The sequence below is a fragment of the Moschus berezovskii genome, chromosome 13 (assembly GCF_049115385.1).
Source record: "Moschus berezovskii isolate FMDL1 chromosome 13, NW_MosBer_1.0, whole genome shotgun sequence".
In the NCBI taxonomy this organism is placed as follows: Eukaryota; Metazoa; Chordata; class Mammalia; order Artiodactyla; family Moschidae; genus Moschus; species Moschus berezovskii.
The window spans coordinates 1,569,852-1,712,534 of NC_142472.1; the positions used below are offsets into that span (position 1 = coordinate 1,569,852).

At 54.5% G+C, this 142,683-nt stretch overlaps 2 protein-coding genes across 6 annotated transcripts; both read right to left on the reverse strand.

The window, feature by feature from the left end:
• Positions 1 to 505: 505 nt before the first annotated feature.
• On the reverse strand, positions 506 to 10,699 carry TEX29 (testis expressed 29). Its single transcript, XM_055425999.2, has 5 exons — positions 10,642 to 10,699; positions 9,273 to 9,383; positions 2,204 to 2,273; positions 1,302 to 1,465; positions 506 to 546 (listed from the first exon to the last, which is right to left on the reverse strand). Exons 1-5 carry the CDS (start codon positions 10,697 to 10,699, stop codon positions 506 to 508), a joined length of 444 nt encoding a protein of 147 aa, XP_055281974.2.
• Positions 10,700 to 15,255: 4,556 nt separating this feature from the next.
• On the reverse strand, positions 15,256 to 118,494 carry ARHGEF7 (Rho guanine nucleotide exchange factor 7). Of its 5 annotated transcripts, XM_088842583.1 has the most exons (22): positions 118,284 to 118,494; positions 90,295 to 90,381; positions 76,902 to 76,986; positions 73,821 to 73,951; positions 69,700 to 69,901; positions 62,097 to 62,185; positions 53,220 to 53,314; positions 52,730 to 52,825; positions 43,872 to 43,994; positions 39,607 to 39,745; positions 38,804 to 38,863; positions 38,017 to 38,163; positions 37,208 to 37,294; positions 34,514 to 34,592; positions 34,203 to 34,342; positions 32,003 to 32,227; positions 30,244 to 30,337; positions 28,863 to 28,952; positions 26,118 to 26,294; positions 18,710 to 18,809; positions 18,447 to 18,501; positions 15,256 to 17,545 (listed from the first exon to the last, which is right to left on the reverse strand). In XM_088842583.1, the coding sequence occupies exons 1-22, from the start codon at positions 118,446 to 118,448 to the stop codon at positions 17,423 to 17,425; spliced, it is 2,589 nt and encodes an 862-aa protein (XP_088698709.1). In that variant the 5' UTR covers positions 118,449 to 118,494; the 3' UTR covers positions 15,256 to 17,422. The 5 variants fall into 5 exon arrangements, with proteins under 5 accessions (XP_088698709.1, XP_055282696.1, XP_055282698.1 ...); XM_055426721.2 differs by lacking the exon at positions 26,118 to 26,294 and having other exon boundaries at positions 118,284 to 118,491; XM_055426723.2 differs by lacking the exons at positions 26,118 to 26,294; positions 90,295 to 90,381; positions 118,284 to 118,494 and adding an exon at positions 78,765 to 79,128.
• Between the last annotated feature and the right edge of the window lie 24,189 nt (positions 118,495 to 142,683).

The window sequence follows — 142,683 nt, forward strand, 5'->3', positions numbered from 1 at the left end:
AGAGACACTTACGCCCTCACCCTCACCCTCACTAGGGGGGCTGTGGTCCCTCAGTCCACTCCCCCACCCAGCAACCTCATCCAGAAACATCCAGAATAACATAGGACCGCGTCCCAACACCCAGTGGCCCCTCAAGCTGACACGTAAAATGGGCCAGGCCTGACCTCCCCGCGGTCTGAGTGACCACCCGTCCCAAGCCTGCAGCCCACCCTGGGTGGGGGTTAGCCGGCACTGTGGGCTGCCTGGTCCAGGTTGGAACAAACCGAGCATTGAGAACGCAAGTTCCTGGGCCCCGGTCTGGGCCCCGGTCTCAGCTCAGGGGCTGCTCCCGCCTGAGGCAAAAAAACAAGCTTCAGGGACCCAACACGGAGCACAAGCATTTCAAAATACCTTTATTTTCTCTCACCGGGTGGTCATTCCACAAAATTTTTTGACGGCCATTCCCCGGCCACTCCACCGCAGCCAGGGCTCCCCTGCCGCCATCACACAGCCTCTGTCGCACGCCTCAGTCCTCTGATTCCTCATCCTCTGCTATCAACAGACTCGCTGGATTTAAGATAAAACAGAGAGAAGCGGGCTTTGAGTGTGACTCTCAACCACCCCCGGGGAGACCCTCCAGGCCCTGTGGACGCAGCTGCAGGGACGCAATTCACTCAGAAGCGTGCTTGGCGGCTGGGTCTCTGCCCCCTCACACCCGGGTCTCTCCGCTGAGTTCTGGGCCCGGAGCCTCTGCAGCCCCCGGGGAGCACCCCCACGGGAGGCGGGCGCCAGGCCTGCAGGCCCCTCGGGGCCGCGGCCAGGTCCCAGAGGACAGCCGGGCAGGCCGTTCGCTGCCCTTTGGGACGGTGAGAGCCTGAGGCTGACTCCCATCGACCACGGCCCAGGACAGCTGGTCACCACGGCCGCGTCTCTTCAAACCTGCCGGGGGCTCCAGCCAAAGCCGCCCGCCTGCGAGGGCAAGGGGCTTCCTGGGAACCAGCGCAGGTGGGACGCATCCCCGGGCAGCGGGCACTGCAGGAGGCGGCGACGCTCTGAGGCCTCCGGCTTCCAGCCAGTGCCCAAGGGAACTCAGCCCGCCACCCTGCGCCCGCCGCCTGCCCAGCCCAGGGGCTGGGGGCACAGGCGGAGGGCAGGAAAGGGACGGAAGCCGTGCCAACGTGCCGCGGGCGGAGCCCACCTCACAAGCCCACCCTCCAGGTCGGAGGAGACAGATCGGGCTTCTGTCCAGACCAGCAGGCGAGCAGCACGCATGGGGGCCGCCGCTCTCGGCATCAGTGAAGCCGGCCGGCCCACTGCCTTACCGTCCTCCATGCTGCTCTCCTGGGAATGCGGCACCTCCCTGCTCGGGGCCTGCGAGCCCGTCCCCACGCTGCTGGGGGGCTGCGTCTCCACATGGACGCTGGGCTTGGCCGGCACAGGTGCCTCCGTGGGGACTTCCTTTTCTCTCCGGCTCTCCTGGATGACTCTGATGGGCAGAGATAGGAGGACGGGAACCCTGAGGGGCGGCCTTCCGCCAGGATGCACCCACAGCATCACAGCGATCGCGATCCTGCCCGCGGGTTTGAAGGAGAAACGCTCTGTCGCCTCAGTTTTGTTTTCACACAAGCTCCAGACTCACCAGGCGCGTGGCACCTAGGCTCCCACAGACACACAGGGAGCGGGCCGGGTGTGCATGGCCCACGGTCACGGCCAGGCCAGGCCACAGAGATGCCAGCTGGCTCCACTCAGAGGAGGAACATGCTTTTTCCTCGCCGTTGGACAGAGTGGTTCAAGCTGCCTCACCAGCTTCCATTCATGGGACAGGGGCCGGGGCCCCGAGTGCAGGCTGCAGCCTGGCCCTGCCTGTGGACCACGGGCAGCTGCAGGGCCTGGCAGGCATGTCCTGACCACTAACACGCACCCTGGACGTGGGCCTGAGCACACGCCTGCGGCAGGCCAATGGTCACTGGGTGGGGCCTGGTGGCCTGCAGACCAGCTTCCGCTGGCCAGGAGGCTGAGATGAGGAGCCAGGTTGGCGCCGGCAGGTGTCCTTCTGTGCCACTGGCATTGGCCCGAGGGTGCTGGGCAGGAAAGTGCACGCCCTGGCCGGCTCGTGCCCACAGACGACCCTCCTCCACAGCAAGGCTGGGAGCTGCCCGCCCACAGCACCCTGTTCCTATCCCCTCGTGCCCGCAGGGGAGGTTCAGGGAAGAAAAGTGCTGACCTGTAAATGATGGTGATGACAAAGGCCCCGGCGATGATCACGATCAGGGCAGAAAACACCTGCACGTAAGCTGGAAAACAGTTCCTGGGTGTCACTGAGGGCCAGCGTCTCCCCAAAGCTGCCTGCTCCCCAGCGGCGGCCACGCCACCACCCGGCCAGCCCTGGGCTCCAGCCTCTGCACCTTCCTCCCCCGGAAACGCATCCAGGGACCCAAGCGGGCCCTCGTGGGGGCCCCCGAGAACCATTCCCTAAGGACAGTGATGGGAAGGGCTGTCCATCTGCCTGGATGTCTGTCCAAACATTCTGCCCATCTGTCCTCCAGAATCAGCAGTACCCAGCCTCCTGGGACCTGGGCCTCCCCCTGCCCCAGCCTCCCTGGAAATGGTTTCTCAATACACAGGTCAGTTGTCCCAAAACATTCCGTTCAGTCGCTCAGTCGTTTCCGACTCTTTGCAACCCCATGAATCACAGCACGCCAGGCCTCCCTGTCCATTAGCAACTCCCGGAGTTCACTCAAACTCATGTCCACAGAGTCGGTGATGCCATCCAGCCAAGACATTAGGAGGCGCTTTCAGGTGACAAATTCCACAGGTCTGACTACAAATTTTGTGGACCAAGCGCTCCTTTATCTTCGAGAGGCAGCCGCTGCCCCTGGAGGCTCCCACCTTCTCCAGACTAGCCCCCAAAGGAAGGCCCGGTGCCTCTCAAGGTGACTCAGGGCAAGCACGCCCCCCGTGTCCCTGTGCGGGAGCACCCCTCCTGGGTGTGAACTCTCAGCTCCTGGCCACTCCCGGGAAGGAGAGGGAGGGGCAGTTGGACGACCCCCAGGCCTCTCAGGGTGGGGGGTGGTCCTCCACTTCGGGGGCCTTGCGGAGTCCAGGCTCACCCGTGGGTCCAGGGGGCCAGCCTTCCCCACGGGCTGACGCTGGGCCTCTGTCCGCCAGCTGGCTCAGGACTCGGGCAACTGAAGGGCAGGACCCACATCCCCCGGGCCCAGGAGCTCCGCATGGAGGCACACAGACCGTCTCCCCCTGTTTCTGTCCCCAAGTTCTCTTCGTGAGGCTCAGGCCAGGATTTTAAGGAGCGAGGCGGGCAGGCGGGCCTGCTCGGTGCCCCATGCGAGGAGCTCGAGCCCTGACCCCAGCTGGGCCATCGCGTGCTCAGCTGGCCTCCTCACCGACTGTCCTTCCCCCTTTCTCCAAGCGAGGGAGTGGCCGGCTGGCGAATGCCGACCCGACATGTGACGTGACCTCTTCAGTCCCCTCGCTTGCTCCTCCCTCTGAGCCGTCTGCCCCTAACCCAGTAATAACATCATCAGACGGCGTCCTCGCCACAGGGGGCCAGGCGGCATCACACAGCCTGAGCCACAGAGACGGATCCTCAGTCTGGAGGCCGACACGGGCAGGGCGGCGCTCGCTCTGAAGGCTCTGGGTGCAGGGGCCTCCTCCCTGCTTCGTCCCACGGCTCCCAGAGGCCCGCACCTCCGCTCCGCCATCCCAGGGCCACCAGCCTCCTGTCCGCCTCCACAGGCCTTCCCCCGCATCTGGCTCGGCCGCTCCTCCTGCAAGGTCACCGGCCCTTGTAACACAAAGGATGTTACGAGGATGTTGGATGGCCTTGGTGTAACACACCGCGTCCACACACGGCCTCGCTCACAGGCTCCAGAGGCTGGGGCTCCAGCGTCACCCTCTGCGGACGCAGCCCACCGGAGCAAGAGGGAAGGATGGGTGGAGAGAAAGCCGCCTGCCGGCACGTGGGGCCAGTCCCCAGGGGCCCTGCACTCGCTCACCTGCGGGGACTCACCCTGCGCTGGGGCCACGGGGGTCCCTGGATGTGGGGCTCGAGTCAGGAAACGGAAAGGGCTGAAGCCACACAGCTCGGTGATCAGGGGCTGAGTATGCGGCAGGCTCTCACGAGCGAGTTCACAGGCAGAGCGCGGGTGGCGGGGGGGTGCTCGGGGGCAGCCGCCGCCCCGTGACCATGGCCAGCTGGGAGCTTCTCGCTGGAGGCGCCTCCTGGCGGTTGGCTGCGCTCTGTCCCCGATGCCTTGGCCGTGGAAATGTGTCCACCTGGGCTCACTGCCTCGCCTCCAGGACTGACAACCTGCCTCCACTGTTTCTCACCCCCGGTAGGAGCGCGGTGGTGCAGACGCTCCCGCGGTGACCTCTGAACTGGGCACTGCAGGGGGACGCGATCTCCAAGGTCAGGGTCACTGCGGCTGCGGCCCGTCTCACGGTCCGGCCACTGGCCCCGGGGAAGAGCATCTCACAGCTGCGAGCCGCCCTGTGACACAGAGCAGGCTTCTATGCGCACCCAGTGCTGATCCACAGCAAATTGAGCCTCAGAGCAGCTCGTCCAGCCCCGGGCTGGCCTCAGACGACAACGGCCAAAAATCTTCACTGCGGCCTCGTGAGCCACCTGAGCCCAAACCACCCAGCCAAGCCTCTGAGTTGCTGCTTAAAGCCATTAAGCTTGGGTAATTTATCACCTGGTGACAGTAACTAATATAGGGCAGTTCCTAGACCTTGGGGCAGTCAATGCTCTTTAAACAATGTTGAGTGAATGGAATTGAAACCAAGTCTAAGAGTGAATTAGGAGCTTCTAAGTGACAAGAGGAAGCCCCTGGTGGCTCAGATAGTAAAGAATCAGCCTGCAGTGCAGGAGACCCAGGTTCAATCCCTGGGCCAGAAAGATCCCCTGGAGAAGAAAATGGCAACACACAGCCCAGTGTTCTTGCCTGGAGAATCCTACGGACAGAGGAGCCTGGCGGGCTGCAGTCCATGGGGTCGCAAAGAGTCGGACACAACTTAGCGACTAAACCACCATCACCCAGGGAAGAGAAGGCAGCCCACACATTATTGCATTCCAAGCAGCAGCTATTTCTCAGCGTAATTTGTGTCCCATTTCATGAAAGAAATTCAGAATCTATGTGCGTCTTGGTTTATGAAAGAAATTCAGAATCTAAATGTAAGTGGATCCCTGTTTAGAGACACACAAATTTAGTCAGGGATTTAGTTTTCAACTGTCGGTTATGTCTTCGATATCGTGATGTGTGCAAGTCCTTTTCTTCCTTGAGGTTGAGCTCCTGAAGGCGGAGGCTGAACCTCAGTGATTCTTTCTGCACAATCTCTAGCCAGCATCTATCAGTGGCAGCAATATGCACGATTTATCACATAACACATACTGTGATTGATCACTCAGAAACAGCAGCCACTGAAAAAATATCTTGGCAAAGCCTCCCCCAGATAGTTAAACAAAAGTTTGGAAACTGTCTCAGCAAGTCCCACAAAGAAACTGAAGTCAAACACTCAGGGGGAAAAAATGACAGGTTAAATAGTGTACCCTAAACCCAAGACTGAAGACTGAAGGCAAGTCATTCTCTTTGAATTTCTCAAAGATCTAATGCTAATTCCCCAAGTTCATGTTCTTAATAATACAGATTATGCCATAACACAAAGTGCACTTCAAACCAGCCAATTTAAGAAGTTGGTGAAAGGTTTTCATAACATGCAATTATGAGCACGAAGAACTCAGAACGCCCCGTCACGGAACACTACAACTCAGCACAAAGGCTCGCACGCCCCTCGAACGAGCAAATGTCAAAGAAACGAAAACCACTGAGGGCACAGCGAGAGCCCAGGGCAGGGCTCGCTGCCCAGACTCTGCCCACGGATGGGCCACGCTCGCAGACGTGAGAGAAGCTGCAAGAAAACGCCCGGCCCACACCACTCGGGTGTTATAACAGAAAGGATGGAAACAGGCTCAATCCTCGCCTCCATGCAGAAAATGACATACCCACTTGTGGAACACTGAGCCCTCTTCAAAGACAGAAAACTCCTGGGTTTGTGTTCTTTTCTAGGTTCCTTAGGGACACTAATAATTGAGGTGCTAAAAAGAATAAGGCTTATTTTTCAAATAAGTGACAGGCATAAGGTGATGGTACTAACTTACATGTCTGAAATACAAACATTTACAAATGGCCAGCTCCCACCACGATACTCTGATGAGAAGATGCTCAGGGATGGAACAGATGAAAGAAGAGATGCTTGAGTTTCTGTTTTCCCACTTGCTGCATTCTTCCTTGAATGATCCATGTCACTGCTTTATGGTGTTAGGGCTACATTTCATTAGGATGTGAGCAAACAGGGATAATTAACAGCCAAAACGATGACTTGATGCTGGGAAAGATTGAAGGCAGGAGGAGAAGGGGATGACAGAGGAGGAGATGCTTGGATGGCATCACCGAGTCAATGGACATGAGTCTGAGTAAACTCCAGGAGCTGGTGAAGGACAGGGAAGCCTGGCGTGCTGCAGTCCATGGGGCCGCAAAAGTCAGACAGGACTGAGCGACTGACAGCAACAGCAGTGATCTGTCCTGTGACTTGACCTGGGAATTTAATGTCTTTTGCATCTTTACATGTGGAAGACTGAAGAGCAAACCCACTACCCCCTTAGACGTTAAAGTTTCCCGCTTTTAGGAGCCTCCCACAGTACATGTCTCAGAAAAACTAAGCTGCATATGTGCTTAGGACACCAAAGGCCTCTAGGAAGAAAAACTCCATGATGGAGACGAGGCGAGCTAGACTGGCTGCTCTCCCAATAGTGAGATGTGTCCAACCACTAAAACCGCAAGTGACAACAAAAGGGGGCAAAATGCAAAAAGCAGCAAACTACGGTAGGCTGGAAACAATCAGAGGTGACTGTTGAAATCACAACGGCTTAAGTGGCTGATAGCAGCTTGGGGCAAACAACAGGCTGATCAGAAAGCTTCGGGGGAAAGCCTGGGGCGGTCTCCAGGGAGACTTGGAGAGCTGTGACGTAGCCCTTGGAAGGCAGGGAGCATCCCTAGGAGAGCAGAGGCAGTCCCAGGCTCACCCTGCTGGCTGAACTTCAGGTTCCGTGCAAGCAGGAAGTGGAGACTAAGGCGGAGCTGGGAACCACCTGGGTGACGCTGGGTCCCAGCCCACACACAGGGCCCTTGGCGGAGACTGGGAGATGATTGTTTCCGGGCGTCTACGGAGGTTTCTGTCCAGACACTAGCTGACCGGTAGGCTAACCGAAGCAGAGCCTTCAGTGAGCACACACTGCCAAGAAGACAGAGGCTGCAGAATCCACTCAGAAAAGTCACTGTTAAACAATGACCCAGCCCCAGCGAGAGCTTTAGGAGGCAGGAGAGCCTGGCTTTCAGAGTCGCCACACTGTACAATTTAAATGTCTGGTTTTCAACCACAACAACAAAAGATATGACACATGCAAGGGAACAAGAAAATACGGCCAGGTACATAACATAAAAGAGGCCGTCAACAGAAACGGGCTCTCAGGAAGCCCAGATATTAGACTTACTGGGCAGAGACTTTATTTTAAACAGGTTCAGAGAACTAAAGGAAGCCATGTCTGAAGAACAGAGTATGAGAATGATATCTCACCAATAAAAAGATAAAAATTATTTAATTAAAAAAAGAACCAAATAGAAATTCTGAAGTTGAAAGTATAATCCTGGAAATGAAAGTCTCACCAGAGGAGCAAACTGGTCGATTTGAGCCGCAAAAGAAAACAATAGGCAAAGCCCAAGGTAAGTCCACCGAGAGAATGCAGGCTGAGTATCAGAATCAGGAAAAATCAACAGAACCTCGGAGATCTGTGGGACAACACTGTGCGACCCTCGGGAGTGCAGCACGCCAGGCCTCCCTGTCCAGCACTGGCTCCCGGAGCCTGCTCAAGCTCACTCATGTCCATCACGTCGGTGATGCCATCCAGCCACCTCTGCCCCTGTCGCCCCCTTCTTCTGCCTTCAATCCTTCCCAGCATCAGGGTCTTTTCCAATGGAGTGACCCAAATATACAGCCTCTTTTCTGCCTCGTTTTTGAGCCGAACTGACTCCTCTTTTGCCTTAAATACCAGATCTTCACCCCTCGGGAAGACACTGCTCCCCGTTTGACTGAACCCAGATCTCACCAATGCTTTAGCTTCTTGAACTGTTTTGTCCAGAACATCACTCTCTTGAAGGTGCTGGAGTGACATTTCGAGTGGGATCACCTGCCCCCCGGGGCAGTGTGTCTGACTTCCTGGCTCCAGGAACAAGAAGGCAGGTCGTGGGGGTGGGGGGCTCAGCCCTCTTGGGACCACAGAGGAGACCTTGCGGGCCGCAGAGCGCAGCAGGCCCCCCGAGGGGCGAGGGTGGAGTGCGGGCAGGGACGGGGGCCCGGGACACATTTCCCCTCTCTGAGCTGTTGAGGGTCCGCAGCCAGCGCCAGGGGCTCTTTCCTGCGTCTGGTGAGGCCTCCTGCAGACTGCCTGTTCCCGAGACCGTGTGCCCCTCCCCAAAGTCCTCAAGCGCTCACCTCTGCTTCTAAAAGGGAGGCATATGGGCCAGGAAAATGCATCTACCACCAAGTGGAGCTTGAGGGCTTGAAGACACTAATCCAGATGAGCCCAGAGGCGGGAAATCCAGGAAGCACTGTCGGAGCGTCCTTTGGGGTCCAGGCGTCGTGGCTCATCTCCTCCTCCCCGCCCCTCACCCCACTTCAGGCCATCCCCCCAAGTCCTGCTTCCCGCAGTGCCCCCCACACTGCCTGACCTGGGGGGTGCAGCCACTCCCCGGCTCGGGCCCCCGCCTTCCCAGGCATCCCTGCCAGTCTTACCCTGACCCCCAGGTTCGTCCCCGGGCTCAGCATGGGGAGCAGAGCTCAGTGCCGGGTCGACGTCTTATTCCAACCCCTAACGGCGACCTGTCCTGGACCCTTGTGGCCGCGATCCCTGCCGGGTCCCTGCGCACAGTGCAAGGGGCCCCAGCCCGAGCCGGCTCTTTCTGTGGATCCGGCAGCTCCAGCTCAGCCTTCTACACCTCCAGGGTGGAGAGAGCTCAGAGAAGCCTCTGCAATAGCGCGCAGGCCCTCTGGGCAGTGAACATTCCCTGGGGATGAAGGCCCCCAGCCAGCCCCTCCAAGCCCTCTTTTCCGGGCGGTACTGAGCAGGGCGACGTGGCCAGGGGACGTGGAAGGAGGCCCGTCCAGCAAGGGGGACCTGGGTGAGGGGGCAGGCCGTCCCAGGCCCGCAGGGGCGTACTCACTGGGCACAGCCTTCTCGTAGCAGATGCCTTTATAGAAGCAGCAGCCCAGCTCCTTGCAGCGATCCCTGCTGACGTTGTAGTCACAGATGTCATACAGCGGGATGTCGCACACTGCAAAGCAGACACGTGCAGGGCGTCACCCTGCGGCTGCAGCCCCGCAGGCTCCGAGGAGCGCAGGGCAGGGCGCGCGGTGGGTTTTGCTACGGACTTCACTGTGCGTCACACAGATCCCACTCTGAGAGTCTGATCTGGAAGGAATGCGATTTCTGAACAAATTAGCGTCAAGTTAATGACACAGAATAACGCGGGGTCCTCCAGTGACTAAGGAACTAACGCATCTCGGCAAGAGCTCGCCAGGCTCCGCGCTCCACAGAGAGACCAGGAAACGAAGGTCTGACACCGTGGGTGCCCGGGAGCTGGGGCAGAAGTGTTACCAAGTCAGGTTTAAGCACAGGGTGCGTGAAAATGATAATACCGTGGGTCATTTCAGAATTTAAAAGTCCGCTGAGAAGGACAGTGCTCAGGGCCCGGGTCAGCATGGGCTGCACAGATGGCAGGACCCTCAGGGCCGCGGCCTCCCCACTGGCCCTCTCCCCCACCCCCTCCCCGGGTCTGGCTCCTGCAGTTGGGAGGCCTGCATCCTGGTTCCCAGAGGTGAAACCCAGGCTTAGAATGAGCCCAGAACCCGACGTGTGCCTCAGGTGTGAGAGCCGCTCACATCCTGCGGGCCTGCATCAGGGCTGCCCAGACAGATGGGGCAGGGAGGGGTGCTCCCTAGACAGACGGTGGGGCAAGCTCCCCAGACAGATGGGGGGCTCCAGATAGAAGGGAGGTGGGGGCAGGCTCCCCAGACAGACTTGGGGGGAAGGGCAGGCTCCCCAGACAGACCCAGGCTGGGGGCAGGCTCCCCAAACAGATGGGGAGGCGGGCTCCCCGGACAGCGCAGGTGCAGGAGGGTATCAGGGTGTCCGGGTCCCAAGCAGAGAGCCTCCTGCAGGGGGAAGCCCACTCGGGACATCCCTGGGTAACCACGTGTAAGCCATCTTAGGGGTCTCCTCTGTGTCCAGCCTCCACGGCGGTGAAGCGAGGGCCGGGCGCCCGCTCCAACCCCTCCTGCCCTGGGAGCCTCTCTGGCCCCACCTCGGCGGCGGCCCCGCCCTCCGGCTCAGGAGGCCGGGCTCCCGGGTCCCGGGTCCCGGGCAGGCTGGGCCCCTGGCCGGGTCACTGGATGGAGAGAGCGGGGCGGCGCGGGGCGGCGGGGTTGCAGAGGCCCGGCCCTCAGGGCCCCTCCTGTCCGCGTGTCCGCGCCGCCGGGACGCACAGCCCCGCCCGCCCCGGGGGCCGCCCGCCGCCCCTGCAGCCTGGCCACCTGCAAATTTCTTCAGGAGGTGCGAGGGGGACTTCTTGAGCTCGGGCGCGTATCTCATCGCAGCCGCCGAAGGAGGACCGAGGGGTCACGGGAACCTGGGGGAGAGAGCGGGTCAGCGCGGGGCCCCGGCGGGGCCGGCGCGGGGACGGGGGCGGCCGGCGGGCGCCCGGCCCCACCTGCCAGGCATGTCCGGGCCGAGCCCCGGCCACGCGCCTCACGGCCCGCTCCACGTGCACAGCAGCGCTCGGACCACGCGAGGGACTGGCCAGCGCCCCCCCGCACGGCTCCCGGCCTGCGCCGCCCCTGCCGGCTGTGACGTCACAAGGCCCCGTGACGTCACACAGGCGCCGTGACGTCACACAGAGGCCGCGCGGGCGGCCCCGCAGGGCTGCGGCCCGGAGGCCCTGGGGTCAGGCAGGCCTGGTGAAGCCGAGAGCCCTGGAGGGCCCGGTGTGCCTGTGGACGGCACGCAGTTCAGTTCAGTTCAGTTCAGCCGCTCAGGTGTGTCCAGCTCTTTGCAACCGTATGAACCGCAGCTGCCAGGCCTCCCTGTCCATCACCAACTCCCGGAGTTCACTCAAACTCATGCCCATTGAGTCGGTGATGCCATCCAACCATCTCATCCTCTGTCATCCCCTTCTCCCTCCTTCAATCTTTCCCAGCATCTGGGTCTTTTCCAATAAGGACTGGAGTTTCAGCTTCAGCGTCAGTCCTCCCAATGAACACTCAGGACTGACTTCTTTAGGATGGACTGGTTGGCTCTCCTTGCTGTCCAAGGACGGCAGGCAAGGAGAGGCCAGAGGCCAAGTAGGAGCAGGCGAGTGGGACACCTCGGGGGCTTTGGCCCTCACACCACGTGAAGTCAGGCGACAGAACAGGGTCTGTGCAGAGCAGAGTGAGCTCTCTCTTCACAGGAGGCAAGTCAGCCTGGGATAACACGATCACCCAGAGAAAATTAAAGGAGGGCTATGACCGAACGCATTCGTGTTGTTTTAATTACTGTCGGTGACTGGCAGCCCAGCTGGACTTGGCGGGAGGGGAAACCAGGCTGGAGGGGCGGGCCCTGGGCTCCAAGTGGACAGGCAGGCCAGCACAGGTGCCATCCGGCCGAGGCTCTGGTCCCCGCGAGGCTGCAGGGCGGGCCCTGGATGGAGGGGCCTCGGTGCGTGGGGACAGGGGGGTACGGGTGGAAGGGGTGCCAGTGTCCAGGGGAGGAGGGGACCGAGGGGAGGGGGACACAGAGGACGGCCGGAGGGGACAGAGCAGCTCCGGCCCAGCGGATGAGGACAGGAGGGAGCAGGAAGGCAGGCTGAGGGTGGACGGGAGGCTCGTGCTGGGAGCCGTGGCCCGTGGGGAGCAGGTGCTGAGTCCAAGGAAGCTGAGGTCCCTGGAGGTCAGGGCCGAATGTGACGAGGAGCGGGGAGCCCCGGGGAGGGGAGCAGGCAGACGGTCGGCTGGGGCTGGCTCAGGGCCTCTGGGGCGGGGCTGCCTCGACCAGCGCCTGGCAGAGCACGGAGCTCGCCCCTGCTCCTGTGAGATGAAGCGGCTTTGCTCCCCACAACCCCCGACCACGAGACCCAGCCTCTCTTGCCCTGGTTTCCTCACCTGAAAGCAAGGTGGTGATACACACACAGGCCCAGGAACGAGCCCACGTCCAGGGGCTCGGAGGGTCAGGCTGGGCATCCAGCAGCGCCCGGGCCAGGCAGTCCCCTCTGCCCAGCAGCGCCCGGGGCCACGCTGCTGTCCACTGTGTGTAGCTCAGCGGTCTGGAGTGTGTGGTCCAGGGTCCACAGCACACCATCAGCCCAGGGAGACTCCCGGCACTGTGAGCAGACACCCCCACCCTCCCAGAGGGATCTCTAAGCCACCCCGAGCCCAAATTCGCCTCTGGACACATCCTGTCCACGGAATCTCACAACACATAGACTTCGGTCTGGTATCTCCCACCTGCCGCGTTCAGGATGCATCCGGGGGATGCTATTGCCAGACCATCCCCCTTCACGGCTCCAGGACAGCCCTCCATGTGGCAGACATTCTGCTGATCCGTGCGTCCACTGACGGACATCCATCCCACTTCTTCGGCTGCTACGTGTAACACTGCTGTGGATGTCCACACAGGGAGGTGTGGTTTCCCACCTCCCTCGGACACAGCCCCGGCCACAGCCTCCCTGGGTCAGGCAGTGAGTGGCTCCAGGCTCAGCTTCCGAGGAGCGGCCAGACTGTCCCCAGAGCGACCGCCCCAGTTCATGCTGCCGCCAGGAGTATCGGCAGCCAGGTACCCTCCTGGGAACTGACTTCACACCACCGTGCAGCAGGTTCATCAATGGACCAGCTTCCCTGGAAGCAGTAGGGAAGGTCACGTGTGGCCGTGCAAGGGCTGGGTCAGCACAGGGAAGCCGGGGAGGTGAGGGCGCTCAGGACAGACCCCCAGGGAAGGGCCGAAATGCTGGCTCAGGCGGGTGGCGCAGGGGGCCCGGGTCACCGCAGTGCTGGCAGGACCCAAAAAGAGCAGACGGACCATCTCCCCCTCTGCCTGGGGACCCCAGGGTCTGTTGCCCACTTTCCTGACTGGCCAGGCCCAGCCTGCAGGGGCCGGGCCTGGGCTGGCATCTCCTGTTATTGGCTGAGCTTTTTCTCTTGCGACGTGATTTTAGCCAAGAAGACGCGGTCTGTCCTGGACCCAGAGGTCTTCCCGTGGGAACCGAGGGAGCCGCCCTGGATTCTCTCAAACAGAAGACACTCCTCCGAGACCCTCCCATAAGCCCCTCCCCGGTCAGTGCCAGGGAGGGGAGGGTGGTTAGCTGGGAACCTACAGCCACAGCAGGGGGATGGGCCAGGGCTGCAGCTGGGTCCACATCCCACCGGGACAGGTGAACAGTATCTCCCGGAAAGTCCATTCCAGTCCTGACCCTGAGTGCCCTTGCACATGCCCCAGACTGAAGCTGGGCCTTTGCAGACGCCATCGATTTGAGGTCTGACCCAATGTGACAGGCATCCCTCCAGGGAGAGGAAACAGAACCACGGGAGGGCGCAGGGCGGACAGGCGGACACGTGCCAACAGAGGCTGAGCCCGAGACCTCAGAACATACCACCACGGGGGCCGGAAGGGGTCCCCCAGGGCCAGGGCCTCCAGTGGGACAGGCCGCCAACACGTGGGCTCCAGACTTCAGGCCTCGGGACCCTGAAGTGAGGCTCTGCCGTCAGAACCCACCCAGTTCACCGGCCCTGCCACAGCAGCCTCAGGAAACCAGTGCCGTCATCTGTTTTTCTGGACAGTAACCAGGGCAGGGAGCCTCAAACCCTGGCAGACTCGAACCCGGCTCTTACGGTAGAAAACAAACCCAAGGGTGGTGTTGTGGGGGGGCCTGGGCCCCACCGTGCACCCCACCCTGCCAGCACAGGACAACGGTTGGGCATGGCTGACCGCAGGGACCCCCAGCGTCCACTCCTGCAGGGGCGCCGCGTGCAGCGGCATCCCAACTTCACCCCACTTCCACTTCGGGGCCAAGCACGTGTGTTCACAAGTAAAATCAAGTTAAATACTGCATCTAAGAGAGAAACTAAAACAGGGTGACCGCAGCCCCGACGGAGCCCAGACCAGCACCCTGCAGTGAGGAAAAGGCGTCTCAATCGTCCCTGGAGGTCTAGTGGCCAAGACGCCGTGCTCCTGAAATGCAGGGGGATGGGTTCGATCCCTGGTCAGGGAACTAAGCGCCTGCACACAGCACGGCGTGGCCAAATAAAAAAATTTAAAACCTGAGCCAGAGGCATGTTGGCACCACCTGCACTCGAGGAAGCCTTCCAGACAGCAGACGCGCCGCCACGTGTCTCCCTAAGGTCTGACCCGGACGACACCGGGAGCATCCGGGTCGTCTGACAGAACGCGTCCTCGAACACAGAGCCCGGGCCACGACTCTGACTGTGCCGTCAGCTCCGTCCTCTGTGACGGGAGCTCCGGGGGGAGAGGGGCGGGCGTCCTGGCAATGCTGCCCCTCCATCTGGCCTGGCTTCTCCCCAAACACCTGTCTCCTCCAGCAGGACAGAGTGAAGGGCGAGGCCACCTCCCCCTGCCATGCGACTCTGAGGGGCCCACGGGATCCAGGGAGAGGCGCCCGCCCTGCACCGAGCCCCACACGGGGTCAACCTGGACGTCCTGGGGTGAGAGCCTGCGGCCCCCGGATGGCAGTCTCTCCTTCCCCAAGTCTGTTCTCATATTTCACGCGCGCTAAACCGTTTCAGGCGTGTCCGACTCTGTGACCCCAGGGACCGCAGCCCGCCAGGCTCCTCTGTCCACGGGATTCTCCAGGCGAGAATACTGGCGTGGGTTGCCATGCTCTCCTCCAGGGGAGCTTCCCGACCTGCAATGGAACCTGCGTCTCTCAGGTCTCCTGCACTGGCAGGCAGGTTCTTTACCCCCAGTGTCACCTGGGAAGCCCTTCTCCCAGACTTTTTTATCTTCCTATATTCTCAAACTAGATTTTAAACATAAATGTGATATTTTCCAGCATCAAAAATTCACACCAGAATTTTAAAATACAAAAAAAACACACACAATTCAGAAGAAAGTGTAACACACACACGCCAAAAAAAAAAAAACAATCACAGACAATAAAGTGACGTTTGTAACGTAAGAAAAATAGTTTAATAATTACAACAAGGCGTGAGACAAGGCCGGGACACCGGGGGGTGTTCGCGGAGCACCCCCACGGCTGTGAACAGGGCCCTGCGCACCCACAGAAACATGGGTACAGGCACCGGGGGCCCACGGGGAGTCTGAGACGATGGCTCAACCTGCTGCAGAGCACGCCTCCTGGCCGTGGACAGCTCCAGCACGTCCCCTCCCACCCGGGCGAGGACATGGCTCCGTCTCCTCGTCCGTGGAAGGTGGGGCAGAGGCGACTCCAGCAGGCAGACGGCCCTTCCTGACATCCCCTGGGACCCCAAGCTCCTCGAAGGTCCCCCGGAGATACGGGGGCAGTCCACTGGCAACAGGGCAGGTCTGCAGGAAGAACCGCTCAGACGCATCGCCTCTGCTCCCTAGAGAGCTCAGTAAAAACCCCAGGACCCGGGAAGGATGTGTCACACAAGCACGTCAGCGGCCACCCCTTGGGAGGAGGGTGGTGAGAACACACGTGCATCCCCTCGATGCTCAACAGTTAAGGCAGGTTCTGCGGGCGCCCCATCGGGGTGAGGGCAGCAACACCGCCCACCACAAAGTGCTGGGGAGTCAGGTGAGGACGCGGTTCCTGAGTTAGAATTTGCTCGGGACAGCAAACTTCAGTACACGCGATTGGATTGTTCCCCACTGTGAGGTCTCATGCATCACCACAGGGCCTACTGTGAAAGCAGGGCTCACCAAAAACTCCAAGGGCCATCTTTTCCAGCCCTGCCGCTAACGAGGAAAATAAAACGCTAATCACAAGAAGTTGGCAGTTCTCGTTACAAAGTCAAGGCCGTCAAGGCCCCGGACACTCCCCTGGAGCAGGGGAGGCTGAGGGCGGGACCAGGCGCCCAGACCAGCAGGTGCTCCAACTCAGGGGTGTCTGCCCGATGCAGACAGAGGAGCACAGGTCACAGTCGCGTCTGATGCCACGTGGGCGTTTCCAAGACACCCCTGATCCAGGGGCTGGGGTTTGGGTTTTTAAGGACATGACACTTGTCCTCTACAAGTTCATCTCACTTTACAAACGACCTCTTCAGAAGAGCAGGGTGGAGGAGCAGGTCCCGTGAACTGGCTGGACCCCGGGCGGGACTCCGGGCCCAAGGACTGGCCCCCTCCTACGGGGCCTGGCCATCTGGACGTGGTGTGGGGTGGGGGTCCCTGTCTCAGCCCCTACTCCTTGGGGAGTCTCAGGTCTGTTCTATTGCTTGATTCGTGCAGAAAAAGTGCAGACCCTGCCTCCTCAGTGAGCACGGAAGGCCTGCCTGCGCGCCCGACAGGACGGCAGGTTTTGGGGTCAGAGCGGCCTCACGCAGAGAGGCCACCTGCACCCGGCAGCGCGTCCTCATGGGCTGCAGCAACGTGCAATAAATAACACACTTTATTTACAGGCTTCAGGGAGCTGCTCCTTCTGGGAGGACAGGACGGTGCACCTGGCTGAGTTACCAGGTCAGCCCCAGCCAGGCACCCGCCGCCACACACGTGCTCACACAAGGCAGGCGTGCGCACAGCTGTCACGGGGCCCAGTGGCAGTAGGCGCGGTTCCTGGGTTCGGGGCTGAGGCCCAGGCCCCCGGGTTCAGCCCGAGTGCTCCGTGTGGACTGCGACCCCGCTTGACCGGGAGCCTGGGGGGGTAGACAGGGCCCCTGCAGGTCTGAGCCGGTAAGCTGCAGGCAGACACCGCGGGAGGTGTTTCTGGAGCACCACGGCAGAGCAGGCACCCCCAGAAACACCTGTGCGTCTGCAGCCTCCGGTCCCCATGAGTGGTGAGCACAAGCCCCAGGGCACGGGAGTAGGCAGGTGAGTGCGAGGGGACTGCGGCCCAGCAGTCAGCCCAGACAGAAGCACCGCCATGTGTGTTCAGAACGGGGAATTTACAGGGAACGTACACGCAACACTGACACGTGTTCACTCAGAGCTTGCGAGTCCAGACGCCGTCACCATGCTTACTGCGGAACAAGGTACTAGGTGGGGGGATGCAGTCTGGGCTCAGCGTGGAGCTCATGGCCACCCAGCTGCAGTCTCCACACACGGCCCCGCCCGCAGCCTGAGCATCAGGGGCGGGGGTCGCAGGTCTCCGGCTGTCTCGGAACCGGTCTTAACGGAGCACCAGGACGCCCCTCAGAGGTTTGTCTCATCCCAAGCAGGGTCGTTCATGTTCTTGAGAACCTTCCTCACCAGCTTCTCCAGGTCTTTGCGGGCTCTCTGCTCCTCCTCCAGAGACTTCTTCATCTTCTTGTTGTCCTGTGGGTGAAGCAGACCGCAGGGGATTAACCACCATTGGCACCAAAGGGGACCCCTCCCCAAGGAGATGGGGCCCCCCCTGAAGGAGCCCACCCTGCACCGCAGCCAGGGGCATGGCTAATGGGACCTCCAAGGGTCTCAGACGTAGGGTGGCTCCTGGGGCCGGGAAAACCCACAGACGGAGCAGGCCCGGCGCTCCACTTACGACTGTGAACCAGAAAACCTACAAAACACAGTATGAGAGGGCAGCCGAAAGGAACGAGGCAGGGCTCCAGTTGCTCCTGCTCTCCCACGCCCGCGACAGTCTCCACAGCAATAGGAACGGGGCCCAGAGACCGGTGAGCCAGGGGCCCTGTCACCCCCACCACGGTCAATGCCAGCACGGCCTCTGGACGGGCAGAGCGGCAGGCGGCCGGCCAGTGGCAGCTCTGGGTGTGTGGCTGGCCCCCTGCCACCCGTCCAGCCCAGGCCGGCCGCGAGCTGCATCTCGCACACGAAGCCACTGACACAAATGAGGCAGCCCAGTCCTACTGGCTTCTGGACGGGTCTTCTCAGAACCAGGACCGTGCGCTACACCGGAGTGACAGAGCAGTCCCCACTGGCACCTAACGAGACGTCTGACCAGACGCAACTTCAGGCGTTTTCACGGTCGTTCCGGGAGAATCTGAGCTGTCCGATGCCATCCAGGCAGGGCAGTGGGGAGAATGCTTAGCAAGTCGCCTTCAAGATGTTTCCTGTCTCTCACGCTCACAGACCCATGCTGATCTGCTGCTGAGACCCAGGCTCCGAGAGAAGGCTCCTGTTCTGGCCTCCTGGTGCTCATGGACAGCTGGCTTCAGGTCTAACATCGTGGCTTCCTTGTCGGCCCCGTTAAAACGATTACAGACAGATGACAACTCACCTGTCGTAACTCCTGGACTTCATCTTTCAGCGCGTACACGGTGTCAACGAGACTCCTAGACAGAGAGGGGGGCACCCTGAACGAGAATCACAAGCACCCCACTTCACCCCGGGCCCACCCTGCCGGCCCCCCTCGGCCTGCACCCATCCACTCCGCGCACCCAGGCTCAGCTCCAGGAAGGCCCGATTCCACGCACAGGGTGTGGACCTCAGCCAGGAAGCCCTCCCCGCCACAGACACTTAAAACACTGAAACACAGCTTACTTTTCTTCTATCACTGTCTGACCGTTACTTTTAGTCTCTTCAACTATAATTTTCTCTTCTTCTGGAAGCAAAACTTGTGGAGCAGATTCTTTGCGTGAACCTGTCATCATTAAAAAAAAAAAAAAGAAACCCACAGGTAAATACCATGGCAGAACTAAAAGAACTCAACTATACAACACTACTTAATTATTAATATTAAATTCCAGGTGTTAATTCCAGTATGTTAAGAAATACATACTCTAGATAAAATGGGGATGGGTAACCTTTACCAGCTTCCTCTCCCTCTGTAGACTGAAGCCAAGCCTTCTTCAAGCCCATAGAAGGACAGGGCAAAGGAAACGTTAGCCTTTTTTTTTTTTTTTTTGGCAATTTATTGAGCTTCAGTTTCTGAATCTGGATTATGGATCTTTTCAAAATTTTCAACAGGTAGTAAGCTGAAGATTCTGACCATACTGACTTGGGTATTTTGAAGGAAATAATCAAACTTCTGGGGGATATTCAAATCAACTAAATTTTGTGCCATTTTATTCCAGGAATCTTAGGAAGAAGCATCAGATCACGCAGAAGACATACTCCAATATTTATCAAGTCAGTGAACTGGTCCTTAAAATATTTAACTCCAGAGCAATAGCTAAAAGTGTTACAGCACATGGTTAAGAAAAAGTTTATTACTGATCCTCTTATGAAAATTGTATTTACATTCCCTGGAATATAAACGTTTTTGCAAAAGGAGGAACACTGTTTACAATATTAGAGGAATATTTATGTCATTTAACCAAGAACCAGCACAAAAGCTTACCCGGGACAGTGGCCAGAGAAACCGTTACTGCAAAACAGGGTCTTCAGAAATTAACGAGACTCAAACCTTATTTAAGGGTGCAAGGAAGAAAATCACTTTTTTAAAGAGTTACACAGCACTAGCGTGTATCATTCCTAGCTTTGAGAAACGACATCAGATGCACATCTGGGGAAGGACGTGGCCGCCGCAGAGCCCCTGCTGGTGGTCACTGTGGTGATCGCAGTTTTTCTCCAATACCATTCATTCACACGGCTGTTTGGTGCACACGTTTTAACCACAGAGACGGCACTTCGGCTCGCCCAACTTCGTGTTCTCTGCTTTACCCTCGGTTTGCCTTTCCAAAGGTCCGTCACACTGGACGAGGGCCCCGGGCATCCTCACGTGGCGGAAGCATTCAGTACGACACACACTTTCAGGATGGGACTTAACGGTTCTACCAGCATCTCACTGCAGCTCACCCTCCCTTGAAAGAACAGGGCTCGTGGCGGCTGTCGACGTGGGGACCAAGTGCCCCCAACACTCCCGGGGCAGCCAGAGACAGGGAGGAGGGTCTAGTTCACCGGGCTGGGTGTCCCCACTGGCCGCTGCGCGGGCGTCTGCAAAGCCCGGCTCCAGCCCCGTCCCGCAGACAGGGAGGCCGAGCTAAACCACAGCGTGGGGCCTGAGAGGAGGAGGCCGCCCGGCCCAGGGAGGGACAGCACCACGCTACAGTGCCAGCGTCTGGACAGTCTCCTACACCAGCCGCGGCACGGCGTCTACGCGTCCTAGGACGTCGGTGTTATAACTACGTGGACCACTCGGGACCCTGGCACGGCCAGAAGGAGCTGCTGTGCCGGAGCACATCTGTTCGTGAACTTGTCAGCTGCTATTCACAGATGACCCTCCACTAGTGACTTCGTGCTCACATGGAGACGCGGGTCCTGCGGTGACAGCTCCGAGGCTGGGGGGCGGGCAGCGCCTGGCGACCGACCTGCAGGGTTTTCAGGTCCTCCAAGCCCTGGGCCCAGGGAGGGACACGTCCTGAAAGGCTTTGTCCTGCTGACAGCGATGACTGGCTCCAAGGGCCTCGTGCAGGGCTGTGGCCACGCTGTCTTCTGGGCCTTTCTCAGCACACACTTCTGGGAATTTGGGCCACGTGCAGAAGTACCACGTAGGGAGGAAACAGCACGCGGGAAACACGACTGGGAGGCACAGAGGCCGCCGGGTCAAGAATCTGCAGGGCCAGGAAGCACCCGGACTTCCAACACTAACGCCAGCATTGGCCATATTCCTAACTGGGAGGAGGGAGTGCTATTTTCCCTGAATACAGACACGCATTCCTAAAGACTATGCTGTGTGGCCCACACGTCAGGGAGCAAAGGGCTCCACTGGGTTTCCCTGTAAACAGAAGCAGGCGGGTAACCTGGGACCCCGGTGCCCCCGGGGGTCCCCACTGTCACCTGCTCTGCCCCTGAAGCTGTGTGCCACGGTCGGGCCAAGGGCCACTGGGGCAGGCTGGTCACGGGGAGCCTGTAACAGGTTTCTTCACCTGAACTAGCTAATGAGACTACAGGCTGAATGTGTTTTTTCATGTAAGTGCTTCAGGAAGATTAAATTCTATGTTTATTTCTCCTCAATTATTTTTTCATCTTCTAGCTTCGAAGCCTAGGCAACCTGTTTACATTACGCATTTGCAGCAATGAAGTCTTCAAATAATACACAGAACAGAATCGCGGTGGAGCGGGGCAGTGTCCACTCTGAGGAGCAGGGGTGTGCAGGGGCTGGGGCTGCGGGTCTCAGTAAACTCAGGCCTGACACCAAAGCTCAGAGCCTCAATTCCATCAGCCGCAAAAAGAGAACAAGACCAGCTGCCTCTGCAGAGCTGTTCTGGGAGTTAACTCAGAGGTCACTTTGACAGGTACCTTCTGCCAGATGACTTCGTAACCACACACTCCACGATGTGAGGTGACTGTGAGACCTGATCCAAGAGCTGCACGTTCAAGAAGGACACCGTTCTCATTCTGGCAAATACGCTGAAAGCGCGCGAGAGCAGAAGACAGGCACCTGAGGGACAGGAAGTGTCAGCTGCTGGATCCCTGAAACGCGCCGACGTGAAAAATGCCACTGAGGATGTGCTGGTGAGCCAGGAGGCTTGTAAGTGAAGAGTATTCATCAGCCTGCACAGGACTCCACAGGCTGCCTAGTTTCAATGTACTTTTGTGAAACAACTGAAAAAAAATTGCAAGTCTTTCAGCAAAACAACAAAAGAATATTCTCCAGCCAGGTTTATAAGTAAGTCAACTGTTTCTGTACGAACAAAGCTCTAGAAAGTAGGTAGATTTAACAAGCTTTCTCCAAGATCAGCTTAGCATTTTTAAAGGCATCACAGCAAATCTTCTCTGAATCAGTTAGACTGGAGAAAGAATTCAATAGCAGAACCTCCAAAGACAGCTGTCACTTTGACAGCCCCCACTGACGGGCTGAGACACAGGTGTGTGCTCACGAAGGCACCAGCACACACAGTCTCCCCAACTCTGTGTTCAACGCAGAGCTCTGTGTTTCCAGGAGACCACTGGGGTTCTGCAGCACCTCACTGTGGAAAACACTGAAAGCTGTAGCCACTTCCTGGAGGTTAACAGTGCTTAAGGTTTCCAGCAAAAATACCCATTTAACCTGAATTCAGCATTTCCTAAATCTGAGTGCTGAACACTTTCTCCATCATCAAGAGGAACATTTTGCAGCTTTCTGGCTGGCGTTCTGAGGAGTGCACACCAGCATACGACCCTGCACGTGTCTGTGAATACACACACAAGCACTGCGTGCCTTCGCTGTGGCTCACTACAGGGGTCTCTCCTCAGGGCAAACCCAGCCAACACCGGCCAACAAGCACTGCCGCCAGCAGGGGTCGCTCTGCGCCCTCAGCTGGGGACGGGGCAGGCGCTAGGGACCCATGAACTCACTGGAACGTGTGACCTGGAAGCTGGAGACCCACTGAGAACCTGTCCCCGAAGTCTGTCACAGGTCCCCAGGGAGCTGTGGAGCTCAGTTTGAGAGCGCGGACGGGTGCAGCACCCCCACCTCGCGGAGAGGGCTTGCCCTGACAGCAAGAAGAGGGCCCCGACCCAGGGCGCTGTCAAGGCTGGCAGGCCACCCCCTGGTGGCACCCCCGATGGCCTGCAGCTCCCAACCCAGGGGCTGCGCCATGCGCATGGGTCCAGGATCGGGGTCGGCCGCCTGGAGACCGCAGAGGGTCTTTCAGAAGCGAACATCCGCTTCTCTGGCCAGCGGTGGAGTACCTTTACAGCACAAGTCACATGACTACTTATAACTCAGAAACTGAAGTACTTTCAGCATGAAACAAAATGTCAACATTTGAAAAATTCTACTTAGTAAGACCTCTCCATTAGGCCTCTCTGTTATTTCTGGCTGTGATAAGATTCCGACTCATCTTTCTCAGGAAAAAACAAGCACACACACAGCCCCCCTCAGAGGAGGACGCACGCCCGGTCAGCGTCCACACCCTGTGCTGGTTCCAAGCCTGCCGCAGGCGCTTTCCGTCCCGCTCTGCTTTTCCTGATAAGCTAGACATGCACTCTACAGATGAAAAGCCTGGGACCTCGGTCTATGGGAAAAACGCTGAAGGGTGGGCTTTCTTCCATTTATGCGCACCCCTGACTCCACCAGAAGAGAGCAAAGAGAGAACTCTCTTTTCTGGAGACAAACCTCCCGGTGAGCGAACACTTCTTTAAAAAACGAATTAGAGGGAAACAGATGAAATAAACATAAGAAGAGTCATCTTGCATCATCTAGAAGAACATCTTTAACCTATGAAAATGCAGGCTTTGCCATCGAGGCAGGTACAAGGTGAGCACTGCCCTGCCGTCCTGTGGAAGATGCTAGTTCCAAATGGCCAAATAAACTGCAAATTCTGCTCCCCCAACCCCCACCCCCCCACGTAACAGATATTAAAAGCCAGAGGCTAGCAAATGCAAAATTTATTTCAACTGTACATAACAGAGGTCATTTTTTTTAATATAAAACAAACACTTTGTTGCCATATGAGCCACAAACAGGAGCATGCATACTGTACTGTACAATGCGACATCCAGGTACACATCCGGCTGGGCCCGGAGCGGCAGACGCCCGCGGAGAACGGCTCTCCTGCTCACAGAGTGAGAGCACAACACGCAGACTCTTTTCACGGTCTTCCCCTCTGTACACACCCCCGTGTTTTGGCAGTTTTATGCAAAACACAGGGTACAGCTTACAGACTTGTGGCAGGTATCAGTTCAATGGGAACACCATTTGAGCTGTGGCAAAGGGCCTGGAAATGGCTTAAACCTACCTCCGAGCTCAGATTCGTCCCCTTTCGTTATAATACTAACTGTACACAGAGACGTTACAGAACAGCAGAAACACAGGAGCTGTTTTAGCACGACTGAAGTTCCGCAGAAGCGGAGACACTGGCCGTGGCTCTCCTTCACCTCAGCCCCGTGAGAATGGCTTTCAAGCCAGTGATGCGAATACTTCCAACTAGGTCACAAGGGCAAACGGTGCCAGACTGCAGAACAAACCCAGACAGACAGACAGCCAGGTGGTCATTCTGTAGTGACCTTAGTTAGAGTCAACAGAAAATCACTGTCAAAATGGCTTTAATTGGCACAAAGAGGAATTATGGGAAATAGGAAAACTTTGGTGTTTGGAACATCAATGTCAGGACAACCCACTTGGCGTTCAAGAGAAACCCAGGTGCTCTCAGCACTGAAACCCGCGGGCACCAAGGCCTGGCCCGACACGCTCAGTCTCTGAGCAGAGAGAAGACCCTGCACTGTGAGAATCTGAAAAGCTGTAACATCACCTGATGTGACATGAAGTAAAACAGACGCTTCTGAGTTCACTGCATGACATGAAGCATAGGAGCCTCGCAGCGACCGTGTTTCTCCCATAACTCCATTTGCTACTTGGTTGAATGTATAAAATCCCCTCTCTCCCACGGGTGAATACTGGGCTCAGACTAATTCTAGAAGACTGCTCCTCAACTTTTGCATTTATACTAACTGATACAAAAATATGAACTCTCCAGGTGGCATAAACAGTTCAGCAGACACTTGGGGACAGATGGACGTGTGCGACTGCTGCTTTTCCTAACAAGCCCCTGCCTGTGGCACTGGCCCTCCAGCACAGCTCCTGCCGGGACCCCAGGAGGGCCGCGGGGACCAGCGTCGCGCACAGTGGGACCAGCTCCCCGGGCACAGGGCACAGGACACCAGCTCACAGTCGCTCCATGCAAATAAGGTCAGAACCCCGCACACCTGGTGCTGGAGGCAGTGGGCGCTGAGAGCACAGGGCCACAGCCACCCCACAGGGAGGGAGAACGCCACCCCCGACCGTGACGGCATCTTGCTTTCTGAGGCCGGCTTCGGTGCGTCCCTAATTCACAGCTGCGTGTGAGGGGAGGCCCCGCCCTCCCACCCAGTGGGGAGCTGGTGTGCACTGGTGCCATGAGCACGTGCCACGGGGCACAGTCAGCTCCTCGTGAAGCAGGAACCAGTCCACGGGAGGGCAGTGAGGAGCTCCCACAACACACCCCAGGGAAGCAGGGGCATCCCCAGATCTGAGATGTTCTCATAAGCATGTTACACAGCAACTTGGTAAACTTTTGGGGACTCGAATGGCTATGAAAACCCAAAGTGAGGGCGACGTTCCACTGGGGCTGTGCAGGGAGTGTCCCTGCAGCTGAAAACAAGCACGTGTGCCCACAGGTAGTGTAGTGGGCTTGGACCTGGGAGTCGGGGCAGTCAGGCTTCCTGGATATGCATACAGCCTGACCTACGCGCTCGGAGGCTGGACTCCCGCCCTATGCTGCAGGGGCACCTGCCTGCCAAGTGCCTTCTAAGAGAAACTCCTCCAACTAACGGAAGCCTGGGGGATGATGTGCAGGTGTCTGGCCTGCGGGGAAGCAGGGCCCGGAGCTGGCCGTCTGCAGGGTGTGGATGTGCCCCTCGCGCGCCTGCCCAGGCCCGGAGCCCACACCCGCCGTGCTGACAGGCTCCTCCTGGGCACCCAGGGCAGCCAAGCACTCGGCCATCTGGTCTGGACTCAGCTCTGGAGGCACAGTTCTTCTCATCTCTCCACAACTACTGGACTGCCGCGTCCCGCACACACACACAATTACGTCCCTGTATGGAAGGCCAGAGTCTCCTCCACGTCGCTGGTACTTAGATCACAAACCTGTGTGGTTTCAGTATAAAATACAAAAGTGTTCATACAGCCGTATCTGAAGAGAAACAAGACAGTCGCTACACTGAGCATAAAACCCTAACCGTGCCCCGTGGGGCTGTGAGACCACCACTGCCCGTGGACAAAGGACCCTCGCTGTAGCTGTGTGGACACACCACCACTTTCAACAGTCAGTCGCTTGAGTGGACACTCCACGTGGCCAGGAAGCCCCACAAAGTACAATGGGAAATATCAGAAACACTCCCCAAAGTTGTTAAAATATCACATAAAAGAGACAAGAAACAGCAAGAAAACATCTAAGAAAAGCAGGCTGCGGTACAACAAGCATTGTTAAGAAAAGCTGAGAAGTGCGTTAGTTCTGGTGAGAGATATATGAGCAACAGCTCTTACGAGATGTAGAACCCATCCTGTAACTATGGGCTGTCCATATACTGTCATAGTCAGAGTCTTCCGAGAAGTCTGAAGGCTCCACACGGGAGAGGCTGCTGCGACGACCCAAGGAGTCTAGACTTGACTGGTCGTCGTCAGCCAAGACGTGATTATGCATCAGGTCAGTGCCTTGCCATGCTAAGACGGGTGGGAGGTGGGGGGACGGGGGAGGAGGGGCAGGCGGAGGAGGGGCGAGCAGGAAGACGGCAGGAAAAGCCACAACCAAAACAGGAAACAAACGCAAAAGGTGACGGGAAGAGAAGGGAAAGAGAAAAGAGTGTTAAAAAACGGCAGCAACGTTCATTTCTCCTTATTTACGGCTGGGTTTCATCTACTGACACTGATTAGCACAACCCTTAGAACAAAACTAGATCGATGATTATTTAAATAAACCTGTATCAGGATACCATTTCCAAACTGCTCCTTTTTAAGCTTACTGCTATTAGGCCCTCACTTATGAAATCTTTTATGAATTAAGCCCACAATCACAAGAAAATTCTAAAGACATATGACAAATAACCAATTCTGCTACACATTCGATTAACACATAGTCTCATTTAGGACATTATTTGTAAAAGGAACCATTTATGTGGTTAACTGAATGCAGAACACCCCCCAGGATTTCTGATTCACTTCTTCAGCGGCCTCTCTGCCAGACTAAACGCCACCTTAACGATGGGGTCTAAACTTACCTTTTCCAACTGTAACGACTGCTAGAACTTCTGAGGAAGACGGGGTGATGTGGGCCCCGCCCCCGCTCCCCCACCCTGCAGAGCACGCCGGCCTCTAGCCCGGAGCACCCACCCACACGCAGCCACGGGAGTGGACGCGTGGGAAGACACGTCTGGCCGGACGCCACCAACCCTCATGCTGCCCCTCCCCCTGCCACGAGGGGAGCCGTGAGCGGGGGAGGGCAGCAGGAGGCGGCGGCCCGCTGGGAGGGCGGCAGCGCACACTGAGGCCCTGTGGGTGACGCGGCTGTCTGGCCCAGGCGTGGCGTGCACGCCCGCGATCTCCACTCTGTGGGGACAGAGCCGCCCTGCCTGGCCCATCTCCAGGCTCCGTGCTACACCACCCAGCCGGCATGAAGGACACAGCTCCCAAGCCACCTGGTCCTGACAACCTTGCATGAAGGCCATTCCAGGCCCCAGGCCTTAACATCGATTAAAAACAAAAACCACTGTGCTGGCCAACAGCCAGTGCTCTTCCCGCACAGCAGAAGTGGACACACAGGCAACGTGGTGAGACCTACACACGCCAGGTCCCCGTCCCCCGGGGAAGAAACAAGGCCCACACAAAAACACACAGCTCAGGGCACTAGGGCCGTTCACCTGAGATGGCCTGAGATGTATGCACTTCATACAGCTGATGTGGAGGTGAGTAATTGTTCAAAAATCTCAAACTCAAAAACCCAAATAACTACAGGCACACATAGCCTATTACCCAAAATACAGCCTCAAATAGGAGACCGTCCTGTCCTCAGGGACGACGGTCTGCGCTCACAGACTACAGCCCCGTCACGACGGCCTGCGCTCGCAGACTACAGCCCCGTCACCTGCAGCCCCGTCACGACGGCCTGCGCTCGCAGACTACAGCCCCGTCACCTGCAGACTCTCTCTACACACACACCCTGCTCTTCCTCACCTGCTCTGAGCACCGGTCACTGCAGACAGGCGTTCTCACCAGACAGGGTGCAGGCCAGATGTCCCAACATCACCAGCGGGACTTGTAAAGTATGAGCCAGAAAGAAGGTTCTGGATCATCTGCAGCTGCACCCAGGGCTACTCCTCTTGGCCCTAGCCTCACATCCTGCAGTCACCTTGAACAAAAGCTAAGTTAAAGCGCTTGACAGTTCCTTTTTCCACCTTTTCTTTTCTTCCCAGCATTTTTTTTATAACAGACGTGACACCGATCGGAACTGCAGGTGGCACAAATGAGGGGACGAGCAATTCACCAAAATTCAGATGGAGAAGGGAACCAAAACACAACAGCTAAGACAAGCTGGCTTTCATGCCAGAATTAACGCCATCCAGTCCGAGGTGGGGGAAGCTCAGCCCCTTTTCCTCCTGAACAGACCACATCCTGACTATATCCACCCTGCACTCCACTCTCAAATGCTCAGGAATTTTGGGAAAACAAAGAATCCACCTTTTTCCTGTTCATACAACAGATTAAGATTATTTTCATATAAGACATTATAAGCAAGATGCAGGTACACTGAGAGGCACTGAAATCTACCCAATAAACTCACTGGTGTCTACAGCAAAAACTCTAAATGCAATCATTCAAGGGGGTGGGGGGTGGGGGGAGGGAGATGATATTAAAAAAAAAAACAACTCTTACTCTAGGCTTGTGTTTTGACAATAATTCTAAGAAATTCTTCTCTCAAAAAACCACTTCCACACCAGCAGATTAAGCAGCCTGACCAACTGAACTGAGAGAGCGTTGCAGTGTCCTATCACAGCCGTCCTCTGGCCCCAGAGATTCCACGCCTGGCAGCACCCTCCACTCTAAGGTTTCCCAGCAGGGCCATGTCACTGACCACTCAGACCCCTTCTCATGACTGAGGGACATGGGCCAGGCCACAGAAGCACCCTCACTAAGGATCACGCCGAGAGCCTGCACAGGGCCACACCCGTGTCCTTCGGGGCGTGATTTTAGGCAAAAGGAACCAGCAGAGAGGCAGCGGGCTCTGGCGACACTTACTTGAGTTGAGCGTCTGCCGCGTCTTGGCACTGGTGCAGTAAGCTTCGATGACCTTCAGAATCTGGGCATCCTCCTCCAGTGCAGCCGTGCCTGGGAGGGACACATGGCTGTCACCGCCCGGCACCAGCACAGCCAGGCCAGCAGTGCTGACAACTGACGGCCCCTCCCCTGGACTTCGAGCTGGGTAAACATTTCCCGATATTCACAGAATAGTTATATTCCAAAGGACGTTTACTTCTATGTACTTTTTATCTACAACATATCTGGCAAAGAGTTAATACCCAAACATATATATATATATATATATATATACACACACATATACATGCCTGTGTGTGTATACATACATATGTTTATATATTGTCTTACTAATCCGTAGGGAAAAGCGTATCCCCCCCATCCCGAACATGAAAAAAGAAACAGAAACTATTCAAAGGAGAACACAGAAAGAATGTTCACTGTCACCAAGAAAGAAGTGAAAATTAAAACTAGGAATGGTGTTTTCACATATCGCCTGAGAAAATCAGAAACCATGCTTCTCCGTGTGGATGCAGATATCAGAAAGAACTTCCTGCACCCACACGTGGGAGGCTGTGAAGACAGGAACAGCCCCTGAAAGGCCATTTGACCCTATTTACAAGCGCTTCCCTGATCCACAGATTCCCTCCAGAGAGTTAATCTGGGAAATTTACAGAGTGCAGCCCAGAGCGTGCAGGCATGACTCCAGAGCGTGGCCTGAGCTGGGGCCCTTCCAGACTGGCCGCACCTGCACCCGGAGGCCACCTGGTGGAGGACGGGGCCTGCGGAGCAGCAGCGTCTGACCATGTCGGGCAGCCCTCACACCCGCCGTGCTTCATACCCTTGTACGGTTAAATTCTGCTACTGTTCTTTTTCTATATTTTCTAGAATATTAGATATATTTTTAAAGGCTCAACTAATTTTTAAAAACTGGGAAGAATGAAGGACTGAGTCACTTATAAGCTGTACCAAAAATGCTCGGACAGCATCTCATGATACGCAAGGCAGGCCAGGTGCTCCCTCCTAAGAGCGTCACTCGGAGGGCTTAGGAGCCACCGAGAAACTAACTTACATGTCATCAACTGGACCAGTCGTTTAACAGGTTTCTGTGAGAACAACGTTTAACTCCCTTCAGGATCCGCTGGGAGTCAGCATCCACAGGGGGGCACGCTCACGGGGGATGCTGCCAGCGCAGCTGAGGCGGCTGGCACTGAGGGGGCTGCGCTGCCCCGCTCAGAGGTCCTCGAGAGCGGACCCAAGGCTGGGCACTGGCTCCTCTGCGGTTCTGGAAATCCCCGCCCCCACCCTCGAAGCCCCGCCTCCCCCCACCCCCACCCCGAGAGCGGTCCTCGCAGGCACTCACTTTTTCTCAGCGCGAACTCCTCGTCCGAGGGCTTCCTCTCCGGCTTGCGCTTGGGGAGCAGCTTCTTCATGGTCTTGGGACTCTTGCTCAGGTCCTGGGGAAGGAGAGGGAAAGGCTGGCAGACCCCAGATCTGGCGGGAGAGCACGGCCGCAGCGGAGGGGAAAGCCGGGAACACTCCAGCGCCGGCCCCGCACACGGTGACCACGCTCTGCCAGCTGCCGAGCGCTGACATCCTCAGGCACAGGCTTTGACGGCCCCCCTCCACCTGCACCCCCCGGCGCCTGGACCACTGGGACCACCCCCAAGGAGGCGCCGCAGCCGGCGGTGCGGGGAGGACAGGGCAGCTGGCTGATGCCTGTGCAGGGAGCCACGTGCACTGCCCACTCTGGGGCAGAAGGAGGAAACTGTCGATTTCTAAATGAAAGGTGAGGGAAAACAATTACTTTATGAACGTATCCAAAGCCTCAAGGGAGAAGAAAATGGAACAGAATCAGCCCACGGGCAGGACACTGGAGCCCCCTCCGCTGGCAGAGCTATGTTCACAGCCCCAGAGTCCGTCCCTCCACCCACAACACATCTGGACCCTCAGCAGGGCAGGAGAGGAACAGCGAGAACAAGCCCATGTGGCCGGCAAGGTTTTGACGGACAAGCACACACTGAACACCAACGTCAGAAAGGCTGATTTCTGCATCACTGAGTCACATACACCTATGGTGAACCTCAGGAGGCCAATCCGAGGCTGAGAACGTGACTCGGGCGATGGGAGGGATCAGGCTGCAAAGCACCGAGAAAACAGAGCCTGCGTTCCAAAGGTATCTCTCCAAAATCTGTGAAAGCGAAACTTTCAAAGCACTTGAAAATGCAGCAGGAGTGATCAATGCCCGAAGAAGTGAATGCAGCAGGTGCCTGAGGCAAGGGGGCGGAGGGAAGCCCGGGAGGAGTGCCCGCTCGGCGGCGCCCAGTGCCGACCTTGCTCTGGGACCACTGGCTCTATGCTCAGCACACTGGCCGTATTCACGGCCACACCCTCCAAGCCTCTCTCTCCTCTACCCTACTCCCCCTCCCCTGAAATGAACCTGCAGCAGGGCTTGACCGCACCCTGGAACACTAAGCTAGGCAATGAGGATGCCAAAATGCCCCTCCGACCTGGGCCACCCGGAAGATATATGTCCTAAGAACCAAAGTTTACTAACAAAACCCATAAAAGATTAACTATAATTTAAGTTGTACTCTTCCATGTACCTTAAAATTCCTCCAGCAAGGATGGAGGCAGGGTCTGCCCCAGGTCCTTCAGCAAACGTGGCCTCGTGGAGGTGCAAACCCGCGCAAAGGTGCTTCACCAGGCTCACAAACAGGCCCCGCCCACCAAGCTCACAGTCCCACCCACCATGCTCACAGCCACACCCACATCCCCACCCCGCCCACCGCACGAGCCACACCCCCACACTCATAGCCACATCCACACGACAGTTAACTGAACTCGGCTCACACTCAAGCTCACATGTGTCATCACCACACTTGTCACTTCAGCCACTGGCTTCCTCAAAGCACAAACACTGCCCCGAGCCTGTCCCTCTCCCTCTGTGATGGGCACAGAGGGGACCCCAGCGGGGGGCTCCCCAGGACTCCCGGGGCCCTGGAGCACAGAAGGGTAACAAGGGAGAGAAGGCAGAGCCTTCCATTCTGAAGAGGCTCATCGGCTCCACGTCACAGACACAAACACGGGGCTGTCACATTTCCAAACTCACTAGGGCTCACCTCCTTGTAGCAGAGGGCAGCTGAGGGCCGCAGAGGGGGTGCGGGTCGCAGGCAGCTCAGGCTCCAGGGCTTGGGGGTCTTCGGAGGCTCCAGGGGCCCCCAGTTGATGGTGGTGTGTGGAGTGCCGTGGTGGGAGGGGTGGGGCAGCGTGTGGTAGGCGGGCGTCAGTGGCGCGGGCTTGCTGTCCGCGTGCTTGCTGGACGGGGTGATGGAGTGGGAGGGGAGCTGCCAGGGACAGAGGGAGACAGCAGAGCGCGTTCACCACCAGAGGACCCGGGGCCAGCCCAGCCCTCCCAGCACACAGCGCCCACTTGCTAGCATGCATCCTGAACCTCCAGATGCTCGGGTGACTGGCTGCCAGGCCGAGCATCCCCCACACCCTGTGTGGGGCTCGCTGAGCCCAGGGCAGGAAGCAGCAGGTTGCTGGATCCAGACCCAGAAATCCATCGACCGCCTTTAACTGCCATGCAGTCACATTTGCAAAAAAGGCATTTAACACAGATATCAGGATTTTATAAAAGAATGAGCATTCTCTGCACTGGGAATGTGACTGGGGGAGAATAATTATTACCTCGCCAGCAAAAGTAAGGCCTGATCCCTGTTTTTGTTTAAAAAAAATTTTTTCCCTGGGCCACAGGCCCATTCGTGTCTCTGTTGCAATTCTATTTTGCTTTTATAGCTTTTATAGCAAAATACAATTGCAACAGAGACCATATTGCTTAAAAACCAAAAAAAATATGTACTGTCTTTCTGAAGAAAAATTTTACCAATCCCTTGGGTAAAACATTTTCTCAGAAAAATCAGCTTTAATCAAGACAAAGTTATACACGTCTAATTTCTCAGAAGGACCTTATTAATGGGGATTATACTCCTAGAAACCCCAAAAGTATTCCATCACACTGACAAAAAAGAAAATGTTAAACAATTCAAAATTAGCCGGTGACCTCGAATTAACCCAAAACAATACAGTATGCTTAACAGGAGGAAAAAGTCGAGTTGTTCTGTGAGCTGGAAACCAGAGTAAGGTCACTATTCAGAATAAATGAATAATATTTGAAACACAGGCTTAAAGGGGAGCCTGGGCTCAAGCTGAGGCCTGGGGCTCGAGGACAGAAGCAGTGGACTCTACCATGACCACACAGCTGTCCAGGGACCAGAGAGGCCAGGGTCCTGGCATAGGGCACAGGGCTACCTGAGGTGGGACTTTTAGAAGTTAGTTTCAGGCTGTTACCACCCGAGTGAGAAGGCACTCCCTTTTCATGTACACACATGGACACACCTATGCCCTCGGGATAAACTTAGTCCCATGAGAGCTAAGCATCTCTACTATACCTTTACAATATGGAAAAGTTGTCATGGCAGAACCATTCAGAATGATAGCTGGAGCAAATGAATAATTTTTACCCCAAAACTGCTGAGAAATGGAGCAAGAAGCTACACCTGTGACCAGTACACTATGCCATGGCCACTGTCCCTGAGAAAAACCTTCAAGCCCAAGGACAGCGACCACAGGGTGAACCATGTGTTAGAAGTCCCAAGAGAGACCCTCACAAGCCGGCCGTGCCGTGAGGTCCTCGGTCCTCGTGAGGAGGGCACCCTGTTCGTCAGTGCTCGCTGGGAAAGACGACAGGGGTTTGGATGGCTCAATACCAGCATCTTAAGCACACGACACCAGTGAAGACGAGCTTTAAGCACCGACACTTTGGTACTGATATATTTTGCAATGTTTAAGTATCTAAAAACTCACAGAGCTGCTGAGATTTTCTAAAAGTAGAAAATTCAGATTTCTTAAAATGAGTCAAAAATTACACTTTAATGCCTTCAGCATGAATCTGGTCCTTTTTGTCATCATAAGTATTGTTTGGTTTTCATTTTTGTTTTTGGTGAAACATAATAAATACAATTAAAATGCTCAGAAAAGCCTTCTATGGACTGGTGGTTCTCAGGGTTTTGACTGAAACCCCCGAGGTCAGTGTTCACGGCTCACCCTGGGCAAGGCGGGTACCTAATTGGTGAACTGTGTGCGTGCCTGTGTGTGAACTCGCGAGAGGCGGCACAGGCAGGCCTGGCACACAAGTGGGTCCCTGTGAAGTGATCACGGCCCACAGGGGATGAGGACATGTCTGCAGAGAGACGGAAGACCCGGGTTGTGCTCTCCTGACCCGGGGTCTGCAGGCGGGGGCAGGACGGGGGCCCTTACGGTGTGAGACGGCACAGAGTGAGGCTTGATGGTGGGGTTTCCCGCCGAGGTGACCTTCGTCTGCTTTTGGAGGTGGTCCACCCACTCGTGGAGGTCCTGCTGGTTGTTGCAGGACACCAAGATCCGCTCGATCATGCTCCCTGCAAGAGACAGACACAGGCTGGAGGGGGAGGGTGGCAGAGCGCGCACACACATGCGCCCCAAGGAGGCCCGACAGCACGTCCATGCAGCCCTCGGGGCTCAGCGGGGCCTGCACACAGGGGACGCTGCCTCGGCGCCCAGAGAGCACCCACAGGGTCTGTGGCCGTCACCTGATATTTCAAACGCGTTTCTATGGTTTTCACTGTCCTCAAGCTTTGTGATTGTCATTCCTGTCGTTGGTAGCTTTCCCTAAAAAAGACCCCCCAAAAGAAACAGTTAGTGCTTTTCTAGTAAAATAGGTACCATTATTAAATATCAATTTTAGAAAAGGCAGAGGAACTGTCTTTGTAAAGCAAAAACTCTCTTGTTTGTACCAAAAGCACGTATAATACACAAACCTCTACCTCAATAGGAAATTGTAATACTATAACCAAGAAATGAGCCAGCGAAAAGGTACAGGGCTGCAAACCAAAACAAAAACATTTCATCTGATGAGTTACTCTAAACAGCAAGACACAAAAACATTATACACTGATTAAAAAACAAACAAACTAGGGTCCACAGTGGTTATTTTAAATGATATTGTTTATAGAAAGGAAGCACAGATAGGCCTTAGAGAAACACAGAGGAAGTTCCACGTCTGAAGGCAAAATAAAGGAAACTGGAGCCAGAGGAACCGTGTGAGGCTTGTGCCTGGTCGTCCGTCACCAGACAGTCCATCAACAGCTGTGCCAAGGAGCTGCACAGAACGCAGAGGAGAGCACCAGCCCGCCCACTCTGGAAACAGAGGGCATGAGGCAGGGAGCAGAACCACAACTGGGCAGCAAAGGGACCACCTCAAATAACAGACATCAGAGCTGTGGAGGCCAAGCAAGACCTCAGGGAGCGTCTCTCGGGGTTAGGGCCAGAGCCCCCACTGAGAAGCAGGACTCTGAGCAGGGGGGCAGCAGTGAGGCCACTGGGCACGGGACTCTCGACACCCGGGCAGAGGCCAGGGGGCCGAGAGCACCCCACGCAGCCCAGCCATCTCTGCAACCCCCCACAGGCCTCATCCAGTCCATGGGCACCAGGGCCTGCGCTCAGGAGCCTGTCCCGCAGCCGTGCAGGCACCGTGCAGTCAGGTGTGGGCACTGCACACACCCTGCCGAGGGGCCGACGGCACCAGGGTGACCAAGAGCTCAGAGAAGCCCCACAGGAAACACAGCTGCATGTCCCCGACTAACCTGCAGCAACAGCCACGGAGGACAGGACGAGGTCACTGTGGCCAGATGTGGGGCAAAGCCAGAAGTGAACCCTGACATGCGTGCACTGGGGGTCACAGCACTTGGAGAGAAGCCCCAAGACAGCACACCCAGGGGGAAAACAGGCCCTGTGGCAGCACACTGATGCCAGCATCCTGGGGCCTGAGGCCACCCTGGAAGCCACCACAGCCCCACAGGTCACCGCAGGGCCCTGGGCCTCGGGGTGGGGGGACATTCAAAGCCAGGGAACGCGGCCAGAAAGGACCAAGGTTGCTTAAAGCGGCGGCGACCGGCTTAGGGAGCCCGAGTAGGTGCTCCCCCAGCCAGGCGTCAGCTCAACCACAGGCATACGAAGCAGGAGGTCCTTTCCTAGGCTGGCCCATGTCTATCTGCTTTCTCGTGCCTAAAGTGCTCCTTTTGGAACAAGTGTGTGACGTCAATTCCTCTCTGGGCTGCAAAGATTTCGGAACAGGAACAGGCCAGCCGTGAACACTCAGGACTCAGGACCCACCAGAGCGCTTGATGGGGACAAGACAAACAGCGTGTCACACGTGCAGAAATGCAACTCCAAGCAAACCCACGGTGACTTCTGTGGGAATGGCTCCTGGTGACCAGTCAGGCCTGGAGAAATTGATGGAAGGGCCGCAGCTTCAGTAACCACAGGAAAAAAGCAGTCAACTTTGCTAGAAGCCCCTACTAGACACAGAGAAAACCTAAGGCACTTAATGGGCTTCCCTGGAGGCTAAGATGGGAAAGAAGCCGCCTGTACTGCGGGAGACCTGGGCTCCACCCCTGGGCTGGGAAGATCCCTGGAGGAGGGCAACGCAACATCACACTTAACATACAGAAACAGAAGAGCTCTGCCCTTGCATTTTCTTCTTAAATCAGTCTCATATCCTCTTGAAGAAAATCAGAAAAATGATTAGCCATAATAAAAGCTAAATAACACCCCAGGTGTGTGCCTGTGACTGCTGAGTTGAGTGGGGGCCCACAGACCACCTCAGCCACATGTCCCTCCTCCCCAGCCAGCCCGCAGTGCGGCCACCTGCCCTGGTGGCAGGAAAGCAGCACAACGACCTGGAGGTGACCAGCTGGCCTGCACCCCAGCAGTCTGTGTCCTCGGGGTTTTGCTCTGGATTAACACAAAGATCCTAATTTGCACAGTCACACTGAGACACAGACTGGAGTCGTGTGTGTGGGTGTGAATGTGACACTGAGCGTGCAACACTGCACACAGCTCACGGACAGACACGCGCGGCATTTAACACAAAACCCAAAATGAGCCTGAAAACAGCAGACAGACAGACACGCGCGGCATTTAACACAAAACCCAAAATGAGCCTGAAAACAGCAGACAGACAGACACACGCGGCATTTAACACAAAACCCAAAATGAGCCTGAAAACAGCAGACGGACAGACACGCGCGGTATTTAACACAAAACCCAAAATGAGCCTGAAAACAGCAGACAGACAGACACGCGGCATTTAATACAAAACCCAAAATGAGCCTGAAAACAGCAGACGGACAGACACGTGCAGCATTTAACACAAAACCCAAAATGAGCCTGAAAACCATTCTCAGGCCCACGATAAACAAACATAAATTTAAAATGTGTTTTACCTGATATATAAAACCACTCATCCTAGGACTGGCAGACAACATTAGCAAAATATTTGGAAAGAGTAGAAGGTATCTTTCATTCTTTTCCTAATGTAAAAGAACAAATTCAAATAATTTTATTAAAAACATATTTACAATGGTGATAACAAATATTTACATTAGGCTTATGAAACAGTATATCTCACTTCACGTTTAGGTGTTTCTTTCTACCAAATTTAAATTAAATGGAAACAAAATTATAAGAAATTCATAAGACTCACAAGTAGCCCATGGAACACCTTTTTTAAAAATCTGAGTTTAGCTCTGCCATTAACTCCCTCATTAGGCAGGAGTTAGAAAAACAAATTTTTTTCTGTGGTTGAGAGAAAACGGAAGAAAAGAACTTGTGAACTTTCAGTGGCAGTGGGAGACCAGGTGGAACCTTCAGGCTGAAGGTGGGGAGGATAAAGCAGGGAGATCGCCTCTGGCCCACTGACGGACCCCGGCACTAACTAACCTAGAGCCCAGCATGTCCACTGTGCCATCCCCTGTGAGCTCTGCCCAATTGACATGAAAGGCCAATAAGCGCTGTTTGTGTATTAAATATTAAACCTCATTTGCTGTAATCGGCAAGAAAAGCCCCAGAAGGACCACAAGTGAAGCACAAAGATGCCCAAGAATCTAAAAGGAGACTCGAGAGAGAAACACCGCCCACAGCAGTGAAGGAACTCGGGGAGGCCGTGTCCCCGGCAGGGGAAGCCAGCCAGGAGCAGGGCCTTGGAGAGAGGTTCCCCCAGTAAAAGAAACGCGGGGAGCGCTGAAGGCAGTACCTCACTGCCGGCACACTGGACCAGGACCTGTGACATGTAGACGACGCTGCCCAGGGTCTTGATGTCGTCGCCCTCCCAGCTGCGGATGGCCTCGGTCAGGATCTGCAGCTCCAGCTCCTTCCTCTTCCGCACCTCCTGACACTGCGCCTGGGGGCACGGGAGGCGCGTCATGGGGGACGGGCTCCCGGACCGAGCTCCTGGCCCTACTGCTCCGTCCGTGACTGCTTCTGCAGACAGACCAGCTAGTGAACAGCTCGCTTACTTCATGAGTGCGGAATCAAGCCAAGAGAGACCCACAACACAACGGCCCTAGCATGAGAAAGGCTGGTTTAGAAAAACACAGCCAACCCTGTCGCTTTCGGAAGACGGAATGTGGGCTGACAGGAAGCAGACTCCGACTTTCCTAGTGAGAGCCTGAAGAGACGTCCCGGGAGAGGGGGACAGGGTGGGTTCCACTCGTGCCATAAATAAGACATGCGTTCCAGAAACTCAGTCACTAAGACAGCTTGACAGCAGATGAGGAGGAAGCCCAGCGCTCCATTTCATACGTCAGTACAGACACTGGGATGAGGCTGAACACACGCTCTAAGCCATTGACAGGTGCTACAGCACTGTGTGATGCCATCAGTGCCATAACGCAGCAGTTTACCAGCCGTGCAATAACTACGCTATTTACTTTTTATTTCTCCAGAATAAATCCGAATTATAGTTCACAACTAATTACCTGCATTCATTTGCCATAATAACATCTGACGGAAAAAAACCATAACACACTATTATCACTTACTGAAAGGTTTTTGAAGGCGGTCATGGATTTCTGAATATCTTGTCTGTCTGGGTGATAATCCTTTGAATAAAGGAAACACACTGTGAGCATTCATAATGAAAAGTTTGTTCTTTGAAAGGCTCTCTCTGGAGACTGGCTTGAACCTTGCCTGTAGTTTCCACCTGTAACCTGTCCCTCTGTCTTGGCCTGAAGGGCCTCTGCTTAGTCTCTGCAGGGATCGTGGAGTGGTGGACAGTCTTCTGGACTCTGCCCTGGAGGAGGAGGCTGCCCCACAGCCTCGCCCACCCCCACCCGCCCAGCTGCTGGAGCACCAGAGGGCAGCGGGGAGCGGCGGGGCAGCAGACCGCCTGCCCTCTGGGGAATGGCTCACCACGCCCTAACTAAGCCAGCAGCCCGAACCCCAACTTCCACCAATCCCACAGCCTGTGTTCTGCAAGTGAGCTGAGTACACATCAGTCGCTGATTCTTTTCCTATTATCTCTCCATAACTTATACACTTAACACTGTAGGCATATGCTCCCAATGTGACCCCTCAACATCACGGACATTTTCTAGCTACTGGAAGTCTCCCCGCCAGCAGTGGTTGGAGCGGACGCCTCTCGACAAAGCTGGGAGACAGGGGAACAAGTTCACAACCAACACGGGCTGGGGGCTGGACCCTGGCGCTCCCCGGGGCTGGCCCCTCGCTGCTCCCCGCCCCCCGCTGCTCCCCGGGCCCCGCCCCGCTCCCCGCCCCTCGCTGCTCTGGCCCCTCACTGCTCCCTGCGCTGCTCCCGGGGGGCCCGGCCGAGGGGCAGGCATACCTCCATGTGTCTCTCCAGCTCCTTTAGCAGCGCGGGGCACTTGTCCAGGCGCAGGAACGGCTTGCTAAGGCCGGTGGTCAGCACGAGAATCCCCGGGCTGCTGGCACCCTTCAGCTCCATGAACTCTCCCAGCTCCTCACTGAGCACGAGCGGAGAGAGCAGAGGCCATGGTCAGAGCCCAGGAGGGCCATGCGCCTGCCCCCACCCCCAGGACGATGGACCACGCGGAGCCCCTGACCACTCAAAGGCCACAGGTTTTACAGCCAAACGTGTGCTGCTTACTTCTGAACACCAAAGGGAAGATCCCCCACAGTTCACGTCAGGGCCCTCAGCCTGAGCAGAGCCACATGTGCATGACACAAACAGCCATGGTCTCCCAATAGACCATTCAGGAAAGCCCCCTCAGCGAACCACCTGCATACAGAAAGGTCTCAAAGTGGGCGGTCCTTGTAGGGCGAGAACAGAGCCCAGTCAGCGGTCCTTCGAGACGGTAAAACCTTAAGGAGACACCTCGCAACGACAACCACCTAACGCACGGTGCTGACCCACCAGGCACCACGCTCCCTGAACAGCAGCGGCACGAGGCAGTGCCACTGTCCCTGGCACGCACGCGGGCACTCAACCTCCAAAAGCATTTTCCCATCACTGTTTCACTTAACCCTCACAACACGTGGGAAGCAAGTTGTCTGCATTTGTGGACGAGGAAACCAAGTGTATCTTCGGAAACGAAGAAGCTGGAAAGCAGGCCTTTCCTGTTCACTGCTCTCCCACCCTGCCATCAGCAAGCCCCACCGAGCGCCTTCCCGGACCCCAGCCTCATGCATGGAGCCATCCTGGCTCCATTTCACAGGAGGACCCAGGGAGGCCAGCGGGGGGCCCAGCTCCGTCACCGGCACATCTGTGGCTCACATCTGTGACGGAAACTCTGCGTTTGTGTCTCTCACAGGGCAGAGGACAGCTGGGGTCCCCGGGAGGACTCCGGTCTGTGGCCCTCACTGCTGCCGAGAGGTGTCCCTCCAGACTCGGAGCAGAGGACGCCTGGGCTGTGGGCGGGCAGAAGAGGCTGCACCCCCTCTGGGCCCCCACATCTCTCACTGGGAGGCGCACTATAAACGAGGTCATAAATGCGAAAATCCTGAAGCCCCGACCCATCGTGCGGGTCACCTGGATCCGCCTCACGTCACCCCCCGCTAATGGCACTAACAGTAAAGTTTAACTCCTTTAAATATAATCCAATTGCAGCTTTTTCCACCACAAGAAAAACAACAAAAAAAATCTCTTTGGGTCATTTTTTATAGTTTAGTATTATATGAAATTTCACAACTATAGTTATGGCAGACAATAATTAATAAAACTAAGCAAATTATTCTTATCACCCACCCACCTACTCCCAAAATTCCCTACAACTAAAAATTTACATGGAATTTTTGCAAGCAAAAGTAACTTCTTTTAATATCCATATGACAATCTTAAAGTGCCAGACATGTACACCGTTAAGGAATGAAACAAAACCTTTGATAAATCCACAGATCACTGCATGGGCTCCCCAGGAGATGTTAGTGGTAAAGACCCCCCTGCCAGTGCAGGAGATGTGAGACTTGGGTTGGATCCCTGAGCCAGGAAGACCCCCTCAAAGAGGGCGCTCCAGAACTCTTGCCTGGAGCGCCCCACGGACAGGGGAACCTGCTGGGCTACAGTCCACGGGGCCCGCAGAGAGTCAGACACAACTGAAGCAACTTAGCACATAGTTGCTTCATTTCTTAGTTTTTAAAAAATTTAGTACCATAATAAAACAAAACAGTAGGTTATAGCTTTTCTGACGAAACAAAGGCCTTTTCAGCTTAATTTCTACTGATGCTACCAACACTTACACAGTGTTTTATCCTCTGTATTTACTCAAACGACACTGTGGGCTGCAAGATGGTGCCCGAGGAACACAGAGGTAACCTCAGGTTAGTGCAGCCAAAAGTAACAACTACTGTGCTGGAAAAAAGGAGACATTCTACAAACTAAATCATGAAGCCCCTAATTCATCCGCAACAGGCAGCCACGAGCTATGACGTCGACTATCAAACGACAATGCAAAAGGCAGACATCCGTTATAATTCAACAGGACCGGTGGTTCCACATATACATTTTCCAGATTCACAGTCAAAATTCAAACTACACAACATAAGGATCCTAAGACTAAAAGTAAGACTTAAAAACTGCAAAACACTATGTTTAAATCAATCCCTGAGAAAGTTTATTAAAGCAGAAAAACAGACTGATCCACCCCTAAATGGTGGTTTCACAACCTCAACAAGAGCAGGACAGAGGCCACAGGTAGGACCCAGGACGGAAGGGAAAGGGAGGGAGGGCTGGCGGAGGCCGGGTCTGGGCTGCGGGCAGGGCGGGTGCCTCCACCCAGGGGCCTAAGGAGGGCATGTGGGCAGCGCCTCCTGCCGGTCGCCTCACTCGCCCATCCTTGGCACAGTCCCAGGGCCTGACCGTCCCCCATCCCGCCTCCCGCCCAGGACACGCCATGTTGAGGTGGGCAGTGGTCCCTGAACACAGCCCCACTTGGACGCCCTCCTGCTCTTCTGGGAAAAGCTGCCCTGAGGCTTCAGCCACAACACAAGCAATCGTTAGAGCAATAATACAGAGAGGAACACAGCACATGCTCACAAGCCTTGCCTCTGAACGTCTGAATGGTTTCAAATGTCACCTTTGGGACAAAGCTTCACCCCCAGGGGGCCGACCCCTGACAAAAACGGCGGAAAGAGAGAACACATTTAAAACGCCCTGTAATTACCCCAGCGTTCTATCTGCTGTTTATCTCTCCCAGGACTGCATCAGCAATTCCTGAGGAATTTTCAGAAGCTTCACATTTCAACCCCTGCATTTCACTCGGGAGGAAACTCATCTAAGTCATCATTCCCGGGAGGAGACACCGGGCCAGGTCGCCACATCCACGCTTCCCGGCTTTCCTGGGAAGGGAAAAGCCCGCCTGCCCCGGAGCATGGAGACGACCAGCCCGCCTCTCATTTCTGCACCCCCATGCGTTCTCACCGCCCTTCTTCCATCTGTGTGTCAGAGACGACTGGCCTCGCTCAGGACTGGAGACGCATTAACACAAGTGGAGGTTCAGAATCAAGGCACACTGAACAACAGTCAACACCTGGAGTCTGGAGCGGCGACCCACATGAAGACGGGACAACAGAGCAATTCACATTTACTGAGTGCTCATCACGTCCACTCAGCGGTGGCCAGCTCAGGGTTCTGCTTCCCACCAACAGGATCCTAGGACCAGGCACTTCCGGAGAAGAGGGGTGACCGCCAAGGCCCACTGGCTGCAGAGCGGCGCTTAGGGCTCCAAGCAGGCCACGGGCCATCCCTAAGGCCCACGCGAGCGGCCACACGGGAGGGACACAGGCCGCCCTGCAGAAGCCTCATTCAGCTACAAAACAGCGCAACAACGCCTGCTTCCCAGCGCAGCCTCCAAGCTTTAAACTGAAATATTAACTTAGGAGTAAGCGGAGGTTAAATATTTAAATCAGGAGCACAGTGGCATTTACCTTGCTGAGACTCACACAATTTCTTCATTTACGGTTTAAAAAATGACTGAACTGCTATTTATGGCTGAACTGCTGTTTTCAGAAGGAACCATAAGGTTTTTCTGAAACCTTAACACAGACGCATGCCCCTCTGGGAGCAGAAGCAGAGCCTCGGTGCCCACCCTGTGTGCAGGTCAAGCCCCGCGGTCCTCCCTGCTGCCCAGGACGCACGGGCCATGCCTGATCAGACGAGCAGAGAGCGGCCTGCTGCTGCTTCCCTGGTTTCCCGGCTGCAGAGCGGAAGCGCGCAGCCTCTGGCTCAGCGTGCCCCAGAGACAGATGTTGTCTCCTACAGCAAGGCCAGTTCTGTCACACATGCTCCAGTCTCACGCACTGAGCGGGTGCAACTCCGGCAGCCTGGACCAGCCTGTGGCCACCCTCCAGAGCTCCCACCAGCTCCCCTGACCTCCGTCCAAAGCATCCAGGCTGAAGAGGAGACTTCAAAACACACCTGTTTCTATTATAAGCGCTAATTAGGATTTTAAAACCTGACATCAGTCATCCCCAAGCACTCACTTGGAGAAAATTAAACTTACCACTCTTGAAAAACACATGATGCTTGCACCACGTTTCAAGTAATATTTGACAGAAATGAGCTGCCCAGAGGGCAGGAACCCCAGGCGACAGCCGCCCCCCACCCCCACCTGGGAAGAAGTCCATGAGACGCACCTGTGCTCCGTGAGGACGCTGACTGCAGACGGGTGGTTGGCACAGTATGCCAGGTACAGGGTCTTCATCTGTGGCATCAGGCTGAGGAAGCAGCCCCCGACCCTCTGCTGGGCCTCTGGCATCCTGCAGACAGCAACACGGAGCCACGCTTAGTGAGCATCTCACAGAGCGGGCCCCAGTGCGCAGGGCAGCCCGGATGGCACGCCCGGCCCCCGGCCCCTGGCTCCCAGGGGAGCCGATTCGGCGGAAAGCAGGCCATCCCCTCCACCAGCATCCAGATGCCAACACCTGCATGCCAGCCCCTTCCTCAGGCACTGAGCAAAACAGATGTCCAGGAGCATTATGTTGTGTGTAAATAAGGAGAAACATAACGTGTGGTTACTGGGTCGTTAAGGTTTTCTGCTGAAGCAGCCACGAGACAAGCTCAGGAGAAGCCCCACAGCCAGCTTCCCGGGTGGAGGCTGCCCCGTCAGTGGGAGGAGAGATGAGCGGCCCGCAGAGCGGGGTGGTCACCCCGCCAGGTGAGGGAGACAGTCCCAAGCGTTGGGGGCCACAGAATCCAACAGCCTGCCCCTGAGCAGGCCCTGCGTGTACACAAGGGCCAGTGCTCGCTCATTCACTGGGATCTGAGGTCAAAGCAAGTGGGCGCCCGCACTGCTGGCAGACTCCTTCCCAAGTGTGAACCCCCAGTGGGTTTTAACAGCCTTCAGGAATTAGTCACAGTTTCGTGTATCTTCAGGATAAATAGTCACTGACTCAATAAATTAACTTCAACCATTCTGTCAGGCACTGGGAACACATCAAAAACAGAGAAAGAATGAGTCTCTACCTTAAGGGTGACTGCGATCTTTGGGGGGACACAAAACCAGTTCAAAACTAAGCTGAATGTAACAGAGAGTGAGCTGATGCCTCAATCATATAGCCACACACTGCAGGTGCCCCAGAAGGGGACACAGCGCAGTCCAGGAGGGGGAGAGGGTGTACCCCAGAGGGGGCAAGGGCAGACCCCAGAGGGGGACAGCGTGCAGCCCAGAGGGGAGCAGCCGCCCCAGTCACCAGGGAGCAGGCGTCACACACTGCCAAGGGCAGTGAGACCACCTGCCTCCACCAGAGCCCGGACGCCCAGGACGCAGCTACTCTGAAACACGGACATCTCGGCAGGCGACGGCCACGCTCGGACACTAGAGAGCAGGCGGAGGCTGCATTCTCCAGCGAGAGACCCGGCAGGAACCCCAACTGGTTGGCTGAGGGGCTGAAGGCGACAGCAGTGACGGGATGTCGCGGTTTGGCCGAGAAGAGCAAACTGCTGCCGGAGACGGGGCACGGGAAGACTGCAGATGCGCCATTGAAGCAACGAGATGATGGGGCTGCATGCCCTGCTCAGCGCCGGGCCAGGAGCTGCTGGGACGGCCTCGCCCGCCTGGGCCAGACCACAGCCCCACACACTCAGAGAAGAACACACTGAAATCTAGATCAAGGGGCTTTAACTTGCTACATGTCCATGAGCTGTATACGGACGACGACTTCAGTATATGAGATCTTCCTTCTTTCTTCCCATCGAGCTTGGCTCTAGGGTTTTACTACCTCTCTCAACCCAATTCTGTAAGAAGTCACTACACTCGCCACCATCAGTTTACGAAACCTTCATAGTCCATCAACTCGCCAACCTGAACTAGCAGCCGGAGCTCAGAAAGGTTACGTGAGTGGTCTTAATTGGAGCCTAGGTATTAGGCCAATACATCTCACACGTAGCACCACGTAGATCACCGAAATAACAGAACACACAACACTCACAAAGACCACCCAGGCAGAACATGACTGAAGAATTGAGAGGAGTTTCATCGTGGTCTCTCGTGCTTCCAGAGGCGAGCTTGAGAGCATGAAGACACACAGCAGAGCGTTGGGCTGTCACTGCGTCCCCCTGTGGCCTCCTGGTGGCCCCATACCAAGTTGTGACAATCAGTGCTGGGTCAGCAAGGCCTGCCACTGTGGTTCTACCATTGACCTGATGATAGGAGGGGGTGGTCTGATAGGAAGGGTCATCAATCAAGGACCTGTTAACAGGCGAAGAGTTATCAGTGGTCAGATACCAGGTGAGGAGTTATCAATGGTCTGGTAACAGGTGAAGGAAACAGGTAAAACTACTAGTCCACTCAGGTGTAACTGAAATCCCATTCCTTACCATTATACAGGGGATGTGACAAACAGATTCAAGGGATCAGATCTGACAGACAGAGTGCCTGAAGAACTGTGGACAGAAGTTCAAGACATTGTACAGAAGGCAGTGATCAAGAGTATCCCCAAGAAAAAGAAATGCAAAAAGGCAAAATGGCTGTCTGAGAAGGCCTTACAAATAGCTGAGAAAAGAGAAGCTAAAGGCAAAGGAGACAAGGAAAGATATATCCATCTGAATGCAGAGTTCCAGAGAATAGCAAGGAGAGAATACAAAGACTTCCTCAGAGATCAATGCAAAGAAATAGAGGAAAACGACAGAATAAGAAAGACTAGAGATCTCTTCAAGAAAATCAGAGATACCAAGGGAACATTTCATGCAAAGATGGGCTCAATAAAGGACAGAAATGGTAGGGACCTAACAGAAGCAGGAGATATTAAGAAGAGGTGGCAAGAATACACAGAAGAACTGTACAAAAAAGATCTTCACGACCCCGATAACCACAATGGTGTGATCACTCCCCTAGAGTCACACATCCTGGAGTGTGAAGTCAAGTGGGTCTTAGAAAGCATCACTACAAGCAAAGCTAGTGGAGGTGATGGAATTCCAGCTGAGTTATTTCATATCCTAAAAGATGATGCTGTGAAAGTGCACTCAATATGCCAGTAAATTTGGAAAACTCAGCAGTAGCCACAGACTGGAAAAGGTCAGTTTTCATTCCAATCCCAAAGGCAATGCCAAAGAAAGTACAAACTACTGCACAATTGCACTCATCTCACATGCCAGCAAAGTAATGCTCAAAATTCTCCAAGTGAGGCTTCAATAGTATGTGAAACAAGAACTTCCAGATGTTCAAGCTGGATTTAGAAAAGGCAGAGGAACCAGAGATCAAACTGCCAACGTCCGATGGATCATCGAAAAAGCAAGAGTTCCAAAAAAACATCTGCTTTATTGACTATGCCAAAGCCTTTGACTGTGTGGATCACAACAAACCATGGAAAATTCTTAGAGATGAGAATCCCAGACCACCTTACCTGACTCCTGAGAATTCTGTATGCAGGTCAAGAAGCAACAATTAGAACTGTACATGGAACAATGGAATGGTTCCAAACTGGGAAAGGAGTACGTTAAGGCTGTCTATTGTCACCCTGCTTATTTAACTAGCATGCAGGGTACATCATGCAAGATACCGGGCCGGATAAAGCACAAGCTGGAATCAAGATTGCCAGGAGAAATATCAATAACCTCAGACACACAGATGACACAACCCTTATGGCAGAAAGCAAAGAGGAACTAAAGAGACTCTTGATGAAAGTGATAAAGGAAAATGAAAAAGTTAGCTGAAAACTCAACATTCAGAAAACTAAGATCATGGCATCCGGTCCCATCACTTCATGGCAAACAGATGGGGAAACAATGGAAACAGTGAGAGACTTTATTTTCTCGGCTCCAAAATCACTGCAGATGGCGACTGCAGCCATGAAATTAAAAGACACTTGCTCCTTAGAAAAAAAGCTATGACCAACCTAGACAGCATATTCAAAAGCAGAGACATTACTTTATCAACAAAGGTCCGTCTAGTCAAAACTATGGCTTTTCCAGTAGTCATGTATGGATGTGAGAGCTGGACTCTAAAGAAAGCTGAGCGCCGAAGAATTGATGCTTTTGAACTGTGGTGCTGGAGAAGACTCTTGAGAGTCCCTTGGACTGCAAGGAGATCCAACCAGACCATTCTAGGGGAGATCAATCCTGGGTGTTCATTGGAAGGACTGATGCTAAAGCTCAAACTGCAATACTTTGGCCACCTCATGCGACGAGTTGACTCACTGGAAAAGAGTCTGATGCTGGGAAAGATTCAAGGCAGGAGGAGAAGGGGACGACAGAGGATGAGATGATTGGATGGCATCACCAACTCAATGGACCTGAGTTTGAACAAGCTCTGGGAGTCGGTGAAGGACAGGGAGGCCTGGCATGCTGCGGTCCACGGGGTCCCAAAGAGTCGGACACGACTGAGTGATTGAACTGAACAGGTGAGGAGTTATCAATGATCTGGTAACAAGTGAAGGGTTATCGATGGTCTGACATAGGTGAGTTACGAACGGTCAGATAACAGGGCAGGAGTCATCAGTGGTCTGGCGTAGATGAGTCGTCCGGGGTCTGGTAACAGGTGGTGACACAGGCAGTGCGCCGCAGGCTCTCCAGGGAGAATATCACTACAAGGCGGGCGGGGATGCCCAGGGCCCGTCTCCTTCCCCAGAGCAGAGAGGGATGAGCTCCAGGAGAGACCTGAGAAAGCAGAGCTGCCCCCATGACCTCCCCTCATGACACGTTTACTCCCGCTGGCACTGCTAACTGCACGGAGAAAGAGTTCAGGGTCCAGTAGCCACTGACTTCCCGGGGAGACCAAGAGCAGCATGAGGGTGTGGCCGAGACCTGAGTGAGCCTCTGTGTCCCGCCTGAGTCTGTCCACTACTGACCGAGAGAGGCGTCCCCGTGAGGGGACACGAGCGCCTCCACACTGCAGCCTCAGGGCACTGGCAGCCCCTGGCAAGCCCCCTGCTGCTGGACCCCAAACCCTGGATGCAGATGGCTTCCTTAAGGATGCCCGAGGCCCAGGAAGGCAGCAGCCCCTGAGGCTGCCCCAGCGGAGCCCCCATCACCAGTCAGCAGAGCCAGCCTCAAGCCATCCGCTCGTGGCCCCACGAGCCACTGGAGCGCCTTCCCTTCCAGACTGCTTAGATGCACAAGGTTCCAGAGCTGGAAACGCCTTCGTGGAATCACACAGTCTCATTCAACAAGTCAGGAGGTACAAGTCAGGAAGTTACAGCAAGAGCTACTCAGGACCTCCCAGGTGACACACGGGGGCCGATTCTGACGCGGAGTCCACTGTGCTGAGACCCCACTGGGGTCGGAGGTGATGGCCGCAATCACCTGGGTCGTGCACCATCAACCCCAATCACGTTCCCGTCAGGTCAAGTCCTGTGCTCTGCTCTTTACTAGGGACGGCCCACTACAACCAAAGGATGCCTTGTGTCTCAGTCCATTCTACAACGTAAAATATCATCTCTGGATCCCCTGTGTTTCTATTATTTGGATGGTTCAAAAGAGAAATTTCAGACAAAACAAACAATTCTCTGTTCAAATTTGTATTTTGATAATAACCTAAAACAAATACTATTTTACTGTGAAAATGTTACAATAATGGTCCAGTATCTACAAAGATGAATTTATTTATATCTTAAGACACGCCTTATAATTAACTTTGAACTAAATAGACAATGTTTATTTAACCAGTAGCAATTATGTCAAACGTTTATTTCAGTGTTTTCTTCAATAAGCTGAAGCCCTCCAAAATATAAGACAACTAATACGAACAAATAGCTGTGAAAAGAAGAGAAGCAAAAAGCAAGGGAGAAAAGGAAAGATAGAAGCATCCAAATGCAGAGTTCAAAAAAATAGCAAGGAGAGATAAGAAAGCGTTCCTCAGCGATCAATGCAAAGAAATAGAGGAAAACAACAGAATGGGAAAGACAAGATCTCTTCAAGAAAGTTAGAGATACCAAGGGAACATTTCATACAAAGATGGGCTCGATAAAGGACAGAAATGGTATGGACCTAACAGAAGCAGAAGATATTAAGAGGTGGCAAGAATACACAGAAGAACTGTACAAAAAAGATCTTCACGACCAAGATAATCACGATGGTGTGATCACTCACCTAGAGCCAGACATCCTGAAATGTGAAGTCAAGTGGGCCTTAGAAAGCATCACTATGAACAAAGCTAGTGGAGGTGATGGAATTCCAGTTGAGCTATTTCAAATCCTGAAAGATGAGGCTGTGAAAGTGCTGCACTCAATATGCCAGCAAATTTGGAAAACTTGGCAGTGGCCACAGGACTAGAAAAGGTCAGTTTTCATTCCAATCCCAAAGAAAGGCAATGCCAAAGAATGCTCCAACTACTGCACAATTGCACTCATCTCACACGCTAGTAAAGTCATGCTCAAAATTCTCCAAGCCAGGCTTCAGCAGTATGTGAACCGTGAACTTCCAGATGTTCCAAGCAGGTTTTAGAAAAGGCAGAGGCACCAGAGATCAAATTGCCAACATCCGCTGGATCATGGAGAAAGCAAGAGAGTTCCAGAAAAAAACATCTATTTCTGCTTCATTGACTATGCCAAAGCCTTTGACTGTGTGGATCACAATAAACTGTGGAACATTCTGAAAGAGATGGGAATACCAGACCACCTGACCTGCCTCTTGAGAAACCTGTATGCAGGTCAGGAAGCAACAGTCAGAATTGTACATGAAACAACAGACTGGTTCCAAATAGGAAAAGGAGTGCGTCAAGGTTGTATATTGTCACCCTGCTTATTTAACTTATGTGCAGAGTACATCATGAGGAACGCTGGGCTGGAAGAAGCACAAGCTGGAATCAAGATTGCTGGGAGAAATATCAATAACCTCAGATATGCAGATGACACCACCCTTATGGCAGAAAGTGAAGAGGAACTAAAAAAGCCTCTTGATGAAAGTCAAAGAGGAGAGTGAAAAGGTTGGCTTGAAGCTCAACATTCAGAAAACGAAGATCATGGCATCTGGTCCCATCACTCCATGGGAAATAGATGGGGAAACAGTGGAAACAGTGTCAGACTTTATTTTTTTGGGCTCCAAAATCACTGCGGATGCTGACTGCGCCATGAAATTAAAAGACGCTTACTCTTTGGAAGGAAAGTTATGACCAACCTAGATACCATATTCAAAAGCAGAGACATTACTTTGCCAACAAAGGTCCGTCTAGTCAAGGCTATGGTTTTTCCAGTGGTCACGTATGGATGTGAGAGTTGGACTGCGAAGAAAGCTGAGCGCCAAAGAATTGATGCTTTTGAACTGTCGTGTTGGAGAAGACTCTTGAGAGTCCCTTGGACTGCAAGGAGATCCAACCAGTCCATCCTAAAGGAAATCAGTCCTGAATATTCATTGGAAGGACCGATGCTGAAGCTGAAACTCCAATACTTTGGCCACCTCATGCGAAGAGCTGACTCACTGGAAAAGAGTCTGATGCTGGGAAGGATTGGGGGCAGGAGAATAAGGGGACGACAGAGAATGAGATGACTGGATGGCATCACCGACTCAATGGACATGAGTTTGAGTGAACTCCGGGAGTTGGTGATGGACAGGGAGGCCTGGCGGCGCTGTGATTCATGGGGTCGCGGAGAGTCGCACACAACTGAGCGACTGAACTGAAAAGAGAACTCAGCCTACAATACACGGAGACGTCTGCAACTAAACCAAGTACGAGCAAGCAGGACAGCACACATGACAGCAATGCCAGGGAGAAGGGGGCTGTGACAGGATTGCTCACGCCCAGTGTCGGAGTGGCCAGTGGGACTGCAGCGCGAGCAGCAGCAGGAAGTACACCCGAGCGGAGGGGAGGGTGGGGAGGGCTGGCGCACACCGCCTCCTGCCCACCCCTGACGGAGCGGGCCTGACGACCGAGCTGAGGCCTGTGCAGCGGAGCGGGCGGGAGCTGGGTGTGGGCAGGGCTCCCACAGACGGCCGCCACATGGGGACCGACCTCCTACCTTAGCTCCCCCAACCCTCAGGCCGCCCCTGTGGCCCTCGAGACCAGTCTGTGAAACACAGCTGGGAACAAGCACAGGAATATCCAGGCACCCCTCAGCTTCTGAGCAGAGCTCAGGCTAGACGCTGCTGGGGAGATGGAAGGGCAAAGGGCCACCCAGAGGTCAGGGCCTTGTCAGGAGGCCCGTGCAGGACACAGGAGGAGAGGCTGGCCTGAGCCAGGGCGGCGTCAGCACAAGGGCAGGGCAGCGGCGGCCACGGGAATGAGCACTTATCCAGGACAGAAGAGCGCACGGGAAAGTGCGCCAGGTTAAGAGTGCTGGCACAGTGTGGCCCGCGAGGGCGGAAAACAGGAGAGAGAGTGAACGAGTGGATGGCCGACCGCACAGTAAGTGATGGAGAGGCTGGGCCCCCAACAAGCGGGCTGGCTCAAGCGGCACGGGCTCTGGGGCGGGGCGGCTGCCGCGGCCTCTGTCTGCCCTACTCCCATCACCGCAGCACTTGGCCGAGCTCCCCAACTTCAACTTTCCTCCCAGCGTTCCCACACTATTGTCTGTAATTACTGCTACCACCTTAACCAGCTGTCTCCCTCCCCAGACTACCAGCTCCTCTAGGACAGGGGTCGCTTCGGTCTGGTTAACACATGTCTGGCACACGCTGGGTGCTGCCTAAGTAAGCAGAGGATGAATGAGAAAAGACCCGGAGAAAGCTGGCCGTGCATCCGGATCCGGATGGACCTAAAACCCACAAGAGGAAAACCAGCGCTGAGAAGCACAGAGACATGCGCCTGTGAGCGGCAGGCTGTGCTCCCCTGGCCTCGGCAGGGGGCCGGCATGAGCCGCAGTGCTCCCTTCCTTCTGCAGCTGCCACCCCAAAGAACCACTGCTCACAGGAAACCTCTCTCCCTGCTCCAAGCAGTCAGTAGATCCCACCGAGGAAAAAGAGTCTAAAACACACTTTTACTGTAGAAGTGGATATACCCCTAATATGCGGAACAACCCAATATCCACCTTTGAAAATGTGAAATCTAAAGTTAAGTTAATCCTGACCCTTCAAATACCAGTTACATCCATCTGAATTTTACCATTATTAGCCTCTTACTTACTTGGTGCATTCTTCTAAAGACTGTACAAGCATTTGCTGGAAAGAACATATTTCTTCTAGATTTCCCATTAAATGTGACGTGTTTGCTGAACTTAACCTAGAGCCAGAAAAACAAGAGGAGAGGTGAGTGAGTGGTCTGCCTCATGCGCCCCGCCGCGCCCCGCCCCGCCGCACCGCGCCCCGCCCCGCCGCGCCCCGCCCCGCCGCACCGCGCCCCGCCCCGCCGCACAGCGCCCCGCCGCGCCCCGCCCCGCCGCACCCCGCCCCGCCCCGCCGCGCCCCGCCCCGCCGCGCCCCGCCCCGCCCCGCCCCGCCGCGCCCCGCCCCGCCGCGCCCCGCCCCGCCGCACCGCGCCCCCAACACACAAGGCACTTTCTCGTGTCTTCAGCTGCATTCTGTCCCAGCGTTTCAGCTGCTGTTCTCTGAAAACACGAGGCAACAGCCAAGGGGACCACTGTTCCAACACTTGACACAATTACCACCTAACTTACTTCTCGCTGGTCTGCAGGGGCCGTAAGTAGGTTGAAAGCATAGTCTGAAGTTCTTTAGAATATTCATTTTCTGTTTCCAAAATATTCTGTAGCACCTACAATAAATGATAAATATTATCTGACATTAAGGTGTATAAGCTTTGGAAAGTTCATCACTCCTGTTCAATTCGCACTGTTGCTTCTATGTAACGCTGGTTTGTTTAATATCATCACTCCCTGTGATTATTAACTAGTAAATTCAGGTAATGAGTTATTATCAAGGCAATCCAACTGACTTCATCTTCCTGCCAAGCACATTTAACATGGGTACACGTAGAAAGAGGCCTGAATGAATTCCATCATCAGGTAAGTAATGCTAAGTCTGTTCAGATAGAAAGAAGGAGCCACTGACACTCACAACAGCATGGAGGCACGGGCAAGTCCCCCAACGTGCGAGAGAAGTCATTCGCACAGGACGTCCTATGTCCCGTGCACGGCAGATCCACAGACGGGCCAGTCTGACCTGTGAGGGCAGGGGCGGGGCTGGGGGACGATGGGCAAAGGGACGCGAGGTCCATCTCTGGAATGATGGACACGTGAGATCGATCTCTGGAATACAGGACACGCTCTGGCTCATGATCTGGGTGGCTGTTACACAGACATGCACCGGCTGACGCTCACTGACCCGCACCCTGAACACCCGTGCGCTGTGACACACGGAAAGTGCACCCACTAAACACAAACATGAAGTTCACGCTGTGGATGGCAGCCTGTCATTCTAAGTCAACTTCTAGGCACTGCAGACCTTCACCAGAGAAGACGACCGTCTCAGATCATCCTGTACACGTTACAAATTAAAGGCCCACCAGCATAAAACCACCATTGTATGCAGATACGGGAGAAAAATTATGCATCAACCTTGAAATTAACATGTTTTCTGACAGCCTGCGGGAAATACAGACAAAAGCAGTTAACAACTCCTAAAAACAGAGAGAGAAATCTAAGCGTAAAAAAGCTGAGCTCAAACTAGCGCCTTTCACCGCAATCAACAGCAGGAGCCCTGGCCCCTGGGGCGGGGTTGGGCAGGGCCACTCAGGTCCGTAGGGGGAGCCTGACGGATAGCGCCTGGAAGGCTGAGCGAGTGCCCCCCCCACAGCACCTCCGATCAAGAGAAAACCCTCCTCTACACAGGAAGAGTGAAGCGGAGAGAGGTGAACCAGCCCAACCTGCACCCCCTCTCCAGCCTCGGGCTGAGGGCTGCCTGGGAGCAATGAGCCCTCCTCAGCCATCTGCTCCACCCCACGGTCAGAGCCAGCACATTCTCCAGTCGTGAAGTCACACCACATGCATTTTCTGAGGAGCTCCTACCTGCACTAAATGCGTGGTCTCCCAAAACGAACACAGCATCCTACACAAATGCTGAAGAAGAAATTAGAATAAAGACGCCAAACATGCTCGGTTTTCTCCCCTGATTTTCAATAATCAAAAGGTATGTTTAAGCATTTAAGAAACAAGTAATCATTAGCTAAGTTTAGATTTCAGCATTGACACAAGCAACAGCAATCACTGTGCTCACTAGGGCCCTCCGCCTTCAGGAGGGGAGCAGGACCATTTGGGAGTGCAGCGGCCTGAGGGGACACCGCAGCCGAGGGGCAGGGCCAGGCTCTGCGAACCGCTCAGTGTCGCCCCTGGATGGGCCTATTCATCGATGCCAGCGGACGGGGAGGGGCTGCTCTGGGAGACCCCGCCTTGTGGGGAAATGTGGGTGCCGCTCGCACAGTTACGACACCGCCCCTCCAAGAAACACTCAGCGGACCCGAGTGTCAGAGGACTGAAGGACAGGGGCACTGTGACCCTGCCTCTGCACGACCAGGGGATACGCTTTCTTATCCCCATCTTCTCCTGACAAAATGACCCAAAGCAAACCAAGTACCACGAGTGGGTCCCTGAACTAAAAACAATATAAACCTGTTGCAGACAAGCACGACAAAAAGCACCTATTTGATGTGAAAACAAAGGCTCAACTCAGACTCCCGTGTCTAAGAACAAACACCAGGAACCATTAGCAACACTGCTAAGAACACGCTTGGAACCCAACACACCCACTTTACAAACGCAAACAGCTCCCACACTTTAGCAGCGTCAGGAGTGTGAGTGCGAGGCAGCCAGATGACCCTCCTCAGCCGCGGCAGTGAGCAGGGCAAGCAGACAGGGAGCGGGCCGAGAGCGCGCCAGGACCCACGCAGAGCGCGCTGCCAACTGCCTCTCCTGCAATGGCTCAGCTGGTAACTGCGTCTGCTGCTGCTAAGTCGCTTCAGTCATGTCCAACTCTGTGTGACCCCATAGACGGCAGCCCACCAGGCTCCTCCATCCATGGGATTTTCCAGGCAAGAGTACTGGAGAGGGCTGCCATTGCCTTCTCTGGGTAACCACGTCTACTGGCTGCAAACACGACCTTCAATTAAGTGCTCAAGACAGGTTCTAGAGCAACCCCACCCAAACCACCCAGGCTATGCTCCTTGGCTTGCACAGATGTTGAGGGACCAGCGCCGGCGTCCACCGCACACCCCCTCCCGAGCTCGCAGCACGCCGGGGGCTCCAGCCATCACCTGTCTCCCCTTCCTGGACTGCTGCATGCTCTGGCTGCTGCAGGACCCCATGGGACGTCACGGCCCAGCAGCCAGGGCTCCATCACACACAGGCGGGTCCAGAGAGGGCTGGGAAGAGCAGCCGTCACCGGGCACCACGAGGAGGGCGGGCCAAGAGCCGTGAGCTCCCCCCGGGACGGGAGGTGTGGGGCGGCCCGGCCAACAATGGTGCCCACAGGGGGACCGCATCGGGCAGCTCACAGACAACCCCTGGCTGTCAGCCGCAGAGGCAGAGCCAGACAAAGGACCGACTCATGCCCTGCAGCCCACAGAAACCCGCTTCACTGCTGCCAGGAAAGGAGCGCTGAGCAGCACTCTCCTTACCAGCGAGTCAGAACCGCCACTGCAAACTCCATGGGCATCACATGTTCCGCGTCGTCGACGGGCCTCTGAAAATAACTCACTGATTTACACGCAACAGAACATGTAACACAAAGGGAACTTTTCAAGATTTGATCCAGACACAATAAAATATCGCCATCACAAACTATACCCGGGGACTTCCCTGGTGGCCCAGTGGCTACGACCCTGGGCTCCCAATGCAGGGGGCCTGAATCCTATCCCCGGTCGAACTCAAGACTGGCAGAGCTGTTCCTACCCCACTCCACCCACTGAACTATAACCCCCACACCACAGGGGAAATCACCACCGCACATATTCTTCCAGCCCACTCTATTTAAACTGTTAGTACTTCAAGTTTCCAAAAGTAAATGACTAGACAGGACCCCCGCTGTTAACGAATTAGAGCCTGGAGGGAGAGGAGAGACGGAAGGGCAGCAGTGCCGCTGGAGGGAGCCATTCCTGCAGCCCTCCTGCTCCCAGAGCAGAGGCCTCGGGCCCCCAGTTGGCCATCACTGACCAAGTGTGGTGTCCTGATTTCTGTGTCCTCAATGCTTCCTGACATTAAGTCTCAAGAAGAGTCAGGGGGGTGGATATAAAATGTGTATATTATTATGACATTTAAAAGGAGCTACGATACGATATTACAGTATTTCTAAACTTGGGGATTCACAAGACTGTGGGATGCTGAAGATTTACTGCGCAACAGCTCCAGCAGAAGCATGGGCCCACTCTGCTCTGTGTCACCCCAGAGCCAGCCTCAGAGCCAGCAGACCCCGGCCTGAATCCCAGCCCTGCGTGTCCTCCCTGGACAGCACACGTGTGTGGGTCTGCCTGCTTTCTTCACAACAGGGGCTCTTCCTGGCCTGTGGCAGAGGCGCAGAGTCAGTTCCCCAACTCAAGGCAGGAAGGAACCTCACAGACACCCCGCCCGGCCGTCCCCACGTGGCACAGCTTGCTCTCCCTCCACTCACAGGCCCAGCCCTGGCCACCACCGGAAAAGCGTCCCCTTGGTCTTCATGCTCAGGGAGCGAGGACACCACACAGGAACCGCGGGAGCAGAGCCTGTCCGAGCAGCAGGCGGTCAGTGTGGACAAGCCCGGGAGAGGAGCGGCAGAGCCAGCGGGCGGTCAGTGTGAGCAGGGCCCAGGAGAGGAGCGGCAGAGCCAGCGGGCGGTCAGTGTGGACGGGGCCCAGGAGAGGAGCGGCAGAGCCAGCGGGCGGTCAGTGTGGACGGGCCCGGGAGAGGAGCGGCAGAGCCAGCGGGCGGTCAGTGTGGACGGGCCCGGGAGAGGAGCGGCAGAGCCAGCGGGCGGTCAGTGTGAGGAGCGGCAGAGCCAGCGGGAGGTCAGTGTGGACGGGCCCGGGAGAGGAGCGGCAGCCCCGAGCGCACACAGAGCGGGCGGCCCCGTCCCAGGCGGTGCACCAATGGCTTGACCCCATACGGGCCGTGGGGAGACACTGACCAGTCCTGGGCAAGGTAGAAGAGGCAGAAGTTGTGAGGGACGAGAGCAGCCACGGCTGGGCTGGCTCAGCAGGGCTCCAGGTGAAGCTCTGGCCACCAGGCCCGGGTTCTCCCGGACGAGCAGGCAGAGGCTCTGGGCAGCCCCAGGAGCCAAGGGGACGCGTGGGGGCAGGTCCACCTGGAGCACAGGAAGGGTCTGCTACAGCCTGACGGACAATGCATGTCTACTCTAACACGTAATATACCAGTGATCGCTGCCTACTGGGTCATGTGTGCAACCTTTCAAAGACGGAGCTCCCGTGCCTGTCGTGACAGCAGGCGAGCGTGGACGCAGATGACGCGCACCTTCCGTCCTCTGTGTAAAGAGCGCTGACACGGCCCTGAAGACAAAGTCACAGCGCCGCACAGCACGGAGGGGCCTGACAGCCTGCCCTCTTCCCAGATGGCACAGTTAGGAAAGCTCGTTCTCTGATGGTGACGGGGAGACTCCAGTCCCCTAGAAGAGGTGCCAGAAGACTGTTCACCGCCTAAGGAGTGGGCACGTGGCTTCTCCAAGAGAAGGGCTTCCGCTGACCTCCCTTGGCCAGGGGTCTGTCACCAGGCCGGAAGCACAGCCAATTCCTTTCACTGTCACACCCACCAAGCTCAGAGAGATCACATACTCGCTCCCTTTAATTACACGATCCCGTCACCCTTGACTACCATCCTGGGTAATTAATTCCCAAATGGGATGCCCGTCTGCATACAGAATGGTATGGTGGCCTCAAATGCTTCTGAATACACGTCCTAATAACCACGAGTCCCTGGGACTGCAAGTAGATCAAACCAATCCATCCTAAAGGAAATCAACTCTAAATATTCACTGAAAGGACAGATGCTGAAGCTCCAATCCCTTGGCCACCTGATGTGAAGAACTGACTCACTGGAAAAGACCCTGATGCTGGGAAAGACTAAAGGCGGGAGGAGAAGGGGACGACAGAGGATGAGATGGTTGGAAGGCATCACCGACTCAATGGACGGGACTTTGAACAAACTGCGGGAGATCGTGAAGGACAGGGAAACCTGGAGTGCTGCAGTCCATGGGGTCGCAAAGAGTTGGACACGACTGAGCAACTGAACAACAAAATAACCATGAAAACCTCTTAAGGGCCAACACTTACAAGGCACCTTAAGGCCAGCTGCTGATCCCCTTAATGCTACAAGGCCAAGGCCAGCATTATCCAGTTCTGTTACAGAGACATGGCCGTGCAGGCAGTGGGGGGCTTCCCCAGGCCAGCCCACAACAGGGCGTCCAACACTGCACACAGGGCCCGACCGCACCCCCCAGTCACCTGAAGAAGGGCACTCCTGACTGCTCACTGACCGGAGACCAAAACACATCTCACATAGAAAATAAAACATGCTGCTGGGCTCTGTCACCAAAAACGGATCAACCCTTCGTGGAAAGCACAGTCACGGGGTTTCTTCTTCCACCGTGACCCTCCGTGTCTGAGCCCCGACTCCGCCACCCGAGGTCTCAAGTCCCTGTGACATTCCAGCCCAGCCTGAGCTCTGGGGCCAAAGCAGCCCTCCAAACCTCCATTACCAGCGTTAGCGAGGAGGACAATTCCGCCACGTTCCCCGGCACGCTGCGGCCTGCCATCAGTGATGACGCTTTCACACGCCCGAATCCCGTCACCTGACAACTTTATACTCTGTTCACCGTCCTTAACAGGAAAACACGCGCCGACTCTTACAGCCCGCTGTGCCCCTGTAAGAGTCAGACACGGACCCGCCACTGGCGTCTGCGGCGTCGGTGCAGGGCCGCACATTTAGGCTGCTTGCAGCTTAGTGCCAAACAAAGCAGCCCATGAAAACAGCCTGACCCAGACATCTCTGAAATCATCTCAGGTCATTTTTCTGGGGTGGATTTCAAGAAGCAAAAATACTACATTAAAGGCTTGAGTGTTTTCAGAATTCTACAGACAGTTTCTCTTTTGAGAAACACTTTCTGGTTACGCAGATGAGAAGCATGAGAGTGGTCATCCACCAAACAACAGGTAAAAACCAGAGACCAAAAACCGACAGCTCCTCTCAGATCCACAAGGGGACGGACGCGAGGTCGCTGCCTCCAGAGTGAGTCTCACTGCCCCAGGGGACGCTGTAACTGGACCGACCTAAGCATTAAAATCCCTGGGGGGACAGAGTCAGGTCAGAACCGCCCCCTACTCAGTCTGGGGCAATTCACCTCTAGGAGCTCAACCAGGCACCCCAGGTGAATATCAGAGAAAAGTCAACAAGCCGGATGATTCCAAGTCTGAGACACTAGGAAGATGGGGTTCCCAGGGGTCGGGGGTAGGGCTGAGGGTGGCGAGGAGTCAACAGGTACAGAGGATTTCAGGGCCTGAAAAGCTGGCGCTGAATGACGGGGCCACAGCAGGCGCAGTGGACGCCGCTGTGGCCCCTGGAAGATGCAGCGTCAGTGCAGGCTCACCTGGTAAACTACGTCCCACCTGCCGAGTGGCACTGAGGAGGAGGAGTTTGCGCCTGTGTGGGGCAGGGGCGACCGGGGGCTAGCTCCCTCTCAAGGGCACGGGAGACTTAAACTGCGCTGAATAATAAAGTCCAGTTTGACAACGTGTCCAAAGAACTAAAGAAAACTATGCTTAAAGAATTTTTTTAAAAAATGAGAACAATGACTCAAATACAGAATGTACTGACCCATAAAATGAATCAAATGGTAATTATGAACTGAAAAGTACAATAAATAAAACGAAAGCTTCACTAGAGGGGCTCAAGGTCAGAAAACTGCAAACACAAAAAGAGCCACAGAGATTTTACACTCCCTAGAACAGGGGAAAAAAGGAAGAAAAATGAACAGCACCTCGGAGACCTGCGTGACACCCAGTGCTTGCCAACACATGCTCAGTGGGTGTCCCAGAAGCAGGGGCGGGAGAAGCGTGGCCAGCCCGACCCACACAGACCCCCATCCTCTCCCCAGTGTTGTCGTGGCCGGTCTGGACCATCGCGCAACAACAGAAGACACACACCCTCCCCACTCACGCCCCAACCTCCAAAGGTCCACATGATACCCCCACCTGTGACACTCCCCTACCCCCGGCGCTCCCCACCACCCTCCGCACTCTCCCGTCACTGACCCCAAGTCTCTCCCGTGACATCAGCCCGCAATGGCCTCAGCCCTGAACAACGTGCTCACCTCTCAGTGGGGTTAAAGTACCTGTAAACTGTGCAGCTGTCCATGAAGACACAACAGCATGAGGACGTTTCACACGCTGCCTCCTCTATCCGGCCTGCACGTGCCGTGTGCCCCACAGTCTACTTTTCTGTGTGGTTCACACACGGGATTCAGGCAAACTGAGTCCTGGGTTAGTCACTAACCGGGAGCGACACCAAAAGACGGTCCACCAACTCTACACACTGACGTCCTGACAACCACAGTTAACATGTGCTGCTCATGCTCACAGCTCCACGGAAACGACAGTCTGGACGTGAGACTGGAGGCGAGGTGTCCCCTCACCCGATTCAGAGTCAGCAGGCCCTGTGCATGGGGCTCCTCTCCCTGCCTAAGCGCCGTCAGAGACGGATGGACCTCTGGAAGGGCACTGGCCACGCTTCATTCCAAAGAGGACCACATGCTGCTGACCAACCTCCAGGAAGCACGGCCGCCTGGTTCCACACAACACCGGGCAGGAGCGGGGCTCCCAGAGACAAGAACGGCACCGCAGGCCCCAGCGGGAGTCCTCTGATGTGACCACTGGACGGACACAGAAGCAAGGGGCTCCCACTCTGGGACGTCACTGGGAATCAGAACAGCACTCCTTGCCCCCTGGAGCCTCCCCAGGAAAGAAAGCAGCGTCTCACCCAAGAAAGGGGAAGAGAAGGCGGCCCCACACGTCCGCAGCAGATGCAGCAGCTAGGAGCACAGGGCGACTTGTCAGATGTGAGATTATCAGGGGTATTTCTCAAGCTCACAAACCGCTCAGGTTTCAAGAGGCAGCATGTTTCAGGATTCTGAAACACTCGTCTTCACTGTGTCCAGATGCTCGCCTCTAACTTCACGCTACTGACATATACACACACATCAATCCCAGGAAAGACTGTGGTAACACACAAAATAAACCAAAAACTGTGTTGATCTACAGAACAGACAACCCACTCTGAACATGAGCCTAAGGGCACTGAAATCTTTCAGTCACATTATGCACCCTTTTAAAACCCCACGTTGGAAGACTGGAAACGGGGAAACAATCTCACCACCAGGTTACGCAACGAGAACGGGCAGGACTGCACACACAGACAGACAGGTAGGATCGTCACAGCACGAGCCCGGGGGCAGGGCCACGCAGCAGCGAAGCCCCTTCCCAGGCGGCCAACCCCGCTCCGCGCGTCGCGACCCAGAGACGCGGGAGACGCCAGCTGCCCCTCGCCGCGCCGCCAGCCACTCACCACATTGTAGTAGCTCTTGTTGATGGCGGTCGTGTCGAACCCTTTGGGAGGGCTCTTCAAGCTTCCGGACTTGGGTGACACGGGCTTTTCTGAAACAAAGACGGAGGGCAGGTTCACTCCTGGCTCCAGCCGAGACCACCAAGCGCAGCAGCCCCCTCTGTCTGACAGACAGAGGAGGAGAGCCCCAGGCAGGGCGGAGAGAAAAGCCCCACGGCCCGGCCTCTGGTTCCGACTGAGCCCCAGACCACAGGGAGGGGGCACAGAAGAGCATGCGGCCAGGAGGGCCCAGCCCCCACCCCTTCCTCACGGTCAGCTCCCGGGGCTCAGAGACCCCCACGGCCGGGCCTCCCCACCCAGCCCAGCCTCCCAGCTCAGCTGAGCACCTCACAGATCACACACCACTGCTGTCAACACACAAAAGAACCCATGAGCCACGCACCAGCTCAGGGTGCAGTACGGTTGAGTCCAACCCCAGCAGAATCAGAGGAAAGTCGGGCAGACACATAACAGCATTAAGACATCAAGACCCACGGTCTGATACGTGTCTGGAGGGACCCACGTCACTGAGAGTGCAGAGGCCTAACACAGGCAACAGACAGAGAAGGAGAGCCCCAGGCAGGGCAGCGAGAAAAGCCACACTGTCTTCAGGACCTGCAAACCAGAACCAAAGGAAAGTGGTCACCGTTCCTGCAAGGACTCAAGTGTGCCATAGGACTCTCATCCAGCCCCACTCAAGCCAGACTTTGTCTCACAGGCAGTGCCTATGGCTCGAGGTGCATGCGCGCATGCGTCTGGCAGTCACTGGTTCTGCGGGGAGGGGGGGTAGGGGGTGTCTATCCCGGGATCTCCAGCTATAGAGGCTGGTAGCAGCCCACAGCTGGCGGGGGGAGAGGGGAAATTCTGACAGGTGCAGCCTCGGGGGCTCTGTTTCCGTGCCCCGCGTCCTCCCGCACCCCCTGTGCCCTCCACCGCAGGGCCCTGCCGCAGACGGCTGGCAGTGCCCCCAAGCTCAGCTGTCCAGAACCTCTCTCTCTGGCATCATGGCCCTCCAATCCCAAACACCCTCGAGCTCCAGGTCCCTGATCGCAGCTGCTCAGTATTTCTATGAGCTTCTCAGCACCAGAAACTCATAAAAAGCCCAAAGCAAAACGCCTGTCTTTAGCTGTGGGTCCCCCTCCTCCTGTGTAGCAGCTGACCTGAGTCTTCCTTCAATGCCTCTCTGTAAGGGTTTCCAAACGGGTGAAAATACAGAACAAAACAGAAGGTGCTATTCCCAGCTGAAAGAATTCTCTCTGTCCACGCGGTGGAAAAGAGAACCCTATAGAAAATACGTGATTTTTAAGCCACAAGAGATACAAGGAAGAAAATGTCCCTCTCGATTCTTATAGCTGCATCTTAGCATTTAACTGTGGAAGAAAAACTGAGGTTTCCCTCTGAAGAAAAACAATGCCTTTTCCTCCTTAAAATCTGCCGTCTGGAGGAAGCGTATGCAACAACAGTAAAGGGGAGACGGCTGAGCCTAAACTCAGCCCTGGGGTCAGAAAGAGGTCACAGAAGGCACACGGCAACGCAGGCCAAGCGAGGTTAATTCATGAGTGGCTTGAATCTGCTTTCAATTTTTCAAGACCAAATAATCTGCCAACTGCCTCATTTTATCAATACTTAAGTTTAAGACATACCTCTCAACATCACAGTTAATAAAATTTAATCAACTTACTAAGAGAACTGTAAGGAAGACATTTTTCAAAATCAAGCTACAGGCTATCTACAAAAAAAAAGACAGGCAGGAGAGACACACACAAATCAAGGTTTAGGTCCAAACAGGTTCTCTCACTCAAAAAAAAGGAGAGCATAAAACGTGCTGGGCACCAGACAGACTCTTCTGGGCTGGGAGGTGTCAGGAACACACTGTGTGCAGACGCTCCCTGAGCATCACACAGAGGCGCCCCACGCGCCCTCTGCAGAAGGCGCGATGCCCCCTGCAGGAGACCCGGGAGGGCAGGGGCTGGCGCTGCAGGGACAGACTCCGGGACAGGCGTCCATGGAGGCGCAGGCCACAGAACCGCAGACCCGAGGGCCTCTAGCACCTCTAGAGAGAACCTGGACATGTTAACACAACACGACAGCGGCCAGTCACAGCCACTGATGACAGAGGAAAAAGCACAAGAAACAGATCTTAAACACGCAGGTTTCCTAGCGTCCTGAGGAAAACAAAACATTCTGCGACCCATCCAAGATCTAAAGGCAGACTCCAAGCCCTGGGAGGAGAGCAGGGGAGCCCTGAGGATGGAACAGTGCACGTTCCAGGCCAACTCAGGCAGCCTGTCCCCGCCTTCATTCAATAATCGTTACAAAGCGCTGATAACAGAATGTAGACACAGACGTGCTGAGAAAAGGGGTCTGGGGGCCCTCCCCCCAGGTGCGGAAAGTAACGAAGGCTGCAAAGCACGGCAGCATGGGGCTGCCCGGGCCCAGGCTGCAGGCAGAGGTGGCACCCAGCGGCCCGGCCAGAGCCCGGCATGCCTCCTGGAAGGAAGCCGACCAGGGAAGCCACTCTGGGGTGGGGGACACAGCTGGAGAGAGGCCAAACAGAGCAGACCTGCCCAGCGTGCAATCCAAAGCCACACCTCCTGAGGACCCTCGGGGTTTTCCAAGGGCGAGAAAGCTCTCTGGGACCCAGAAGCCAAGGTCAGCCGTCGCTGCAGGAGTACTTCCGTGGCCCAGGGAAAGGAGGTACCCACTGAACAACCAGCTATCAGAGAACAGCCAAACAGAAAACAAGCTCATCAAGAACTAGGGCATCAAAGGAGTGTAAACAGGAAACATACAAGGGGACCAGTCCTGAGATGCAGAAATCACATGACCATCTAGGAGGCTTACACAACACGCGTGCTGAAAACGCCTCGAAAGGAACTGGGGCCCGAATGAGTAAAAAAGCACCATGAAAACGAAGGACATCTGGAAAAGAAGGAAACAGCCTCTAGAAATGAACCCTGTGGTCTAAGATGAAATCTCGGTGGACAGCCAGGGCGGAGGGAAGCGGGCAAGGAGAGATCTGAGGAGCCGGCTGCAGCTGGTGTGGTTCATACATCACGAGGAATGGCAGGACATCAGCTTAACATGAGACGAAACCCGGCGCCGGGCCCATGTGGCCCTGGACTTGGGGCTCCCGAGTCCCACGGCGCCCAGGTTCCAACCACTGGACCCAGCAGCGCACACCCGAGGGCAGCACCAGAACCAGTGCTCCAGGACGAGCCCTCTGGTGGCCTGCCTTCCACCCCGCAAATTCAAGAAACCGCCACACGTGTGTCTATGTGTGTAAAATACACATTGACTGCGTGAATAAAATGAGTTTACATACCAAGAGTGTGCACAGAAAACATTCAGGGACACTGACATACACCTTCCATCAGACAGCACATACTCAGGAAGGACATCCAACGTGTCCACAGCGAACTCTGAAATATCCTCACGCAGACCCCTGGAAGAGGTCTGAGGAACTGGATCTCTGAGGGAGCATTCCTCTCTTCAGAGGGACTATTTCAAACCAGAAACCACACTCCGGCCCCAAGCGCAAACAGAGCACTGCCGTCTGCAGCCACAAGGGGGCAGCGAGCACGGCCAAGCATTCGCCCAGACAAGCCGGACAGAGCTCACCTGGAGACACAAAACCCCAGGGGACATCACGGAGAAGGAGACCTCAGCTTTGTGTATTCAATAAAAGTATCTGTAAACCAAATTAAAATGTAACACAGAGAAAAACTCCTGCCACGATGGCCACTTAGAGGGAGTAGTCTGTATGCTGGGACCTGGCACGTTTTGTTTACAGAAAATGAAGGATAAATTACACTGCAAATCACAACGTTTATGCTAAACTTGCTCTTTAAAAAAAGGAAGTCTATTCCAAAATCAGAGAGTCATACAAATTACTAAAGAAAAAAAATGCAATTACCCAAGTGTTACCATGACCCTGGATTTTCACTCTCAACTGTTACAAGGCGGTACAGTAAAACCATGGTTTCACCTCTTTTTTCTCAAATGCCCACCTTTAAAATCAGACGGGCACAGCTCTCCATAGAAGAGAGTCAAGTACCCGGAGGACATTAGGAATGGAAACTTACTCCTCAAAGTAGTTATTCCTTCAGCTGGACAATCAAATCAACAACACCCAGCCTAACAGATGACTCATTTGAGCAAATATGCCATTCTCTACATTTTAGAACTAAATAGGAAAACAAAGAAAGTTTTCAGTTACTTGAGTCTCAGTGTGGCATGAAAACTAGGGATTCCATGTGAGCCCTCCAAGGAGCTGTTTAACAGCAAGGCAGTTACACACATATAACTAAAGGGGCCTCAAACACACACACACACACACACACCCCTCAAATACACACACACACCCCCCAAATACACACACACCTACACAAACACACACACACCTCAAATACACACACACCCCTCAAATATACACACACACACCTCAAATACACACACACACCCCTCAAATACAAACATCCCTCAAATACACACATCCCTCAAATATACACACACCCCTCAAATACATACACACCTACACAAACACACACACAAACCTCAAATACACACACACCTACACAAATACACACCCCTCAGATACACACACACCCTTCAAATACACACCTACACAAACACACACACCTCTCAAATACACACACCTACACAAACACACACACACCTTAAATATACACACACAACCCCTCAAATATACGCACACATCCCTCAAATACACATGCACCTACACAAACACACACACCTCTCAAATACACACACAACCTTAAATACACACACACCTCAAATACACACACACACCTCAAATACACACAAACACACACCTCTCAAATACACACACCCACACCAAATACAGACACCCTCAAATACACACACCCACACCCCTCAAATACACAAACACACACACCCCTCAAATACACACACACCTACACAAACACACACACCTCTCAAATACACACACACCTCAAATACACACACCCCCACCCCTCAAATACACACACCTACACACACACACCTCTCAAATACACACACACCCCTCAAATACACACACACACCCCTCTCAAATACACACATACACCCCTCAGTACACACACCCACCCCTCACACAAACACACACACCCCTCAGATACACACACACCTACACACACACACCTCAAATACATACCCCTCTCAAATACACACATACACCCACAACGAAGTCAGAGATACGGGAATTACAGGCAGAACAAAGTGATGTGGTTACTCCTGATGCAGGTAACTCATGAAACTGAGATGGCTGATTCTGAGAGCTGTGTCTGCGCCCTCGCCACGGTGCCCAGTGCTCCCCCTCACAGTGGGGTGAGAGAAGAACACGCCTGCCAGGCTGCTGGACACCCACAGGCCACTGCAGACAACAATGACGACATGCGCGTCCGCCTGAAAACAGCCCTATCCTTGCAGTGTCATTTCCAAAGGTTAACTCTGGGAACTTCAGGAGGAGAAACACCTGGAAAGAAAAGTTTATTTGTACTCATTCACACTTTTACTAGGATGCCTCAACATCAGACCAAAATTTCCATTTAAAAGAGATGTTCACAGTAGAATTCAAGAAGCCCAGATCCAACAGATGTCTACACAATCAACAGAACCCACTCTTTAACCCTCTTGGGACACGCCCCTCCGCCAGCACTGTGACTCTTGAGGGCGTGCCCATCACCAGCTGTGTGACCCCTGAATCCCCTTCGTAAAGGGAAAGACCATGTCACCCTCAACCTTGCCCCCCAAAGGGCCCAGTGCTCTCTTGGCCCCAGAAGGACTGCTCGGCCTCCCCAGCACTCAGGCCCAGGGGCCAGAGCCAGGGCTGCCCCCGTACAGGCTGGCGGCGACTGGCAAGTCCAGCCAAGGTGCAGACTAAGGCACATTTCCCAGCACCATGTCTGTAATGCAGACAGCTGGACATCAGCGCTGTGCTCTCAGCTGGTTCTTCCCAGGGACAGATTAACAGGAGGGTGTTCAGAGGAGGGTATTATTTGCACCCTATTCCCTGAATATCCCAACAACACTGTCTTCTGGGGCTGTGGTGAAGACTGAAAGTCACAGACTAAAAGGACTTTATCTAGGAAGCAGAACACAAAAGCTTGGCTGTTACTGTTAACTGCGTTCTAATGGTAATGAACAAATACTGTTTCTATGATCAACTACAGAAAAAAAGAGCACCAATGCGACACCACTTCACACCCATTAGGATGGCTATTGTCAAAAAAAAGACACAGGAAACAGTGTTGGCAAAGACATGCAGGAGCCCCGTGCCCTGCTATGGGGTGTGAGAGCACAGCAGGTCCTCAAGACCTGAACCGAGTCCCCGAACGAGCCGGCAGTTCCGCTCCGAACTACATACGCACGAGACCCAGAAGGACTCGAGCTACATACGCACGAGACCCGGAAGGACTCAGATGGCCACCTGCAGCAGCGGGTGCACAGTGACGTCAGCCACCAGAGCCCAAGGCTAGGAACAACACAGCCCAGCAGCAGCAGGAGGAACAGACACGATCCGGCTGTGTAATGACACACAGATACTGGTCTCTGCCCCCAAGTTCCTGGCAAAAGGCTCCTGAACCTTTGGAGCGTCCTGACGAGACCACTGGGAGCACCCAGGCCGTGAAGCGCCTGCAACGCCACAACATGATCAGACCTGAGCAGAAATGCAAGCAATGCCAGGACCACCACTCCTTTCCGAAATCAGATAGGCCTTGGAATAATTCTTTAAATTCAAGACACTGTTAAACAACTACAGAAAACGCACAGAAGGGGATGCATTTTAAAGTATCCTATGAGTGCAAAGAAAGGGGCAGAAATCACTCAACACCACATGACTGGCAAAAGCATCCACGGTAAGAAACTACACAGCGAACAGGATACAGGAAGCTTCAAGCCCTGAAAAGCATAATGAACTGTATCTTATATAAATGCGTAGCCACAATATCGGAGAAGGCAATGGCACCCCACTCCAGTACTCTTGCCTGGAAAATCCCATGGGCAGAGGAGCCTGGTAGGCTGCAGTCATGGGGTCTCTGAGGGTCGGACACGACTGAGCGACTTCACTTTCCCTTTTCACTTTCATGCACTGGAGAAGGAAATGGCAACCCACTCCAGTGTTCTTGCCTGGAGAATCCCAGGGACAGGGGAGCCTGGTGTGCTGCCGTCTCTGGGGTCGCACAGAGTCGGACACGACTGAAGTGACTTAGCAGATGCAGCCACAAAATAAAAACTAACAGACGTGACAGGTTTCTCCTCACAAACGGTAAAGAACAGAGTGAGTCTGTTTTCCAGCGCTGGTGTCACAACGGCAGGAGACGCCGGCCTGAGTGTGGAGCCCCTTCTCCAGCCCCCAGTGTGGCCGACACCCGGCCCTCTGGGCAGGAAGGGCAGGGCTGACCCTCCGCCAGGGCCGGACCACGCCCAGCCGGGCGGCCCAAGCGCATCACCGCCCCCGGCCCCGCCCTGCCCTCGGCCCCGCCCCCAGCACCGCCCCGGCCCCGCCCCCAGCCCCGCCCCGCCCCCGCCCCCGACCACTCACCGCTGGGCTTGACCTCGCGGACGTAGTTGCTGGGGAACCAGCCGGTCCTGCCGTTGTGCGTGCCCTCCCACCAGCCCCCCTCCTCCACGCGCGTCACGTGGATGACGTCGCCCTTCGTGAAGGACAGCTCGTCCTCGTTCGTCTGCTGGAAGTTAAACTTGGCTCTGACGACCAGCTGATTGTTGCTGCTGTCGGTCATGTCCTACGGGGGGAGAAGGCGGGGGAGACGTCATGAAGATAGCAGCGTCTCCGTCGCTAGGATCAGACCAGGTGCGACTCAGCACCACTGCAGAGCCGCCCAGCACACGCGGGGGCCGGCTGCAGCGGGAGTCCCTGCCCCGCAGCGCGCCCCGACCCCGACTGCGGCCCGGAGGAAACCCCGTTAGCCGCCGGCAAGGCCTTACTCGGGCCACGTTCGCCCACACAGGCACCCCGCACACATGCACGGGCCCCTGCGCTCCACAGCCTCGGGGCAGGAGCCCGGCCCCGAGTCTCACCAAACCCCGTCCACAGTCAGGGGCCAGCAGGAACCCCGCGGCCGCCCGGTCAACGAGCCTGGCCCCAGAACCACAGCCTACGACCCTCATCCAGGACCGCGGCCTAAGACACAGATGTGAACAGGATCCCACGTCTTCCAACACGCTCTCAAAGTGTCTAAGAAAGAATCAAAGATGCCCCTTGTTCCACGAATAAACAAAGTCGAGCTTGACTGAGAACACACAGATACCAACGCTGAGGCGAAGCTCTCTCAAATCAGACGAATAAAACAGGAAATCTCAGAAATGGAGCAAAACTTACAAAACTTACTCAAACTGACATCGTGAAAAGCAAAGAAAATGATGAGATCCCCGGGGACCTGTGAGACATGACAGAGATCTGACACTGGAACCAAAGTCTTGGGGGAGAAAGGACAGTGCTGAAAAGGAGTCTAAGAAGCATGGCTCAGAGTGTCCCAGATGTGACAAAAGACACAAGCTCACACGTCCAGAAGCTGACTGAGCCCCAAACAGGACACAGCTCGAGACAGCTGGACCAACTCATGTCACACCGAGACTTCAGAAAACTAAAGACAGAGGCTTCAGTATCTGGATAGAGACGTCTGCAGAGACGCGAGAACAGCACCCTCACCCAAGACGCGAGTGAAGACGCACTCCACCAAAACGGGATTAACCGAGAGATGAGGATGGAGGCAGTCGGGGGTGGACTCGGGGCGCACTGTGTCCACAGGCGCTGCTGATGGAGGCCGAGGGGGCAGCCGGAGGCCTCACACGCTCCCGGGGAAGGGGAAATGGAGACACCCTGACCCGTCTCAATGCCCAAGAGGAGTCTTTCGAAAAAGGCAAAAGAGCAGACTGCCATCTGCCAAAGGCGCGCAGAACACTGTCCGGGAAGGGCAGGCCCCACTGAGCCTGAGCCTTAATGGCGCCACGCTGAGCCCACCGCCGGCAGAGGACACAGGGGGTGGGGGGGCGGCGTGCCCACAGGAAGGGCCGGCAGTGGGGAGCTCAACGCCCCTTTCACTGCAGGTTGTCCACAGCCGCAGCACTGTGCTGCTAAAAAAAAAAAAAAACACAGGCATTCATCAGAGCCACAGCCAAATACCTAAAGAACCTATTGAAAAGTGGCATCTCTACTGATTTTTTCAGAGAAGCAAGTCTCAGAGAATCACCTGACTCTACGCTAGGTGCGTGTATCACTAAACAGGATGAAAAAGACAGAAAGCACAGACAGTGCTCAGAGCTCCAGGAGGAGGAGCTGACATGATGCCTAAGAGAGTTCCCGTGTGTTTACCTATTTAAACATACACTGGCTATTTTAAATTGTGTTTACTTAATAATTCAAATCAAGGCATCAATCTCTATCTACTGAATTAAACACTTAATGCAAACCTAATATTTAATACCTAAAGTATTCAACAAACTGATCTCTTGTAAGCATTTGGAGGAACCCCAGACTGAGCACTTCCCCTCAAGCTCGGGGTGAGGGGCACCTGAGAGTGTGGGCTGGACAGGTCACGGCCCTCAGGGACGCCGCCCTCGCTCTGGTCAGACGCGGCCACCCGCCCGCGCCTCAGGCTCCGAACCAACGCCATCTGTCACCCACCGTCCACTCTGATCACGACACTCTCCTTTCTGCAACGTATCCAGGCTTTGCAGAGCCCATCGGGGTGACGAGTTCCAACAAAGGAAATGTGACATGTAACAAACTAACGCGCAGAGCAGACCCCTAAGGACGTCAAACTGCCCTGGGAGCCCTCTGCCGGCCCAACTGCTGGGCACACATGGGCGGCACCAGGGTGGGACAGGGCACCACTGTCAGGAGGCAGCAGCAGATGTGACCCACGGCCTCCCGATAGGCCAGGCCAGGCCAGGCCAGGCCGCCTCCTGCTTCAGGCAGGGACACTCCGCGAAGGCCCAGACAGGGCAGCGTCAGCGGAGGGCAGGGCAGTCTGGACCCTTCGCTCCTGAGGCAGACTCTCAGCCATCGGGGAACCCCCACCCTGAAGGACGGGCATGGGCCCAAGGCGGGGAGAGGACTGCAGCCCCACTGCGCCCCGGCCCTCCCCTGGGCCGCCACTGCTGGCCCGGCCCGGCAAAGGGAAGCTTCAGTCATGAGCGTCTCATCTCAGCTTTCATCCTCCCCTCAGGTCAGGAGGAGCCTCGCCACGCTTCCTCCAAGCGGCTCACCATGCCCACGATGCAGCTGAGGTGGCCGCAGGCTTTCCATTTCTGGCGTGACAAAACTTCTCTAATGAAACACCAGTCCTGTACTTACTAGGACCTCAGCAACATTCATCATAAAAGGACATTTAACTGAGTAAAATTCAACTGCAATCCAATCCTCACTTACTCAAAACAAACAAAAAAGATGAAAAGTGCCGCAAGTGAATGCGTCAGGCAGCAAAGATTTCTCTGCCCAAAGCTTGCTGACTTTTCTTGCATCTTCCACGTGTATTTCATGAAGCAGCTATTTTCAAGGGGTCTGGACACCTTCCTTCCTTCCTTTGGACCACAATGCTCCCAACAGGGCCCCCTAAGTCCCTCCAGCCTCGGTGGTGGGGGGTTGACATGCATCAGTTCCCGTGAAGCGCTGACCAGCCAGCACGGAGAAACCCCACCCGGGGGGCACTGTGCTGTTCACAAGGTCAGGGACAGGGCTCCGGGGCTTCTCCGAGGAGAAGGCAGTCACGTGCACACAGCAGGGAGAGTCAGCCTGAGAGCGAACCGTTCAAGAAGAGGTATAAAAATTATACCCCTTCTACAGTTTTCCGTTTTTAACAGTGTTTCATGACCTAACTTAAATGCATCTCTCTACAAGGCACAGCTCCAAATGGGCCAGCTTTATTTCTCCAGGATCCCCAAGTGCTTACAGCATGACATTCCCCTGCGGTAAGCAGACAGCAGTGGCCTCTGAAGCCTGGAAGATTGGGTTCTCCAGACTCACATGACAAGGTTGCTGAGTTTCCAACATAAAATGATTCCTAGGATGTCGCACGGAGCAGGGTCACAGCAGCGGCTGATGAAGCCAAGGGCCAAGCCGGCGTCCACCCTGGGGGACTCGGTGGTCCTCACAAGGACACTCACCCTGGTCAGCGGACGTGGCAGCCGCCCCCACAGGCTCCGCTCGGCCCCGTACGTCACAGCCCTCAAGGCCTCATTCCCAGGGTCTGTGCTCACAGCCTGTCTCCTGGGCTCTGCCCACTTCGGGGGCCCCCGCCTCCCCAGCACTCACGAGGGAGCCCCTCTCACACGCTGCAGCCTGACTCCACAGTGTGCCGTCACGCTCTCATAAAGAGCAAAAACCACCTCGAGGCTCTTCCACGTTTAGCCTTTTCTTCATCATCTAAGTACGAGACATGGATTCTTGCACCCCAGCTTCTAATCGTGTGTACAGCATGAAAGAAAACACCATGCAAGGAAAACATTTCAAAGCCCACACCCCTCCAGATAAACAGAGGTACATCTTGAAATAAACCGATGTGAAGTGAGACCTGTGATAATCTGGCGATGGGCAAATGCCAGCCCCGAGCAGGGGCAAGGCAGCACAGGCACCCGCCCTGTGCCGAGCGCCTCCCGAGCCCCGGCCCACCGCCCACCGCCACGACCCACGCCCACACTTACCAAACTGCGGTACTGGCCCTGGAACAACTGTGAAGTCCGGCCGTGCGCAGGCTGCGGTCCCAGGGAGTCAAAGGACTTGATCCGGTGGGAGGAGGGCCGGGCGCACACGGAGTCGCTCCCCAGGCCAATGTCTGCAAGGCCGTCAGGGGGGCAGGCTGAGTGCCCTGCTGCCCACCTGCTCCAGGGCTCACCCACCCCTCGCAGAGAGCAGCGTCCTGGCCGCAGGACCCACCCGCATGCACCCCCACTGCCCTTCCCAGAAACGAGCCGCACAGAAGATATATCTGTTCTGTCATCAGGCAGTCTGTTCTGATCCTTTCCTCTCACCTGGGAAAAAACAGGCCTCCTGGTGAATTCCGAGCAACGCCCAGGCCTCGCCCCCCTGCACCCCTGCTGCATGCCTGCCCTCGGGGCCCCAGTGTGACCGTGCGGAGAAGGAAAGACCCTCACTTGCAACAGAAGCCCTGGCCCTTCTGGCCAGAGTGGCCCCTCAGGGGGTGAGTCCCTCTGCAAGAGGGCAGTCACACCTTCCTCACCTCCCAAGCCTGTGGTGGACCAGGGTGTCAAGGGCACCATAGGCTTGGTCCCTGCTGGGGGTCTGGTCAGGATCACATGCCCCCCACCACCCTGCATGAGAGCAGCCACCAGGGAGGGCAACCTCCCAGGCCTGTGGCGGACCAGGGTGTCAAGGGCACCGAAGGCTCGGTCCCTGCTGGGGGTCTGGTCAGGACATGCCCCACCACCACCCAGCACGTCCAGGTCAGCAGCCTGCTTCACAGATGCAGCATGATCGTGAAAGCGAGGCCACAAAAAGGCTTTCCAGGGAATCACTGCCCTGACACGCAGGCCCTGGCAACGTCCTGAAGCTGCGTGGGGGCCTTCCATGAAAACATCCTGAAACTGGGGGCTTCCGGGCCCGCTCTTTCTGGCAGGTCTGTCTGGATGGCTGGCACAGTGTCTGAGGAAATGCTGACTTAGTCATCAACAGCTGAAAGCCAGAGGACTTCCCAGGGAAATGGAGCTTTCCAGCTGCTCTCACAGCGCCCAGGCGGGTACCACAGGGTGTGCACGCCCAGACTGCCCAGGGCTAGCAGGGCCCAGGCATTTAGGACTCCTGCCTTAAAACCACCTGGACACTCAGTCTGGAAGCCCCTCCAATTCTCAGGCCCAGACGAGCGCTGGCAGCAACAGCCAGCACTCACCACCACCATGGGGTGGGGGCCTGGGCAACGGCAAGCGCAGAGCAGCGCCCAGAGGACACGCGTGAGGAAGCTGCCCAGCAGCTGCCCCTGTACCCAGTGCACGCTCAGGACCCCTTCCTGCCCCACTGCCAACCTTTCCTCTGTCCAAGAGAAAGGCAAGGATTCATCGACATGCCCGAGAACACTTCCTTCAAGTGCCGAGAGCAGAGGGGAGACAATGGCAGACCTCTCTCAACGAGGCCAACAGCAACCCTGAAGGGCAGTGCACCTGTCTTACACCTCTGCTGTTCAGTCGCTCAGTCACGTCCAACTCTCTGCGACCCCACGGGCTACAGCCCACCAGGCTCCTCTGTCCATGGGATTTTCCCGGCAAGAATATTGGAGTGGGTTGCCATTTCCTCCTCCAGGGGATCTTCCCGACCCAGGGATCGTACCCAGGACTCCTGCTTGGGAGGTGGATTCCCTACCACTGAGTCACCAGGAAAGCCCGTCTTACACCTGAATTGGCCCCTTACAGCTGACATCTGCAAAGGCACAGCCACCTGTCACACTGACTTCAAAAACATGAAGAGCAACAGCCAACAAACCAAAAGCAGAAAGTTCTCTCACTTGACAAGGCATTTGCCTCTTGTTTAAAAGGTGAAGAAAGAAGCACCAAGTTCACTCCAGAACGTCCAAACAGGTCTTTGTAAAGAACAGTGCTCTGCGTTCTGCACCCAGGGACCTCAAGAACACACGAGAAACACATCTTCACTAAATGGGCTGAGAGCGATGGCACAGGTGCCCTGGAGACACGGCCCCGGCCTGTGTCTACACGGGACGTGTGGAGCCCCGCACTCCCGCCTCGATGACCAAGCATCACCTCCTGGCAGACAGAGCAGAAGCATCCTCCGGGCCCCTCTTCTCTCCTGCCAACCCCGGAAACGGACGCCTCCAGGGCGAGAGCCAACTGCGTCTCTCCCCCAGCCTCACATGGGGTCTGAATCTCCCGAAGCTTTCTCCTGCCTGCAGCCCACGCACATCCAGCCCCAGGACAGCACGTCGTCGCAGTGCTGGTGGCTGGGGGCAATCAGACGCAGGACAGCACGTCGGTCGCGGCCCTGGTGGCCAGGGATGGCCGAGGTGGGCCGGGGCGTGGAGTCCCGGGGGAAGCACTGCTATCAGAGCCAGCCTGGCCGCACACGGCCGGCTGCCCCCTTACTGCATGCTCACATCAAGTCCATCCCTTCACGGCGGCAGGGGGGGCCAGGAGGCAGCACGCTGCCTGACAGACGACCTTCACGAAACGCCACAGATCTCCTCCTGCAAGGCCTCCTCTGGGTGGAGTGCTGACATCTGTCTCGGAGCCCACTTCTTCTCCTCCGGGATCCAGACCTTCACCCTCGTCTACACTCACTCACCTGGGTCCTAATTCAGCGTGACCTGAGGTGCTGTTACTGCAACAGCCAAGAGTCTCTACTGCAAGCCAAGGTCAAGCACGGAAGCCTGGAATTGTGGGCGTGCGGGCGGCGAGGCAGCCCCCCCGCAAACAGGCAATGTGAGCGCCCTGGGGGTGGTCCCTGCGGCCCGTTCCTCCCCCGCATAGTGAGAGGACAGCGCCCCCATCTGAAGGGCCAGGACAGCCCACGAGTGTGCCCGTGGACGAGGGCCCCTCTGCTGCTCGCTCAGGCAGAGGAGGGAAAGCACTGAGACACTCAAGGACCTGAGGAGGAAGAGCTGCTCTAACAAGGAAAAATAATAATGTCGCAGCAAAGTCACAACCAAGAATTTAGTGCGATCCTTTCTAAGCTCAGTAGCGTTCACCCTGCCTGGCTGACAGAAGGGTTAGGTCTCTGCCCCTGACTTCCCCTCCCCTCAAGTTCAGCAGAAAGACACTTACCTGCTGTTACTTTATTCAGCGTCACTAAGGAGCTGAGGACCTTGTTGAAATTCTGCCCCTGATACAAATCGTTTGCATCAAACGTCTGCAAGGGAAAGAGAACAAGCAGGATTAGCCTAGCCCGGCACCAGGGCGGGACGGGGCGGTTCTGGGCAGCTGGAGAGAGACAGCGGGCGTGGCAGGTGCAACCCAGGCAGGGGCACCCCAGGAGCTCAGCTTCTGGGAGGCCAAGCCAGAACCCCTCCCGGACCACTCCGCTCCTGAGGCTGAGTCCATTTCTGAACCCCCCTGCCCTACTCTCCCAGTGACCTGGGGCACTCCTGGCACTCAGAGAGGGCTCTTCTCCTTAGACTGAGGCCAAGGCTGCCGGGCATGCCTACGACAGACTTCCTCTCCCGGTCACAGCCCAGGCCAAAGTCAGGAGCAGCCAAAGGGAAGCCCAGACATCAGCGTGGACACCAGAGTCGAGGGAGAGGAAGCAGGGAGGCAGACTCCAGAAAGAGGGACGCCTCCACCCTGGAGACCAGGACACGACCGCGTCAGCCCCGGCCCCGCCCAGGAGCCGAGAGAGAACGCGCGTGGGGCTGCCAGGCACAGCGCACGGTCTTGGACGTGCGCACAAACAGCACGGACTGAGACACACACGCCTCGCTCCCAAACTTTGTCTGAGAGCCACAGCTTTGCAGCGTTAAGTAAACTCCTCCCCACCAAACAGTTAACCATCAGATGATCCACAACTCTGTGCCAGAAAAAGCAGGGGAAAAAAGTCTTTCAGAGATGCAATTAACAGAGAGATGTGTTCACGCGCCAAAATGAAAACTAGGCTGCCAAACTTCAAAGGTCCTCTCACTGGGGCAAAAATGAGCTCCGGTGGCCAGTCACCCCAGGAATGACTTCCTCTGCAGGTTGCCTGCCACCTCTGCCCCGGTTCACGGTTCCTCTGTCTCACATCCTGCCAGGAAGCCTGGCTCCTCTTCCTGCCTCCCGCCCCCTGCACAGCTAACTCATACTTACCCGGCTCCCACAGCCCCACTCCCCCGGCGGACTCAGCACAGCCAGTGAGGCCCTGGCACACCGCACAGTCCCTGCACGGGCCGCCCCAGAAACTGAGACCCGCACAGCAGACTTCACACCCCACATCCAGAGAACGGCCCGCACGCAGTAAAAAGGCACCGACCCACCTGGCTCCCACCACCCCCGCCAACCCCCAACGGCTCAGAGTATCTGTGAGGACAGACCCAGGACACAGGGCTGCTCCAAATCTCGATAATCACTGCCGTCTCCAGTCCAGTCTCCTGCTTTAACTTCTGAGATGAGTAAACATCCTCATGAGGTGTGCTTATTTAGACAAGAACCGAAGAAAGAAAATCCAAGAGTTGAACAACCAGCTCCAGAAAGGAGGCCATTAAACCCAAGTTGAGAGAGGAAAGCAAACAGAGCTGGGAGAGGGGAAGAGAGTCGTGAACTCAGACACCCAAGCACCCTGCGACATTGCTCACACCTTTCCCACGGATGGAGCAGGAGACAAAACATCCGTGATGCCAGACCCTGCCCGCCTGTGAAAACGAGTACCCCTTAGGACAGTCTCTGGAATCCCCATGTGGCACAGACTGTCTTTCAAGTCAGAGGAGACCGTGGTCCAGGCGAGGCTGTGCAGCTACATCCGCAATGGGCTGGCCGAGCTCTTCATTAAAAGGAGGGCCCTGAACAGGCCTCTGCTCCCTTCTGTCAGAACACAAAATCTCCTTCTCCTGGAAAAGGTGGGAGGAGGCGGTCTCGGCTCTAAAGTCCTAATTCCAGAGATTGAAAAATTCAAACTGTAGTATTCCGCAAGAAGAAATATACATAAAAGTATCTACTAACCTTCATCGCGGTGAGGCAGAGAGTCACAAAACGCAGACAAACAGGATGTTGAAAGCTGCAGTTTCCTGTTGTTCCAGAGCTATATATCCTACTTGGACACCAGGAAGCGTCTGGTTGGCTGAAGCAGCCCACCAACGGGCTCCAAAGTGACGTCAGAACTGAAGTGAATTCACACACACACCACTTCTCAACAGGAAGCTACACAATGAGACCAGACAAGCGCCTGCCACTGAGAGGGGAAGACGCACATTCTGAGTCAGCAGGTGTTTGGACTAAAGGGCTTCTCTAGAGAAAGACAACCGAGTACTTCCTGAAACAGCAATCTATTCAACAAAAGAAAAAATCTCAGGGTTCAGAGAAAGTGGGAATAGGGTGCACACAGTTACTCCGGGGCACTTACGCTCCGGAGACCAGCCTGCCCACCCGTGGACCCTCCGCTGGTGGTCACCTCCGTCCGTCAGGGCACCGAGGCTCCCACACAGAAGCCCACCCACCCAGCATCCCACCCCCACCTGTGCAGCAGAGAAGGCAGGTTCTCAAGCACCCAGCACCCGGAGCCCCCAAGCACACTGGCCATGACACGGCACGGGAAGGCTAAGCCTGATCATCACTTACCTGAGCCGAACTCGACCTCGAGCCTTCACGCTCACTCCCCTACACCACCCTCTGACACACTCTTTCCTTACACTTAGCATCACACGTGGTATCAGGTTTGGTCCCTGAACTAACAACTGACATAAGAGGGCTCACCTGTCCCCGAGGAAGAGATGAGGCGGCCACACGCCAGCCATCACCAGCACCCACTGGCAGGGCGATGCACTCAGGGTGGCCCGCCCACAAGAGCAGGAGCTCTGAGACCCCTGGCCAGAGGATGACTACGCGTTGCTGGAGCAGCCCCGTGACTCTCGGAAGGCGTCACCAATAACATGGTAAAACAGGCTTCAGAGGTCCAAGGCAAGAGCCAGCGCTGACCAACCCAGAACCCACGCGCACCACGCCGCCCTCCGGCTCCCCGTCTAACTCCAGTCTCTCAGCCTCCACTCGGCCCCTCCCCAGACGCGGGGTGGGTCTCCCCCACCTGCCGCCCTGCCACCGGTGGTACCGGCCAACGAGACTGAGCATGAGCCCCTGCTCTGAGCAGGACGCTGCCCTCATGTCCCAACAGAAGCTTCAGGAACCTCCCAGCATAAGGAGGGCACGGCGCTTGAGAGCTGCTCCCCCGGCCTGAACCCCAGGATGAAGAGGCCACTCAGCACAGCCACGCCATCTACACAGCCAGCACAACGGGGAGGACACACCTCCTGAGTGGTCAGCCCCGGGGTCGCGCAGGCTGCTGGTGAGCAAGCCTCCTCTGGGTAAGAGCAGGACAGAAACCACGTCTTCAGAGCTGGCTCCTGAAGACAGAGCACAGCTGCTGCACAGGCCTGCCCAAGGAATCTCCCAGAAAGACCCCAGGTCTCCCCCCTCCCCCGCGCGGCAGCACCTCCACAGGGGCCATGCGAGCCGGGAAGGAAGGGGGGTCCGGAGATGAAGGCAGACAGGGTGCAGGGCACCTGCCACCTAAGAAGTCACTCCGACACCCAGACGCCAAGCACAAGTCGTGGCTCAGGAGCCATGAGGAAGAGGCGCCTTCTCCACGAGGAAAAGCAAGTTTCACACAATGTTATACTTCGTGTAACAAAGGTCTCGTCAGTCAGGAACCTTCCGACTGAAAGCAAGTGAAACCCACTCAAACTGGCGTAAACAAAACATTATTGGTTTGCACAACTAACAAGTAGACAACGGCAAGGGCCACGGGCACAAAATCAGAAGCTGCGGGCCATCTCCCGACTCGGCTTGTCTCTGCGCGGGCTGCAGATCAGGAAAGTGCTTCCTCACGAGGCCACAAGGCCACCAGGAGCCCCCAGCCACAGGCAGCAAGTCCACCACCTCGGCCACACCTGTGGGCCCTGCCAGAGTCACAGCTGAGAGGCCAGAGAGGCAGGGCAGCGCAGAGAGCCAGGGAAGGCCAGGTGATGACACGCAAGCACCTCCTAGAGACCTGCCCGCAGCTGTGACTCAGAGCAGGCAGCGAGGGTCACCCCGGACTGACCACCGACCCAGGAAGGACGCAACAGTTATGAGCTGCTCCCACCAGCGCTTCACACACGCCCTCCCCCAGACTCACCAGACGCCACAGCCACGGCAGACTCTGGCCCACCTGGCCACACCACTGCAAAAGCAGACTCACACCTCAATGACGCCACCACCGGCTGATGCACCAGAGAGAACACCAGGCAACGCGGAGAAGCCCTCCTCCCCCTCCTCAGGGGACCCCCACCGCGGAAGGCCGACACAGCTCCGTCCCAACTCAGGCAGCTTCAGCATTCCAAATGCGACCAGCCAGGTCAGCTCCACTGATGAATTTAGGAGGAAGTTATTTTTGACACAAGAAATTGTTACTTTTGGCATAGCTCTGGAGTGTGGCTCTCAAAGTTTAAAAATATAATCTTGCTCTATCACATTGTCAAGTGGAATTTGTGATTTTAGAACAAGATGAGTAAAAAAATGAATCTTAAATGAGTTGTGCTATTTAAGTTTAATGCAAAGGGTCCATATTGCTGGGGATATGTGAGAAGCAGAAATCCAGCAGAGACTGTTCTCTTTCTTGGCTTCTGCAGATCCTGCACTTAATCCCGCCTACTCCTACACCCAGAGGCGCAGTCAAAGTCCGCTGGTGGATTCGATCAATACTCAGCACTTTCATCCTGCGTGCCCCCATTTATTCTCCCTTAAAATGACAATCAGATCATATTCAGTTCTGTGGATTCCACTGTACCAACAATTAAAACACGAGGGCAGGGACCACTTATCAAGAAAAGAGACACCGAACATTTCAGGTGTTTCCAGGAAGGGCTGGGGCAGAAGGAAGCAGAGTCCTGAGGAGCGAGGCAGCAGGGCTCGAAAGGGCTGCGACGTCCCCGCCCCCCACCCACCCCGACGCCGCCAGGTGTGAAGACGAGCACCGAGGCTCCAAAAGGCCTTCTGACAGAGGTTCCAGAGGGGAGCAGAGTGTTGAGCCACACCAGTTGCTGGGCCCCCCCAACCCCACACAGGTAAGCGGGGCAGCGGCCCATCTGCCCGCCGAGGGCACTGCATCCGGAGGACAGTCGCACGGCCGCCAGACAGAGGGTCTGAGCAGCTGCACGGCAGCGGACGCTTAGAGCCCAAAGGGCAAGGGGCACGCTGCGTTAATTCTCAAATCAAGCAGTGACAAAACCCAAACCGTGAGAAACACGTCACGACAGCAAACTGCAAGGACACATTAACTCCCATCCCTCCTGAGGTTTCCATTGAGACGACAAGAAAAGCAGACTTTACTAATGATAAACAGCAACAGAGAATCCACTGCAGGGCTAGAGGCGGGAGCAGAGGGACCACGAGCCGTCCAGATGAGGCTCAGGGAATTCTTGTGGGGGCTCCACAGGTAACAACCCCAGAGTCTTCAAAACCAAGGGAGCAGCGTGGCTATGCAAAGGAGGGCCTCGTTTTGAAGACATGTGTGCTGAGCACGTCCCGGAGCATACCCGAGGGTGCTGTGCTGCGCTCAGTTGTGTCCGACTCTCTGTGACCCCAGGGACTGCAGCCCGCCAGGCTCCTCTGTCCATGGGGTTCTCCAGGGAAGGATACTGGAGAGGGTGGCCATGCCCTCCTCCAGGGGATCTTCCCCACCCAGGGATCAAACCTGGGTCTCCTGCACTGCAGGCGGATTCTTTACCAGCTGAGCTACCAGGGAAGCCCACATGAGGGTTAAACAGTGAGCGAAGGAACCATGGGTTCACACACAGCTCAGCGACTGAACGACAAGGCAGTGTCTACGCGATGACTGTGTGAAGGCACAGGGCGTGCAGCCTAGTCTCCCAGCTGTTCTGCTGATGCAAACTTTTCAAAATGAAATGGGGGCCGATCACACGGCTCTCTCTTGCACGCCCTCCCAGCCCCCCGGCTCCACACGTCAGCAGAAGGGAAGCACTTCACTTGTCATGCCCACAGCCTCCTCTGCAGGCCTCGGGGACCGGCCTCAGACCAGCCGTCCCAGCAGGCCCCTGTCCTCTCAGCCGCTGCCGCTCAGCACGCCTCCAGCCCCCGTGCGGCGGGGCCAGCCCGGCCCGGCACCAAGAGCGGAGAAGAGCGGCAGCTTCTCTCTGTGCCGCCTCCTCCTCAGGCGGGCTCCCTGGCTCTCCTGCAGGCTTGGGGGAAACACGCAGCCCCTCTCCCGGCCAGACCACTCCCAACGTCACCAACCCCTCATGCCAAGCACACACCAGGACTTCCCTGGTGTCCAGGGGATAAGAATCCGCCTGCCAATGCAGGGGACACAGGTTTGACCCCCGGTCTGGCAAGATCCCAAATAACACAGAGCAACTCATCTCGCACACCTAAGAGCCTGTGCTCCACGACAAGAGAGGACACCCCAATGGGAAGCCTGTGAGCTGCAAAGAGAGAGGGGCCCCCGCTCGCCGCAGCTAGAGGAGCTGCACACAGCCACAAGACCCAGCACGGCCAAAGGCAAACAGAACACGTACAAATAAAGATAGAGGACCCACAGGGGAACTAGTTAAAGCAGACTCTCCACAGGGGATGCTGGAACCACAGTCCTATACCAAAGCTCCGCAGCCCATGGATGCCACCCCGCCTGCCTGCCACTCTCCCCAGAGCACGAGCACGCACATCAGTCACCCTGGAGCGCAGGGAGAGACACCAGCGGTCGTGGACAGGAGACCCGTCACCACTCGGCTCGAGGACCAGGCAGTCTCTCCCAACTACCAGGGAAAACACCCAACACACACCAACCTAAGTCGGGGCCAAAATTTGGGTCAGATTAGTTCAGAAATGCATATTCTGGCTAGAAAGTTAATTTTTTTTAACATACTGAATGCAGATCTCACATCTAAATATGGTCTGAGAGGCCGCGGGATTCGTTTCGCTTTCAGTGATTCCCTGGGAACCTGTCCTCTTGCTAGTTCCCAGGACTCAGAGGAACTCCTCAGGGACACAGATCGCCTCAGGGCAAGGAAGGGGGGCACTTGCCTTCCTCAAGACCAGTGGGGAGAAGCCTGTCAGGAGGGGGGCCCCTTCCTCAAGATCAACAGGCATTTTCTTGATTGGTTTCCACATGAAAATAGAAAAGTGACAACTAGAAGATATTCAAAGAAGTCTGTTTTACTGGACTTGGAAAAGGGGGAAACAGAGTGAAAGAGGGGAATGAGATCAAAAGACAGGCCCCCGAGGGGCTAGAATTCCCGTGGCCAGAGAAGCAGGCAGCCAAGTGTGTCAGGACTCTCCTCACGAGCACGCAGAGCGCAGGACCCAAGAGCGGCCGTCCCCCTGCTCCGCAGTCCCCCCAGACTGTCCCCCCTGCTCCACGGGCCCCACCAGACCATCCCCCCTGCTCCATGGTCCCCCCAGACTGACCCCCAGCTCCATGGTCCCCCCTAGAACCATCCCCCAGCTCCACGGTCCTCACAAGACCATCCTCCAGCTCCACGGTCCCCCCCAGACCGTCCCCCTGCTCCGCGGTCCCCCCTAGACAGTCCCCCTGCTCCGCGGTCCCCCCAGACCATCCCCCAGCTCCACGGTCCCCCCCTTGACCATCCCCCAGCTCCGCGGTCCCCCCTAGACCGTCCCCCTGCTCCGCGGTCCCCCCTAGACCGTCCCCCTGCTCCCCTGTCCCCCCAGACCGTCCCCCAGCTCTGCAGTCCCCCAGACCATCCCCCTGCTCTGCGGTCCCCCCTAGACCATCCCTCCGGCTCCATGGGCCCCCCTAAACCATCCCCCCTGCTCAGCAGTCCCCTACAAGATCTGGATTCTGCCCACCATCTTGGCAGCCATGGACAGCCATGCCCTCCCAAGCTCCCGCCAAGAGCCCAACCAGCCCTCACGCCGTCAGGGTCTGTGAGACACCACGGGCCTCCCTGCAGGGCCGAGAGGCAGGAAGCTGCAGCGACTCCACCGTGTCTGTGGCAGTCTGTCAGGCAGCTGCAGAAACCAGTGAAAGCTGCGATGCCAGCCTGGCTGGTCCAGTCCAGGTGCAGCGTGCCCAGGAGGACGCCGCCGGTGGAACCACACGACCCAAGTTCAAATCCCAGCGCTCCCGCACCGGGCTGTGACCTGACACCTTGTCATCCCCTCCTCTGCCAAGTGGGCAAAGGGCCACCCTCTCTCTGCAGGGCACCTGGGAAGATACGACAAAACAGTACATGTGGAACAGCTCGGCACACACTCTACTCGACGCGTCAGTCCTGTTCAACGTCAAGCTGACGTGTGTCTCCAGCCTCTTCAATGATGGGGACTTCAAGGGTCCGATGTGGGTGCCACCTGCCTTGTGAGGTGCTGAGCACTTCCAATGCAGCCGATTCAGAGCGAGAGACACGTTCAATGAGAGAAATACACTTCAGATTTCAAAGACGGAGTGTGAGAAAACAGAGTAACATCCACAGTGTTTCCACGTCAACTACGCCTTGAGATAAGAACGTCACGGCACACTAGGTTAGAAACAGTGTGCTATTAAAATGAACTCCACATTTCTCCTACCTTTTTTTAAATGTAGTTACTAGGAGATTTAAAATAACAGATGTGGCTCCCATTATATTTCTATCAAATGGCGCTGATCCTGACAGGAGACCCCAAAGACCTGAGGGGAAAGGAAGCCCAGGTGTCTGCGTGGGACGCAGCCTGCGGGCAGCAGGAACCAGCTCACTGGCAGGACAGCTGGCCAAGCTCTGCAACGTGACACAGAGGGTGCGGGAAAAACTAAGCAGAATCATGTCAGAGGAGGATTGAACGTCTCTGCTTATAAGCACCTACTAGATGGTCAGAGAACAGCTATTCATTTCACCTACCAAATGACTTTTTAATTACTCACTGTCTCTCAACTTCTTTAAAAGACAAGTTCTGGCAAAAACATGAATGACTTGACTTGAAGATTAATGAAAGAATCTGCCATCCAGAGACACACAAGGAAGACGAGGATCTTAGAAAGACGCAAGGCGCTTTCTGTCCCCACCACATGAGCCCAGCAACCCAGCAGACGGCAACCCTGGAGGGCCCTACGGACGCCTCTCCCTTCTTCCTGAAGGGAGAAAAGCAAAGCTCCATCACGCACACAGCGGGAAACAGGCACCGTGGTACACAGTCTCCAGACTGGCTTCCAGCCAGAATGCCCCCCTTACACAGCAGCCCTGGAACATCCCTGGCCAGCACCAAGCCAGAGGCTACTTGTGAGAGAGATGGAAGACAGCACCGCAAACGTCTAAGGCTCTCAACTTCTACTTCCTAGTCCAGCAGCTTTTCTTTCACATACTCCTTCCCAAGTCCAGTGCAGGAAATCTCAAGTGCTTCGCATTGGCTTCAGTTTACCATTTACCTAGAAAGGCGGGCATGGCAGATGATGTAAGAAAGCCAGAATGTCCACCCCAGGAGGGTTCCGTTAGCCTGAAGGCGAGAGAAACAGCAGGTGGCAGGAAGGAGCCGCCGGAATGCAGAGGCGCGCTCTCTTCACACATACTGCTGGTGGCAAGGCAGAGGGACAAGACATCTCTGGAGACGCCCGGCAGAGGCGCTCAGGGCCTGCAAAAGCCCCACCCCCAACCTAAGGCACGGCTGCATCAGGCAGCATCTCCTCGGAAGACAATCAAAGGCGAGGGATCCTGTACAGTGAAACCGTCACAGGTCACCGCTGACAGCAAGGAAGACGCAGAAACAACCGCTGCACCCAAAACCAGGAAGGAGCACCACAAACTGTGAGGACATCGTTAAAAACAACAGGACAAACGTTTCCCACGACAGTCACCATGGCCAGTTAAAGCACGTTTTGAAACATCGTGTATACTATGATGTCATGGATATTTCAAAAGCATATTTATATGCAAAGGGGGAAAAGGCTGGAAAATATACACTAATTTTCATGCTGGTTATCTCTAGATGGCATCATTATATAATTATTTTCCTCTTACATTTCTCCATTTCTTGAATTTATATAACTTAATGTGGATTATGGGGTAAAGGTTTTTTTTAAATGCCACCAGCGCTGTTCGAACTACAAGAAAATGAAACTAGGAAGAGCCACTGTCTACTTAGTATCTGAGACGCGTGAGGTGCTGATCCAGGTGCTGAACGCTAATCCATGCACTCCCACGACAAGGGCAAAGCAGCTGGATCCTGGGGACAGGAGACACACTCGGTTTGCTGTAAAAATTCACTCCTCGAGGCGGCCAACTGCCGCTGAGGGTGACACAGGTGGAGAGGGCTAAGAAAGTAACAACTCGTTTGACAGATAAAAATCTGTTAACAGGTAAGAAGTAAGACAACCAAGTCAGCAGGGACCCACAGCGGTTACGTGAACAAGTCCACCCTTCACCCTGTGAAACGAACACCAGAGTCAACATGCCACCAAAACAGTCATCGGAGTGAGGTCAGAACGTGTCCCCGAGTGGTCCCACCGCCAGGGACTGGTTTCCTTTTGGTTTCAGGCTCTCGTGAGTATCCAGGGCGTTACTCCCCAACATCGCCCCGCCCCCTCTGGCTCAGCCGTGGTCACTCCAGACAGGCCGTGGTCTGCAGCTGCAGACAGTTCACTCACCGTGCAGAGGAGCGCACAGCGAGTGGCGCTGCGTTCCCAACCTTCACCGCCTGCTCCTCCGAGAGGCTCAGGAAGCGAGGCCGCCCGCAGCCTGCAGCGGCGCAGAAGCACCTCACGTAGGGCCAACGCCAGCTCCGCGCCCCAGCTCCCCGCCGCTGGTCCCCCTAGGGGCCCACACAGCCCTGCCAGCCTTTCTGTTTACCTCCAGCACCCGAACCCTCGTACCCACCCCTGCTGCCCAGGACTTGCCAAACCACCACCTCTGGAGTATTCCTTAACAAGCCCAACAGCAGCCCTGCGGTGAACACTCACGGGGTTAATAGTGAGAACTGATGTCAGACTGTGGCTCCTTCCTATAAAACGAGGACTGGGCTAACTCAACAGACTAAGGAGTAAACTAAGGCAACACGTGCAAGTCCTGAAGGAACACAAACAACAGAAAGCAGCACGCTGATGAGAACTGAAATCAGGGGCCAGGTGGAGACGGGAAAACTACATGCAGAACTTGGTCAGCATGAGCAACATTCTCACAATGACCAGGGCAAGTTCTGTCCTTCCACACATACCAGGTGAGTGAGGGCTTCCAGACACAACGTTCTCGAGCTGGAGACACCCACAGTGCCTGGCTCCTTTCATCAGCAAACTCAACTTTTCCAGGAAAGTTCCAACTTTCATTATCAAAGTATACATAATTCTAAATAGCGTTACTTTACATCCTTATTACGCTATTAGAAAAATGAGAAAAAAAATCTAAATTCTTATCAAATTCCATACTATTGAAGGAAACAGGTAGCAGAAAAAAATCATAAGCAAAATGAAAAGATCAAAGTCACACAGGCTGTTTTGCTAAACGTGGTTTTCCAATAAGGTTTTACATTTTCCGAATTTCAAAACGTTTTCTAACCCAGAACTTAACTGTTTTTCAAAGCTTAACAACAAATGCAAACTGTACAATAGTCCTTTAAAATTAAAACTCCTTTCATGATCAGAACCACTCACTGGGGAATAATACTTGATTTCCACACTGTATTAAGATGTGTACACATGAAAATAACTGATAAAGTGATTACCATGTTCCATTCCTCTTTTCCTTTAAAAAATCTGTGGATAATTTATAATGGTGGTAAACAAGAAAATACGTATACCAAAAATAAGCAGTCTGTTACAAACACAGTTCAGTCTAAACCTCTGGAAAAAAGCAGCTTGACACTTTACATAAAGAAAAAGCCAATCTAGACTTCAAGCTATCAATTTTGGGTTTCACGTTTGTAATTTCAAAAGCTTTTTGTCAATCTCTCGTCTTCCAGGATTTTGTGAAAACAAAGCATAGAGCTACAAGGTATTTCAAAAGAACAAAGCCTTTCTCTGCTCACTCCCCTCCACATGTTCTCCTTTAAAAACCCTGGGAAACGGCCACACTTGTGTTGCATGTGTGAGGCTGTCTTTCAGGAGGCAGGCCTGTCCCTTCACATCATGGATGAGAACAAGTCTGGAAGCCCACCTTGAGTCCACACCACACACAGTTCCTTTTTCAGAGTGCTTAAACAGTGCCTGGGCTTTCTCATCTGCCTTATTACTATTATTATTACCTCTCATTTAATTTAAAGTTTTAAGTATTATTTATAATTGAGCTTGAAAGAATGGTAACTAAACGTGTCTCTGTATTAAATTTACTAGGAGATATTCTTAAAAATTTCACAAAATAAGTCAAAATTGATTTTTCTACATAAAGTGAAACATCTGATACCAACTACAACTTCAAGGTCAATCAATCACAAGCGTTTATAGAAGGCCTATGAAATAAATGCCAAACACTGTTCTAGATGCTCAGGATGTGTTAGTGAACACATGTTCTAGAACATCTTTAAATAAGCTCTTAATTTAAAAAAACAGTAAATTTCAACATAAAAAAATTTTTTTCAAGAAAAACATAAAAAACATGAAATTTCAACAGTAACTTTTGGAAAGCTAAGGAAGGGTTTTGGGGGGTTGTTTTTAAAATTCAACTTTTTTAAAAACAATTCTTTCCTTAAAACCTTACACTAAAATGTCACATTACATCTAAGTACAAACTGAGTTTCAAATTTAATGATCAAAAAAAAGAAAAACCTCAATCGTCTGGAAAGGATAATAAAATTCCACAACAACCAAGAAAAAGCAAAAACTGCCACAAACGTTCATTATCACAGCCTGACAGGGAACTTCGATGAAAAACGAGCAAGCGGACCCAGCAGAGAAAAGGACCCTGCTGGAGCAATGTCTCTCCCACTCCTGAACTGCCACATCTCTGCTCTGGAACCGCCTCAGCGTATCAAACACTACCAACTCAGTGCGGATAGAAACAGCACCAACAGATGAGCTTTCCACAGGACCCTCCTCGGACCTGACGGCTTCCAGATTTACTTCCCAAGACACGGAAGAGGCGGCCCGTGCAGGGCGAGAACCCGCCGCGTCCCCGTGAAGCCGCTTTCGTCCAGCTCAGCGCTCAGGCCGGGACAGCGGCGGGCGGTGCAGAGCCCCAGGTGAGCGGCGCGAAGTAACGCCCAGCAGACGCGGAGCAGCCGCGTGTCCGAGCTGACGCGCCCCAGGGCCCGGGGCAGCGGGGACCACCACAAACGGGAGCGCGACCCGGCATCGGAACGTGCAGGGAGCCGCCGCTCAGACGGCACTCGGCGCGGAGACGGCGCCGCCGCCCCGAAGGCTCGGCGAGACGCTTCAGCGTCGGCGGCCCAGCGTCCGGCCAGAGCGGGGCCGGCGGCCCGGCAGCTCGGCCCGCCTCCCGCCCGGGCCCCGCCAGCCCGCCCCGGCGCGGAGGGGAGGCTGCGGCGCGCGCCCCGGCGGACGGGCGCCCGCCACCCGCGCCTCCGCGGAGGGCCCGGCCCGCCCCGCCCCGCGCCGCGCCCGCCTCACCTCCAGCCGCAGGGACGCCCCGCAGCCTCGCAGGAACTCGCGGATGTTGCTCAGGCACTCGCCCTCGCTCCGGGGCTCCGGGTAGACCTGCAACACAGAGCACAGGGGCTGAGCGCCGCGCGCGCGCCCGAGCCGAGCCCGCCGCGACCCCCGCCCCGCGCGCAGCCAGGCCGGCCGCCCCCGGCGCCCGCGCGCCCGGCCGCCGCCTCTCCGCACCCTCTTTCCTTCCTCCCGGCTGCACCAATCTCCTCAGGCCCCTTCCCTCACCAGGAAGCGGGGCGGCGGCGGAAGTGACGTCATCAGACCGCGCCCCGGCCGGCCCCCCGCGCGCGGCCTCTTCCGGCCCCCGCCTCGCGGGCGCGGCCTCCCTGCCCGGCCGGTGGCCTCGGGCCTCGGATGCGGCCCACCTGACGCGGGCCACGCGCGGACTGCTCCGTCCCCGAAAGCTGGCGCTCCTCCCCGACGCGGCCCCGCGGACGCAGCCCGCCCGCCCCGCGGGGACCCGGGAAACCTGGCCTCCGCCGCTTCCGGCAACCACGAAGGGGCTGGCGAGAACCTGTTTTTTCTTCCGTTTTTCCCGCCCCCCGGCTCGAGGGGGCAGGGGGGCTAGAATGCTAATAGAGGATTTAAACTAATTAGCAACGTAAATTATGCGTGTTGGGATTAAAGCGCAATGTTTTCTTCTCCTAAATATGGACCATGTGCTTCATGAGTGATAAACCAATACAGCCGGTTACTCGTCTGCGCGAAGGCTGCTGGAGATAAATGGTGGCAACTGCAGCCTCCATCACCGCACAGGGGCGGCGAGGGCTCCCGCGGACAGACCTTCGGTGCTTGGTCCAAGGCAGAGCTGTAAAGGCCACCGCCACGCGTGTAAGGAGTCACTAGCAACCTCCCACGGCAAGAAACGAAGGAAACCAAGAACAGCCAATTACACAGAACAAAAAGAAGGAAGCCAATTACACAGAACAATCAAGGAGAAGCCTGAGACCTCAGAAGAGCTTTTTGTTGTTCTGAACGACACGTGAACGCTTTTTACACTGAAGTGTCAGCGGGAATTCGAGCATTCAGGACGTTCAAGACATTTTTGTCCTTCTGTCCTCTAGGGTGAAATCTCGACATTCCATCAGGCCTCTCTCAGGAATACTGTGGTTTCATGTCAAAGTGCTCAGGGCTTCTAAAATTACAAAAGAAAACCAGGGTGTTAAGCACTGCAAAGATGGAGGAAATGAGACCGACTTTTTTTTCCCCCTAAAGTTTAAAAATTCCTAGCAAAGTGCCAACATGTTTCCCTCCAAATAACACACTTGTTTTTCCAGTGGAACAGCAAACAGAGCTGCCTCTGGTCCCATCTACTCCTTCCTCACAGTCAGCCGTCATTCATGGACTCCGTATTTGCAAATTGGCCTGCTCGATAAAATTTATGTGTAACCACAAAATCCGTACTCGCAGCACTTTCTCAGCCATTTATAAATGTGCAAAGCAGCAAGAAATTTGAATTTCCTTATGCACACATTCCCAGCTGAATTTGAATTTGAACAAGGTCGTGCTGTGTCGTGTCACATTAGCTCATAATGGAAGCAAATGTTCTTTCCACTATCTACCGGTGCCACGTTTTTCGCTATTTTTTTTTTTTTTTGCTTTTTCTTACTGATTTCACTATTCACTAACCCTAACCCCAAGCGTAGTGTTAAAGCACTGTCCAGTGTTCCTAAGCACAAGGTGGTGATGTGCCTTACAGAGAAAATACGTGTGATAGATAAACTTCATTCAGGCCTGAGTTATAGCGCTGCAGGCCCCAAATTCAACCTTAATGAGTCAACAATACGGTACATCTAGAGAGACGAAGAAGATTTTCGGAGATTACATGAAACCACTCTGGAAAGTGCTACAGTAACCTTTATAGTGCATGATGCAGCTGTGGAAAAGATGAAAAGCAACTAAATGTGTGGATTCATGAGATGACAAGCAATAAAAAGAGCACAATAGACAGCATTGTTGTGAGGCTGAAAGCCAGAGAAATGTCCAGTCATCTTACCCAGGGCCAAGACAATGGTAAACCCTTCTCAGCTAGTGGAGGTTGGCTTGCACAATTCAAAAGGTGATGCCACGTGAAAAACATGAGACTTGCAGGCAAGCCAGGTTCTACAGGTCAGGAGGCAGCAGAAGAGTTTACAAAATACCTGCTAAGTGTTATATATTAAAAGGGTTATACAGAAGAGCAGGTTTTCAGTGCTGATGAAACTGGCTTATTTTACAAGAATGCTGGCAAGTGAACCTGTGAAATGCAAATGGCCTCCAAAGCTCCTGGCTTTAAATCATTCAAAGACTGGGTAACCTTGCTATTATGTGCAATCGCCAAGGGTGACTTTAAGAGAAAACCCCTCATGGTACACAGAGCACAAAACCCACGAGCATTCAGAGGGAAAACTTTGAACCATATGCCAGTCCATTGAAGATAGAACAAAAAAGCATGGATGGCATCTGAAATATTTCTGGGAAGGGTCCACAACTGCTTCCCAGAAGCTGAACGCTATCTCCATGACAAAAACCTTGCCTTCACGGTTTTATTAATCTTGGATAATGCCCCCATTCATTGCCGTTAAGAGCTCAAAAATGCCCACCCTGACACAGAAGTTTTCCTCATGCCCCCAAATGTGGCATCTCTCATCCAAGCCCTCAGTCAGGGCATGATAAAATCTTTCAAGACATATTATGCCAGGGAGCTTTAAGCAAGGCTTTCGAGGCTCTCAGCACCAACAAGGAGACCACCATACTGGAGTACTGGGTGTCAGTCACCATATGCAAGATTATTGATCATATCACCACCTGGGACAGTGTCAAACAGGCTACCATCAGCAATTGTTGGGGAAACATTTGGCCAGACTGAAAATTTTTGAAGGTTTTGAAGATGTCACAGAAAATATGAAGAATAGTGTCAAAAACATAATGCATATTGCACAACAAATGAGTGGAGACGGTTTCCATAACATGAAGGAAGGCAACAGGGAGGAAATTTGGGGAGAAACAACAGCAGAACCCACCAACCAAGACTCAGATGAGATGGCAGAATGAGGTTTCGAAGTCAGTGATGATGAGGATGGTAGTGCAAGTCAGCCTGAGACTGCAAGAATCGTCCCTCTTACGGCAGCCAAGATGGCAGAATGGCCTTCAGCCTTGGAAGAAATTTTCAATGACATGGAAAATGGGGACCCTGTGCCCAAATGCAGCCTCACATTTAAGCACCTTCCCTCAACTGCATTCATCTCTTATGCTAAAACACGTCAAGATATGAGGCACAAAGCCAAGCAAACAAAGCTGAAGCAATTATTACAAGTCAGACTGGGAGGGAAAGTTGTTGACATTGTCACCAAGCCGTGAAGGCCAAACTCCTGGGGCAGAGCTGCCAGGCCACCCTCCTTGATGTCTTCCTCTCCTGCCCTGGGAGCCTCACCACTTTTCCTCAGTTTCCAGTGAAGTAAAAAGAAGTTGTGTCCGACTCTTTGTGACCCCATAGTCCATGGAATTCTCTAGGCCAGAATACTGGAGTGGGTGGCTGTTCCCTTCTCCAGGGGATATTCCCAACCCAGGGATCGAACCCAGGTCTCCCACATTGCAGGCGGATTCTTTACCAGCTGAGCCACAAGGGACAAGTTTCCAAGGGGCATGCAAACATTGAGGGGCTTAGCCACACTGTGCACTGCCGTGCCACATGTCGCACAGCTCCATCAACAGTGAGGTGGTTTCTGTATATTTGTAAATGTTTAATCTTCGGTTAATGCTGTTCTGGAGGTTTTCTTCCTTGTGTTACGCTGTACTGTCCAGTATACAGTACGCACGCATGTGTGTGTGAGCAGTGGACATGTGTACTTTTTAGAACAGCCGCCCTATGGTGACTCCATTACATAATGCTGTCATTGAAACAGTGTTTTCTTAGGAAGATACACAGCATGAAATTATTTGTAAATATACATATATATGTTAAATAAGCCATCTTTAAACAGAAACATACCCAAAACAAGATTATGTATTGATTAGTTGACCAAACGTCATGACCGTAGTCTCAAAGGAAACTAACCCTGTATTTCTCCAGAAACAGTGGTTCAATTGTTGCTAATTCAGTGGGGTCACGGTGCCCTTGTAGAATGCTGCTGCTGCTGCTAAGTCACTTCAGTCGTGTCCAACTCTCTGTGACCCTCTAGACAGAAGCCCACCAGGCTCCCCTGTCCCTGGGATTCAGGTACCACAAATAACGAGAATTGCCTCAACATTTAAAACTATTAATCCATAAGGATCTGTTATGAATTCTCTACCAGTTCACAAACGATGACAACATATTAGTTTTTCATAAAAATTATTAATTATAAAATGCAAATTATTATTTGAAAATGTATCTCTTAAGGCAGTGTTTTTTAAATGTTTAATCTTCAGTTAACGCTGTTTTGGAGGTTTTCTTTCTGACCAGTACACAGTACGCTTGTGTGTGTGTGTGTGTGTCAGCAGTGGACATGTGTACTTTTTAGAACAGCCGCCCTGTGGTGACTACATTACATAATGCTGTCATTGAAATAGTGTTTTCTTAGGAAGAAGGTTTTTTTAAATGAGTTCACTTACCCATGGATGATCACTTACTGCTGGAAAGAGATATGGACCAGCACCAGTTCTATTCCTATCTTGGGGTTTTTTATGCAAACCCTGAGAAACCTTGTTCATAGATTAAGTGCATGGAAATGGATGGAGTTTTGTTAGGATGTAACTTGATTCTGTGAAACCTTCTGAGTTACATAGCCAAAGTCCTGATACAATCGGTCATAAATAAAAACTTTACATCATCAGCTAACAGCTTGATTGGGGTCTTCTTCAATTTCTGTGAAAGCTAAGAAGGACAACCCTGAGCTGCAGCCCGCAGGCATCAGAGTCGCACCCCTCCCAGCACCAGGGCCCTCTATGACCCAGCCGGGAAGCCCTCCTCCCAGCAGCGTGCACCTTGGGGACACAACGAGGGTGAGGTGGGAGAGGGCCGTCCTGAAAGGGGAGGGGCAGCTGGGCCAGCGCCAGGTCTCCCCGCGCACAGGCAGCTTCCCGGCCCATCAGAGCTGAGCACCAGTGAAGCTGAGGACCCGGAACTGGAAACGTGATGGTGCTGGTTTAGCTGTCGAGTCGTGTCTGGCTCTTTGCAGCCCACGGACTGTAGCCCACAGGCTCCTCTGTGCATGGAATTCTCCAGGCAAGAACACTGGAGTGGGTTGCCATTCCCTTCTCCGTGATGACACAAAAGGCAATACTTAAAGCCCCCGCCCATATTTTGCTGAAGAAGCTGTATGAAGGGTAAATGAGCGTGTGAAACAGTGTGGCGCGGCCTCAGTCGTGGGGGAAATGCAATTACAACCACAGATAACACGCTCCTCCCGGCAGACGGGTGAGGTGGGAAAGGCCGGCGGCCCCACACACCGACGGCAGGAGCAGCTGGAGCCCCACGCCTGCCGCTGGGGCGCTCGGGGAGCCACAGTGTCTCAGAGCCAGACACGCCTGAGCCCCAGCAGTTCCTCCCCAAGCGGGATGCAAACACGCCCTCCAAAAGTCACATTCGGGAATGTTCACAGCAGCTTTTCTGCAGCCACCCAAAGGCGGGCTCCCCTGAGTGCATCTCCCGAGATGTCCAGAGAGGCGCTGCAACAGCTGCCCTGTGCATTTCCCAGCACTCCTCTCCCGAACCTCCCATCATGACAAACTCCAGGCTTTTCCGCCAAAAGCTATAATCTGGCAGAGGCGTTCAGTTCAGTCGAGTCGTGACTGACTCTCCGCGACCCCATGAATCAGACACAGCACGCCAGGCCTCCCTGTCCATCACCAACTCCCGGAGTTCACTCAAACTCGTGTCCATCGAGTCAGTGATGCCATCCAGCCATCTCATTCTCCGTCGTCCCCTTCTCCTCCCGCCCCCAATCCTTCCCAGCATCAGAGTCTTTTCCAGTGACTCAACTCATCGCATGAGGTGGCCAAAGTATTGGAGTTTCAGCTTTAGCATCAGAGGCATAGACTGTCCCAAAAGCATTGTGATTTCCCTTTGAAACACTGCTTTTGTAGTCCCTATCTGATAAGGGGAGTGTCTGATGTTCTGAAAATCTGCTACAAACTAAATCCCAAGGCAGCCCTGAGGTCAGAGGTCAGACCTCAGCACCAGTGGCTGGGCTCCCGCCTCCCCGACTTCTTCCCAACACCCACCCCACGCCAGCACAGCCAGCTCCACTCGCAGTCAGGATAAAGGCACCCTCAGTGCCTCCTCTTCAACTCTGAAGGTGTCCAGAGTCTTAGTTTCCAAAACTGCCACCAGGAAGAACAGGCCGTCCTCCCGACAAGGAATTGTGTGGGTTTCAGCTAAGATGGAGAGCACAGGAAACCAACAGCCGGAGACACCCAGCTGCCTGGGACCCCGGCCCCCAGGAGGGCTGGCTTCCTGGGGCGCCTCCACGGCCTTCTCCCCACCCCACTTTGTGAACAGTCTCTTCGTTAAATACTCTTCAACCATCTGTTTAGCGGCATCTATGTTTTGCTGGGTCCCTAACCCCAGTGAGCCTCCTGGTGGGACAGTGAAAAACAGAACACGGTGTCACAGCAAAAGACAAGAAACAATTAAGGGAAAGGGCTGAGCCAACCACAGACCCCCCACAGGGCAGCGCACCAGCCCAGCACACTGCTTTCAGAAAGAGGCAGCTTTACATCCTGACACGCCACAGCCTCCTGGTTACAGGACACGTCCTCCTGGGGGGACATGCTGCCTCTGCGTTCAAAGCAGGAGGAACGTGTGCGGGTGTTCAGAAATGCAGGGCCTGTGGTGGAGGCACACGGCAAGTAACGGAGGCTGCCGCCCAGGAGGGGAGCGGGGGCCCACAGGACCGAGGGGCGGAGGGAGCCTGCTTGTCACGCTATACCTTTCCGTACCCTTTGATTCTGTCCCACATGCAAGTAGTATTAAATAAACACACTTTTTAAAAGAAGAACACTCCAGTCCCATGTCCTCCACAAATAATGTAGCCCTCCAATTAAAAAACAGCCCAGAGAGCCCAGCTGTCAGTGCTTGGGGTCCTATAGAGCAGATCTCGACCCGCCCTGCCAAAATGCAAGGCGATGCTTAAAACCCTAAATTCCCCACCCAGAAGTCAAACGGGAGCTGAAGGGCTCATAACAACCCAGTAGCCATTGCTTCACTCTGACTAGAGTGTGGCTGTCTCCTGCTCACGGGCCATGCTCATTCTGCACCCAGAGAGGCTGAGGGGAGGGGAAACAGGTCAGCAGAGCCCAGCAGAAGGCCACAGGGCCCTTCCTTCAGTCCCACGGAGGACAGTGAGGCCGCGTCAGCGCCTGGGACCTGGCAGTCAGTTCCAGAGAGTAAACAGCTCCCAGGGCACACAGCCTGGGGTAACAGGTCATTTACTGGGAGCCATCGAAGCCTTTGATAAAGCACGTTTTCCTCTGCTTCCCTTCTTCAACACAAGCCCTACTCCCGGGTGGATGCTACAGTCATCTGAGGAGCTGGCCAAGCCCGAAGGACGGTCAGAAATGCAAATGCACCAAGTGCAGCCTTCCCAGACATGAGACTGCACAGCCTAAATTAGCTCAAGTGTCCCCGGAGGCTTGCTTCCCACGGCTCCAAAAGCGCATTTCAAGTCCCTGAGAGACGGTGGCGACCATCCCAAATTCATACCAATGCCAAAAATGGATTTTTTAAAATGTGAGCACAGGCCTTCCCCAGATAACCCGGGCTACACTTCTCCACCACAGTTATATTTGACCCTCGCAGGAACATCAGATCGACAGGCAGGTGTACAGTTACTGCCAAACGAGAGCAATCTGAAAACCAGCAGACCACCTGCCCCGTGCGGCTGTGATCCACACACAGGGCGGCAGAGGGTCACAGCTAGGCCACTGTACCGCCTCATTCCTTCCCGTCACAGGATAATAGGCGCCCAAGGTCACAAGGGCTTCCCAGGCAGCGCAGTGGTAAAGAAGCCGCCTGCGACGCAAGAGACGTGGGTTCAATCCCTGGATCAGGAAGATCCCCTAGAGCAGGAAATGGCAAGCCGCTCTAGTAGCCTTGCCTGGGAACCCCCATGGACAGAGGAGCCTGGTGGGTTATAGTCCACGGGGTCACACAGCGTCGGACATGACTGAGCTCACCAGGTTCACAAGACAACTTAAGCTAGGCCTTGTCCTCAGAGATTTGTCTTCACTCTAGTCTCACCCGTTCGTATGGATTAGCATCCTTTTTCTTCCTCTCTCACTCTCCTGCCTTCAACCCAATGGAAACATGCATTTTGGACCATAAAGAAAGCTGAGCATGAAGAATTGATGCTTTTGAACTGTGGTGTTGGAGAAGACTCTTGAGAGTCCTTCGGACTGCAAGGAGATCCAACCAGTCCATCCTAAAGGAGATCAGTCCTGAAAATTCGTTGGAAGGATTGATGCTGAAGCTGAAACTCCAATACTTTGGCCACCTGATGCGAAGAACTGACTCACTGGCAAAGACCCTGATGCTGGGAAAGATTGAGGGCAGGAGGAGAAGGGGACGACAGAGGATGAGATGGTTGGATGGCATTGCCGACTCGATGGACATGAGTTTGAGTGAACTCTGGGAGTTGATGATGGACAGGGAGGTGTGGCATGCTGCAGTCCACGGGTTCAAAAAGAGTCGGACACGACTGAGCGACTGAACTGAAACCAGAGCCACGGCCGACTTTCCTCAGCTCCATCTCTGCACTGTTTCTGGTCCTTCCGATTGGTTTCCTGTCCCACAGCACACACTTCAGAATGGCTGGCCACGCCCGTGCCTGTGCCCATGGATGGAAGAGCCCGTGCAGAGGCCGTGGTCCTGAGGGGAAGGCGCCACGTACCTGCACAGTGTCCGTGCAGCAGCTGGGGCTGAGAGTCCGTCTCACTGTGCACACTGTTCGCTGAACCCAGGGTGGGCGAGGTGCGGGCGGGGAAGCTGGAAGGAAACTGGAGGAGCCGCAGGAGCTGCAGACAGGCTCGTCCTCCCCTGACTGGCACCGCAGCCGTAGCAGCAGACGCGCTGTGTTCTCCTGTAGTTGACCCAGCCGCAACACGGCCATGACACGGGCCACAATGTGGACTGTAACGCAGCCCCGAGGGCGCTGCAGGTGGAGCTCACACGAGCTGACAGAACACACGTGGCCCGCGGCCAAGCGGGTATATCGTGACGCACACACGCGGTGCTGTAAGGGGTCCCAGCTGCTACAGAACCAGGTGTTTACAACACGTGGGGCGAGAGGGCCTGGCCACCGCCACCGTGGCTGATTTGTTCCCTCCCTACAGAGTCCCCGGAGAAGGCAACGGCACCGCACTCCAGTACTCCTGCCTGGAGAATCCCAGGGACGGAGGAGCCTGGCAGGCTGCAGTCCACGGGGTTGCGAAGAGTCAGACACGACTGAGCGACTTCACTGTCACTTTTCACTTTCATGCATTGGAGAGGGAAATGGCAACCCACGCCAGTGTTCTTGCCTGGAGAATCCCAGGGACAGGTGAGCCTGGTGGGCTGCCGTCTATGGGGTCGCACAGAGTCGGACACGACTGAAGTGACTTAGCAGCAGCAGCGACAGAGTCCCAGGACGGGAGCCGGCCCCCAGGGGCAGAGCTCTGCCTCCTGAACAGGGCACTGGTGGCGGCAGGGCTCACAGGTCTGCTCCTTGCCTCACAGACAACCCAGCCTCCTTCCCTCGACCGAGACGCCTCAGGTTAAGGTATCCGCGTCCGCGGCCACTGCACTGCTCACCCCCCATCCTCGGGTGTCCGGGCCGCCTGCGTGGCCTGGTTTACCGCTGTGCCCCCTCCAGCCTCTCCCGACACAGTGAACCAGGGGCAGCGGTGGGGCTCCGGAGCAGCACCAGCCTCCTGCTCAACCAGCCCTCCCGCCTCGAGACCCCGTCCATCACGTTTAAACAGCTGGAGAAGCTACACTGAAGCCTCTGGGCCAGAAGACGGGACGCCCTGGAGACCACCTTGGAGAAGCTTTGTTTTCACCCACAGGTTAGCACGGGGGAGGTCTGAGGCACGCAGAGGGCGCTGGCTGACTTTGCAGAGAGGCTGAGAAGCCAAACGGAGCCCGCACCCAGGGAAGAAACCTGAACACAGGCAGAGGAAACAGCTGAAGTCACCCGCTGGCCAGTGCGCCTCTCCATAAACAGCAGCTGAGACCCTCCCTGGAGGGCAGGCCGGGGCAGGGCGGCCACAGCCCGGAACGCTCCTGCCGTAAAAGCCTCTCGCATGAAAGAAGCCAGCTGAGACTTCGTATTGCCGGCGAGTAATAAAAAGGTGATAAAAGATGGTTATCGCCAAGAGGCTGGAGTATCTGCAGAGCACCGGCCGAGTCATGTAGGGCCGTGGCTGTCAGACGCTTAGCTGGGAGACACGTTCTCAAACGGTCACTTAGAAAAACAGACCTTCCCAAGTTAAAGACGAGGCTGCCAATGCAGACTCCGGAGTTCTAGATCTTCCGTACCACCATAGCTGGAGTATGTCCCTGTACACATACAATTTGCAAGTCACCTCACTCCTTGGTTCAAAACGCTCAGCAGCTCTCCATTTCACTCAAGGGTAAAAGCCAGAGTACTTTCAGAGAAGGAAAAGATAAGACACGGACCAGAAGGAAGAGCTCATTTGCAAAGCACACTTCCAGTCAAGGGCTTGTACCCAAAACATACAAAGAAGTACTAAAACTCAACAGCAAGAAAACAGACGGGAACAGTTTCCTCACCAAAGAGGGCACTGCATCTCGCTGTTCGCTGAACCCAGGACAGGCAAGGCAGAGCTGAAAGAAGACGCCAGGAGCTGTCGGAACCACAGAGACACTTTACTGGCAGCAGCAAGGCAGACATCCTTTCCTCTCTAATGGCTGACACAGCAGCAGCGACAACTACACCACTCAGCTCAACGCGATCCTCCCCTCGACTTGACTCGCCTCAGTGGCAGGAGCGTTTCAGGAGGTGCTTACATTACAGGTCACTGTGCATGCGCCGTGCTATAAACGATCTCGGCTGTTACATAGCCACGTATTGACGAGATGTGGCGCAGGACAGCCTGACCACCGCCATCGTGGCTGATTCGCTCTTTCCCTACAGATGGCAACGCAGCTGACAGATGAAAGGATGCCCACATCAGCTGTCATCAGGGAAGTGCAGATCAACAGCAGTGAGACGCCCTGCACCCCAGGCTGGCAAGGGCCTGGGGAGGCAGCAGCCCCATCCCCGGCCGGCAGGAACGCGAGCCACACAGACGCCGCGGAGGACGGCTCCTTACGAAAGTGACCATCCCCCCACCCAAGGTCCAGCACTCTTGCTTCTTGGGTAAATTCGCTTCACCCAGTTGAGTTGAAAACATGTCCATGCAAAGACCTGAACATGAATGTTTATAGCAGCTTTATCCATAACTGCCAAAAGCTGGACGTCATCAAGATGCCCTTCCGTAGGTGAGTGAGCAAACAGACTGTGGTCCGTGCAGACGACAGCAGATCACTGTCATAGCAAGAAACGAGCAGTCAGGCCACAGGAGGCACATCAGAGATGAAAAGGCACACGACCGAGGGAAGGAAGCCAGTGTGACCCTACGCAGTGACATCCTGGAAGAGCAAAACTGTGGTGGGAGCAAAACCATCAGTGATTGCCAGGGACGAGGGGAGGGCGTGGGATGGACAGGCAGAGTGCAGAGAAGTCCTAGGGCCGTGAGCCGTCCCGTGTGACGGTGATGATGGGCACGTGTGGCGCCCACGCCCACGACTCTGCACAGCGCAGGGCGGAGCCTCACGTCCACCGTGGGCTTCGCTCAGTGTATGGGCACCGCGCCATCCACTGCCACAGCCGGCGCGCGCTGATGCAAGACACTCACCCCCGGGGGGAGTGCGGGGGGCTGGAAGGAAATCCTCTGTGCTCTCTGCTCAGTTTGTCAGGAAACCTAAGACTGCAAATAAAATCTACTGAGTTTTTCTTAAGTCAGAGTCCTTATGATGGTCCATGCCCTCCCTGACCTCACCGGCCAGTCACTACTCTCCCCCAACCCACAGTGGCCTCTGCTGTTCCCGGAATCTGCCAGCCAGGCTCCCACCTCAGGGCCTTCTCAGAGGCTCTTCCCCTCGCCTGAAACTCCCTTCTCCCCCATATCCAGGTCTCACCTTTGTTCATATACATTGTCTTTGTTTAAATGTCACTTCCTGGTACACCTCCCTACCGACCAGACACAAACCTGCAGCATCACCGTACCTGCTGGCACCCCCTGCCGCCTGGTGTTCTCCATAGCTCCAACACAAACATGCGATGCGATCTACGTGCGCACGTCCAGAGAGCCTCCTTGCACGTGGAACACACATTTCACACGCAGAGTCTGTGTGATGAGTGCTGGGTCTCAACACCTGGCATACAGTGATACAAGCACTAAGTATATCACCTGTTAGCTGAATTAATGGTTCACAGCTTCACTGGCACTATAGTTTACTCATTATTTAGGGCTTCCCTGGTGCCTCAGACGGTAAAGCGTCTGCCTGCCATGTGGGAGACCTGGGTGCGATCCCCGGGTCGGGAAGATCCCCTGGAGAAGGAAATGGCAACCCACTCCAGTACTCTTGCCTGGAAAATTCCATGGATGGAGGAGCCTGGTAGGCTGCAGGCCATGGGATCGCAAAGAGTCGGACATGGCTGAGCAACTTCGCTGGCACTAAGGACCAGTGCCTGTGACTCGAATTGGTACCAGAACCACTTGGGTATAGCTTCCAGAAGTGAAGGTGAGTGACGCTGACAGCACCTGGAACCAAAAAGTAAGGCGACTGGTCTAACATGAGAACTGAATATCTGACACAGGAACCATGCTTTAAAACAAAACCACACGGAGATATAATCACCATAGACAAAATGACACAGAGACGTGAAAGACGCTCTGGGTTTTAGCATAAACCCGTAAGCCCTTTCTGTCGAGGCTGACGGATGCATCCTGTTACCATCCTGTTACCGCCGGCTCTGCCTGAGGCCAGCAGCCAGCCGCCACCCAGTGCTCCGAGGGCGCCAGCGCGGGGTCTGGGCTCCGCTCCCCGCCCCGGGGCACCAGGCCTCGTCAGCAGGGCCCTGCCAAGCACCAGCCTCTGGTTTCATCAGCAGGGCCCCACCGAGCACCAGCCTCTGGTTTCGGGGCCGGCTCCCTGTCACTAAGGACAGTTGCTGGCTCCAGGCAGGGCCCATAACCAGCTGGCTGGCTCTCCCAGGCCTCGCCTCCTGCCCGTGGCTGGCCCTGGGACGGCCGCCCAGGAGACCCGCGTGGGGACAGGCTGCCCTGTACTCGGGTCCTAAGCCTCACCAGGGGGCCGGAACACGGTGATGAGGCCCTTCCGGAATCCCAGCCTCTGTCAGCTATCTCGTCTCGCCGCGGCCCCGCAGGCAGCCCTCACCACGTCCCCTTCCTTCGGTCCCTTCCTCCCTGTCCCGCAGTCCGAGCAGACCAAGCCCCCGTCCACAGATCCAGGCTCCTCCCCTCGAGTTTGGAGCCCACGCAGTGAGCTGGGCTTCAGCTCTGTAATCGCCACGTTTCTTTGGTTACAACTCCTCTTTCTTTGCTAAGATTTCCTAGCTTTCCGTTTGTTTGAAGAGAATCTGTAATTGTTTTCTGAAGCCTTTTTATGAGGGTGGCTTGAAAACCCTTGCCAGGTGATTCCAGCCCCCTTCACCTGAAGGAGATGGGCCCTGAAGGTCACCTCGGCAGTACAGTATCGTCTAGAAAAGCAGCATGCTGTGACCGCACTTGGGTGGTGGAGTTGCCAGAAATTGTCTGCTTTCTCCGCTATTCAGTGACAAAGTGCACTTTAAGCTGTGTTGGGACTCCTTTGTAACCCCATGGACTGGGCCTAACAGGCTCCTCTGTCCATGGGATTTTCCAGGCAAGAATACTGGAACGTTTCCTTGTCCGGGGAATCCTCCTGACCCAGAGGTCGAACTCGCATCTCCTGCATTGGCAAGTAGATTCCTTACCACTAAGCCACCAGGGAAGCCCTCTTAATTGGCTACTGAACTGAAAAGCACAAACTGGAATGAAATCAAGGCGCACGTCCTCAGCAGCGGTGGAAAGCCAGCACAAGCCACAGACCCCAACTGGTCCTCAGAGAGAAGGGGTCCCCGGCCAGAAGACCCAGGCCCACCACACATGGGAGGCAGCAAAAGAAGGGGTCACGGCCCTGCTGACCCCCACACTGAAGAGTGTTTTCACCCGGACCCGGATGCCGCCCAGCCCCAAGCCCACAGCACGGCTAATCTACCTCTCCCCTTAAAGCCTCAGTTTTGGACAGAACCCTTACCTATAAGTGTATCCTTTGGTAGCTTTTAGTGATTTGTCCTCTTATTGAGCTACAGGTCCTCCCAACCCTAATATGAATATTTCAAGGATCCTGACTTAAGTGTCCTGACTTAAATAAAACAGTCATCATATAACAAGCAAGCCTCCTGAGCTTGGTCTCTTAATGGAGACTGTGTTTCTGTCCTGTTTTACACAATAATTTCTAGAAGTAAACAGACAGGTAAGGAATCCCATTTTGCAGATAAATTCCAATCCAAGGCAGGATTTCTTTCCAAGCGCTCTACCGCCACGTCTCAAGGCTCCAAAAGCCCACCGTGAAGCAGCCTGGGGTCCGCTCTGTCCTGAACTGAAAAGCACTAGGTTAGGACGTTTCCCGGAGAAGGCAATGGCAACCCACTCCAGTACTCTTGCTTGGAAAATCCCATGGACAGAGGAACCTGGTGGGCTACAGTCCATGGGGTCGCTAAGAGTCGGACATGACTGCAGCGACTTAGCAGCAGCAGCAGAACGTTTCCCAAGCACAGGGGAGGGGCGCACCCCAGGTTAGCAAGCAGCCTGCGCTCACCTGTGGGGAAGCCCCCAGGGGCTCTGACCTCGGGCCCCTGTCCTTGCAGCACCCTGCGTGTCATCAGGCTGGCCCCAGGTTATAGCACCGCCAGCCAATGAGCTCGGGGGCTGTGAGTGGTCCTGAAATGTGCCCCCTGGACCGGCAGCGTCAGCGTGTCCTATGCCCTTGTGAGAAAAGCCCACCCTCCCCAACCTGGACTGTGAAATCAGAAACTCTGGGTGGAGCCCAGCAGTCTATCTTCACAAGCCATCCAGGAGGTTCTGGGCACACTCACGTGTAAGAACCATGCAGCCACCTGTGCCAAAGGCGCAAAGCGAGGGACCACCCCTGAGACACAGGCCAGCTGCGATGTCAGCAGCTTCACTCACGACTTTGACGTAAAACTGTCAACCTTTTTATACAAAAATTCACTGTGGGGCAGCTATGCTTCCAGCTATAAGGGGAAGGAAAAGGAAACCACCCCAAGCCAGAAATTTCAAGGCATAGGCTCCTCAGTGGAAGTGAGAGGTGGGGGAGAGAGGGAAGAGACGTCTTCCTCCAACGTCCTTATCGACGATACTGTCCGCAGCACAACCATGTGTGGCCCCACGGGCTGCAGCCCACCAGGCTCCCCGTCCCTGGGATTCTCCAGACGAGAATCCTGGAGTGAGTTGCCATTTCCTCCTCCAGGGGATCTTCCTGACCCAGGGATCAAACCCACATCTCCTGAGTCTCCTGCACAGGCAGGTGGATTCTTTACCGCTGAGCCACTTCATCCTCTCAAAGGAAAAAGACTAAGGAGGAAAGAGAACTGGTGTGCCTCCATTCCCCACACAAGGAGACAGACTGAGGAGCGTGGGTTTTATTGCTTTGAAGGGGAAAGTGAAGTGACGGGAACGTCGCTCAGTTGTGTCCAACTCTTTGAGACCCCATGGACTACAGTCCATGGGATTCTCTAGGCAAGAATACTAGAGTGGGTAGCCATTCCCTTCTCCAGGGGATCTTCCCAATGCGGGGACAGAACCCTAGCCTCCCGCATTGCAGGTGGATTCTTTACCAGCTGAGCCACAAAGGAAGCCCAAGAATACTGGAGTGGGTAGCCATTCCCTTCTCCAGGGAATCTTCCCAACGCAGGGACTGAACCCCAGTCTCCCGCATTGCAGGTGGATTCTTTACCAACTGAGCCACAAAGGAAGCCCAAGAATAGTCGAGTGGGTAACCCATCCCTTCTCCAGCAGATCTTCCCGACCCAGGAAGGTCTCCTGCATTGCAGGCGGATCCTTTATCAACTGAGCTATCAGGGAAGCCCTTGAATCAGAAAAATAACACCCAAAAGCCAAACATTGCTTACACTCACTGATGTTGTTTAGGGACAGTATTCCCAGTAAACACAGCTTGATTTACTTTTATCTCCCTTCATTTATTATAATATGTAACTAATTGGGAGTGTTTTCTACACGAGAAAGAGAGAGCAAGGCCCAGGAGAGAGGTGCATATATTCATAAAATTATAAAACAAATAGTCTTTGACTTGAACCTGAACTTCCTAAAAACTGTGCACTGATATCCCTGCAAGGCCTTCCCTCCAATGGATCTGGACTCGCAAAGGTCGGCGGCACGTAGAGACGGCCTAGAGCAGCAGGTTCTCAGCCATCCATATCTTTACCTAAAAAGCCATTCACTGTAAAATGAGTCAAAGCGGGGAGATTCAACACCTGCCGTTAATTCATTTATGATCAGACAGGGGTTTCCCTGGCAGTTCAACGGTAAAGAAGCCACCTACCAATGCGAGAGATAAGAGTTCAATCCCTGGTGGAGAAAGACCCCACACGCCGAGGAGCAACTAAGCCCCGGGGGCCACGCCTCGAGCCCACGTGTCACAGCTCCTGAAACCACAAGAGAAGCCGCCACAGTGAGAAGCCTGGGCACCAGAACAGCAGAGCAGCCCCCGTTCGCCGCGACTGGAGGAAGCCTGCACGGCAACCAAGACCCGGCCCAGCCAGAAATAAACTTTTTAAGAGACATTTTCAAAAAAAGATAAATTGATTTTTTTAAAAATAAGTTGTAAATCTCAGCGGGGCTCAGACTGACCACTGCTCAGCCTCAACACACTGGCCAGACTTGAACACGTGTTAAAACATGTAGGAAGTGAGGGAAAAACCGCACAGATGTATTTCCCTGAAGTCACTGAAAGGAACAGAGTTTTCCAAAGGCTCCTTTATCAAGGAAAAAAAAAAATTGCTGAAGGTCAACTTCCTCGTAACAAAATTTCCTAGAGTTGATGAGCATCAGGCTGTGAAAACCCGCCCCAAGTTCACGCATCCTCGGATCCCGCGGGGCCCCGCTCTCTCAGCCCCACACTCTGCTCCCCAACCTCTGGGTCCACAACGCCCCAGTTCCAACAACACCCCCAGCCCGTACGCTCAGCCCTCCCCAGGCACCAGTGGCACCGCCGGCCACTAGGCCGCTGCTCTGTGGCTGCCCCCAGGTTTCCTCATCGGTCCAAGAGCGCCATCAGTCCTGCGGATTCTTCTCAGAGAATATGCTTTGGGTTTCGCTGTCTCTAGTAATTTTCCGCTTTCCACGTCCCCAGCTGGTCATCAAGTTCTTCATTATCCTGGTTTGTCTGTTGCTTACTTTGGGTTTAACTTGCCTTTATTGGTCTAGCTTCTTAAGATGGCAGCTCTGTTCCACCCCACAGAAGACTTTAAGCCTGTGCAGGGTGAGTTCCGTCTCACTCCCAGAACACCGTTCTAACTATTTATAAACAGGATGCCTAAGACTCACACCCAATTAAATAGTTACTGTGAGTTATCCGAAGACCCAGCCTCGGCTCGCCAACAAGGCAGTTACTCGGATTCAGTCTACATAAACATGCTCGGTCAGAGGTCAGAGGAAGGAGAGACAAGACTGTCCTCCCCGTCCCTCTTCCAAAGACGAAGTCTGGGAGACGCTCAGTTCCAGGCTCTCACCACTCAGAGGCGTGGCTTCACAGTGTGCTGCTCCCTGGAAGCTTAACCTTTGCTGAGAGGCTGCTGAGAATCTAGCCCTGTTCTATCTATGGGGCTTGTTTTCAAAGGAAACAAAAATGCCTTAACAAACAAGAGAATTGCAACCAGAAAACTTCACGTTTCCACGAGAAGAAATCTGTTATGCACGTCGCTGAACAAGGCAGCTTCTCCAGCTCCATAGAGGGCCCTGCGGTCACCCAAGAACTGGTCCCACGCCTGTGGCTCCTCCCGAAAGCCAGCAACCTGGCCTAAGGGCCAGGACGAGGCCTCCGAAGCTCCCAACTTCCTGTCAGAATTTCTACATCATTCTTCACAGAGTGAAGGACACAGTCATAACCTCTCGGTATGCATTCCTGGGTCAGGAAGATTCCCCTGAAGGGAATGGCTACCACTCCAATATTCTAGCCTGGGAAATCCTGTGGACAGAGGAGCCTGGTAGGCTACGTCCATGGGGTCACACAGTTGGACACGACTGAGCGCCTGACCACACAGGCACACACAGAAAGCAATAGGCTTTTTTTCAGAAAGTCTATATTCCTGACAAAAGACTCCTGAACAAATGTACTAACTTCAGCTGGAGTTAAAAGTCTCTTGTGAGCTTATAAACAATTATGTGTCAAACGTTTTAATCAGACCTTTTCAACAACTAAGATGTTTCTGTTACCCAAAGTGTATTTTCCTCTAAGACATCATTGAGCATAAACACATAATATTTCAAAAGTTAGAACATTAATTTGCTAGATTAAACTGAAGTAATAAAAATATTTTAAGTCCAAAAAAGAAAGTCTCTTATGAACTTAAGCTATCTCAAGCTCAGAGAGTCAGGGGGAAAGTGTGTTCCCGGCAGAAACTTAGCGGTGAGACGCTCAGGATGGACAGGAAAGGGCCACCTCAGGCCAAAGGGTTTGCAGGTAATCCAAACCAGGCTGTTCTAAGGGTTTCTGCTTGACTGCTAAAAAAATCATGCTGCCAGAACACGACTTCTGCCAGGAACTGCGACTTCAAAGCAAACCTGGACACCAGGGCTCCCGCTTTAAATAAAACCATTAGATGTAAGTGGGGAGAGGCTTCACGAGCTACACTATTTTTGGCTCTGAATCACGTGCACCTTCTCCAGAGAAAAGACAGGAACCTTATCAGTTCCTTTTTAAAGGCTGCTCTCGGTGTAATAGCAATTAGGGTCACGCACAAAACACCACTTGCACTCTCAAGCCTTGGACCACATCCAGCGCCACGGGGAGGCTGCAGAAGAAGAAGCCACGAAGCCTCAGCGGCCACTGAAGTGAGCTGTGCTTCTGTCCATGGGGCCGCAGGCCCGCCGGGCCGCGCTCGGCTTGCCTGGGCTCACGCGGCAGCGGGGACCTCCGATCAAGGTGGCAGCTCTGCTGACCTCGGTTGGACTGGCCCATGAATGGGGTCGGAGGGCTGCGGGCGGGCCCAGCGGGCCTCAGCAGACACAGCTGAGCTCTTGGCCCTGTGGTCCTGCATCCCGCAGCATGTGGGGCCTGGCTGGTCCCGGGTGCAGACAGGCTCTAAGAGAGCATGGAAACACACCAGGCCTCCTGGGAACCGGTGCCTGCCCCTTTCTGCCACATCCATTGCCAGAACAAGTCAAGGTCAGCTCAGATGCAAGGAGTGACGAAACAGGCCGCACCCCACCCCTCGATGGGAAGAGCTGCTGTGTAACTCGACAAGCGGCAAGGGGCTTCCTCCGTGACCTACCACGGCTCTTCTCTAATCCGCTGTGTGCCCGACGAAGTTGACCTCCGTGGAGGCTGACCTCTAGGCTCCATTGCCCCAGCACAGTCCTGGAGACCCCATTTGTTTAGACTACAGTGTGAATGACTCCCCCCAGGCTATACAGGGTACAACTTCCACAACCATATGGTGCTGCCCTCAGCGAACCTGTCTGTAAAATGATGAGTCTGGGCCACATAGTGTCTTGAGAATGCCTTCCACTGAGAATTCACAGATGCTTCACACTTCAGACCCTATGGTTTCTCTTACGACTTGCCTGAAAAGGCCGTACAGAACACACACGTGTGTGTGTTTCCACGTATATGATGGGTACACTAGCACGCACACAGTAGGAACATAACAAATACATCTGTTAAATATGTTGACATTGGAATGATGATTAAAATAAGTTTGAACAAATGTGTTGGAAATGTACAAACATCCCACCCGTCTTCCTGGATTACAGGAGTATCCCACAAAAGCAAGGCTGAGAACTACCAGTTTGGTTCATAAAACGAGAAATACAGAGCTAAAGTTAGACAAGAAAACGTAAGGAAACAAATGATCCGACCCTAACTTGGTAGAGCTGAAGAGGAGAGGAAACGTCAGAAATCGTACCCAGGACACCCCGGACGCCCTCCCAGTGCAGACACAGGGCGCTGGCAGGCCTCACTGCCCATCTGTGCCTCTGGGCCCTTCCCATGCACGAAACCCTAGATGCACGAAACCCGAGCCCCCAGCCAGCCCTCTGGCCCCTGGAGCCAGCAGCTGCGTGCGCTCAGCAGCTGCGCGGGGATCTGCAGCTAAGCAGAGGACCCGGGAAACACATTCCGTGGTCCCACCACCCCAGACAATGGTTTCCATGAGGGTGAGAAGGAAGGGCCGCCAGCACCCTGACATGGCAAGGGTCTGTCCAGCTGTGAGAATAAGGAAATACTCCTGGATGTGGGTGGCCTTAAGGTTCAGATCCTGGCTTAGCGTTTTCCTGGACATAGCACAAGTTTCAGATGTTGATCTATAAAAGTATCACCTACGAGGACCTGGTCTGTGCCCAGCGCTGCACACGGCCCCTCATGTCCAGTCACTTACCCTCGCAACAACCCTACTGGCCCATGAGGCCGCTTCCTCCAGACAGGAGTGGTTAATCTTGATTTTCTCTCTCTCCGTCGCTCAGTCGTGTCCGACTCTTTGCGACCCCATGGACTGCAGCCCACCAGACTCCTCCATCCATGGGATTCTCCAGGCAAGAACACTGGAGTGGGCTGCCATTTCCTTCTCCAGGGGAGCTTCCCGACCCAGGGATCGAACCCACGCCCCCTGTGTCTTTACCCACTGAGCCGTTGGGGAAGCCCTAATCTTGTTTTTAGGAGGAAGAAAGTGATGCTCTGAGAAGTCGGGCAGGTCGTCCAAAGTCACACAGCAAATGGACGATTGTGGAGCACATCCTGGGACCACCCCACGGTACAGGCCCCAGGGGGATAGTGGGTCTTGGGAACCACTGGGCCTCCCAGCACCCAGTGTTGCCCTGGGCAGAGGTCAGCTCCCAGATGGGGTGCGGGACCTTGGCCACCTTCTCCTGACCCCCGTGCAATACCAGCCCCAAAGTCTAGAGACAGTCCCACCAAGTGTATTACACACACACACACACAGAGCATTGTTTTAAATCTCAGCTTAAATGGACTCTGAGTGAACTCAGGGTCCGAAGACCCAGGAGCCCCAGCGGAGGTTATCAGGTGCCAGAACGAGAGTTGAACATTCGTCTGTTGGGGCATCCTCCATGGGGCCGGCTCCAGCGCCCCCGTTTCCTGATTGTCTCCTGGCTCCCATCCAGCCAGGTCACCCACCCGCGTGCACACGGTCCCACACCGCCCATTCCCTCCCGGGACGCCCACGGACGGTGGCCGACCTAACCCTGTGCTCTCATCCGATGCAGCTGCTCAGCTTGGCGGCCTTCCCGCCCTGGCTGGTGACCCCTGAAGCAGACGGGGGCACAGCGGGGCTCACCAAGGCCACCTGGAAGGTCCCACCTGGGGCCACGGGCACCCCTGGGGGACGCTCCCAGCTCCTGCCAGCTGGGGGCCCAGGCTCGGCACACTGTAGGGCCTCAGGGTCCTCCCCCATGAAGCAGGGGCCATGTGAGGCCACAGCAGTTTAGCCACTCAGGGCGCTCAGTGCTTTCTGGAAAGGAGACGCATCTCAAGGTGGGCTGCGCTTAGAGAAACGTGGGAAGAAGGGCACAGTGGTGCCACTTCCATTGACAGCACGAGGTCCCAGGAGAACACAGGCCACGTCCTCCCGCCCCAGGGCCTCCGGGGACAGCTCCCCCGACAAAAGGCCAGCCTGCCACCCTTCCCCAGCGCCCGCGTGTGCCTGTGCGTGCATGCGTGTGTGTGTGTGCACACTCGGGAATGCCAGCATTGCCAGCCCAGCACTTGCAGCGAGCCTCTCGGGAGGTGACGGGAGGCAGTCCCAACTGAATGGAGTTTAGCTGTGTCTGCTTTGTTCTGAACGAAGCAGCAGGCACAGTTATGGCTCCTCTCTTCTCGGCTGCTGGGTAGCGTCTCAAAGTCTCTGCTTCAAAGGGAGGTGTTTCCTGTGACGAAAGGAACTGTCCTGAGACCTCAAGCAGTTTCACTGAAGCGACTCAATGCAGCCAGTAATTCCCTCTGCTAACTTTAAAGATGTCTTCTCCCTACAAACACAGGAAGTCATGCGTTCTGGAACCTTTCTCTCGGAGAGCTTCACCCACAATGAGCAGGTGTTTGTGGCAGCTACAGGGTGCGGGCTTCCGAACCAGCTGGTCTGGAGTAAGGCCCTCACACCACACCACACTGCAGACCACATTCTTCTCAGAGGGCCAGAAAAAAGACACACTTCTCCGGGTGGATGTTCAGAACCACTCGCTGTCAGAACTGGACATGGAACAACAGACTGGTTCCAAATAGGAAAAGGAGTACGTCAAGGCTGTACATTGTCACCTTGCTTATTTAACTTATATGCAGAGTACATCATGAGGAACGCTGGGCTGGAAGAAGCACAAGCTGGAATCAAGATTGCTGGGAGAAATATCAGTAACCTCAGATATGCAGATGACACCACCCTTATGGCAGAAAGTGACTGTGAAGAAAGCTGATCGCCGAAGAATTGATGCTTTTGAACTGTGGTGCTGGAGAAGACTCTTGAGAGTCCCTTGGACTGCAAGGAAGTCCAACCAGTCCATTCTAAAGGAGATCAATACTGGGTGTTCATTGGAAGGACTGATGCTAAAGCTGAAACTCCAATACTTTGGCCACCTCATGCGATGAGTTGACTCACTGGAAAAGACTCTGATGCTGGGAGGGATTAGGGGTGGGAGGAGACAGGGACGACAGAGAATGAGATGGCTGGATGGCATCACCGATTCAATGGACATGAGTTTGAGTGAACTCCAGGAGTTGGTGATGGACAGGGAGGCCCGGCGTGCTGTGATTCATGGGGTCGCGGAGAGTCGGACACGACTGAGCGACTGAACTGAACTGAACTGAACAGGACGCGGGCTTCCGAACCAGCTGGTCTGGAGTAAGGCCCTCACACCACACCACACTGCCGACCACATTCTTCTCAGAGGGCCAGAAAAAAGACACACTTTTCCGGATGGATGCTCAGAACCACTCGCTGTCCAATGGCCACCAGGACTGTATTTCAGGACACCCCAACCCAGGATCTCAAGAATGAGCAGAAAGCAAGTCAGGAATCAATTAGGAAAACGCAATTTTTTCCTGGCTTGCCGCAGCAGAATCCACGGATTCTCTGCAAGCCTGCGGAAAATCAGGCAGGACTGCCCGCTCAGTTTGCTGCTGTTGAGTCGCTAAATTGTGTCCGACTCTTTCGCGACCCCATGGACTGAAGGCCGCCAGGCTCCTCTGTCCATGGGATTCTCCAGGCAAGAATACTGGAGTGGGTTGCCATTTCCTCCTCCAGGGGATCTTCCCAGTCAGGCATCGAACCCGGATCTCCTGCACTGGCAGCTGGATTCTCTACTGCTGATCCACCAGGAAAGCTCTGATCATAGTTTGGGAAAAGAAACACCATACTCTAACCCACGCCTCGGAAAACTCAGCAGAGGCCGGACAGCCCAGAGCGAGTCCCTTCCAGCTCCTCATTCCCCAGCCCCTCTCCGTCTACACCGGACTTTCATTCCGACTTTTCCCTCGGCCCCACACTGCTCTCGTTTTTAGAATTACGTCTTCTCCTGGACTCAAAGCCTTAAGAACTTGTTATGCCTTCTTTTTTGTCTCCCATAGCACCTTGCATCTGCAGGCAGGTAAATACTTAATAAGCTGATTCAGTCAAACTTACTGTGAAACCTGTTATGGGTTGGGTGATGACCCTGGAAATTCATATGTTCCAGCCCTAAGCCCCAGGGCAGAATGGGACCTTATTTGGAAACAAGGTCATTGCCAATGTAAACAGTCAGTGTTATTCTGGGAGGGCGGCCCTCATCCACTGACCGGAATCCTTATGAAAGGGGCGTCCAGACACAGAGGAGACCCCAGGGGGTGCCGTGGGCAGACTGGACCTGTGTTGCCACAAGCCAGGAACCAGCAGAGATCTCAGGGGCAGGGGACAGACCCCCAAACCCTGCAGAGGGCACGGCCCTGCCCACCACGCCATCCCCAGGGTGTGAGAGCATGCCATCCTGGTGTGTGAGGCCGGGTCTGGGGCTCTTTGCTGCGAAGTCCCAGGAAGCTAACACACAGCCCAGCGGCTCCCACGAGTCTGGACGCACGCCACACCCCGGGGCCCAGCAGGGCCACAGAGCAGTGTGTGTGACTCCACAGATACGGGTGGCGAGACGGTCTCCTGGCCACACTTTGTGGCGCACGGTATGAGCCGTGTTCCTGGGCAGAGAGAGAGGGAACCGGGTCCCTGAGTGTTTGAATCAAGCAACATCATCTGCTGCGGTAACAAGTGACATTGACGTGGCCCGGGGACGACCCTGGGGGTGCAGTGGTTAGGACTCCATGCTCTCACCGCCCAGGGCCGGGGTTCACTTCCTGGTGGGGGAACTAAGACCCCACCAGCCGCGAGGGGCATCCAATAACCAGCCTCTTAGTAAGTAAGTAAGTAAAGCAGCCTTTCGTGACTCCCATTATCCGAACGTGTCTTCCTGGTCGTACAGGCGTTTCGGAGGCTGGGGCGTGACAGCCCCTCAGTTTCACCCCCTCTGACTACACGGTTCAGAGTCGGTTAAAGTGTTACCCAGGGAGCTGGGTGCCCAGAGGGCTCCCTGGACCCTGCAGCCTCCGTGTGTCTCTCATCACGGGAGGAACGAATGACGGAAGCAAATAGTGTGGGCAGGTCAGAAAAACATCCTGGCTGTTACCAGACAGAATCAGAGCAGCAGGGCTCCCCCAGGGAGATCGAGGAACCCTCAGAACACCCGCTGTTCTCCCCCCTTCGGCAGAGAGGACCCCCTCGGCAGTAACACACTGAGTCTCTCGCCGGAGCCGCTCCTGTCCCTGCCTGACCTTCCACCTAAGGAAAAGCAGGCCACATGAAGGGAGCCTCAGCAGAAAGCTTTGTAAAGCGAGCAGAGCAATCTGAACCGAGATGAACTTCCCTTCCTTCCCTCACCCTCTTGCCGGCCCTGAAACAGAACCTACAAAAGGCCCGAAACACACTGAGACATGCTTTCTTAACGAAAGGCACATGGGAATCCGGAGCCGCCCCAACACTCCCGATTCTGGGCCATGCTCTCCTCCATCTGATGGCTCGTTTTACATTTTGTGAATTTGCAAAAAGTTAAGTTGCAGGATGCTGACACCCCGTTAACCAGTCTTCCACGTGTTCATGTGGCAAGCTGGGGTCAAGAGCCTTTTGAGTCCATATGAATACTCAGCGAAGATTTCAAATGTTTCTTTTTAAGGAAAAACAACGTCCTCAGCCTGGCGTTCCCACACTGGGAAGGGTGCTCAGCCTGTGTGCTTTCTGGCAAACGGGAAAGCTATCTGGGGTGCATGCAAACAGGGGAAAGTTCAAGTAAATAGCGTGTTTCAGGAAATGGAAAATGCTCGTGAAACTTCTGAAACCCAGGGCTTCCAGGGGCAGAGAATGGCTAATATTTTACTCCCCAAACCTACCTTTGTACCACAGAGAAGTGATCGCTATGTCTATAATTTGCGACTTTGACGTTGAACTTGCACTGTGACTGAGTCCTTCTAAACAAACCAGTCGGGGCCTCAGGGCAGGGGGTGGTGATAAAAGGGTGGCTGCCCTATAAGTTCCCAAATGACCATGGTTTAGAGCATGCTGGGTTGTTTCAGTTTGGCTTCTGCAAATTAAACATGTTAGTCATTCCTCTCTTTGTTGCTTCTGAGATGAAAGGAGTGCAACAGTTTTCTAAGAAAATCTTTCTACAGTTTAAAAGAGAGTGATTCTTGAAGTCCACCCGTCAATATGAATGCAGTTAATATGCCAAATAACGTATGTGTTGATAATGACATGTTTTTAATCAAACAGGCTCTGAAGTCTCTTAAAGCTTTACTCTTAGAAATGGAACCGTCTTTTATATAAGCCTGTTTTGGTTAACTTAGCATGCATTTTCAATGCTTCTCAACATCTGTCTCTTATTACCAGAGGTCCTGAGACCCAGATGACGACAAAGCATTCTGAGTGCCTTGGAAGTTAGTCTGCTCCTTATTCCTGTCTTGGATCATAATTTTATTGTGACACCAGGTTCACTGAGGAGCGACACGTTTACTCCCTGGACAGACAGGGGACAGGATTCTAAACGCAGGTTCTGTTTGCATAGATGTGTTCAGTGTGGCCACCTGGATGGGAGGCAAGTCTGGGGGAAGAAGGCTGCGTGTGTCTGTATGACTGAGTCCCTTTGCTGTCCACCTGAAACATCACCGCACTGTTAATCAGCTATATTCCAACATAAAAAGTTAAACAAAATATGTTCCAAGTAAGAAAATACCCGGACCTAGTGGTAGGCTGCAGTCCATGGGGTCGGTAAGGGTCGCACATGACTGAGCGACTTCACTTTCACTTTTCACTTTCACACATTGGAGAAGGAAATGGCAACCCACTCCAGTGTTCTTGCCTGGAGAATCCCAGGGACGGGGGAGCCTGGTGGGCTTCCGTCTATGGGGTCACACAGAGTCGGACACGACTGAAGTGACTTAGCAGCAGCAGCAGCAGCAGCAGTATGTGTACACAATTCAGATGAATATAATCTTTTCTGACCTTTAAAATGTAGTGCCAGAACATGCACGAACTTACAAGATTAAACATTTTACTTTCTAAAGTCACCTAATTAACATTTTATTGTTAGCAAATTGATACTGTACCTTTGGGGCCAATACACCCTATTTAAAAAATTAAATAATTTTTCCAAGTTACGGTGCACTTTAATCTCTACATTTAACACCATTTAAGTAACTGTTGATCTTAAGATTATGTATTGGGGGAAAAAAAAAAACTGGGCTAAGATTGTAGTGTTTCTGAAACACGGGATCCACCGTGTTTAAAAGCGCCCTATCGGCTCGGCCCTGCTTTGTCAGCTGAGCCAGGGGAAAGCAAAGTTGAATCGCTCAGAGCTGTGGTCAAGGCTCACACTCCAGCCCGAGGAAACCGCAAGTCACCAAGAAGGGCAGCCGGGTCTGCGGGACTCGGGATTCTGTTCCGAACCAGGGATGAACCTGAAAATGCAACCTAGGACTCGCGGCCGGCCCTGAATAACGCCAGGGCTTCCCGACCCCGTGTGCGGTCCTCCGGGTTTGGAGACAGGAGAATTCTTCCCTGGGGAGGTCAGCACACCCTCTCCCAGCCCAGCTCTCCGCGACTAATAAACGCATCTTTTAAAAATGCAACTGGTCAGCGAACCAGAGGCCGAAAGTCTCACACGATACCAGCAACAAAAGCTGTTCAAACAAAGCCGGGGAGGACGCCCCGCGGGCGCCGCAGCCCGGTTTCGGCTCAGGTCGCCCGGAGCGGCGCCTCCTCCTGCGGGCGGCGCTCCCGCGACCCCCGGGCTCCCCGGGCCGCTCGCCTCGAGCGCGGCCCCCGTCCCCGCCGGCCCCGCACACAATGGCGCCCCGAGCCCGGGCGGGATCCCGCCGCCGCCGGCTCCCCGCGCCGCCCGCGCGCCCCCCGCGCGCCCGGGCCCGCGCACAAAGGAGGCGCGTGGGCTCCTCCGCGCGCGCGCGGCCACCAGGTGCGGGCGCCGGCGACCCCGCGCGCCTCGGCGCACCCCGGGCCGCGGCGGGGGCCAGGTGGGGCGCGGGGCCTCCCGCCGCCCGGGCCTCCCTCCGCCCGGGGCCTGTCCGCCGGGGGTGCGTGCGCGGGCCGGGCCGGGGGGGCACTCACTTTCTCGATGGTGCCGGGCAGCAGGCGCTCCAGCAGCCTGCAGAGGACCACCCCATCCTTCAGAGACGCCTGCAGGAAGCCCTCCGGGTCCGAGATGGTTTTCTTGGGCGACTCCAGCACGCCCAAGGTAATGAGCCACGTAACGGTCTGCTCGGCGGAATTCATCGCGGCGGCGCGCCCGGCCTCCCCGCGCCGCGAGCGCGTCTCGGCGCCGTTCACCTCGGAACGGCCGCGGCCCGGCCGGCTGCGCCCTCCGCCCCCTCCTCCCGCTCGCCCATGGAGAGCCCGGCGACGGCGATTGGCTCGGGCGGCGCCGCGGTCCGGCCGGCTCGCGCTGCCTCGCGTGCGTCCTGGCCGACTGTCAAGCGCCTTTTCATTAGACGCACATGAACCTGCGGCGGCCGCCCGGCGCCGCCCCCGCCGCCGCCTCCCGGCCCCCAGCCGCTGCCGCCGATGACATCACCGCGAGCAGAAGAAAGACGCCGCGCCGGAGCGGCCCCGCGCCCCGACCCGGGGCCGCCCGGACCCGACCCGAACCGAACCCGGGCCGCGCCGGCCCGCGCGTTCGGGTCCGCCGCCGTGCGCCCTCCGCACCCGGCCGGCAGTGCGCGCGCGTCCCCACCTGCGCCGCCGGGTGGACGGCCCCCGCCCCAAGGGCCCGGTGACCTCCAGGAGGCGACAGCCCGCCGGCCGCGAGAGCTCGCCGCGCCTGCCCGCCCGCGGGCCGCTCGCGCCCTTCCCCGGGTGCGCCCGGTGGGGCCCGGGGCACACCCCTCCGAGGGGGAGACCCTGGCCAGGCTCCTCTCGCTGTCCTGGCGCTTCTGCCGCTTCCTTCGCTCCTCGGGAGACTCGGGACCTTTATTTGTATTCCTGATTCATGGATGTTTAAATGATTAAGTGCTTCCCAGAAAGCTCTTTTTATTTTTGCCAGTTTTATTTCAAGAGGTCGGGGGTGGAGGGAGCTGAAAACGAGACGTTTCCTTCTCTGCTCTACCTTGCAAGCCAATAATTACAGAACACAATGATAATTAAATCTGTAACCAGATGGGTCTCTTTCGGGGAGGAATTGATTTCCCTGCTGCTGCTGCCGCCCTCCTTGGGGAAGTGACCGGCCCGAGCGGCGTGTGGCCGGTAGCAAGCCTGCTCCCAGCCGGGAGGCCCCTCTGCCCTGCTGGGGTGACCTCCCTGGCCAGGGTGCGGCCGGCCCAGCCTCCAGGACCAGAAACCTCGGAGCCACCGCACGTTAAATTGATGGTGGTGTTCCAGACACTGTGGGAGGCAGGTCAGGAAAACAGCAGGACCAGAGCTGGGTCTGCACAGGTGACTAGGAAGGAAGGACTGCGAGCAGCTCAAGTCCAAACAGGCCACTTGGCCAGGTCACGGGTGGCTGAGCTGTTCAAAGGCCCGGCTGTGAACCGGGTGGGCCAGGCCTAAGGAACTCAGCCGTCTGACTGTTCTAAGGAAGAAGCTTCTTCAAGCAAGGAACGACAGTGACACTGTACACGCCGAGGAAGGAAGCAAGCCTCTCCAAAGAAGGACCGTGAAGGTGTCCGTGTGTCCGTGTGCACCCTGCGTGCTTCGCCCGTTTGCTTGCTGTGATTGCCCCTGGCAATTTAAAAGTGTCATCTAGAGAGAGCTCACACTTCCCCGGTGGCTCAGTGGTAAAAAGATCTGCCTGCCAGTGCAGGAGCCGCAGGAGATATGGGTTCAGTCCCTTGGTCGGGAAGATCCCCTGGAGGAGGAAATGCAACCCACCCCAGTATTCTTGCCTGGAAGATTCCACCGACCCAGGAGCCTGGCGGGCCACAGTTCATGGTGTCACAGTCAGACACAACTGAAGTGACTGAGCATGCGCGCGCACACAAAGAGCCTACTCCGTGCCAGGCGCATATTGAATGTATTAATCCCATTAGTGACAAAATCAGAAAACATGAAGATTAAAACAAAACAGAGGCTTGACTCTCCTCTTCCTCCTTCTTTCAGAGCACTTCTTTTGCAACTGTGAATTGCATTTATTTCCAGCTTCGAGTTAAGTGGCTAAGTTTTCTTTCCAGATGTGAACACAGAGTGGTTTAGAGAGCAGCATGAATTCCAGATTTTAAGGGCCGTGTGTTTGGTGTTTACTTCCTGAGCTCCCGGCGTCTGCTCTGTGTGGCACAGTCACCGCGGTGGCCTTGGGAAGGTTACGTCCCACGAGCAGTGCCACAGACTCAAGCCTGGGTTCTGCAGCTCCAGGGTCCACACTCGGCACCCACTGTCCAGACCACGTCTGTCTACAGTTTCTACGAAACAGGACAGCTCCCAGCTCCATCAAGTTTTGTGCCCAAGGACACTTTGTCAACAAAAGGGTGTTCACACAAGAGTAGCTGTTCACTGAGGTTCCTGTTTACTCTCATTACTGCCAAATTGGACGCGTGATTTAGAGTAGAGTCATTACAATTCCAGATGCGTTAAATGACGTCCTGCACAATCTGGAAAGCGGATTTAAGGGTCAACTTGACTCAATCAAATGGTCCTGCAGAAAGGTGGCTCCAGGGAGTGACCTTAGGTAGCCACTGAACCGGCAGGCAAGGGGGACCCAGAGACCACCTGCTCTAACTGACCTCGGAAGTCCCTGAGTGCTTAAACACTCTATAGCAACCAGAGGCATTCTGTCACTTTGGATGTACGTTCATTTCAAAAAAGATTATTTGGAAGGTATTCTAGAAAGTAACACTGCTCAGACCTGGGTGTTCTTAAGGGTATAATTGCGCTGACTATCCAAGGTGGGCATCTGGTTAAACTTAACATTTTTCCAAGCTCCTGTGCAGAACTCTTTGCTCTTGTGGGTTGGTGCCAGTTAAGAATATTGCTGGCTGAGGGTTTTGGCCTTGTCTGTGAATGCCCTTTGATGCACCCCAAAAGATCGTGGAAGGGCTCTCCACACAGGCACGGGCCCCTCAGTTTCCTCATTTCTCATGAGGGCTTGAGCTTCATTCCCAGCGTGGCTGTCTGTTCATCCGATGGCCACATACAGCCCACTGTTAGAGCTTCACCCACAAATAGCCCCAAACTGGAGCTACCACAGCTCAGCTGAACTGTGCTAACTCCATGTGTTAGCTTGGTGCTCAGAGGATGGTGTTACAGCAGTGTTAAAACCTACCCCAGCCCGAAGCCAGACAGACAGATGGCTGTTTACCTAGCCATCACTCCCTGTTGAGACGCTTTTATTGAACTGGACGGTCATCTAGATTGAAAAATTCAGTGGGAAGCAGTTCTGTGAAGCTCACTGCAACTAAAATAGTATACTACTTATTTGGCTTAAATGCGGTCAAATGCTAAAAATCAAAGATGCAAAGCAGGAAAATATAGTTTCTGGACAGAGAGAGCTGAGCAGTTACTCAGGGCAGGAAGACATTTACAATTACAGTCATCGTGATACCTGATGTCGACAGGACACTCATCCTGGTTTGGGTCCCCAGAGCAGATCCTGCACCAACTTGGATTCAAGTAGTTCACTCGGGGAGTGACCCCAGGGAGGATGTGTGAGGAAAGGAGGAAATGACCGCACACTGCTTTCCACAGCAGCTGCGCCAGTTCACAGCCCCACCAGCAGGGTAGGAGGGTTCCCTTCTCTCCCGATTGTTTGTAGACTTCCTGATGATGGCCATTCTGACTGGCATGAGGGCTAGCTAACTGTCGTTTTGATTTGTGCTCCTTGAAGAGTATTTTGGATCAAGCAGCCTTTTGAAGGTAGATGTGTGGTTGGTTCCCTCCAGGGCAGAGGACAAATTTTCTCTCTGACCAGCAGATTATAAATAACGTTTCCTCCGGGACGAGGTCTGGGCGGGCTCACTTGCAGTCCCTTTGAAGATCAGGGTTTGCCAGCCTGGGGTTCTCAGAGGTGACACAAGCCCCGCCCCCCCATGTGTGGCGCCCAGCTGAGCCCACCCGTCTTTGCCCTGGACTTGGAATGGAAGGTCCTGGTGAGAACTGGAGGCCATGCTGACTCACGCGGCCCTTCCTCACTCTGACCTGGGAGCCTCATGTCTTCTCCTAGCAGCCACGAAGCTTTGGCTTAACTGCGTTAGCTTTCAAACGGCTGAAATCCCAGATCCCTTATAATTCTTCATGGTCCTTTACTCGTTTCCCGAGATTAGAGATCAATTACCCTTCTTTTTTTTCCCTCTGAATACGGCTTTCACTGTGTCCCATGAGTTTTATTAGATGGAACTTTCTTTTTCATTGCTCCCAAGGGGACTTGCAATTTCCCTTCTGATTTCCTCTTTGAGCAAATCTGTCCTAGGAATATGTTTCTTAATTATCAAGAAGTTGACAGTTTGTTGGCCACTGACTCTTAGTCAACTGAACCTATAAATCTCTACTTTTCAAGATTTGCTAAGATTTTAAATGTGCCGTGAACATAAAAGGATGCCTATTCTCTGTTTGAGAGATAATAAACTTCTATTTTCCAGGTAAGGTTTTTATGCTTTTTTAAAAAGGACTTTTTATGCCAAAATAATTTTAGACCTACAGTAGGTTACAAAAATAGTACAGAGGGCTCCCAGGTCGCCTTCCCCTGGCTTCCTTCAAAGATAACATGTCACAGAACCAGAGAACAGTTCACAGCAAGGGAGTCGGTGTTGGTTCAAGACCACTGGCTAAGTTACAGGTTTGTGTGGACCTTGCGTGTGCGCCTCATCAGCCCCACCTCGTGTGCAGGTGGTGTCGTCACCACCCAGACAGGTGCAGAGCCGCCCGTCTGCGGGGTATGGAAAGGGGAGGGAAAGCTCCCCTGTGGTCTTTCTGGAAGTCGGGGGCTGAAGCTGACAAGCAGTCACCACAGCCAGAGTCCCCGCTGATGTTCCTGGGGAGTCACCCCTGCCCCGCTGAGATTTTGAGTCTTGCCCCTACCCTTTCTGTGAGATATGTGCGATCCTGAAAGACATGGAGGTTAAAATCACATTTTCCCTAAGTCTCAAATCATTGAAACATCTTTTGTGAGATGTTCAAAGCACAGGTGAATTGAAACCGTATCTCCTTTTCACAAATGCTGCCTTCAATCAATTCATAATGTTCATCTTCGTCTTATTTCTTTTATGCTTATTTTCCATGGACCTGATCAGCTTTCCATTCCTGTTTCCTTCTTACTTATACTTACTGATGACTCTTTCCCTTTCATTTTCAACCTTTCTTCCCCACTTTAACTTAGATTGCGCCAAGAGCATAAATGGGTTTATTTTTTATGCCTCGTTGACAGGATGTTTTTTTTCATAAATCCATTCACCTTTAGTGTGCTGACCGATAGACTTCATTGTGTCCCTGTTGTTATAAATAAGTTACTTTTTACCTTACATTGCTGAGGTTTATTTTCCTCTTCTGAGTGTTTGATGGTGTGTTCAAATGACTTTGTTCCATTTTTTTGTCCATTTCTTTTTTAATTCAAAAGTTTTACATCATAGTTTTTCATCTAATAAATGGTTCTCTTTCCTTGCTTGCCTTATAGTCAGACTCGCATAGCTCTGCTTTTTAAAGTGAGCCGCCGTGACACACTGCTCCCTACCAACGCGCTGTCTTCGTCCTGCTCACCACCTGCCCCGAGAGATGAGACTTGCAGAAGGCTTGTATCTCCCGCTGCTTATCAGCTTCAACCCCACACTTCCAGAGACCCCTGGAGACCTTGTCTTCTCCCCTTTCTATACCCTCAGCGCCCACGGTCTGCCAGCAGATTGTCTATCATTAGGCTTCCCAGGTGGCCCTAATGATAAAAGACCCTCCTGCCAATGCAGGAGACTCAAGAGACGCAGGTTCCATCCTGGGTCAGGAAGATCCCCTGGAGGAGGAAGTGGCAACCCACTCTAGTATTCCTGCCTGGAGAATCCCATGGACAGAGGAGCCTGGCGGGCAATGGTCGCGAAAGAGTCAGACAGGACGTTAGAATTTCATCTGTAGTGTCCCTTCATTCCAGGCGTCTTCATCTGGGTCGGGAAAGAGTCAGACAGGACGTTAGAATTTCATCTGTAGTGTCCCTTCATTCCAGGCGTCTGCATCGAGCCCTTGTGTTACACACACATGGGTGCGTGTGTCTGTGTGTCACTGCTCACCACCACTTCGCCCCTCTCCTCATGCATCCTGAGGTTTGGGTGTTGTTGGTGTCGTGTCTCAGACGTTCACCTCTAGTGGGGCGCGTGAGTGATAGACTATTCTGTTGATCCATGTTCGTGTAAGTGTACGTGTCCCCCGACAGAGCGCGGTGTCTTGGCTGGGCAGAGAATCACGCAGACAAGCCCTCTGCTTGCCCCGCACCTGGCAGCAGCATCTTACAGCTTCTGCTGTTGCAGACGGGGGTCTGTGCGAGGCTGATCCTCTTACTCTGTGTCGGTAACTTGATCTTTTGGTCTAGAGACTGGTCGGAGTTTCCTCTTTATTGTTAAAGTTCAGGATTTTCATCAGGACCTAATCTGCATGTGTGTGCACACATGCGTGTGTGTTCACCCTCATTGCTGCCTGTAACTTGATGGCCTTTTCACACTGGTGACTCCCATCTCTCTGCCACTTAGGGAAATGGACTGCAACCACTTACGCTTGCCGCCCCTTCTCCTCTTTCTTTGTAACACCCTGGAGCCCCCTGTCTTCCTGTCGGCTCTTCCTGATGGTTCTCAGTGTTGCGTTTCCCCCGCGATTTCCGTCTCTGTGTGCTGCTCTGCGCTCTGAGGCACGGCCCCCGTCGTATACGCCACCCCATATCGGGGGTGTCCGCCTCCCACTCAGCACGTGTGCTTTTCTTTTAGCTTTAGGAAGTCGTTTTTGCATTGTACTTGAAACTCCTTACGCCTGTTTTTGTCTCACATTTATAATTTTAGGAAAGAACGCACATTTTGGTAGGAAACATACTCCCCTTCACAATTGAGGGGATTTACGGTGGTTAAATGGAGAAGGAAATGGCAACCCACTCCAGTATTCTTGCCTGGGGAATCCCATGGACGGAGGAGCCTGGTGGGCTACAGTCCGTGGAGTCACAGTCAGATGCGACTGAGCACTTGATGGAGTAAAGTGATCACTCCATCACTTTGTGGTCCAAGCAGAGAGGTAAAGGGGGCTTCAGGAGGTTTGTGGGGACTGAGCACTTGATGGAGCAAAGTGATCACTCCATCACTCTGTGGTCCAAGCAGAGAGGTAAAGGGGGCTTCAGGAGGTTTGTGGGGACTGAGCACTTGATGGAGCAAAGTGATCACTCCATCACTTTGTGGTCCAAGCAGAGAGGTAAAGGGGGCTTCAGGAGGTTTGTGGGGACTGGGCAGCCCTCCTGTCTCACTTTATCCCCGCCCTCAGTGTTTCTGCCCTGTGCGGATGCTTCACTCCGAGGCCCCGGTCCCTTCTGTCTGGAACGTCTGGAACCCGCAGGTGGTGCCTGCTCAGAGCTGAGTCTTCATACTGAGCTCCTGGCCGTCCTCTGGAGGGGGCTCTGCTGGCCTCCCCACCCTCTTGTCCCCTTCCACCTCCCCCGGGCCCCCCATCCTTCACTAACGCGTCCCCGGTCCTGCCCGCCCCTCCCACACCAGCCCAGCCCACAGTGATCCTGCCATCCTGTGGGCTCCTTCATGCCCCGGCCCCTGCCCCAGGCACCCGCACTGAGTCTCCATCCCTGGCTTGTGGAAACGAAGCCCGGTTCCTCTTGGGCAGACTTAACCCCCTGGCTGGTATTGGATCCCTGCCGGGGCTGAATGCCTTCCACACTTTTCTTACCTCCATGAGGAGCACAAATCCGAGGTTCTTGGGCTCTTCACAAGGCTCATTACGGTCTAGCGGTTAAGAAGACCTTTGAGCGCTGATGGAAACTGAGAAAAGCCTCCTGGGAGGCAGAGCGTCTCCATGGGCCTCAGGTCACGGCCGTGCAGGATAGAGAGCAGACACGAGCAGAACACACGCGCCTCGTGCCTTCTGTGGCTGAACGGACCTACTCAAACAAGAGCAACCGGCGCTAGGCTGGACATGTCCTGATCGTCTGTGTATGGGTGATCAGGGTTCTGTGGATCTGTCATTGCTGTTGTTGTTTAGTCGCCCAGTCGTGTCCGACTCTTTGCGACCCCATGGACTGCAGCACACCAGGCCTCCCTGTCCTTCACCAACTCCCAGAGTTTGCTCAGATTCATGTCCATTGAGTCGGTGATGCCATCCAACCATCTAATCCTCTGTTGCCCCCTTCTCCTCCTGCCCTCAATCTTTCCCAGCATCAGGGTCTTTTCTAATCAGTCAGCTCTTCACATCAGGTGGCCAAAGTATTGGAGCTTCAGCTTCAGCATCAGTCCTTCCAATGAATATTCAGGGTTGATTTTCTTTAGGATTGACTGGTTTGATCTCCTTGCTGTCCAAGGGACTCTCAAGAGTCTTCTCCAACACCACAGTTCAAAAGCATCAATTCTTTGGCACTCAACTGGACATGGAACAACAGACTGGTTCCAAATAGGAAAAGGAGTACGTCAAGGCTGTATATTGTCACCCTGCTTATTTAACTTATATGCAGAGTACATCATGAGGAAAGCTGGGCTAGAAGAAGCACAAGCTGGAATCAAGATTGTCGGGAGAAATATCAATAACCTCAGATATGCAGATGACACCACCCTTATGGCAGATAGTGAAGAGGAACTAAAAAGCCTCTTGATGAAAGTGAAAGAGGAGAGTGAAAAGGTTGGCTTGAAGCTCAACATTCAGAAAATGAAGATCATGGCATCTGGTCCCATCACTTCATGGGAAATAGATGGAGAAACAGTGGAAACAGTGTCAGACTTTATTTTTTGGGCTCCAAAATCACTGCAGATGCTGATTGCAGCCATGAAATTAAAAGACAGTTACTCCTTGGAAGGAAAGTTATGACCAACCTAGATAGTATATTAAAAAGCAGAGACATTACTTTGCCAACAAAGGTCAGTCTAGTCAAGGCTATGGTTTTTCCCGTGGTCATGTATGGATGTGAGAGTTGGACTATGAAGAAAGCTGATCGCCGAAGAATTGATGCTTTTGAACTGTGGTGCTGGAGAAGACTCTTGAGAGTCCCTTGGACTGCAAAGAGATCCAACCAGTCCATCCTAAAGGAGATCAGTCCTGGGTGTTCATTGGAAGGACTGATGCTAAAGCTGAAACCCCAATACTTTGGCCACCTCATGCAATGAGTTGACTCACTGGAAAAGAGTCTGATGCTAGGAGGGATTGGGGGTGGGAGGAGATGGGGACGACAGAGAATGAGATGGCTGGATGGCATCACCGACTCGATGGACATGAGTTTGAGTGAACTCCGGGAGTTGGTGATGGACAGGGAGGCCTGGCGTGCTGTGATTCATGGGGTCGCGGAGAGTCGGACACGACTGAGCGACTGAACTGAGCTCACATCCGTATGTGACTGCTGGAAAAACCAGAGCTTGGACTATGTGGACTTTGTTGGCAAAGTCATGTCTCTGCTTTTTATTACGCTATCTAGGTTTGTAACAGCTTTTCTTCCAAGGAGCAAGTGTCTTTTAATGTCACAGATCTGTCGTAAAGCCAGACATAAACATTGGCCCTAAACATAGGTAGTACTTTGATTTTTATTTTAAAATACCCATTGATATTTTACCTGTATTTCCTGCAAATATCTCTGTTGGGGTACTTTTTGAAAAAGAACAGCAGCAGACACTGACAAATAAATATTTGTTGACATAAGTTCAGCTCAGTCATGTCCAACTCTTTGTGACTCATGGACTGCAGCATGCCAAGCTTCCCTGTCCATCACCAACTCCCGGAGCTTGCTCAAACTCAGTAAGTAACCACTGTCATATTTTATACAGGGGCAATAAAATGCATCTCACATGAAATGCTTTTGCTTTATAAATGGCTTCATCCATTTAGATGTAGAATCTATTTCCCAAAGAAAGCCTTTTTAATTCCCCCATTTTCTGTCCTTTTGACTTACTCCAGAAAAAAATATATTGATCATGGGTTTGATTAATTGGAACCCAATTTTTAGAAGCCACAAATTATTGAAAATTGGAAATAAAGAAGTCCCTTAGGAAACAAGGCCTTCGTGCTTGTCTAGATACTAAATTTCATTTTGATGCTGCCTGGACCATGAGCAGATGAGCCTGGCATGAGACGTTTTAGTCCCCATAGAACCATTTCTGGTGGAGGAGGACCTCTGAGCTCAAGGACCCTGAGCAGAAAGCAAGGGGTGAAGCAGCGTGTGGGCTCATAGAAGAGCTGAGAAAGCGCAGCTGGAACTGCAGGGTAGAAGAGGGATCAGTCACAGAACCAGGAAGGGTGGCAGGGCAGAGGGACCGGCCAAGGACACAGGCTGGGCAGGGACACTGCAGTCACCGTGGGTGTGGGGACCGGGTGGCCCCCCGGACAGTAGAGCTGGCCTCGGAGTAAAGGGCAACACGTCCAGTGAGAGGGAGTGACACGTGCGTTCTCATAGCAGCAGCATCTCCTGACGTGAGATCAGGAAGAGGTGCACGTTGTTGGGAAAGAGTTCAGCAAGTGAGCTGGCTGTGAGATCACTGAGGCAGGCCACGTAATGGGCGGGGAGGAAGTGGGTGAGAAGTAAGGCCAGAGCATGGCCACTGTGATGCTGCCCAGCGGGAACTGGAGGGGGTCCTTGACCCAAGAGACGCTGCAGGGATGCATGCCATCATCCCTGAGGTCCCGAGGCGGCCAGGGGCTGCAGACCCTGGCCCGAAGACTGAGCGCCTGGCTGCCTGCAGTCCAGCATCCTGCCCTCGGAGGTCGGGGCCACGTCCACTCCCCTCAGCATCCCGGATCCCCCATCCTCCAGTACCTCCCACTCGCCAGCCTGCTCCTTAGACGTGTTCTGGGTTTGGACAACCGTGCGGCCTCCGCCCTCCTGGCGGGACCCAGGCTGACACAGGATCCCGAGCAGTGGGGCGTCCAGTCCAGTCAGAAGTAGGTCAGGGGAGATGCAAGAGGCTGAGGACAATTCCAGGTGAAACCAGGAGGCAGGGGTGTGGGGGGCAGGATAAACAGCCTGCCGGAGTGGTCACCGAGCCAAAGGAAGGGATGGGGCAGTAGCTGGGCTCCACGGAGACATACCTGCAGGGACCCCACATCTGTAAAGTGAGGTGCCGGGGTGCTGGAAACGAGTGTCCTGCCAGCCCCCCCTCACCCATCACCATGTCTGGGCTCAAAAGGGGAGCCCAGGAATCAGGGCAGAGAGCAGTAGGAGCTCCTCTGGAAAGGGGGCCCATGCTCTCTCCGCCCTCCCTGGAGAGGGAAGGGCTGCCTCACCCCCACAGGAGAGGGGGCTGGGGGCCACTCAGAGCTTCGCCAGCTCCCTGGCTCGGGGGGACAGCAACCAGCACAGCTGACGCCCCGAGTGGTAGGACGGGCCGGTGGGAACCCTGTGTCCAGACTCGGCGCCTCTGAAAGGGCACCCTTGCGGCAGACTCGGGGGAAGTGAGGTGACGGCAAAGGCCCGGTCTCAGGGTGCGGGGCCAGGCTCAGGAGCATGCCCGGGGCCTGTAGGCAGGAGCCCCCCAAGGGCCACGAGGGCCCACCCAGCAACCCCACTGGCAGGAGACTCCAAGTCCACTGCAAGTGGGGAGGGGGCGGAGAGGAGCCCCAGGTGGGAGTGTGCTAGAAGCCCGCCACCCACACCCACTCCACGTCTGGCTCAAGGTTGGGACCAGGCTGGGAGGAGGGCAGCTTATATCTGAATGAGACGTGGGCGCCTTCACATTACAGTGGCTAGGTAATTTTTTATACCAAAAAGATGTGATTCTTTGTTAACACCTGACAAGGACCAGAAAAGCGGTGCCCTCTGCCCCCGAGCTCCTGCAGTGCAGTTCCTGGGCTGCCCACAGGGACAGGGCCAGACAGGAAGAGCAAGGGCACTCCCGTTCTCATCTACTGAAGCCCTCTTATTAATACACTGCAGACACTTTCCTGTGAAAAAGAACATTCTGACAACACAGCGTGAAGCTGGGGCGTGGGCCAGGAGTGGGAAGCTGTCCTGGGCTGGGGACCACAGACCGGACGTGGCCACGGACGGAGGAGCAGGGGGCGCTGGGAGCACGAATTGGGGGCGCGGCCTGGGACGGGGGCACAGTGGGCGCTGGGAGCACAGAGAGGTCGTGGCCTGGGACTGGGGCACAGGGGGCGCTGGGAACAGAGGGGTCGTGGCCCAGGACGGGGGCGCAGGGGGCACTGGAACCACAGAGGGGTCGTGGCCTGGGACGGGGGCGCAGGGGGCTCTGGGAACACCGAGGTGTCGTGGCCTGGGACGGGGGCGCAGGGGGCGCTGGGAACAGAGGGGTTGTGGCCCGGGACGGGGGCGCAGGGGGCTCTGGGAACACCGAGGGGTCGTGGCCTGGGACAGGGGCGCAAGGGTTGGGTTCCTCCTGAGAGAGAACTGCGGGCGAGAAGATCTGAGCACTGGTCCGCACGCTCACAAGTCATCTTCTAACCTAGGGAGCAAGCTGGTGTTCTGAGCGTGCAGAGCCACCCTTCCGGCCCACGGCCAAGGTCTGCTTCTTGGTCCTGAACGTTCAGGCCCAGGCTTCAGTGTCTCCACAGGTAAGTGGCCGCCTGCTGGCAAGACAGCTCTGCCCTACCCAGGACTGAGAACATGCCCCGTTCTGTCTCCCGGGAAGAGTTCAGCCCTGGCCGGGGGTGTGGGCTTGAGGCCGTGGTGGTGAGGGGCGTGCGCCCGGGGTCTGGCGTCTCTCCCTGTCTGTCACTAACCGGAGTCGGCATGCCTATCCCGGGCAGCTCAGAACCTGTGCGGCCACTCTCGCCACCTCCCACCTCCAGGTGGGTGATGTCCAAGGGTGGAGTGGCTGGTTGGCAGGAGGGTCTCAGGGCAGGTGGGTGACGTCCGAGGGCGGGGTGGCTGGTGGGGAGGAAGGTCTCAGGGAAAGAGGCTGGGGGGCAGGTTTCAACGCAGACCTAGGTGCAGGAAAAGCTGTTTGAAGTCTTAGCAGCATCTCACCTTATTCCCCACGAGGCAGTGGCCGCAGCTTCTAAACAAGCGGATAGGATGGGTAAGAGTGCTGGACTGACCTGGTCAGCTCAGTATGATGCAGGGAATCTCAGGTGTTGTGGACAGTCTTCATGATGAGCATATACCAAAGCTGTCTGCCTGCTTTTCCATAAAGAATGTTTTAGTAACCCAGATGTCGGAGAAGGAAATGGCAACCGACTCTAGTGTTCCTGCCTGGAGAATCCCACGGACAGAGGAACCTGGCAGGCTGCAATCCATGAGGTCACAAAGAGTCAGACACGACTGAACGACTCACACACACAGGTGTCCAAAACCCAGACTGACAGATAAGACTTGAAATTCATTCTCACAGACACCTCACAATTATTCTCCACGTGCCTATCTATCTTACAGCTTAATGATTTTAACGTTCTGTCCTCAAGCTAATGTTTACTGTTATGAAATCATCGATGCGTCTGATCAGGTGCACTTACAGCCATCCAGGCTGGGAGCCCCTCGGGTCAGCTGCTCGAGGAGAGGCGGAGGGCTCCTGTCAGGACAACAGCTGATGGCTGAAGTGTTTGGTATCAGACTGTCAGACCTCAAAATTCAGCCACCAAACCAGGTATAAGCTGGTGGTTAGAGCAGTGGTTTTCATGCGTTTTTACTCATGAAAAAACTGTTGTAGCTTTGCAAATTTTTAAGTTGATTTCTAAAAGTTTTATTTGCAAGTTAAAATAGTTAAGAATGTAATGTTCAGTGAATTATGAACATTGGCTTAACAATAAAATCAGGTCCCTCCTTGGTATTCAGTGGCATCTCTAACCATAAAAATTTCACACCCACCATTATTCACTTTAAAATGCACTAAGGTCTTCAAAGGTCTAAATTTACATTTTACTTCTTTCCCTTAAAATTGTATTTTTCATATAGTTTCTCCACAGAAAGCGGAGTATATATTGACACAACGTCTGACACAGGTAATATGGCCATGGCTTTCACAATTACAGAAGGACTTATTCTTTAAATCAGTCATTCCACTTCTATGAATTTAAGTTTAACTTTCAAATGTGAGATAATATATATAAGAGATTAGTTATTACAGCATTATTTATAATAACAAAAGATTAGAAGCAATTAATTCTATGGAGTCCTAAAAACAAACAAACAAAAAAGAAGTGGGTCCAAATGCCTGGATAAAATATCCAAAAGCAAGGGAAACAGGAAGGTTATACCAGAAGGTGCAACATTAGCTGGCATTGCGCTTTGTCTAACGTAACTTAGTTTTAAATTTAATGTGTTATCCTTTTATGTTAGAGAGACTTCTACCAATCACTCGAGCATACTTCTCTGCATACAAAATGCATATACAAGTAGAAATAAGCCATAGGTGTCAAAAACATTTATTCTAGGTTGTATCATTGTAATATTTTTTCCGTTCACAACCGATAAAAGCAGTGCAGCACACCAGTGTTTATAACTGAGTCACGCATAAAAAGTCACTCTGAAAATGATGGAAATGGAGGGAGCTGTCTCACTTTTCGATTCATCCACACGTCTGCGTGTAAATGTTTCCCATCGCCAGCCTGAGACGCAGGTCAGCATAGCGTCCGTGTTTCTCCCTGACTCTGGAAACACCTTGGGTTCACGTCCCAGCTGTGCGCCCGGAAAGCGGTACCCAGATGAAACCTGTGTCCCCAGGTGCCCTTGCTGGTGACGGGAATGACCACCCTGCATCTGGATGTTACGGCCTGTGAATGCCAGGGCCCTGGGGTGGGGCCACGTCTAGCTGGGCACGTCAGCGCCCTGAGTGTGAGACTTGAAAGTCCACAAGCTGCCTCGGTGTCTCCGAGCCTTACGGGGCCCCAGAGGCCTGGCTGTGCAACCCCCAGCCTCAGCAGCTCTGCCCCCGGCCCCTCACCCACAGGAAAGGGCCCCAATGGCTAGTCCCCGCCGGCTGCGCTGCGCACGCTCCCCTCTGCCCCGTCCTCGACCCCCCTGCCGGCCCAGTCGCGCCCTGGGGCACCCACCCTCTTGTTACTGCAGCGTCTGCCTCTCTCAGCTCCCGGTTCCTTCTGCTCTCTCCTGTCCTCCGTGTGGCCCTGAGGACTGCATTCTGCTCCCCTCCACACTTCCCACCGCTGGGAGCATCGCTGACCGTGGCTGCCGTCCAGTGTGCAGGCAGGTGGCCTCTCCTCACCAAGCAGGCGACCAGGAGCGCGTGAGAACGCTCCAGAATCCCCCACCCCTCGCCAAGGCTGCTCCTGGCCGGCAGTCCGATGCAGGATCTGTGTTGCTCCTCGTCCCGCCTTGGGCTGAGCCTTGGGGGCAGGGAAGGGTCCCCGAGCCGCTTTACAGACCCTCCATCCCCCAGGGGGACAGAGCCTGACTCTGCTCTTGGCGCCAGGTGTCCGTGTGTGCCTACCCACATCCTCTGCGAAAGGCCCCTGGTGCCCTCGTGAGTCTGAATATCCGGGGGCACAAGATGACCCCTTGGTGGGCACTGTGCACACCAAATTTATCCGTGTCGGTGCTGAGAGACCTTGTCCGCAGAAGGAACAGCAACGAGTTCTGTGCAGCAATACCGTACACTGTGCGGGTGACGCAGCAGGCTGGAACAACAGAGCCTATTCAAGAAGAGAGCATCTGAACAGACTTTTATCTACTAAACAAACTGAACTTATAATTAAAACCTTCAAAGAAAAGAAGGGCCCTGGCAACACAATTAGAATTCTTAATGCAGGAATGTGAAATTGTACAGCCACTGTGGAAAAACGTATGGTGCTACCTCAAAAAATTAAACAGAATTGCCACAGCAGCTCCACTTCTTGGTGTGCGTGCTTAGTCGTTCAGTGGTGTCTGGCTCTTTTGTGACCCTGTGGACCATAGCCCGCCAGGCTCCTCTGTCCATGGGATTTTCCAGGCAGGAATACTGGAGTATGCTGCCATTTCCTCTTCCAGGGAGTCTTCCTGACCCAGGATCAAACCTGCATCTCTTGAGTCTCCTGCATTGGTAGGCGGGGCTTTTATCACCAGTGCCACCTGGGAAGACTTTTTAGTATATAGACCCAAAAGAACTTAAAACAAGAACTCAGATACTTGTCCCCCCATATTCACAGCAGCACTATTCCCAACCGCTGAGAGATGGAAACGGCTCAAGTGTCCATCAGCAGCTGGATGAATAAGCAAAATGCAGCCCACTCCAGTGTTCTTGCCTGGAGAATCCCAGGGACGGGGGAGCCTGGCGCACTGCCGTCTGTGGGGTCGCACAGAGTCGGACACGACTGAAGTGACTTAGCAGCAGCAGCAACAGCAGTCCATCTATACAGAGGGTTATTATTCAGCCATGAAGAGGAAGAAGATTCTGACACAAGTCCTGACACGGATTAACCTAGAAGACATGATGCTGAGTGAAATAGGCCAGACAGGAGAGGACGGATACTGTCATCCCCTAGTACGAGGTCTCTAGAGGAGGGCGGCCAGAGAAGGCAATGGCACCCCACTCCAGTACTCTTGCCTGGAAAATCCCATGGACGGAGCCTGGTGGGCTGCAGTCCATGGGGTCGCTAAGAGTCGGACACGGCTGAGCGCCTTCACTCTCACTTTTCACTTTCATGCATTGGAGAAGGAAATGGCAACCCACTCCAGTGTTCTTGCCTGGAGAATCCCAGGGACGGGGGAGCCTGGTGGGCTGCCGTCTATGGGGTCACACAGAGTCGGACACAACTGACGTGACTTAGCAGCAGCAGCAGCTGTGGTCCATGGAGTCACAAAAAGTTGGACATGGCTTAGTGACTAAACAACAACAACATTTTACTATAATAAAAAAATTCATTACAACTGTCTAAACACAGGGGACAAAAACCTCATTTTGGTTCCAAAAAGCATGTTTTATGTCTGATGAGCTCATTTAGGTAGAACCTGGCACAACCTGGTCCTGTGGTGGTGGTTTAGTCACTTAAGTCGTGGCCAACTCTTGCGACCCCATGGACTATAGCCCACCAGGCTCCTCTGTCCACGGGATTCTCCAGGCAAGACACTGGAGTGGATTGCCATTCCCTTTTCCAGAAGATCTTCCCGACCCAGGGGTCGATCCTGGGTCTCCTGCACTGCAGGCAGATTCTTTACCAACTGAGCTACGAGGGAAGCCCAACCGGGTCCTGAGAGACTGATTTCTGGGCCCAGAAGCGCCGCCCCCAGGGAGAGAGGACCCCTCCAGACTCCTGAGCCGGGAGTTCTGCAAACACGACGGGCGCAGAGGCACATCAGTCGAACCGCTTATCCTGGAAAATCCGCCCCAGCCGCGGATGAGTCGGCTGTGCTGCTGGGCCCCTTCATCAGGGTCCACTCCCCTGCCGGAAGGGCCAGGCAGGACAGCGGCAGGTGGGAGGGTGGAGCAGCCGGACCGGAGGCGACCATGGCCTGGAGGCGACCATGGCCCGGAGGCGGTGGGCCGAGTGGATAGACTGGGCAGATGCGCTGGTCTCTGCTCAGAGGACTGCAGGTCTCTGCAAGAAAGATGGAATGCGGAAGAAACGTCTGTTGAAGTCGCTCGTTTGTGCTAAGAAAAGTGGATGTCGTGATTCTGGAAGCTTCTCTGGAGTGACCTGGCCCAGGCAGGACACCCAGCATCCTGACTTGTGTTTTCCTCTGTGTGCCCGCGGTCAGTGTAGAAGTCCAAAGAAAGGACAAAGCCAGCCCCACTCGCTTCCACCTTGGACACGCGGGCCGCCTGCAGCCCGTTGCCTCCTGACTTCAACTGCAGACGGCACTGAGAAGATGCTGGCATTTAACACGAAGGCCGCCTCTGGACCGGTGACAAGTGACGCCAACGAGGCTGGGCTTGTGGCGCCCCCTTGTGCAAGGAAGGGCCAGGTCTCCCGCTGGTGTTAGACGCTCCCGGTCCACCCCAGTGCTGATGGTGTGGGGGCCTGGGGGTTAGCACGGCAGCAACTGAAATGTAACATGGGCTTTAAATGAGCTCGGATGAAGGACTGTGTCCTCAACAGCCCCATCTCCCTAACTTGAGTGAAGCCCTGAGAGTTCCATCAGAATATTCTATGTGCTGCATGAGAATTACGAGCGCTTGTAACCATTGTTGTTCTGTCACTTAGTCGTGTCTGACTCTGAGACCCCATGCACTGTAGCCCACCAGGCTCCTCTGTCCATGGGATTCTGTAGGCAAAATACTGGAGTGGGTTGCCATTCCTTCTCCAGGGGATCTTCCCAGCCCAGGGATGGAAGCTGTGTCTGCTGCATTGGCCGTTGGATCCTTTACCACTGAGCCACCCGGGAAGCCCTGTGCTCATAATTACACGGCTCCTAATCGTCATTACCCTCTTCCTCATATCCAGCTAAAATTATACTGTTTGGAAAACCGTGGAGAAACTGTATATTGAATAACAAAAAATGTCACACGATGAAAAACAGGTTATGATATCAAATGTTGGTAAGGGTGTGGGGCGAGAAACACTGCAGCTGGTAGGAGCATAAATTTATACCACCTCTCAGGAGACCTGTCAGCAATTCTACTCCTAAATATACAGTTCTCAGAAATACCTATGCATGTGCACCGAAACACAGGTATGAACTGTTCACAGCCACATCGCTCGCAACAGCCAGTGCTGGGAGCGGCCCTGCTGGCGGCTCGTCGTAGCAGGGATGAGCGCGGCATATTCAGGCTGTGGACGTTATCCTGCGACGATCTGTGAGCTCACAGCACGCTGCATACATGCGATATGTGTCCTACATGTTTACTGCATATGCACTACACGTGTACTACATGTGCTCTGCATGCATACTACATACACTACACGTGTACTGCACACGCTACGTATATACTACGTGTGCTCTTCCTGCATACATTATACTACATGTGCACTGCGTACCCAGTACACATATAACACACGTGCACTGCATGCATACTACATATAAACTGCATTTGTGTTCCATACATTCCACATATATACATGTGTACTGCATGCACACATTATATGACGTGTGTACTGCATGCATACCACATATGCTACCTGTGTCCTGCATGCATACTACGTATATACTGCATGTGTGTTGCGCACTGCTATACATGACATGTGTTGCACACATACTACATATGTGTCGCGTGCATACTGTGCGTTGCCTGTGTTGCAGGTACTACATGGTAGCACACACATGCTCCACATATGCTACATGTGTGTTGCATGCATGTCACCATGCAACACTGCTTCACTCAAAATATGGACAATCTCACGGGCACAATGTTGAGAAGAATTCCGAAACACAATCTAGTACAGTGTTTTCCATGTTTAAAACAGCAAGAGCCCCACAGTGAAGCCAGCTAGGAAAGCGCTCACCCTTCAGCAGTGATGCCTGGCAGGGGGTAGGAGAGAGTCGGCAGGTAACACCCTGGATCTTGTCCCAATGTCCCCACAGGTGCAGCGCCTTTGTAAACAATTCTTCTGGTGGTACATTTAGGATTTGTGAGCTTTTCTGTATGTAAGCTATTTCCATTTAGATGTTCACTTTTAAATGCATCTATATCCTTTAAAGTGTATTTGTAGACATTAAAGAGAATTAGCTTTGAGACTAAAGACTACATAAGTGAAGTTAATGAGAGTGATAAAAGTCCTATGAGATTCAAGAAGTTAAGTATGTTTTAATAAATGCATTGAAATTTGATACATGGGTATGCTTTTTGGTTGGTATCACTGAGCAAAATTAGGAATAAAGCTGTGGATTGACACCCCCTATTGGCCATCAGTGGTAAGTGCAGGTAGAATCAATACAGGAGATCATCAATGGTTGTGAGCTCCGACACCACCTTTGCTCATAGGAGCTACAAATCAGGATTAAAGCTTAGTAGAAAAGGGGGAAAGAGGTTGGGGCTGTAAAAATGCTCTCCGGTGAGTGGACAGAGCTGTAACAGCTGCATCTTTGGTTCAGAACATCTGGGTCTCTCATTTAACCATCTGGGCACTTGAGGTCCAAACCCCTCGGTTCCCACACTGGACACGACACGCTGTCACCCGAGAGAGGAGACCTCGTCCTTCTCAATTCTGGAGTCTGCACCTGCATCGGCTGCTCAGTGTGACAACTCCATGGTCTCATAAATGTGGAGTCACACAGATCTTTTTGTGACTGGCTTATTGTTTTATGTTTATTTTTAACAAGAAAGGCTGGCCGGAATTTTTAACAAACTCTGCCTAATCTTGTATCATTTGCTTCATGAACCCCCCCGTTCTGTCTCTTTGTGATGTTTTTTCTTCCTCTCTGCTTTAAGCCTTTATTCACTGGTCCTTCCCGCCTCTTGTTCTGGTAAGGTTTATTCCCCCTTTCCTGGTTTTCCGCCTTATTCCCATATTCCATGACCTCACTGGAAGGGACCTCTAAGGAGCCATGTGCAGTGATGACTCTCGGAGAACCCGGATGGTTGTGTTTGGGCTGCCCGGTGGTCAGTGCCAGGTCTCTCTGTGGGGTTCACTCACTGGTGCCCCCCTGAGCCACAGGGAGTGTTACCTCTCGTGTTTCCACAGAACAGGATCAAGTGGGTGGAGATGCCTTAAGCACAGTGGAGAGTCCTCACTGGGACCACTGCAGCTTTCATCCTCCAAGGAGACAAGGTGACTGACCAGGGAGCCTCCCCGGCTTCTAAGGAGGAGAGGAGTTCCCGAGTCAACAGTTGGCAGGTGAGGAGGGGCAGCTTCCAGGCGGCGGGGGAGGAGTGGACCCTGAGTCCTGAGAGAGGGCAGGGCTGCGCTGAGCCGGGAGGCTCTGGGGTCGCTCCACGACCAGAGGGAGGGGAAAGGGGCCCCAGGGATGCATGAGATGGGCTGAACTGCATCCCCAAAAAGACTTTCCAGGGGCTCAGTGGTAAAGAGTCCAGCTGCCAATGCAGGAGACACAGGAGATGCGGGTTCAATCCCTGGGTTGGGAAGATCCCCTGGAGGAGGGCATGGCAACCCACTGCAGCATTCTTCCCTGGAGAATCCAATGGACAGAGGAGCCTGGCGGGCTACAGTCCTTGGGGTCACAAAGAGTGGAACACGGATGAGTGACTGAACAGCAGCAGTGTCCCTAAAAGAACGGGCTTACATCCCAACCCCCAAAACCTCTGCAGGTGTCATGAGTGAAGACGAGCTCGTGTCTGAGCAGGGAGGCCCTTCGCCAACGTGACTGGTCTGGAAGGCGAGCTTCCCCTGCCTGGGATGTGTCATGAGGCCTGAATTCTGTTCCCAACAGAGAGAGAAAGCTACAGACTTTAGAAACATGTTTTAAACAGCAAAGGACAGAAGATACCCACAAACAGCTCCAGATTCATCTTGCCAAGCTCCGCATTTTCTCAGCTCATATTTCTATTTCATAACCAATTATGGCCATAAACTGGCCTTTTCTTGTGGACGAGAAGTATGATTTCCCATTTTGTAGAGTCAACGTTTAGACGAGAGAAAGCAGTGACGTGGTGACCGGGCCGCTCTCTCGTGTCTGATTATTAACAGGATCTTTCCTGAGCACCTACCATGTGCCAGGTTCGGCCCCAGAGCTGGGCACGCCTGGCGACCAGGTGGGTGTGGTCTGCGCCCGCCGGGTGCCCTGTCTCACCCATCCTGTGTTTCGGGCTCTGCTTTGCAGTCCTCAGTGTCCTATTTCTTTTGTAAACTGGGCACTTTAAAAGCAATGACGTTACGTCACTCTTCATGTGCTCTTGGGTGAGTGTCTGCTTCTCTGGTTTTAATTTACTGGATACAGAGCTGGGCTCAGGCACTCTCATTCTGATGCAGAGTCCAGAGCATCTTGGAGATTTTTCTCCCTCAACATGAGTTTCGTTTTTTATTTCCACTGAAGTTGTGTACATATTTATAGGAGATTAGGAAAGCGTGTCTATAATAAAGAGATAAAATGTGATGGCTTCCATTTTATGGGACAAGAAATATTTTTAAAAAACAAAAACAGCTAACAAGTTTGTTTGCTCTTCGCGAGGCGTTCAGACGAAACAGGAGAACTCAGTCGCAGCCCCGTGCCACCGCAGAGGGGTTCAAGGTGACACGAGTCACTGTCAGGGAGGCTGTGTCCTAATACTGCGGGCGACATCCCCGCCTCCGGACAGAGGGAGCCGGAGCCGGAGAGCGGAAGCCAGGGGCGGGCACGGCCAGAACTTCTCCCCCAGGCGGCTGAGAAAGAACAGCAAAGGCGCCAGGCAGGCCAAGCTGCTCAGGGGTGGTGTGGGGACACGGTGAAGAATCCGAAAACGCGAATGAGGGGGTCAGGTGTGGAGGCGTTGGTAGCAGCTGGGACAACTGCTGCTCTGGCAAGGAAGCCTGCCTGGCCACGGACCCGCCAGGGCCCCGCGGACGCCTCGCCGAGCCCGGCGCCGGGTCAGGCCAGGCGGGGCAGGACCACAGCCGGGCCGGCCGCGCAGAACGGAACCGCCCGCCGCAGGCACAGCCCAGGGGTGGCGGGCCCTGTGCTCACCACTGCTTCAAACGCAGCCTAGATCTGTCGAGTCTTTTCTGTCCCACGACTGAAAATTACTTTTTTACAAAAGCTTTTATTCTGTATTGCTTTACAATTAACAGTGTTGTGACAGTCTCGGGTGAACAGCGAAGGGCCCCGCGATTTCTCGAGCCCCGAAGACACGCTCAGCCTCGCGGTCGAGCGCCCGGCGGCCACTCCCCGAGGCTGAGCGCGGCTCTTCAAAGTGTGCGCGTCACTCGCGCAGTCGTGTCCTCTCTGCAACCCCACGGGCCGTAGCCCGCCAGGCTCCTCTGTGCATGGGGTTCTCCAGACAGGATTCCTGGACGGTGTCTGCCCCCGGATTCTTTCCCTTCTCTGTAAGCGGTATTTTGTGGGGATGGACCGATACTCGGAGAGGCGGTCAAGAGCCCGCCGCTCAGCAGGCTGAGCCACTGGCCTGGTTACCGAGACGGTTGTAAGTGACGGTCTTCTCACTCCATTATTTCTGCTCCTCTGAGAGTGTCCAGTCTCCCCAGAGATGTGTCTGTTCATCTGTGTGCATCATTCAAACCAATCTTCTTAAATGTTAAACTGTATTGAACAAGTTTCAAAATGGAATATATTATTAACCGGTTATTTTAAAATGTCTAGTTGTTTGACTAGAATCGACCAGTTTCCCTACAAAGTTTCATCTGAGAGAGCCTGGTCTAAATGTTGTTGATTGCGTATATTTCTGTCCCCTCATCAACTAATCTGTCACCCATGCTTTCTGATATTTAGTTCAAGACACTGGCTATCCAGGCTTCCCCGGTGGGCTCAGTGGTGAGGAATCCCCCACCCATGCAGGAGACACAGGAGATGCAGCTTTGATCCCTGGGTGGGGAAGATCCCCTGGAGGAGGAAATGGCAACCCACTCCAGCATTCTTGCCTGGAGAATCCCACGGGAGGATCCCCTGGAGGAGGAAATGGCTCCCACTCCAGCATTCTTGCCTGGAGAATCCCACGGACAGAGGAGCCTGGCAGGCTACAGTCCACGGGGTCACACAGAGTCGGACATAACTAAGCACATCACAGCACTGGCGATAAAGACATAAAAATATGAGCCAGATAATGTCACAGAGAGTCACTTGCGGAAACTTTAAACCAGAATGAAGGAGGTCGGAAGGTCTTAACGTAACCCTTTTGGGAAATAGGATATTTAAAGCTGTGGAATTTACTGAGTGTGGTTTCTTTTTCCACTGGACGACATAGTTAATCTCTAGAAATAGAAACCCCATTAGACTAGCATCTAACAAGCAGCCAGAGCACGCAGAGTCTTTCTGTGAGGTAGTGCGTCACGCACATGCTGTCATGAAAGCGTTCACGAATCATCCAGAAGATGTGGTTTTTGTTTAGCCCCCGTTACCCCTGTTTGACTTAGAATTAACATTCCCTGTAACAGGTCACTTTTGACCAGAAGTTCAGCCACTTTTGTAAATTTAATTTCCTTAGGAAGCTTTTCTAATATTTGTGGGCAAGGGCAAGATGCATAAATCCAAATAGACTTGGCTGGGATGGCTTATTTCAGCCAAAAATTACTCGAGGGTACAAAGTGAAGCAGATTTTTGCCAGAAGATGGAGTCACTTTACCAGCCAACGTGATCTAAACACACCTGAGTCCCAGCCGAGGCCAGCAGTCTAGACTCCAGGTAGCTGGTTGTTTTATATACTCTTGTCCTTCCTGTAAGAGCTCAAGGTTCAAATGCGAATGTTAGTCATCAGCTGTGACCACACTTGCCAAGAAGCTGCGGCTTTCCCTGCAAGGTGTCTCTGAGGAATTCTGGAAGCAAACAGGCGTGGAGACCCATCAGGCCCACGGCTGCCCTGTCCAGCTATAGCACTTCCCTTCAATGGCAGAAAATGAGCCCGACTGCCTCAGGCGGCAGAGAGCCCTGGACAATAAACAGGGGTGGAGCCAGGGGGAGGTTGCCTGGCTGGGGGTGGTCAAGGCAGAACCACAGGCG

Coding starts and splice junctions, on each gene's coding strand:
- ARHGEF7 (XM_088842583.1), bottom strand. CDS start 118,448: ATGAATTCCGCCGAGCAGACCGTTACGTGGCTCATTACCTTGGGCGTG. Junction 39,746..43,871: donor AGCGTCCTCACGGAGCACAG/GTGCGTCTCATG, acceptor GCTCGTGCTCAG/TGAGGAGCTGGGAGAGTTCA. Junction 38,164..38,803: donor CCGCCTTCAAAAACCTTTCA/GTAAGTGATAAT, acceptor CCGTGCCCCCAG/GCGCAGTGTCAGGAGGTGCG.
- TEX29 (XM_055425999.2), bottom strand. CDS start 10,699: ATGAGATACGCGCCCGAGCTCAAGAAGTCCCCCTCGCACCTCCTGAAG. Junction 9,384..10,641: donor CCTCCTGAAGAAATTTGCAG/GTGGCCAGGCTG, acceptor TCTGCTTTGCAG/TGTGCGACATCCCGCTGTAT. Junction 2,274..9,272: donor CTACGAGAAGGCTGTGCCCA/GTGAGTACGCCC, acceptor ACTGTTTTCCAG/CTTACGTGCAGGTGTTTTCT.